Source organism: Maylandia zebra, linkage group LG8 (genome assembly GCF_041146795.1).
Source record: "Maylandia zebra isolate NMK-2024a linkage group LG8, Mzebra_GT3a, whole genome shotgun sequence".
NCBI classification, from domain to species: Eukaryota; Metazoa; Chordata; class Actinopteri; order Cichliformes; family Cichlidae; genus Maylandia; species Maylandia zebra.
In genome coordinates, this window is record NC_135174.1 from 8,993,181 (window position 1) to 9,096,483 (window position 103,303).

General features: G+C 42.6%; 6 protein-coding genes across 14 annotated transcripts; 3 read left to right on the plus strand and 3 right to left on the minus strand.

Moving 5' to 3' along the window:
• The first annotated feature begins 22,429 nt into the window (after nt 1-22,429).
• On the plus strand, nt 22,430-23,936 carry LOC143419953 (uncharacterized). The gene is made up of 2 exons (XM_076887824.1): nt 22,430-22,821; nt 22,955-23,936. The coding sequence occupies exons 1-2, from the start codon at nt 22,549-22,551 to the stop codon at nt 23,621-23,623; spliced, it is 942 nt and encodes a 313-aa protein (XP_076743939.1). The 5' UTR covers nt 22,430-22,548; the 3' UTR covers nt 23,624-23,936.
• Nucleotides 23,937-26,515: 2,579 nt separating this feature from the next.
• Nucleotides 26,516-32,409, plus strand: maff (v-maf avian musculoaponeurotic fibrosarcoma oncogene homolog F). Of its 2 annotated transcripts, none has more exons than XM_004557548.6 (3): nt 26,516-26,941; nt 29,440-29,533; nt 29,710-32,409. In XM_004557548.6, exons 1-3 carry the CDS (start codon nt 26,853-26,855, stop codon nt 30,151-30,153), a joined length of 627 nt encoding a protein of 208 aa, XP_004557605.1. In that variant the 5' UTR covers nt 26,516-26,852; the 3' UTR covers nt 30,154-32,409. The 2 variants fall into 2 exon arrangements, with proteins under 2 accessions (XP_004557605.1, XP_004557606.1); XM_004557549.6 differs by lacking the exon at nt 26,516-26,941 and adding an exon at nt 26,991-27,369.
• A 1,947-nt stretch (nt 32,410-34,356) lies between these two features.
• Nucleotides 34,357-45,732, minus strand: tmem184ba (transmembrane protein 184ba). 3 transcript variants are annotated; one of them, XM_004557550.4, is made up of 10 exons: nt 45,360-45,731; nt 45,227-45,269; nt 43,355-43,588; nt 41,988-42,153; nt 39,195-39,285; nt 38,442-38,609; nt 38,024-38,193; nt 37,740-37,934; nt 37,415-37,441; nt 34,357-36,835 (listed from the first exon to the last, which is right to left on the minus strand). In XM_004557550.4, the coding sequence occupies exons 3-10, from the start codon at nt 43,586-43,588 to the stop codon at nt 36,606-36,608; spliced, it is 1,281 nt and encodes a 426-aa protein (XP_004557607.1). In that variant the 5' UTR covers nt 45,227-45,269; nt 45,360-45,731; the 3' UTR covers nt 34,357-36,605. The 3 variants fall into 3 exon arrangements, with proteins under 3 accessions (XP_004557607.1, XP_023009142.1, XP_004557608.1); XM_023153374.3 differs by lacking the exon at nt 45,227-45,269 and having other exon boundaries at nt 45,360-45,732; XM_004557551.4 differs by lacking the exon at nt 37,415-37,441 and having other exon boundaries at nt 45,360-45,729.
• Nucleotides 45,733-48,520: 2,788 nt separating this feature from the next.
• Nucleotides 48,521-56,133, minus strand: LOC101484527 (casein kinase I). Of its 3 annotated transcripts, none has more exons than XM_004557553.5 (11): nt 55,839-56,133; nt 54,445-54,542; nt 54,242-54,352; nt 53,694-53,842; nt 53,209-53,437; nt 52,842-53,012; nt 52,580-52,728; nt 52,301-52,499; nt 52,066-52,211; nt 50,927-50,992; nt 48,521-49,836 (listed from the first exon to the last, which is right to left on the minus strand). In XM_004557553.5, exons 2-10 carry the CDS (start codon nt 54,518-54,520, stop codon nt 50,960-50,962), a joined length of 1,263 nt encoding a protein of 420 aa, XP_004557610.1. In that variant the 5' UTR covers nt 54,521-54,542; nt 55,839-56,133; the 3' UTR covers nt 48,521-49,836; nt 50,927-50,959. The 3 variants fall into 3 exon arrangements, with proteins under 3 accessions (XP_004557610.1, XP_004557609.1, XP_004557611.1); XM_004557552.5 differs by having other exon boundaries at nt 48,521-49,839; nt 55,839-56,132; XM_004557554.4 differs by lacking the exon at nt 55,839-56,133 and adding an exon at nt 55,595-55,716 and having other exon boundaries at nt 48,521-49,839.
• Nucleotides 56,134-57,980: 1,847 nt separating this feature from the next.
• Nucleotides 57,981-80,660, minus strand: tnrc6ba (trinucleotide repeat containing adaptor 6Ba). Of its 4 annotated transcripts, none has more exons than XM_014409729.3 (22): nt 80,368-80,660; nt 78,656-78,742; nt 78,044-78,065; nt 77,269-77,706; nt 73,744-76,638; nt 70,329-70,493; nt 69,917-70,113; nt 69,371-69,445; nt 69,016-69,222; nt 68,695-68,814; nt 68,369-68,494; nt 67,103-67,273; nt 66,501-66,623; nt 66,186-66,375; nt 65,822-65,989; nt 65,568-65,714; nt 63,805-63,948; nt 63,036-63,128; nt 62,391-62,594; nt 62,029-62,096; nt 61,041-61,180; nt 57,981-60,483 (listed from the first exon to the last, which is right to left on the minus strand). In XM_014409729.3, the coding sequence occupies exons 2-22, from the start codon at nt 78,710-78,712 to the stop codon at nt 59,916-59,918; spliced, it is 6,318 nt and encodes a 2,105-aa protein (XP_014265215.3). In that variant the 5' UTR covers nt 78,713-78,742; nt 80,368-80,660; the 3' UTR covers nt 57,981-59,915. The 4 variants fall into 4 exon arrangements, with proteins under 4 accessions (XP_014265215.3, XP_012776300.3, XP_014265216.3 ...); XM_012920846.4 differs by having other exon boundaries at nt 78,656-78,745; nt 80,368-80,659; XM_014409730.4 differs by lacking the exon at nt 80,368-80,660 and adding an exon at nt 79,759-80,326 and having other exon boundaries at nt 78,656-78,745.
• An 18-nt stretch (nt 80,661-80,678) lies between these two features.
• Nucleotides 80,679-85,158, plus strand: si:ch211-141o9.10 (putative endonuclease 4). The gene is made up of 7 exons (XM_004557555.6): nt 80,679-80,966; nt 81,045-81,254; nt 81,370-81,552; nt 84,145-84,276; nt 84,421-84,525; nt 84,608-84,737; nt 84,869-85,158. Exons 1-7 carry the CDS (start codon nt 80,819-80,821, stop codon nt 84,927-84,929), a joined length of 969 nt encoding a protein of 322 aa, XP_004557612.2. The 5' UTR covers nt 80,679-80,818; the 3' UTR covers nt 84,930-85,158.
• Nucleotides 85,159-103,303: the final 18,145 nt, after the last annotated feature.

Consider the following 103,303-nt stretch of genomic DNA (forward strand, 5'->3'; position numbering starts at 1 on the left):
CTTTGGAGAGAATACTTTGGGTGCCATTGATTATGAAAGTAAAACAGTAGACTTTGATCTCAGAAACTGTAATGCTATATAACAGCTAGACAAATTTAACACAAAATTAATAATCTAAGGTTTATTTAAACTTATTTTAAAACCTCAAAGGCCAATTTTACATAAGCCAATTCTGCCACATGAGCACATCAAAAGTCAGTTTTCTTAAACACAGCCTAACAACACTTGAACTCATTGATGCTACCCACTGCTCTCTTCTGGCAGTATCACCAAGTTTGTGTGGTGTGGATGGCTGTTTTTATGCACATCTACTCTAGGGATGACTCCGTCATCATTTTCCTTGAAAGTGAAGATGGGCTTTAAATTTACAGACCTATTACGACTTCACCTTAAAAACTTAAAAACCAGTGTCAGCACCATCAACCAATCCAATGTAGGTGTAGGATTTGGTTTTGATGCGAACTTCACAATGACAATCACAACTACTTTCAGATTTACATCTTCAAAAATCAAAAATGTCCGGTCTCATGACCAATTTCTTCTATGGTTCACTAGAAACAAGGGGCGGCACAACTTACCCGCTGGCACAAATCACTGCACTTTCCCCTGCTGAAATTAAACGCTAGGTTTCAATAAACCAACCAGTATGTTTCTTCATTTTTTTTAAAGATGCTCTCAGAATGATCCTCATATCTTTTCTTCTTTCCTCTAGTTTCCAAACACAGTGAAGCTTCCAGCATGTTCCATCTGTGGGTATGTCTGTGTCTGTTCTATGCACTACAAAGCAGTGTCTCATCAGGTCAAGGTATGTCTATACTGCTTGTAATAATTACTGTTAAACTGGCCACTGCAAAAACATTAGGGAGAGTAACAAATTGAATAATATCATATGTTGATGTTTTGTCTTTCAGCTGTGTCACTGAACTGCAACAAGACTGCAGGAGTTAGACAAAGTGTGACTATATTGTACAATAAACTGGAAAGATGGCTCAAACTGTAGAATTCTAAATTATACCTGGGAGAACACAAATGGAGCCATAACATGTAGCAGCAACTTGATTAAATACATCCGTGAATGGGATCCTCTGAAATATGTATCTCTGACCATCCAAAATGTCCAGAAAGAGGAAAATGTCACAGTTGAAATCAGGTCAGACTGTGGTATGGCTAAATCCCATCCGGTACAGTTACTCCCTGGTAAGTATCTTTCATCAACAGAAAGCATGTGTGTGTGAATGAGTGCGTGTTTTATTCAGACATACAGTTAACACTGTATTCAGTGCGCCTGTTGAAATGACTCTAATTTACTTTGTAGCATCAGCTAGAACTGCGCAGGACAAGAAGTCTGAAGACACGACCGCCAAGACACTGTTTGTCTCACTTTTTGCATCAGCTATTGTTGTCGCCATTTTGGTTTTTGTGTATATAACTTACAGATGCTGAGAAACACCACGACCCAGACAGAGGGAAGACTAAGATCATTTAACATTGTGAATGTTGTGTTAGCCAGTGTACAGGTGGATGTGGGTGTATATGTGCTGTGCGTCACACTGCTTTCTTCTGAATTATCACACAAACATTTTTTAAATATATTTTTAAAACTTCTTGGTGTCTTTATAAAGATCAAGCCATGTAAATATGACGATGTAAGTCAATTTTACTGCCGACCTTTTCGCTCCACCTTCTCTGGCTTTTTGTGGAATCTGAATTAAATTTTCTTGCATCTGGATTAAAACCTGAAAGTCTGCTATGACTCTCTCGTATCTTTATATTTCACATCTAGAATTTGTATTACCCACAGTGCAACCTGGCTAGTGTGTAAAGATATATGTCCATGTCACTATGGTTGTATCCCAATTCAGGGTCTGCAGCCTTAAAGTACGCATTTCAAGGCCGATTACGTCACAGCGGCGCGCCGAAGGCTGTCCCAATTCAAAGGCTGCCCTGAAATGCGTCCTTCATTTCCCTGAATTTTAAGGCTGTGGCAGTGTAGACTTCGTGGCGGCTCAGCTGGTTAACAAAGAGGGACAACTACTTACTTACTACGACTTTATTGCACTATATAATTTTCCAATCAGTGTTCAGGAATTCTCAATGGTGCTTGGTGCCATACCCTCAGCGACTTTAATGTTATATAAAAACACTGACAGCTCAATATCTACCTCAGTCACTCTCCCTGATCCAGCTGAGTCACCAATAGGAAAAATCTGCTTTTCACAGGAACTTGGTAACAGCAATAAGAGAATACGCAGTTTATTCCAAGAAGATATCGTCTCTCTCCCATATATAATATCTTATTGGAACCGATATGTTCCAGATATCAAGTGGAAGACAGTCTGGATGGTCCCCCATAAATATTTGATTGTAAATAAGGTGAAAGAAGTCTCATTTAAAATTCTACATAAATGTTATGCAGCCAGTCACTACATGGTAAAATTTAAAAGGGACATTAATACTAATTGTACTTTCTGTGGGGATCATCCAGAAACTGTGACACATCTTTTTTGGTACTGTTCTTTTACACAGAGGTTCTGGAAGGAATTTAGCAGGTTTGTTATTGTCCATATTTTAAGGGAGTTTTCTTTACGATGGGAAAATGTTTTATTCTGTTTCTTTAAGTTCCCCAAGAAGTATGATAAATGTTTTGTTATGATAAATTTGTTAATACTTTTAGCTAAATTTTTTATCCATAAATGTAAGTTTACTAACAAAACACCATATTTCTGTCATTATTTTAAGGATGTGGAAATGTACATACAATCAATATCAGACTCCACCAACAAAAAGGCTCTCAAAACAATATATGTATGTGAATGTTTGTGTGTATTCTTATAATTGTTACCTTTTTCTTTTACCCTTGGCTTTTTGTGTTAATGCTCTGTTGTTTTGTATACTTCATCTGTTCATATGTTGTATACTCATTGTTTGTTAAATAAAGTTAAAAAATAAATAAATAAATAAATTTTAAAAAAAAAAGGTGTAGACTTCGTGGCCCAACATATCCCAGAATGCATAGCGCGGCGGTGGGTGTGGATAATTTTGCCGAAAAAAACGGCGGATGAGGGGTGGCCGAAGAGTAAACTTTAAGTAAGTACTGAATATAATGTCACCTATTTATGTGCAAATATTTAATAACGAAGACCATTAAAACATTACTGTTGGCCACATGTCGGCAAAGTTATGTGGCATTAGTGACGTTTGTACTAACTTGGTTTTAAAGCCTTTACTTTAAAATATACTCCGTTCAATAGCTGAGCTTAATCCTACAGAGAATGATCAAAGCTCATGTAGAAAGAAAGAAACAAATGAACAAAAGATGTTCTCCTTCATTTCTGTCAAACAAAGCTGTATGACACGTTTCCAGCTAGTATCATGGTTGCTAGGCAACCTGGGCAGCGCAACGGAGGCTAGACCGTCCCATTTCACAAGCCTCGCACTTCCGGCCTTAGTGGTCTTTGAGTACGCGGCCCTTGAGGATCGTTGAGGCTGCGTACTTTAAGGCTGCAGACCCTGAATTGGGATACAGCCTATGTCACTGTAAAGCCTTAGCAATCTTTGCCATGGTTATATAAACATCACAGGCATTCATCAAACAGGAGAGGATTATGGGAACTTCTAATTTCCCATCTCCAACTGGGCATCATCACGCTTCCTAAACCTTCACTGGTTTACGGAGAGTATCATTAAAGGGGGATGGACACAGGGGGGACACACGTACAAGTATGCTTAATGACTTGCCCTGTTAAACAAAAGTGCCAAATGTTCTTTGGCACAAATTGTTATTACTGCGCAGTTTTAACCAGCTGATATCAGTTTAAGACACTCCGGCTAGCCCGGCCACACCCCACAGCTTACGTATAAAACAGCTGTGCAGACATGAAACTGGTAATTGTTTGCTCTCCACTGTCTCGGCAGCCTCCCTGCACACTGCCTATCCCCTAGCCCCTATGTCACTTAAAAAGCAAAAGGCAATAAGAAGCTGCTGTGCTCGAGTGGCTGTTGTGGGCTGTGTTCCCCTGGCGTATTGCCCACGTTTCCCCGGCTTACGTGTCAGTTGGACCTCGCTGCGGCGAGTGAGAGTTCTCCAGCCTACATAACCAGGTTCCTGTCTGGTGTATTGTCCACCTTTCGCTGATTTATGCGGCCAGCAACCCCCCACTCGATCACTTGGGAGTTAAGCTCCTCACTCCTGTATTGCTCTTTTTGCCTACTGTTCTAAGCGCTCCACACACCAGAGAGAAAGAGAAAAAAAACCCCAAATGTGTAAATAAACAGTGACAATGGGAAAAGGTGGCAGCTGGTAGCCTGCTTATCTGACAGTAGAGGGTTTTCCCTGTGTAACCCTGGTGAACATAGTTAACAACAAATAAAAGCCTGTTAGTAAAAACAGTCATAAGAAATATATTACAGGTGATAAATAGTCAATAAATAGATCATAATGGTTAGAAAATTCATTAAAAACATCAGCAATGATATAATTCATGGTATAGGATTTCATTTGTGTTTAAAAACATGTTAAAAGGGTACAGAACTTGCTAATTCATGGTGTTTTATGTTAATTCAGGTAAAATGGCTAAAATATGTGTTGAGACTCTTATTGTGAAAGGGCACGCTGCAGCGTGACTCCTGTGATTAGCCACACCCAATCGGGTTGTTCCTTCTTTTTGATGCTCGAGAGGGAGAAATGCAGACAGTCCTTGCAGAGCTGCTGCTTAAATGAGTGAAAAAATAGTAAAAACAAGCCAAAAATCTACTTAAAGCCATTTTTGTACTCTGGAGAATGTATTTTTGTTTTTTCCGACCTGTCCTTGCCTTGGTGACGTTGTGAACATAACCGAACGGGACTTGGTGAGTTCAGAAATTGTCTTTTATTTCATGCAAGAAATTTTTGTTGTATTATATTGCTCATTTCATGCAAATGGAGAGCCAAGGTAGCAGATTTATGTTGTTTTATGTTAAAAACGGTGGATTCGTGCTAGGGCTGGGCGATATGACCCAAAATTCATATCTCGATATTTTTTAGCTGGATGGCGATATAAGATATATATCTCGATATATATTTTTTAAGCCATAAAGTAAGAACAAAAAGAGAGTTCTTAGTCAAAGCTGTGTCCCAGATGTCACACAGGCACTTTTATTAACATACAGCACAGATGTACATGAAAAATTACTCAAAATTAAATTATGAGCATTCATTAAATAATAATGCTCCATAAATAAAAGAAAACAAGGTTGTTTTTGTGCTAAACAAAGAGCTCACAATTGTGCAGTCAAAATGTAAACTAAAAGACGCTGAGCGTAATAACAAAGACAGACAGATTTCACAGCTGCTCTGTTCCCAAGTTTTACTGTGTGACTGACAGCCTGGAGTTTGAAATCCGCTTCATAACCACGTCTCTTACAGGTGCCATTTATGGTCCTTATACACACACAATACGGTAATATTACGTTGATGCACAGTACGTATCACTCCGCGAAGCTCTTCGGTAGCCGTAATGCGCCGACAATCTATCAAGCGGTGCAGCTCCGTAGCTTACCAAAGTCGTACTCAAACATTTTTGACAGATTGCTGAGCGCCGTGTACCACATAAAATCGGTTCGCGGCCATCAAGCACAACCAGAATTCATGCATAAGGCGCGCTATCAACTTTTGAGAGAATGAAAGGATTTTAGGGTTAGCGCTGTTAGCTCGTTAGCATGTTTAGCTCGTTAGCACGTTGACGCCGTCCAGCCCCACGCATGGGGCGATGCGCAGTAATTCGTTAACGGAGATTTGCCGTGTCCGTCTTGTTGCTGCCTGCACGTGAAGCGATGGGGTAGGAGGGGGAGTTGTCTTCAGTGAAGGCGAGGCGGAGTAACGTTGCGTAGAGACAAAAGTGGACGAAAGAGAGGCAAACTTGCGGCTCCACAACTATAATTATAACGTAACATAGACTATATCGATATAAAGGATATTGTCACATCTTATATCTCGTATAAAAATATATCGATATGTTTTAAAAACTCGATATATCGCCCAGCTCTAATTCGTGCTTAAACGACACACAGGCTGCAGTTCAAAGGCCTTTGAAGGTGTTTCAGCGCGCCATATTGGCGTCACCTCATTTACGGCTAAATAAGCTGGAAAAAACGGACTTTTACTGTTATTTAAGGGCTACCCGTGTGTTATTTTCGAATGTTTATGCACTTTATTTTGTTGTTATGGTAGGCCATTAAGGTTTGGATCGGGAAATGCTGAGCTAGAATCGGAGTTTGATCCGCTGAGCGAGAAACAAGATGGCGAGCCACCCACGGACCCATTGAACTGTACCGAGCAGGAAAAAGGAAAACGCCCCCTGCTGGACGTTGAGCTCTTTCGCTGATAAAACTGGTAGGATTAATCCATACACCTCTGCAAAAGAACAGCGGACTTTTCAAAGCACTGGATAATCATTCGGAGTAATTCCAGGACTAATAGTTAAAGGACACAAAGACAACTTTCTTTTGTTTATTTGTTTGTTTAAGGGATTTATTCAGCCTTTTGCTGAATTGTTTTCAGTTTTACATTTATTTATTTATTTTCGTAATTTATTTTGGTCAACCTTACATTTTAATGCTGTAATGGTGTTAATGGAAGTGTAAATAATTTTGTTGGGTTAAAACAAAATAAGAACTGGTTGAGAATTTAAAGGTGAACCTAGACCAAGATTAAATTAAATCTTGGGCCTAAAGAACTGAACTTGATTTAAAATAACACAGTGTTAATGCAAATAGATCAAAGGATAAACTTGAACTTAGAACTTGAAATAAATAAAACAATAACCTAGGTTGAGAATAACATCCTTCTAAAGCCAAATAAAAGGTTTTGAGATAAATAGGATGAACTAACAGAACATACTGAACTAAGAAGGGGAAAGAAAACATCTTGTTTTCCTTAAATGTGTGATGTTGAATGTTTTATGTAATGTGTCTATAACTGTCTATTCTCTGTCTTTACAAAATAATAAGCCGGCAATTTAAACGTATTTACTGGTCTGTGGTCTTTATTACATGCTACGCTCATTACTGCTCTAGTAGTCGAACCTAACTGGTCCTAGTATACTGTAACGACTCCAGAAGTGTTACACCTGCATTGATGGTTCCCCGCGTGGAGATGGTTTGCTGCCATGCATGGCTGGGAGCAAATTGCCTATGGCCCACTTCCTCGCGATGGAGCCAAACCTGGCCCAGCTGTACGCTCCTTTGGTTCCCTTCTGAGGAGAGCCATGGGCCCTGGCAGGGATGCTAGGGTGTTGGACCACCTGTTGGGCTGCACAGGTCCATGGCTTCCCAGGCCTGTCTGTCTAACTCGACAGCCATTTGTTGCTTCATTTGCGGTACCTGGCCCGCCAGTTGCAGGCATGTTCCATGGAACCGGACGGTGCTGAAGGGGTGCTGGCTGCCTCCGCCAGCATGGAGGAGCATGCCATAGCTAAGCCTCAATCTGGATGTCGCACCACCACCTCTGGCTGTCCTAGTCCCAGCTCCGGCAAGATGACCAGGCGTACCTGATGAGGCTGCCGGTGGACCCTGCAGCCCTGTCGGCCTGAAGGCAGCCTGGCTCCTGCAGTGAGCTGGAGACAATCGATGTATTGCTCAGGAGATGTCACTGGGCCTGCTCAGGCTTTCGGCAACTGAACAACTGAGTGGGGAGACCCAGAACTTCTGTGTGTGGAGCCAAGACTCAGCCATCGTCCAGCCGCACATCTCCCTCCTCCCTCCTGACTTCCTTTTGAGTCAGGTTCAGTGGCCAAGCTGCTGCAGGCTGTGTTCCCCTGGTGTGTGGGACGCGGCTCACTGGTTTACACGCCAATCAAACCTTGCTGTGTCTGATACGTCAAGTGAAAGTTCTCCAACCAGCAACAGAGCCCTGTCTAGCATATTGCCAGTGTGTCGCGTGTTTACGCAGCCAGCAGGGGTCTGCTTAGTGAGCTGAGCTTCCTAGCTGCACCAGTGTCTCATTCGAGTTCACTCTTGTTGCTGCCCTGTCTGCAAACAGCGTGGAGTGGCTGCTAGGCTCTGTGGACAGACCTTCGGTTGGCATCCCTAGCTCGGTCCTCCACTTTCAGCCGCCAAGCTGCTGCTGCAGGCTGTGTTTCCGGGGTGTATTGCCCGCATGTCCTGGGTTTACTTGGCCAGTGGGGCCCCAGTTGGTACCTCATTGAGCTACGCTTCCTGGCATCGGGCTAGCAGGTTAACCGTGAGCGGCTGCTTAGTTGCAGTCCTTGCGTCTTCCGGGACTCATCCAAGGTTTTGGTTGCACTGTCTCACGGTGTGTCTTAAAGACTTAACCCTTACATATGTAATACGTAATGGAGTGGAGAGATAGCCTCGATATGATAGCCCGTACATACTAGAGATGGACCAATCCGATATTACGTATCGGTATCGGTCCGATACTGACCTAAATTACTGGATCGGATATCGGAGAAAAATAAAAAATGTAATCCGATCCATTAAATATCACGAAAGCACCTCACAAAACTTGCAACACACCGTAACTCACCTCAGGTTAGCACGTCGGAGCAGTATGCATCACGTGATAGAGCGGCTGTGGCATGCGGGACCTGTCAGTGGTCTGGATAGCATGTGGAGCTTCGCTAGCAACCCGGCATTTCATCTCCGACAAAGTTATCCCGAGAGAAGTAAAGCAAGTGTGTAAGTCCATCTCTGAATGTTTGTAAAGCATTCCTGCGTTAAGCTTAACAAGCGACTGCCTCTTCTTGCTGCTACTTCAATCATGAAACTGCTTAACGATCAGCTGATCGGCTTTTCTGTCGCGAGTCCGTGTCTCTAGTTTGCTTTTGGCCCACTTTGCACCAGAAAGAGGAAACCAGCGGCTGAACAACAGCAGCACGTTTAAGCTTGATCAGCTGTTGTTAGAATGTATTTAATATTACTTTCTACTCGAGGATCTTTTTCTACGTAGCTGACGGCTGGTAACTGTGCAGGGGCGGATCTAGCAAAGTTTAGCCAGGGGGGCCGATAGGGCATTAACAGGGAAAAGGGGGCACAAAGACATACTTTTCTTTCTTATTCTCATTTAAAATGTCTAGCTTTTAATAAATAATTATCTGACAGCCAAAGTTTTAATTTGATGCAAAATGAATAGAAGTCCATTACTGTATATAGTAACTATTAAGTCTAATATATATACCCTAGTAAGCTATAGTACTTTTTCCTTTGGGAAGGTACCATCTGTGCAGTCTGCAATTTTGTTGAAGAAAGATGTTGAATCTATTTAATATTTCTTGAAAAATAATTGATTTCTGTGCATTTTTTTTCCACACTGCATCAAATTAAGGTTGATTACGTCGATTAAGCATCATGAGGTGGAGCGTGAGGGGTGGTTCCCTATTTTTTTATTTTTTTATTTTTGTTGTTGCTGGGAGTTGGAACCCTATTAGTTAGGTTGCTTAATATTTATGCTAAGTACTCTTTAAAATACCAGAATAGGGAGGATGGTGTAGGTTTAAGTTTATTAGATTGATCAGTATTGCTGTACTATGAAATATTTTTTTTTGCATACAGGTATAACAGAATAGCTTTAGTGTAGTTGTTGTTTTAAACTTGAGTATGAACTTATACAAAATGCAGCAAGATATTTTAAAAAACAGTTTTGTTGATTAAAAAACACCATATCGGATTCATATCGGTATCGGCAGATATCCAAATTTATGATATCGGTATCGGTATCGGACATAAAAAAAGTGGTATCGTGCCATCTCTAGTACATACGGAATATGTAACACAGTGGCTTCACTCACAGAACTAAGGTTAAATGTAACCATACGGTCTGCCTTTAAAGCTCCTGACTACTCGGGTAATCAGAAAATTTAATTTTTAGCAACTAAAGATTATACTGTGCTGAGGTAGGGAATCAGTTGAGTCATACAGGCTTTAAGTTATGATCCTGCATTAAGATTAAATTTAAAGTAATCTAAAGATTACTTTAGATGAGTACAGAGTTCTGTAATACTAAATGTCCTTTAACCAGTCATTTAGACTTAGAGTCATTTGAGTGGTTTGGCACCCCGCTGGGTCAGAATAAGTTTATATCTGAGGAGGAGTTTGAGAAACAAGCTGATGCTTACACTACAACCAGAAGACTTTCAATAGTCAAAGTAATGGATAGAAATGGACGTTTTACATTTAATCATCCCCCTCACAAGAGATATTCAGTTGTTTAAACTTGCACTTTTTCATCTACTGGATCTGCAGTGTATACTATGGCATCAAATGAGGAATTGTTGTGGTCCTGTTATTTTATGTTTAATATACGTGGTGCATAGACACGTCTGTAGTTCTTACCAGAGGTCCAATCATGTCTATATAATTAACTGATTTATGTCATTCTATGTAATGATATTTGAACATGAACATCGTTCTGGGTGGTACTTTATGCAGGATCATGATCACAGGTATCAGAAACACAAAGAAAAGCCACGAGCTGAAATATGTTACATACTGAATTGTGATTACTAGAGATCTTCGTAATAGTATCTTCACTCTAGACTGTTTAGTTGTTTCTTTAGTTAACTGTTTAGTTAGCAGTTTTTGTATAATTTTTAATCAGGGTAATGTTGGCCCTTTGATCTAAATAGAGTTAGCATTAAAAAGTCTGATTTAATAACCTTTAAATTTAAAGACTTTAACTAAAGTAAAAATGTCTCTATTGAAATTTTAAAAAGCAAAATCCTGAGTCTAAAACGTTTAAAAGCTTTTTTTTTGCTATACACTCAGGGCGAAACACCAGATTATGTCTCAGATTGTGGCATGGCTACCAAGTACTATTTATAAAAGAATACTGCGGCAAACAGCACTGGAGATTTCAAACACCAGAACAGTTTCAACATGAGGCCAGCCACAACAAGCCTGATACTCACAGCTTAAAAATCTTGATGATCTTGAAAAATTAATGAAAGTAAGAACAGGACACCACAGTGACAAACATGACACACTTGGATGTGAACCACTGAATCACACCCTGTGAGATTCTCCAGGGTCCTTTCTTTTGGCCCACTCAAAAGAAAGGACACTTTTACACTGATTGAACCCATAAAATTTCTGGTTGGAGAAAGTGCGTTTATTTGCACTTAAAAAGTATCAAACAGTGCCAACAATCCACAGCGTGTGTGTTCCCAATCCCGGTGCCGTGATTCGGTGCCGTGTTAGTTCTCTTTTGAGCCAGAGAACTAACTGAAGTCCTGGTCTAAAGAACGCACGCCAACTGCCGCTCCACTACTCTCTTAAGTAGGACTTCGTGACTATGCAGATCAGCAACAGGTGAGTGACGATCCTCAGCTAAGTCTGGCTCAAAGGCGGGAGACTCTCCAGGCCTGATGTGGCATAAAAACTCTCACACCACATCTCACACAAACACGCACACACACACGGGGGACAAAGAGCAGATCACACCAATGAACAGCCCTACAAAGCAATCCAGAAAGACCAAAAAATTTATAATATTCGTTACCCGAAAAACAACACATGAGCCCTGGGTCTCCTGACAGGTATCTGCTGTGTTTCAGTGGTACATTGTGTTAACTACTGTCAGTTTCTCATGTGAAATCCTGAACTTGTCAGTCAAGACATAAGCATAGACCAAAATCATTGTGCAGATTCAAAACACAGCAAATTTGCAACATTCATGTCAGATCATCCCATTTTCACTTTGTAACCTGATTAAACCAAGTTTGAGCTTTTCTATAACAACAGTGGCACACCCAGATGTTCAACACCTTCAACTGTTTTTTCACTTTTATGTATGGAATAAATTTCATTTCCTATAATCATATTTCATCAAACCAAATCTTAAAAACATTTTTTCTTTCGTTCACTTTCAGACTGATTGAACCCATAAAGTTGAATTTCCAGACCCCAACTAACCAAATTTAGTGTTTTTTAAGCTGCAGAGTAGTTTTCAGCTCTGCTTGTCAGTAAGATGATTCGAATCATATATTAACCATCTGACCTGATACATTTGCATTAAGTACCACCATGTGACCTGTAAATACAGGAGTCATTGTTACTGAAAAGTGGGCCCCTGTATTACTGTGTAGAGATTTTCTAAAACAACATAACTGATTTATGTAAAAAACAACATCTGTGCAAACATTACTGTTAAACCTCCTGTAATATTACATGTAAACCAACGGAAATTTGTCTTTTAAACAAGGACTTTTCAAACTGTTGAGCAGTAGTGTGTATTGTATGCATGTATCTGTCTGTATCTGATCAGGATTTTCTCCTCACTTCCAATCCAAGGTTACATTTTTAAACTGTGTCCTTCTTTAAAAAGTGACTTCAAGTGTTTCAAGGCTGATGGGAAACTCTCCCTAACAAGTCCACTTTATTGCGTGCTCATTTATTCTCTCCTATAAGTGGCTCATAGGTACTAGTCCACTTTCTGCATGCTTCCTAATCTGTCACGCTTATCAGTGGCTCATGGTTGCTTAAAGCCTATGTCTGTACTGGACCACAGAGGCAGAACATCATTCAATCCTGCCAGCTGCCTATCTTGGTAGCATTTCAAGGATGACAGACTCCACTTTCTCTGCAGCAAGACAGCTCATAACGTTTTCACAGTCTCTCCCTGTCCTCATACTCCTATATCATCTGCTATAATCAAGAGCCATACACTATCATTGCATCTACACTGCAGCTCAAAAGTTTGAAGTGCACCAGAAACATCTGATTTTCTAAAAACACTGAAATTCATGTTCATATTTTTGTTAAATTAATCAGAAATGTCAAGAAATATGAATGTTTAAAAGTGACATTGATCACAGTTGATGAATGAGGTTCAGTGGAATATCTACATAGGTATACAGAGGCCCAGTTTCAGCAATAATATCTGCTGTGTTTCAGTGATACATTGTGTTAACTACTGTCAGTTTCTCATGTTAAATCCCAACTAGTCATACAAGAAACTTATTCACAAAGACATCAACACCCTCTAAAAATTGTGTGCTTCTCAAGAAACCAAACATTTCCCCACAATATTGTACTGATCATCCCATGTTTTTTCCTTCCAAGGTTCCACTTTTCTATCAATATACAAAGTCAGGTGTTCAAAATCTTTAGGTTTTTCTTGTTTCCCACATGGAATAGTTTTCGTTTCTACAACAAGATTTTCATTTTCTCTTTTTTTGTGCCTTTTCAGACCAGTTGAACACATAAATCTGAAGCTTTAGACCCTGACCTTACCTTATTTCTTGAGCAGTAGTGTGTATTGTATGCATCAGGATTTTCTCCTCACTTCCAATCCAAGGCTACATTTTTAAACTGTGTCCTTCTTTAAAAATTGACTTCAAGTGTTTCAAGGCTGATGGGAAACAAGTCCACTTTACTGCGTGCTCATTTATTCTCTCCCATAAGTGGCTCATAGGTTCTAGTTCACTTTATGCATGCTTCCAAAAGCCCCCAGAGAATTAACGTTTCTCTTGTCAGAAGTGTTTTTGTGTCGAGTCCTAGTTATAGGTTCCTGTTTAAATCATAGACCTAAGATATCTAACTTCATAGTTCACACTTCTAATTTCTTGTTTCCTTTTGGATTCTTAGTTCATAGTTCATGGTCTTGACTTTTTGCATTATTGTGTTTAGTTGTAAATAAAGCTTTGCAAACCATGCAGTCGTGTGCTTCCATGTGAGTTCTGCTCTGAGTCAACCTGTGTTGTGCGGCCTCGGCCGTGACAGTAGCAATTGGCCAGTATATAGACTCAGCGGACCCCACACAGATAGCAATCGCAGGGTACCAATTTAGGAGCACATGAACAGTCCATTCAATATTTGCTAAGTTGGGTCCATACTCTCTCTAGTCAGCAAGTGACAATGCAAGCCACTGCCCAACCCTTGCCTTTTATAACAAGTCTGCTGACGCCGGTTTTCCGTGACGCCGTCTCCTTGGAGCCAGAGCCTTATTTTGGCAACCCCGGGACCTGTAGCGACTTTTTTGTTTCAATACGCTCACCAGACACCTTTGTTAATGATTCCACTCGGATTTCGTATTTGGTGGGGAAGCTGCATGATCAGGCATTACGGTGGGTGCACTTGTATTTGGTTTTTTTTTTTTCTTTGGTTTTTTTTTGCCTGTCCCATTTGGTTCTTTAGCCGTCAGAATTGTTGTCTGAAGACCAACAAGGATACCCAATGGATTTATTTTGCCAAATGGATCATCGTGGCATTGCCGTATTGGTCCATTTGATCAACCTTTGTTTTTATTTTTTATTTTATTTTATTTTCAGTTGTTACAGACGGGACAGACATGAGTGAGGGATAGGAAAGGGAGAAAGAAAGAGGAAGGAAAAGAAAAACAGAAGGGGAGAGGGACAGTGAGAAAAGGGGGGAAAAAAATCTCCTGGATCACCTGTTGAGAGAAAAAGAAGAGAAAACAAGCAAAAAAAACCAAAGCAACATACTAAACACAACACCATCACATTAATCTAGCTAAGTGTAAACAGCAGTAAATACTAAATATTCAATGTTGTTGTGCAGCACGCAGGACAGACAGCGCACAATGTGCTTTGAAGTAGCAGCCAAGAAAGGTGTAATTTAAGTCTACGAACAGTGAACACCCGTGTGCACACCTGTGTGGATCAGCACGCTTGTATTCAAATGGTTTCCACATGTAACGGTCTGCAAGAAGATGTAGAGAGCCATAGCCCCATCCCCCAGGGCATGAAGCAGGCATGGAGGAGATCCAGGCCCCAGACATCCAGAGGCCCCAGAGTGCGAGAGCCCAAGGAAGACCACCGGAGGGGCATCCGTGCCACCGTCATGGGAAGGGCTGAGGATCCCCAGACGAGGCGTCACCCAGTAGCCACCGAGCAGAAGCTAGAGGGGGCTGCACCGGCGTGCCCGCCGGCTCTGCCGGCAGCCAGCTGTGCCAGAGTGAACCGAGCCGCAGGCCCAGAGGCCGGAGGCCCGAGGGCCCCCCGCACCCCGGAGGAGGCCTGACTGAGCAACAGGCGCCAGGCCCCGCCAGGTAGCCACCGGGAGTGAGCTGGTACATACCTGAGCGCCCAGCCCCGGACACCAAGAACCACCAATGCACCGACCCCTGAGGGCATCAGTCACCGGCAGGGAGTGTGTTGAGGGGAGATAGGCCTTGGAGGGCCTGGGAGTTCCCAGAGAGGTGGAGTCTAAGACCCGACCTGACATATAGACACAGACAAACAGGCACACACAGACACAAACATGCATTCCCACCCTCATGCACACATATACAAACACTCAGCACTCACCCAACATAAATGGACATGTACACACAATCACACTCCCCAAACATACTCTATACCCCGGGTCCAGGTACCCTCGCCCCCAGAGGGGGAAACAGAACCCAGACCCAAGAGATGTTACCCTTCCCCCCGGGGTGGAGGCAAGCAGACTGTCCCAGGCTCCGCAGCAGCAGGGAGGCCAATCAGACAGCCAACATCTCCTCCCAGCCCCCCCTGCCCCGATGGCTAGCAGAGAACGGGGGTGCGTGAAGACCCCATACCTCCCTCCTCCCGCTCATGTGTAGTGTTGCTGCGTGTTGTTCTAAAGTGCATTTAAAACAAGGGAGAGCATGGTGCTGCTGCCAGAGAGCAGCAGGTGTTAGCACGGCCCCTCCCGAGAACCCTCAATGTCTACATGGATTTAAAATTGAGAGGTGGGCACCGGCGCCAGAGGTAGGTTTGAGTACACAGACCATCCACTGGACGCTGTTAACGTGCCCACCCTCAAGGCCCTATATATGTGTGTGTGTTATGAGAGTGTAAGTTATGTGGATGTCTAAGTTCTGAGATAAAATTGAGGCACAGGTGGCCAGAAGGGGACAGAGGGGGGGGAAATGTCTCCTCTGCACCCTGGTGACACACCCGCACCCCAAGGCCCTACCTGTGTGGGTGAGTGTGGTGGAGCGGGAAGAGGGAGGTAGCCGGGGATGGGGAGTAAAAGGAGGGAGGGGAGGATGCCCCTCCCTAGGGCCAGCTCCCCCGCTGACCCCAGTAGGCACCCCCGTCCTCTGGTACCCACCAAGGCAAGGGAGCCCAGGTCCATCCAGACCGGGGCCTACGGTAGCAGCACTGCCAAGCCCCACAGGACCCGGGGCAACCCGGGTGCACTTATATTTGTTACGTAATTCTCTGTCTACCTGCCGCTATGATGTATTTCTGGGTGAATTTAAGAAGACTTTCTCTCACCCAGTTTCTGAGGGAAGCACAGGACAGAGGTTACTGAATCTGTGCCAGGAGCAAAGAAGTGTGGCTGATTATCTGATTGACTTCCATACTGGTCGGATCAAGCGTTGCAGGGGATTTTCTTGCAGCCAAATAGAAAACTGCTTTTAATATGCCCCTTGGACACTTTGAATACCTGGTAATGCCGTTGGAATAACCAATGCTCCAGCAATCTTTCAGGGCCTAGTTAATGACATCCTGCAGGACTTTCTAGATCATTTTGTTTATGTATATCTAGACAATATCCTCATTTTTTCCAACACAGTAGAGGAACACACAACTCATGTCCATGCAGTGCTGCAGTGCATTCTTGAGAATAAATTGTTTGTGAAGGCTGAAAAATGTAAGTTCCATGCACATACCGTCTCTTTCTTGGGTTTTATATTGTCGGGAGGGAAGGTGAAGACAGATCCCACTAAGATAAGAGCAGTTATGGAATGGCCAGTTCCAAAGACACGCAAACTCCTACAGAGATTTTTAGGATTTGCTAACTTTTATAGACGTTTAAGAATGACCACTCGGTAGCTTTCCTTAAAACGTTGCTTTATTGAACGAGCACCAAGCATCCATCAGTTATAGCACTCTACAACAGGTACGACAGCTAGGTATATACTGCCACCAGGCAGCCCTGCTGCAAAGGCACATCAGATGGCATAAAGCCGCAATACACCAGTACTCAGCGTAGGCACAAACATAATCTATTAAATGACATCTTTCCCCTTTTCCTGTTATTTCCAATAACAAAACCGTATTTAACAGCAACAAGATAATGACAACATGTCACTATCTAATAGCCACTGGGAGGTTCTTTTAAGGATTTGGGTATAATTATCTCACTGTAGGCCTGAAGGTCAGTGTCCTCAAAACAGGACTTATTAAACAGGTTAAACCGTTATGGTAATTACATCAACCAGGTAACAGTGGCATTGGTTGTGTCTCAAACCATAAAGTGAAAGAACAGTAAAAATACATTCTGACAACACCCCAATCCTTCCAGTCCTCCCATTACCCCAGTCCAAATGGTAGACACCCCAGTGTCTACAGATCCAGTCTCATGACTGGCTTGCATACCCGGCTGTACCTGGTGCGTACCTGAACCAGTGCGTCTGTATGGACAGGTGTAAGTGTTGGGGCAAAAGCCCACTGGGATGGCAGCCCCTCCGTATCCTCGGTGGGTGGTGGAAGGGGTTTTGGTGTAGGTTGTGGAGATGGTCTGAGTCGGAGATGGTGGTGATTCCGTCGCAGCACCACACCTTGAGGTGTGATGACGAGATAAGACCTTGGGGTGATGCTCTCCTTGGAGACAACGGCAGGTGTCGCCCAAACCTTCTCCCGGTCCAGCTTGGACTGCATCCCCTGGTCGGAGTGGAGGAAGGGGCTTGGTTCCATGGCGGCCATTGTCGTAGAATGCGTGTTTGGCCTTCTGAAAAGCATCCCTGTTATAAGTGCGAAATCTGTCTCTCTCGCAAAGTTCTGAAACTCAGCCCACGAGAACTGAGGGACTTTGCTAGGTTTGGGATCTCTGATGAGGTGGTGAGTGACAAAGGATCACTTCAGTTTCTGAATAAGCTAAGCACTGGTCATTTCCAAGAAACATGAGTAGTAATCCCATATAACAAGGTAGTTATGCCAGTTATGTTCACAGAGGTCAAGAGCTATTCTTTTCAATGGAAGATCCGGCAAAGGTGTGGAGATAAGCAGCTCCCTTGTCTGTGTTGGCCTCTTACCAGACAGGCATGGCACTGCAGCACTACATCCTTTATCTCGGTGGAGAGTCCCGGCCACCAAACAGATGAATTAACCCTTTCCCTGCACTTGGTGAGGCCTTGGTGCCCGTCGTGTAGTTTGTCTAGAATGGCTGTTCTCTGTGACTTTGGAATAAAAATCCTGCCTCGTATGACCAGGCCTTCGGCCTCCTATAGCTCATTCTTCATGCTTTGATGTTCGGTGGCAGACTACCTCCATATACGGCCATTGCTTTTGTATGTATTTAATGACAGTCTGTAGTTCACCATCCGGTGCAGTGGCTGCTTTATTGCTTTCCATTCGGCTTGGAGACACTGGAATGCCCTGTATCACAGTGGCTATGTAGTAGTCCACCTTGCTGTAAGTGCTAGTCTCGTCCTCTACCCGAGTCTGTGGGCTCCGCAACAACGTATCGGTAGAGGCAAGCTTTTTGCCAGGTGACATAGAAGGCCTCCGGTTTATACCTCATGAGCTGCACTTGGAGGTGTTGACACCTCAATGGAACATTGTCCTAAGCCCGTAGCTACTGACGTTGGCGGATACCGCTGTGGGTTTGTTGACGTCATAAAAGGCAAGAACAGGTGCTATTGTAAGCGCTTGCTTAATTTTCTCAAAAGCTTGCCCACTGCGGGTGGCCCCAGGTCCAAATGTTCTTGCTTTTGACTAACTCATACAATGTTTGGCATATTGTGGCAAGAACAGGAATATATCTGCTGAGGTAACTGGCCATGCCTAGGACTTGTATAAGTGCTTGCACGTTTTCTGGCGCTGGCAGCTGAAGAATAGCTTTCATTTTCTCAGGGTCTGGCTTGACCCCACAGTGGTCGATCAGGTGCCCCGTGGGAGAGGTCCTTGGATGTTTTCCTCTTTACATGCATCAAATTCACAGTACTCTGAGAGGTCAAACAGGACTCATATAAAACTCTCTGCTTTCTCGCCTGGACGCTGGACACGTCGGTGAAAACATGCTTTCTCGTGTACAATATTCCTCTGCAGGGAAAAAATACTCGTCAAACTTCCTCATTACGATGGTGATACGTCATGATTTTCATCAGCGGCAAAGGTGAGTGACTTATAAATGTTATCTCCTTTGTTGCCCATCTTTGGTGCAAGATGCCATAGCTGAGACTGCTAAGCTTTTAGTTGAGAATGTTTTTAGGCTGCACGGCATCCCCGTCGAGATTGTCTCCGAAAGGGGGCCCCAATTCACCTCGCAAGTATGAAAAGTGTTCTGTATTGCCCTATGAGCTAAGCTTTGCTTAAGCTCGGGTTACCATCTACAAACTAACAGGCAAACAGAACGGCTCAACCAAGAATTTGAAATCACTCTCCGTTGTGTTTCCGCTCACAATCCGACGACTTGATCCACTTACCTCTCTGACTTCGTCCACCACAGGTATCTCGCCGTTTGAGGCTTCACTTAAGTACCAGACTGCCTCCTTTATTCACTCCTCCCTCTTTACTGACCTCCATTTGTCAACTATCCCTTACACTCTCTCTTCCTCCTTCTCTCCCTAATTCACTCACTCATCATTATTGCTCACTCAGGCCCTTGTATCCCACTTCCGTCATTGAGCACCCCCTTCTTAACTCCCTCTCTTAGTTACTTATCCCTCACTCTTTTACTCACCTAGTTGCACACAAACACACACACTCTTACACCCACATTCACTAACTGACTTACTCATTCCCTCACCCATACACAAACTTACTAATTTCTTCACTCACTTATCACTCACTCATTCAGTCCATTGCTAACTCACTCTCTTGCTTACTTATCCTCCATCTTTATCGACCTCCCTTAGTCCTTTATCCCTCACACACTCTCTCCCTCCTTCTCTCCCTCACTCATTTCATCACTCACTCAGTCCCCTGCATCCTACATCCCTCATCTATTCCACTCTTCCTAGATCCCTCCCTTAGTCAATTATCACTTCCTCACTTATTCACTCCCTCACTCACTCACTCACTCACTCACTCGCACACACAGATTTTTATTCCTTCACTCACTAAATCACTCACCCCCTTCCTACCTCACTAATTCACTCACTCGATGGCACACAACCACACACGCTCACATAACCCTTCCTTAGTCACTCATCCATCACTCACTAACTCACTTACTCTTTCACTCAGTCACTCTCTTTCTCCTTCTTTCTCCCTCTCCCTACCTCACTCACTCATTCCATCACGCACTCATTCACTCACTCACTCACTCACTCACTCACTAACTGATTCCCTGTCCACACCCTCCCTTACTCTCTTTTGCTTCCTAGCTCCGTCACTCATTACATCCCTCCTTGTCTCCCTGTCTCCATACTTCACTCACTCATGACATCACTCAATAGCTCTCTCTTTTCCTCAGTCAGATGGAGTCTGGGTGTCTAAATCAGACCTCACCTGGACTGTTAACACCTCAACCCAGCACAAAGGACCATTACAGTTTTTCTCAAATGTTAAAACACAAAAGCCAATCCTGTAACCCAAATGACCAGTAGTCTAAACACATTTACTAAATGTAGCCACCATATTCCAGTACCATAAACACATGTCACATGAAGACACAATTCACAAAACACAACCCTCTGTACTCATAAATCTAAACACATTTTTCCTTGCTAAAACACATGTTGCAAAACAACTCTGCTCATATTCTCAAATGAAAGCCCATGTGATGCAAAATGCTTGCCACAGTCACCAATCTTTGAACACAGGGAACACACCTGGCGTCAGTCACTACACACAACGACTCAAAATTGAAGACACCTGTTGCTAATGATGTGACCCCACCTATAAAAGCATAGTTTGGTGAAGATGCCAAACAATCACAATGGATGAAGGCATTTGAGCGTGCGGAAGGAGAAGAGCTGCAGGCCAAAGAGGAAGAGGGGTTGAGATCAGAGGAGGAAGAGGTGAAGGCCTAAGAAGAAGAGGAGTTCGGAGTAGAGGAGGAAGAGAAGGAGGCCAACAAGAGAGAGGAGAAGGTCCATGTGGGAGAAGAAGACAACCTCGCACCATCATAACAGATGATATGTGAGCAACAGTAATTGATCATGTCATTGTCCATGGCATGACAATGGCTGAAGCGGGACGAAGAGTACATCCAAACCTGAGTAGGTTCACCGTGGCCACCATTATCAAGGCATTTAGACAACACAACAGGTATAGTACCCTATTGCTTTTTTGTCACACTACAGTTTTACAGGCCTGTGAAAGTGGTCTGTTACTTTACATGTAGTTTTACATATACAGTGGGGCAAAAAAGTATTTAGTCAGCCACCGATTGTGCAAGTTCCTTTCGAAGGACACCAGGAAAAGTATTGTAGACCTGCACCAGACTGGGAAGAGTGAATCTACAATAGGCAAGCAGCTTGGTGTGAAAAAATCAACTGTGGGAGCAATCATCAGAAAATGGAAGACATACAAGACCACTGATAATCTCCCTCGATCTGGGGCTCCACGCAAGATCTCATCCCGTGGGGTCAAAATGATCATGAGAACGGTGAGCAAAGTTCCCAGAACCACACGGGGGGACCTGGTGAATGACCTGCAGAGAGCTGGGACCAAAGTAACAAAGGTCACCATCAGTAACACACTACAACGGCAGGGAATCAAATCCCGCAGTGCCAGACGTGTTCCGCTGCTGAAGCCAGTGCATGTCCAGGCCCGTCTGAAGTTTGCCAGAGAGCACATGGATGATACAGCAGAGGATTGGGAGAATGTCATGTGGTCAGATGAAGCCAAAGTAGAACTTTTTGGTATAAACTCAACTCGTCGTGTTTGGAGGACGAAGAATACTGAGTTGCATCCCAAGAACACCATACCTACTGTGAAGCATGGGGGTGGAAACATCATGCTATGGGGCTGTTTTTCTGCCAAGGGGACAGGACGACTGATCCGTGTTAAGGACAGAATGAATGGGGCCATGTATCGTGAGATTTTGAGCCAAAACCTCCTTCCATCAGTGAGAACTTTGAAGATGAAACGAGGCTGGGTCTTCCAACATGACAATGATCCAAAACACACCGCCTGGGCAACAAAGGAGTGGCTCCGTAAGAAGCATTTGAAAGTCCTGGAGTGGCCTAGCCAGTCTCCAGACCTCAACCCCATAGAAAATCTGTGGCGGGAGTTGAAAGTCCGTGTTGCTCGGCGACAGCCCCAAAGCATCACTGCTCTTGAGAAGATCTGCATGGAGGAATGGGCCAAAATACCAGCTACTGTGTGTGCAAACCTGGTAAAGACCTATAGTAAACGTTTGACCTCTGTTATTGCCAACAAAGGTTATGTTACAAAGTATTGAGTTGTATTTTTGTTATTGACCAAATACTTATTTTCCACCCTGATTTACGAATAAATTCTTTACAAATCCTACCATGTGGATTCATGGATTTTTTTTTCACATTCTGTCTCTCACAGTTGAAGTGTACCTCTGGTGCAAATTACTGACCTCTGTCATCATTTTAGGTGGGGGAACTTGCACAATCGGTGGCTGACTAAATACTTTTTTGCCCCACTGTAAATCAGTCAATTGACAACACATGTTTCTTTCTTTAGAGCTGAAAGAATGCCACATAGAGGTGGGAGGGTTGCCATATTCACAGCGGCACAAGAAACCCTCATTGCAGATATGGTCCGTGAGAACAACTGCATTAGACTCCGAGAGATCAGAGACAAAGTCATTGCAGATAATGTAAACTTTGAGAACATTGATGCTGTCAGTGTGTCCACAATAGACCGAGTTCTCCGGCGCCAACAGATGAGGATGAAACAGGTCTACAGGGTTCCCTTTGAGCGCAACTCTGCGCGACACATAGAACAACATTACGAGTATGTGCAAGTACGTATACATCCATGTCCACAGTACAGTTAGTGGACATACTGTGTTGCTTAGTGGCTTACATTACTTCTGGACAATACTGTGCTACCTGATTGACCGTTCTGAACACCTGTACGCTTTTCCATGTTCACAGAGGATAATGCAGTTGGACGCGATGGCCAAACCCCATGAGTATCTCTTCCTGGATGAGGCTGGCTTCAACCTCCAGAAACGAAGGCGAAGAGGCCGTAACATCATTGGCCAAAGACCCATCACTGAGGTTCCTGGCCAACGGGGGGGTAATATTACTCTTTGTGCAGCTATGGGTACGGAGGGGCTTGTCCACCGGCATGCTGTCCTTGGGTCTTACAACACCCAACGTCTCCTCACCTTCCTAGAGGAGCTAAAAGACATCCTCCTGGACCGTCAACAACACCATCCTAGGCTAGCACATCACATGTATGTGATCATTTGGGACAACGTCCGCTTCCACAAAACACACCAAATCAGAGAGTGGTTCACCACCAACAGTGACCACTTTTTAAACGTCTGTCTGCCACCCTACTCCCCTTTCCTGAACCCTATAGAGGAGTTCTTCTCATCATGGAGATGGAAGGTGTATGACAGACAGCCATACACAAGAGAGAACCTCGTACGGGCAATGGAGCTGGCCTGTGCTGACATCCCAGTGGAGGCCTTCCAGGGATGGATTCACCATTCCAGGGCGTTTTTCCTGCGGTGCCTAGCAAGGGACAATATGGCCTGTGATGTGGATGAGGTGATGTGGCCCAATGCAGCTCGGCGACATGATGCCGCACAGTGACTGTGTGTAATACTGTAAAAAGACCGTGTAGACAATAAAAAAGACTTCACACCCTGATCGTGTTTCCGAGAGTACTGTTGTGTGCGATAGATTCCGTTTTTGCATTGAGTTGTGTTACAGTAGTGTACGTACATGCAGGATGTTTTTATAGATTTATAGTCTTCATGTGAAACTCACAAATCTAAATGCCTAATCCTCTGCAGGGTTCTATGACGATCCGTTACTGTACAGTTTATAAAAATATGCATTGGCAGTTATGAACCAAAGAACCTTCTCACAAATTGAGCATTGTGTTTTCAATTGTTTTGCTGTAGTGTGTAATGCTGTGTATAGTGTTTACAGTTTTGACAGCTTCGAGCTGCTCTCTTGGTGTGGGAGTTTGAGTTTTGCAGTGGGAAGGTGTGGTTGTGTTTATGTAGCTTTAGAGAAGGGTGTTATGTTTGGACATTGGGGGACCTGGTGGTAACGTTTGTGACATGTGTTTTAGCATTTGAGAAAAACTGTAAAGAATTATATATTTTTACAACATATTCAGATAATTGATCCTGCCTCAGCATCACGCCTCTGTGCTGGGTCAGGCCACAGGACTTCATCCACATTACATGCTATGGTCTCCCTTGCAATGCAACGAGGAAAGAATCGTTTAGGATGCGGAATCCAGCTCTGGCAAGATTCCACTCCTATCTCACCACATGCTCCATTCAATGCTTGAAGTAGATTTTCCTGTGTTTAAGGGTCTCAGTTATATACTTTACATCTGCATGCTGAGAAAAACTCCTAAATAGGGTTCAAAAAGGGAGAGTATGGTGGAAGAAACAAATTCATAAAATGCTTCTCATTGTGAAACCAATTGTGTATTCTTGGACCACAGTGAAAGCTCACATTGGCCCAAATGATATGGGATGCTCTGCCTGCTCGCGATCTCTCTACTCAAGCAAAGCATCCTGTAGACCATCCAGGAATGTTGCTATAAGTTTGTTGTTGTATGGCCCAACAGTAACATGACTGTGGGGAACCCCATAGCTGCTGATGGCAGCAGAGAAGAGATAGTTACATTTCCACCACGCTGGCCAGGCAGTTCAATAATGGCACGCTGACCTATGACATTGCAAGTTTTTCTTCTCCTTTTTGTTAGATTCAAAATGTATGTTGTCTTCTATATTCCCTTGCTGCATTTCATGCAGTCAAATTGCATTTTTCTGACGGACCATGATAAATAAAATGGTAAATGGTCTGTATTTGTATAGCGCTTTACTTGGTCCTAAGGACCCCAAAGCACTTTACACTATACACAATCATCCACACATTCTCACACACACATTCACACAGACCATATCCACAATAAGTGTCTCCTGGTGTTGTGAGTGCATGCATGTTCTTCCACCCTCATGTGGCCGTCTTTAAATTCTAAACAAAATATCATTTAGTTATAAGTATACTTGTATACATAGCGCATGTATAGACTATACTATTTCATTTACAGAACTAAAATTAGTTTGTTGTGTACAGAGAATCTTTGAGCTTGACTCAATGGTTAGGCCTCATGAATACATCTTCGTGGATGAAGCTGTATTCAATCTAGCAAAAAGCAGAAGAGGAGGTTGTAACATTACAATTTTGAGTGGTAGTGTGTTAATGATGAAAACAGTGTGTTAGTTGTGTTTAACTTCTGTAGCCTGTGTGCACAATTCTGGGTACAAGTGCACCACACTGCTAAATGTGTTTTGTGTTTGAGAATATGTTTAAAGTTCTGGTAAATGGGAGATTCAGATTGGCAAATGGTGTCCTAACCAGATGAATAGTGTTTAAGATTTTGGCAACTGTGGGATTGATTTGATGAAAGAGTTTTCATAGTTGACAGTTTAGTTTTTACATTGGGGTTTAGTGTTTTAGCAATTCAGAAAAACTGTAATGTAAACACCATGGGTTTAGAACTGAACTTAATTGGTTAAAGTTTTTACATTGACAGGAGTAAACAATATATTGACAGACTTCGGATTATATGGGATCATTGTAGTTCCTGAATTAATTTAATGGGAAAAACAAAACAAAAGTCACTCTGTCTGTTTTTGTTACAAGTCACGTCCTTGTTATAAGACTAATACATAACATTTTACCAGATGGAGATAAATAAATAAGAGCCCTGACGGAGCACAACTTCCTCTGAACGACAAGTGCTGAACTAAAACTTTGATGCTTTTATTACAACATACTGACCTCAGCCTGGTTTAATACAACACTGATGTCAGCCTGCTGAATGTAAAAATATAATGTTTATGACTCAGGCCCTGTAGGTGAACATGCACACAGACAGAAATGATTAAAATAAAAAATCCCCTGCCTTCACTGTGGTAACAATAAGCAACAACAGATTGATGCAGTTTAAAAATTAATTATTAAACTCAATTTTCCACACATGAATACTATGATAGCTTTAGTTTTAATAGATCATCTTGCTGATGTCAGCATGACAATATCAGCAATATTTTATAGATCATTGGGCTGACGTCAGCAAGATGACATCAGCAGTTTATATAGGTCATTTATGCTGATGTCAGCACTGGTAATATGGAAATCTATTGTAGTGTATTAATCTTTTTGTGTCATTGTGAAGTCATATAATGTCTTGAAAAAATGTTTTAAAGAGCTAAAACAAAGAAAGTTCTTATGTCAACCAATGACTAACAGTATTTCTTTAAAGTTTGGAAATCAAAGCAATTTCAAATTGCTTTTTATGTTGAAGTTTTTTAACGCAATTATGCTTCTCCGCATGTTTTCCAGTAGGGGGCGGTAATGTCCCTACAAACGGAGGCATCAGTAATCTTTAAATTGGACCCAGAAGAAGACGCATTCGACCTTTTATTATTACTATTATTAAGTAGCTAAGAGGACGGTGTTTCGGGGAAAAGACGCTCGTAGAAATTTCTCCTAACTATAAGTTATAGCTTTTGATAAGTTGGGTTTTAGCTGAAGTAGTTTCTTATTATTGTTGAATTCTGCTGGATTTTACATCTTCTGCGTCGTTGGGCTGGACAGTGTTAGGAAAGGCGGACTCTGAATCCTCTCCCAGGGTGTTATGTCTTTCCAGAGTAGCTGGGGGATGGTCATGGAAAAGTTCTGGGATTCAGGGATTCCTTGTTTACATCCTCCCGGAGTACGTCTCGGGGGCGGGCTTGGCTCCGCCCTCATTCTTTAGCCCTGACGTCATTGTCGCTTGTGTTTTTTATGAATGAAAGAATCCAACCTCAGAGAGCAGCGGAGTAATTCCGGGAAAAGGCGGACTGACATTTTGTCGCCGGAGTTGCGTCGAGCCATCAGGTAAACCATTACTTTTTTATAAAAATACTAAACATTAAAATGTTTAGCCGGTATTCGTGGTAACAGCTGAGCACTAGAGGAATGGTATCTGCCGGGGGACGTGCCAACCAGGGTAACCAACCAAGGACAAATGAGCAGTCAGCAGCTGGCTTTAATCTCCTTTAGCCTGTCACTAACCGTTTATGCTAGTTGCTAACAGTTCATACTAGCATGTTTAAGATGATACGAATAATTTGGCCCCGCTTTGCATATTTCTGTCTATATTTCGGCTAGACTGACACCCAGAGGGGGTTATCACTTCCTTATTTCATAAGTGTGCTTAAATACAATTTAAATTGATTAAAGTCTAGATGTCGGAAGAGGCTCTAATGATAGCTGTTTACTATAGCGCACATTTGCCCTACGGTGTCCAGCCCCGCTCTTTAAGGGTAAGGCTAGATGCTAACTGGAGCTAGATAAATAAATAAATATAGGTCCCAGGCCTGGCTTGTATTTTCCACTCGGTATTTAATCGTTGTATATTAAGTATTGAAGATAGACGGGAGTGGAATTTCTGAAATCGTGCTATAGCTTGCGTTTAGCAGTGTTGCGTTGACTTGTTGCTTTCCACTTAAGACAAAAAAACAAAAACTACTATGTCCTCCAACTGGGTATTTATAGTATGGCATAAATGTGGATATCCTGTGTTGTTTGGACTGACCGAGAAAGACGCGGTCACCCCTGGTTTTCCTATATTTGCACTGACCGGCAGTCTTGGTGGAGCTGAGCAAGAGCTTTATTGCTGAATCACCCTGACTTTACGAAACGGCGGTCTCCTCGGTTTACAGCCGGAGTCCGACGGCTGGTTGGACAACCGCTGTTGCTGCAACCTCTACTTCCTACGCATTTCGGGAAATGCTGTTTATTGTCCGGCCATAACAGCCTTTTTTATTTAGCTTATTTAGTTTTACCATCCAGTGTGCCTGAGTTGGAGGCCCATGCAGCAAGTTATTCTTTTATTTATTATAACTACGCATTCATAGAAAATGGGATTCCCCCCAGAGTGAAAGAGATCAAACGTGACATTTTAACTCGAATGACCCTTTTTGGTTATGTTTTGTTTGTGGTTCACTTGTTGGAAATGTAAGTCGTCTCCTGTAAAGTCTAAGCACATCAGCAGTCTTCTTTTTATAGTCATTAAGGCACCAGGTCTGTATCTTTTATGCCTAATTTATAGAGGAAAAGTTACAATATAACTGGGGTTTCTAAAATTGTTGTGACACAATTTAAATAAAGCTGTGAATGTCTTTTAAATAATTAAAACACACTGCTTTTTTGTGATTTGCGATTTTCAAGAGAAAAAAGGCTAAAAGGTTGTTAGGGATCAGTCTGGGTCTCAGGAAGAAAAATAAAGAAAGAGATGACTGCACTCATCTCTTAGCTCATCAGAGACGCTGCCAAAAGGTCAACCTTAAAGTAAGCGGTGAGCGCTCTGTCATGACATGCAGCTTTCTGTGTTTACTGTGTTTTTTCTCAACCCTTCTGGACTACAGCGTGAGAGCAGCACAGGGAAAGAACATTCGCCATAAGGAGAAAATCCAGTGTTGCAATAAATGAGAAAGTTAACAGAGTGAATTTGCAGAAGTAAGATGGGAAAATCCCCATGGTTTGCATGATGTCAGAGTGAAATTTGGTGGTCTTCATTATTAAACATTATCATACAAAAAGTTTTAGCAGTATAGCTGGCCCAGAGTACCTTCATGTCAACAGACCACTTGGCCATTTGTATCCTTTACTTTCACATTAGGATCTGTGTGAAGGAAAGACAAAAAAAGATGTCTCCAGCTGAAGTGCTGAGTGAGGTTTTTTTTTTTGTTTTGTTTTGTTTTGTTTTTTAAATAAGCAACCGAGGAGTGACTAAGGTGGGGGAAGAAGTTGAAGTTGGCCCATTTAGGTTAGACTTTAATCCCACGCTGTGGCATTTGAGAGGCGTGTAGCAGTCCTGATAAGAGTCTGTGTGAAACCTGTGCTTCTTAGGTAGACTCTTTAAGACATTTTATTACATATTTATTTTTAAATCAAGTATTGTAATTTTTCAAGTTTAACTGTTTAAAAAGTGTCCCTTTTAAAAACCACGTATTCAAGTTTTTGGTTTTTTGTAAAACCAAGGGCTCGAACCGTTGGTGTTGTGCTGACAAGAGGAAGTGCTCAGGGAATTGGTTAGGACACCTGCTTTGAGCAACCAAAGGGCAGCCACATGATAACTTCCTCCTGATAATTCCAGCTAACAGAGAAAGGCATGTCACTTTCAAAACCTCCCCTGTCTTTCACATGAAACCACAAATTATAATGAGACGGCGTGCTTTGGAGAAGCACGAAAGATCTGCAGGTTCTCCTTTTTCTTCAGTAGTGCATGACTGCATGTCTTGTGAGCGGATGGTGAATGTCAGGCAGGCTATGAACCAAAAATGCACAGTGTCCCACATTTCATGTGATGTTGTTTGTGTTTGTTTCTTCAGATTGTGTGTATCTGGTTTTACTGGTGCTTGGGGAGGGGAAAAAAACAAAGACAACTGGACCATGACGACAGAAAGAAACAGCAAAGCTCTGAAGGTAAAACACAGCCAGACATAAAACCGAGTCATGGGGAGGGGGGGGTTGTTTTGTTTTTCAAGAGAGAAAACTGTCATTTTGAAAAAAGGAAGAAGAAAAGAAAGTATGTTTTTCTTTCTCATTCTTCCTTCTTTAAATGCTTCCTCTCTTCCTGTTTCCTCCTGTTTTTACTTCAGGTGAAGCAGGAATGCGGCGAGAACGTGCCCTTCCTGTCGGACAGCGAACTAATGTCCCTGTCGGTGCGAGAGCTGAATCTCCACCTGCGTGGCCTCTCCCGCGACGATATTCAGAAGCTGAAGCAGCGGCGTCGCACCTTAAAGAACAGGGGATATGCCGCCAGCTGCCGGGTCAAGCGGGTGTCTCAGCGAGAGGCCCTGGAGCAGCAGAAGATGGAGCTGCAGAGAGAGGTGGAGAGGCTCGGAGCCGAGAACGCCGGCATGAGGAAGGAGCTGGAGGGGCTCAGCGCACGCCTGGCTGCGCTTCAGAGATTCGCCAGGGGTCTGGAAGCGGGAGGAGGCAGCCTGCTGGCGACGGCCCCTCGCCTCAACACCGCCTCGGTCATCACCATCGTCAAGAGTCCGCAGCAGCCTCAGCCACAGAGGGAGCACGAGCTATCCTAGAAGGAGATGCTGAAACCAGACTGGGGTTTGGGATTCGGGGTGGGGACGGGGAAGCCTGCAATGCAAACACGCACACATCTGCGGGCCTTAATACTCACGCAGGCAGGAGAGCAGGATGACTTGTAATAATAGGAAAATACTAAGCGCCTTGTTCACATTACAGTTGACAGAAATCCGATCACAGCTACGATCACCTTTCTAACAAACAAGAAAACAGAAACGGGTTCAGTACTGTAGTTTTGATAGAGATGTCCTCTGATGATCCTCCATGAAACAGCAGTCTGGTCAAGTAAGATTTACTCAGTGATCTTTTTTTTTTTTTTTTTTCCTTGAAGCACTCAAAGTTTCAAATTCTGTTTAATGTGAACAAGGCGTCGCACATATTTATGCACAAAAAACCCTCACAGTCTTTCCCTTGAGCTACACGGGGACTCTGACTGAAGCCCAACCAAGCCAAACAGGGTTACTGAGCACCTTTAGTCCTCAGCAAACCCCCACAGCGAGGCTGGTGTAGCCTGATTATGCTACTTAAAGGCTGGGGTGCCTTTCTGCTTCCGTTTATGGCACCTGACCAACAGCAAAATGCTAGGGTGGAGCTTCCTCGGTCTCCATAATGCCTTCTAGTCTGAAATCACTAGCTTGGCGCAGCCTCGTGTTCCCACCCCCCCTGTATTTTTTCCTTTTCTTCCCTCTCAATGCAGTTTCTCACCCTTTATGTCACTTTATGTGCCGGTGGGATAATCGAATCTGTTTTCGCCTCCTTCCATTGATGGCTCTCTAGCTGCTTTAGTCATGAGACTTTTGGGAGCAGAAACGGTCAGAGAAATGCTGCCTGAGTGCATTGTGAATTTCTCTAAGTTGTGCGATTCACTAAGATTTTCCAGGTTTTTGTTTTTGTTTTTTTTTTTTGGGGGGGGGGGTCTCACCAGTCCAAAAAGACAATTCTGTATTATATGTGTGCTCATTTTTCACATTAATGCAGTGCCTTCAGTGTATGAAGGAGCTCACCAGTCCTCCTGATTGTCTGAAACGACTCACTTCTTATTTCTCATTGTGATTTCTGTGGATTTCCATCTTTTTCTAAGCTTTAATCCCAAATTTCTCGTTTCATAAAAACTGCCGTGCAGCAGTTTGGCCAAGTCCAACGTCAGTGGCGGCTTCTTTCTGATGAAAGATGTTGGTCATTTTAAATAAATAACTGAATAAACGAATGTGTGGAAATAGAATCACGTCTGGTAGGAATTACGCTCAAGTCGATGCAAATCCTCTGCAAACATTCCCGTTGTTGTGTTGTTTGTAATGTCTGAGAGACGCAAATGTTCAGTGACATTTATATATTCTAAATTTTATTTGTATTTAAAAGTAGATATTATGACAAGACAAGCTAACGAGTGCTGTGATGTTCTGTATGTTTTCAAAAAGTACTTATGACTAGTCTGAGGATATTCTCACGTCTAATTATTGTGCTGCGTGGCGACGATGATTACTTTACAAAACGTTTGATTATTAGCTGTGTAGAAATATGCTCAAAGCCAATGGCCATATTGATGTATGACGATTTGTGTGTGTGTGTGCGCGTGCGTGCGTGTATATGTGTGTTTTACGTATATTTTTGCAATGTTTGTACTAGCTCGTCGTCGTGGATATCTTGGAGGGACATTATTTTTCTAAGATGAATCGTATGTTGTTTGTGCGGAGAAAAAAAAATTGAGGTCATTTCTGAATGGGCGGGGCAGACAGAGACACAGGAGGTTAAAGAGAGAGAGAAGACTGATGGAGACGAGGGTGAGAGTGGAGGGTTGAGAAGAAGACTGATGATGGAGAAAGAAAGTAGGCACAGCAGACTGGAAAAGAAGGTGCATAGAGATGGTGTTTTATTCACTTGAAAAGCCTCCGTCTGACGTAGGCCTGTTTCACTCAGCAGGCTTAAATTTCATGGGAGTTTAGGCCACTGAATAGTGCTAGCAATATAATATATTAAGTAGGCATGGTAACACATGAAACTGTGTTGACAAATAACTCCTAAAGATATGAGGCATATATTTAGCTATATATGAGTATTAGTGTGGCAAAGCATTTATTCTCTATATTTTAACGTCTCACATCTGTCAAACCCTGCTGGATGTTTTATAATACCTGCAAAACAGAAATGGTCTTTCTATTTATTACTTGTATTTTTTCTATTGTGAAAATTTAAGTACATTGTCTATTTTATATATTAATTATAATAAATGTTGTACATATTGTACATAAAACTGTGGTCTCGGTTGTTTTGTTTTTTGGAACGTGTGCGGTCCATGAGAGGAAGTGGATCTGCAGGATGTGTTGCACAACTTATTGGTCTGGATGCAAAGATAAAGTCGAGTTACATGTGTGAGTGGTTAGCAGAACCGTGGGGAAATGAACTTAGCCTCCAGTTTTTGATGTATTTATAGCAATTTACTCTTATAGGACAACTCATTAGGTATACTTTACTACTACCAGGTTGGACTCCCTTTTGCCTTCAGATCTGCTTTCATTCTTCATGACTGATTCAAAAAGGTCCTGGAAACATTCCTTGCAGATTTTGGTCCATATTGACACAACAGCATCACACAGTTGCTACTGTTTTTTTTTTTTTGTTGTTGTTTTTGACTGCACGTCCATCCTGTTCCATCACATCCCAGAGATCCTCTATTGGATTGAGATCTGGTGACTGGAGGTTATTTGAGTACTTCTCAAGTTAAAAAATCAGTTTCAGATGATTTAAGCTTTGTGATACTGTGCATTATCATGCTGGAAGCAGTCATCAGAAGATGGGTACACTGTGAGTGATCCACTGATACAAGGTGGGATGAATCCATGCTTTCATGTTGTTTACCTGATGTGGTCTTCTGCTGCTGTAGCCCATCTGGTTTGCATTGTACTTTCAGAGATGCTCTTCTGCATGCCTTGCCATGTAACAAGTGATTATTTGAGCTACAGTTGTCTTCCTATCAGCTCAACAGAGTCTGGCCATTCTCTGACCTCTGTCACCAAAGAGCCATTGTCCAGAGAAGTGCTGCTCACTGAATACTTTCTCTTTTTAGACCATTTTCTATAAACCCTAGAGGTGACTGTGTGGGGAAATCCCAGCAGATCAGCAGTTTCTAAAATACTCAGACCTGCCCATCTGGCACCAACAAACATGCAACATTTAAGGTCACTTAAATCGCCTTTCTTCTCCATCCTGGTGCTCAGTTTGAACTTCAGCATGTCATCTTGATCATGAATTACTACCATCTGATTTGCTGATTAGATATTTGTGTCAATAGGCAGTTGAACAGGTGTACCTAATGAAGTGGCTGTTGAATGTATATTCTGAGTCAGTGTCTTGATAAACCTTAAATATATAGTCTCTATAGAGAAAAGTGCTTATGTTATTTCAGCTTTTCTGATAAATCCCTGACTGTGACTCGCAGGGCTATTTCTCCTGGTGTTTGGAGGCTGTTTTTAATATAAATGACATCTAGTACTCTGTGGTAAGTGTGGAGATGTTTTCTATCAGTCTGCTGGCTTACTTGTGTTTCCTAGAGTCTCTAGAAATATAATGGGAGGCAGAGCTTTCAGGATCCTGTCCATGTACGAAATATCTTCCAGTTTAGGTCAAAGACCACAAGACCTTGTCTACCTCTGAGGTAAGGTGGAAAAGTTTTCTTTATGACAATGATGATAGTTAGAGTGGATCATGTGACCCAGTGTCGTCCCTTAGTTATGCAGCTGCACATAGATAAAGCTTATTCTTTGCACTTATCACTCCAAATATATTTTTATGCAATTACTACATAAGGGGAGGGAGTAGCATACAAAGGTGGATCATCGGGTAGGTGGCGTTCTCTGATATTGTAAAGTCTTAATTGTTACAGGAAGCAGTGATCTAAAAAGAAAAGTGAATTGAAGCTGGAGGTCATCTATGTGTAATATATGTTTGTTGCCAAAGACCATTTACTTTGTTGTCCTAGCTCATTTTATTTTAAGACAATTAGCATCGCAGGGCAAATAGCTTCCTTTCTAGCAGATGACTAGTTAGCACATTAACTAGTTTTAACGTGTTAATCTCCAAAAACACAATTTCATAACATGCAACTCATTAACATTTTCATTAACCCTTCCTTGGCAACATATGACACATACATGTCATTTTAATGCATATTAGAGGAAAATAATGTGAATTAGACAAAAAACAACAGTAAATATCTTTATTTTTGTCTTCATGGTTTTCCATCTAATGTGACACAGAAGCATTGTGAGCAGCATTATACATTATACAAAGAACTAGAAACAAAAAAAACATATTGAAACAAAAGTTGTAAAAAAAAAAATAGGCCTTTGTTTCTCCTGTGATCAATCTATACAGTATATATGATTATTTAGACATACATTTACTCCTGTAGATAGCACTTAATATTTTCATGTACTTTATGTGCAACATTAGTCTACAACAAACATTTTTTTCCCCACATAAGAACAACTCACACTGCAGCAAACAGCATGGCTGCAGACAAAGATGAGGAGTACAAGGGTGAATTATGACACAGAGTGCAAATCAGCATACTGTCTGCTTTGCTTTTAAACTGAGAGTTAATTTAATGCCACGCAAGCAACCTGTCAGTAGGAGCTGCAGTGCGACCTCAGTTTCATCATCGCTAAAAATAACCCCGTTTTTAAAGTGTCTATAAATAAGAGGCTGCTCCTGCACGCACACGTGGCTTCTCTCCTATTTAGAACTAATAATGTCTCAGGCAGAAGCACAAAATAAGAAAAAGAAGGGAAAAAAAAAACGTAAGCACTGTCTGAACATGGGACACATTTCTGCTTTCCAATGAAAATAGAAGACAGTCCTAAGAAGACATTAAAAAAGTGACAAACATTTTCTTGGTGCATTTAAAATTTTTAAATATGCTTCAAGCTCTGACTGTATGTTTATGACCTACAACTGGCTCCAAACGCGCTCCCTGTGGCCCCCTGGTGTTGAGACAGAGCTACAGCAAAGCAGTGAAAGTAGAACTAAAAAAAATGTTGGCAGGTTCTTGTGAGTCATTCAGATGACTCAAGAAATCCAGTTACAAATAAAAAAAAAAAAAAAAAAAAAAAAACACAGCTTAGACTGCGGTAAACTTACACCAAAAAATAAAAAAAAAAGACTGACTGGAAGAATAAAAGCGAATCCAACTCAAAGAAACTCAGTAATGTCAACAACAACAACAATGTTTACGACCTACGACCCACATGTGGTCAAGCTGAAGAAAGATAAACTAATCACAATACTGATATCTGATGAGATGAGAGTTGTAGGTTGGCTCAATAATGCTTCAGCTGGAGGCATGATGTCCATTAAGGTTTTGACAGCACTCAGAATGATGTACTGTCATTTAACAGCTGTGTAGGCACACGCTAAAATGTTTTATTAAATCCCTGCAAAAATAACTGCCACACAGGCAGCTGCCCACACACTCCTTGCCTTAGTTGCCAGATCTTTTTTATCAAATTCAAACTTATCCTGTTTTCAAAAATCAAAGCACAACACCTAACTAAGAGTAGAATTGAAACTTCTGTTCGCCTCTGAACGTGAACTACAGCACGCCCAGCTTCGACAAAGCTCCAGTAACGAGAAAAGGCATCTAAAGTTAGCTTTAGCCTAAATTCCTCTTCTGTTTTCTCCTCATTTAACCTACATTGTGGCCTGGAGAGGTCTTACTATCAGAGTGAAACACAAGCTTTAATCCCAGCCATTCAAATAACGCTCCAATTACACAAGTCGGCCGCAGATGCACTCTGTAATCTATGAGCTGCTCTGCCTCCCCCTCTGCAATATCAATAACAACATTGATCCATGTGTTGTGCTTACTAACTCCTGTTTTTGACATGCTTTCCCTTTAAATGCATCACCAACTGCTGCCCAGGGTCTCTCACCCCCATACGAAGACCTCCACAACACTGAAAACTGCTTTAAAGCGCTTTGACCAACCAGTCAATGTCTTGACTAAATATTCTTTCAAGTTTATGAATCATGTCCAAAGAAGAAACCTTGGTAAACACTGCCAAAGATCAGAATGTGAATCTGAACAAATAAATAGCAACACCTATAAAGTTTACAGCTCCGCTGCTAAACACAAGGAAGGGGAAACAGGACTGTGCATAAAAAAGAGAGAGGGAGAAAAAAAAAGAAATTCAGCTTTTTTTCAGTTTTTGTTCCAAAGCTATGAGTCATTATCTGAAAGTATGACTCACAACTCAACCGTGTTCCCACTTGTGACCCTTGGGAAAGGCGGGCCCCTGCATTTTTTGATCAGTCGCAAAACAGGGGAAACGAAAACAAACAAGCAACTACTGATTCGTATACTGAGGGGGATCGGCTGCAGAGAGCAGAGTACCATCAGCTGTTTTGACATCAGACTGATGTCAAGTTTTGCCCGCTTTTGACTTGGTCCGCTCTAGAATTCATCGTCTGAGCTGAGCAGCAGCGTTTTCTCTGTGTCCCCGCGGCCGCTGACAGCACTGTGGGCGCGGGAGACTGGCGGTGGCGCCCCCTGCTCCAGCGTGGACTGCTGGGTGTACTGCTGGTAGGCCGGGGAGAAGTTGTGGATGGCGTCCTGGACCATGTCGCCCGGGTTCATTGTCTCCTTCAGGCTGCTGGAGATGCTCTTCATGGGGGCGCAGCGGCCTGCGGGAGAGCCATAAAAAAGGAGGGTTAGAGGCCAAAAGCTGGGGTGAAAAATAGAGAGACTGGATGCAAGTGGAAAAAAAAAAGAAAAGGAAGGACGGTGGGAGGATAAACATCAAAAGAAAGTGGATTTATAATGTTTAAGCACAGGGAGAGAGAGAGAAGGGAAAGGAAGAGAGATAAAAGAGTCAAAAACAGAAAGAGATTTAAGACAAGGGGATAGTCTCTGAGAAAAAGGAAAAGGGCATCAGTGATTTAAAGGATGTAAAAAGAAGGAATGAGTGGGGGAAAGGGGGGGGAGCAATTGTACAAGGGCAGTGGATGAGATTTAGAGAGGAGGCAAGAAAAGGGGGTTCAGAGTGATTTAAAGGGAAGTAAAACAGGGAGAACTGCATAAAGGGAGAAAGGTTGGGGGGGTTGCTTTAGGAAATGTCAGCACAAGAACCAAAACTGAATTGAAATATGAGATTTTAAAAATAAAAGAGAGAGAGAACAGAAACTGCTGGCTTAATGCAGCTTAATAAATCAAAATAGAAATAGCAGCAGTGTGAAAACGCACAAGGACGGTGTTCAACCTACCAAACTGTCCATATGTAGGAACAGGTCCTTTAGAGTGCAGCAGAGAGGAGAAGATAAAAAAGAAGATAGATATGTAGAAACAGGCAAGTAGAAAACGACAAGTGGGATATCAGGAGGTGAAAAATAAAGGCGAAAACAAAAACTTAAGGAAGTAGTAAAAAAAAAAAAAAAAAAAAAGATGCATTGAAACGAATGGAAATGAGATGGAGGACAGACACGAAGTGAAAGACTTTTTGAATTCTTTTTTAAGACGGTAAACATTTACGACAGATGTGTTAAACCCCGCTGTTTCCTTCCTCCCTTCTTCCCTCGCCTTCCTTCTCACCTGTTAAATCGAGACTTTTGTCCTTGTACACGCTGTATGTGAAAGCGTGCCGCAGAGCCAGTGCCGCGAAAAACATCTCGATGCATATGATGAAGTTCTGGTAACCGGCGGCGACCGTACCCTCACCGACGGACACTTCCACTGAGTTGATCTGAGGGATGGCACCGCATTTCTCCAGGATGGCCAGCAGCATGCCTGACCACAAATAAATAAGCACAGGAAGCTGTCACTCCACCTGTTTTCATAACAAACGTCGTGTGGCGTCTTTTGCCGCGCTGACCTACCCTGCCAGAAGGAGAGGAAGATGACCGACTTGACCATGAAAAACTTGAGCATGGGGCTGTAAGGGCTCAGCAGCTCCCTGGTGGCGAAGTAGAACAGGAAGAGGGCGTACAGCGACAAGCTGACGGAGATATTGTAGATGATGGTCACGTACAGGTAACCGCTGGCAACACTGCAGAGTGAAGGTCAGATAAAACTGCATTAATGGTGCTGGTTTGTGTTTGGGGTCAGTTCTGACTACCTTTTGTGATTATTGGAAGCTCCCATTAGAGATGAAAGTCTGAAGCGTTCAATTAATCTAGAAATTAAAGTGGTAATCCTCATTTTGTGGAAGCTGTGAAACGTGTGAAAACGCCTGGATTCTCACAGATATACACCACCAAGTTCACCACCAGCAACCTTCCTGTCTGCAGCACTTACTTAAAGTCTCCATCCTTGTATTTGCCGTAGGCCTGCAGGATGACGGTGATGACAGCCATGAGCGGTTTGACCACACAGAATTGCAAAGTGGCCTGCTTGCAAAATCGCAAGAAGCCAATGGAGTAGGCCTTTCCCCTCAGACAGCAGGTACCATACATACAGCTGGACCTGATGGAACCAAACATCAGGAAAAAGGAAAACATGTTGAGCAATAGTTTGTATTTTTTAAAAAGAGTCCATGCCATGAAAACAAATACTGTTTAAAGCGGACTTATTATGGCTACACCATGGGTGGCTCAGTGGTTAGCACTGTCGCCTCACAGGAAGACGAGGTCCGGCTAAAGCCTTTCTGTGTGCAGACTGCATGTTCTCACCAGTTTCACTTCCTGGTTAAATTAAAGTTAATCCATTAATTTTTTTTTTGAAAGGTGTTTTTCAGCTGCATAATTTCATTCTTGGACTTGACTAGAGCAGCCTCGGTGGCGCCCGTCTGTTAACTGTCTGGCTGAACAAGCTGTTGCAGGACAACTTTCTGCTGATTGGCTGCTCCTCATACACAGCAGTAAAAAACATCAACATCTGAAATACAGCATTTAGAGTCTGAAGCCTGAGCTTTTAGGGACTTAAAGGGATTATTTGTAAAAACAGACCTGATTATTTTAAACTCTGCCCATGTTTAATACAAGTTCACACCAGCAGAACAAAAGGAAAGCATAACGAGTTCAATTTAAAGGCCTTTTAGGCTGAACTTACTCTATCGGTTTTCCTCTGATCTCAGCCATGATGGCGCTTTCTCCTCCCAAGTATTCGTAACACAGACTCAGGAAGTTGTAAATAACAAATGCTGAAGAGACACAGGGGGAGAAAAAGAGCTGATTTGATTATAATCGCTACATATGTGATAGTTTTGGTTTGTTATTTGATCGTTGCTTACTGTAAATGGTGTTTCTGGAAAAGCTTTTTTCAGACCACTGTAGGAAACTTGAAATAAATGATGGCTTCATTGACACATTCAAGTCTCCCAGAAGCCATGACAGCGTGACAGTGAACCAACATGCACAATACCAGGAATTCTAAGGACCGCAGCTAAATGGAAATGAGCAATCATTCAATCAATTTTACAATTGATTTTCTAAGTCTGTGTTGTCCTCTGTGACTGGAGCCTGTTCACTGAAACTGTTAATGTCACAACAAACATATTAAGACTTTCTAAACATGTTTGGTTACAGAATTGTCTCCATTTGTTTTACATGTATATAAACAACTAAACATTTCACAACACTGGGTTCAAATTGTCAGAAAATAGCCCATATTTTTATAGCAGACTGAAAAAAATACAGCAGTAACTCACTCGATTACTCACAGACCTCCCAGCAGTCACACAATAACAAACACATCACTTCCTGTCACATTTGTTTTATCATGCGGACGGAAATATACAGCACAATTCAAACTGAGGCGCAGCTCAAAAACAACAGCTGACCACACATGAGGTAATTATATGAAATAATTTCTATACTGTCATAGGGACATAAGGCATAATAATATTTCACTGTAACAAAAGGGAAACCAGCTGTTTATAAATCTGTACTAAAGCATGACCTTCACACACAATCACAAGCATGCTTATATTTAGTATTAGAAAGCAACAGCTACTTATGTCCAAATCAAATCTAGTGCTGCTCTACTCAATGCAAAAACACATGGACATAATTCACGTAATCTGACAAGACTTGACCTTCAATTTTAATATCCAAAGAATTAACTAAAGTTGTATTTCTTTCATTAGCTAATAAATCTTCAGCCACCTATTTTCTCTCCTCTGTGCTGCTTCAGTGAGAAGGTGTTCCAGATCAGGAGGCTCATAAAAAACACAACAGTGCTAATCCCGTTAACCCCCCGAGGACCTTCCAGTCCTGCGTGCATACGCGCACTCTCGCAGGGGTGTGTTTGAATGCATGCAAGGTAAATCCGCTCTTGGATAACTTTTGTGTACTAAATGCATAAGATGAAAATGAATTAAACAGAATCCAAATAAAGGAGGGTAGTGACTGTGCATCAGTTCATTGTAAAGTGTGAAAATGTAACATATCCTGGGTGTGTGTCATGTTTGTGCATGGGAGGTTCACAAAAGCACTATGCACATGCAAGCATCGTGCCATAGCACAGAAGTCTCTGTACTGCTGACAGTGACTATAGTTCATCAGCTCTTTGCAGCTGTGTTATTTCTGCATATTTTCTTGCTCTGTTTTTAAACTCCACCCAAACCCTCTCTACAACTTTCCCACTGCCTTCTATCTGACGTCAGATGTCTGTCAGACAGTACTCAGGTAATAAGATGCCACACATGCCAAACACAAAAAGCTCGTCCACAGAGCTGAGTGATGAGAACTGGTTCATCTGCTTCCAGCAGCTCTCCTTGTGTCTTGGCTGTTTACCATTATGTTCTTTCACTTTTCCCCAAGGACTCCCGCCTGCAAGCGCCAGTTGCCACGGTGATACAGTAGGCCTACATACAGTGAGAACAGTAGGAGCAAGTTTGCAGCAAGTTTGGTTGAGGTAAACTCATTATCTGATGCAGCCAATCTGGTTGATGAGGGAGATTTGTGAGCGTGGTTGCCATGCAACAAGTCGGTCCTCGCCGAGGAAAAGGACTCAGCGGCATTATAGGAAGATGACGGCTGATGAGAGGATGAAGAGAAATGAAAAAGGGAGTGAAGACTTGGGCAAGAGCGCGGAGACGGAGGAGGTGAGCCATATGTATGACAAAGCAATATGACGAACATAACGCTTCCTGCCAAAAGCAGAACCAAACATAGCGATTCCCTTCAGCTCACATTCAAAAGCATGTGACGTCATCGGTTCGCCAACACAGGACACGACACGTGAGCCCAGCGTCACAATAAGAAGATCATTTTTAGCTTTATCGTGACAACTAAACTCAGAGACTGAGGGGTGGAGGCAGTCGACTTCCTTTCACCATCTTCTGCCAATTCCTGACTTTAATAGCGCAGGATACAACATGTCGGTTGGAATGTGTTTTGTTTGAGTCACCATTGGCCGAGAAGCCGCCAACCCACCATCTCCGTTAACCAAAAAGACAAAAAGAGCCCAGATTTTTTATTAAATCCATTTTTAGTGATTAAACTCATCCTGTCTCTACTGAGATTGGAGTCGTGTTTCCTCTCAGAGCCAGTTTTATAATTCCAACCAGAGAATTATGCCCAAATCAAAATGGCTGAGACAGAGCCAAAATATAATGCAGAAAAGGCAAGAATCTAATAAGTGTGAGAGGGTCCTTTACAAAATAAGTATTGACTTGTAGTGGTAGATAATCTGTTAAGGATGACAGAGCAGACTATTCATTTCCACTCTAATCAGACCACAATGTGTTTCAGCAACTCAACTGGAAAAGCTGCCTGCAAAGACGTGAAAAGGATTTAAATCAGAGAGTTCTGTTAATGGGATACAAATGACCTAGTGGGTCATGGGAGCTCAGAGTTTTAGCTTGACATTGATGAGATAAAATCAACAGCACGTCCTCACCTTCATAGCAGTCTCTGACGGTGTCAAAGTAAACATAGTACTGGTCATTGGTGAAGAACAGGAGGCTGAGCCAGGAGTCAAAGGCATAGATGGGAACGATGAAGAGGATCCGTACGATATGGCGCTGCTCCCTGGGCGAGCTGTAGAAACGCAGGTGCATGTAGATCTAGGAGAGAAGGAAGAGACTTTCTGAACACTGGCAGGTTTTTACAATGACTCACAAGTCTACTTTAATGGGCATGGAGGATTTCACAGGAAGTGAGCACAGAGTCCTTACAACTCAGGATGGAGCAGAGGTTTTATGAGCATCATCTGCCGTTGTGTAGATCCTCCATTCAGATTTTTTTATTATAAGTCATTTATGCCTTTTTTCTATCTTGTGAGTTGGTCCATGTGACTGACCTCACTAATCAATACATCCCCTGAGCTCAACTCACAGGAATGTGATTTTATAAACCCCTTTCAACGTTTTAAAGTATCTGTGTGTGTGTATTCATGCTCTGTGTCACAAACACCTGCCGCGGGATGTTGCCCGGCAACTTCTCTCGGCCTGAGCATGTTTGCTGGATCACATCACCTGCGCATTAAACAAACACACCTGTCTGTCTTTTTCGTGAGCACATCCATCACAACAGACCGTCTGCTCGGTCAAACACCAACACATGCACTTCCAGCAGAGCACAATATATTATAGTAAAAGTAGAACTGAACAGCACACATATCTCTCTTGATGCTACTGGGAAACAAGCAGGAGCCCATAGAGATAAGTGCTGAGCCAATGTGCAAGTGCCAAAAGCTGCAGTCCCCATAATGGCCACCTGTGATTGGATCCCAACTTTGCACCATTAAGGACCTGCTCACAACCTGGTGCAATAATGGTCTTCATCTCTATAGACAATTAACATTCTTATAAAAAGTACTGAGATATTTTTTGTTATATAACTCACCTTTTTAAACTTTATTAAGGCTTCAACTATTGTGGTCAATTTGGAAGCTGACACATGCAGCTGGTGTCTTATATCTTGCTAGCTCTCAAAGTCATAACTGTTTTTGTATAAATAATATTGAATACTTGATATCCAAGATGTCTGTTCTCCTTTTTTTGTAAATGAAACTTTAACATTATTAGTCTGTTACTTAGCACTAATTATTAGCTAACTGAGTATCTGCAAAGTATCTCTACAGTGTCTGGGTGCAGCTTACTGATCTAAGCCTGCTATTGCTAGCTTAGGTGATAAATAAGCACTCCACCCTCACGTGAAATCAAAATATGGCCCCTGCAAGTTCCAGAAATCAAATATGACAGGTAAAATTTAAAACCTGAGAAGGTCATCTTTTATATAAAGTCTACACCAGGAGGCTGTTACCTGGTGACAGGTGAGGATTAGTGCAGTCCAGACAAAGAAGCCAGACACCGCCTGCGTCGCTGGAGTCATCAGAAAGATAGGTGGATCCGAGCTGAGAAGAGGGGCATCAGGAAGCCATGAAATATTGGGGCCCATCGGAGCTGCCGTGGGTGGGGGGCCAGGTGCCGGAACAAGCGGAGAGTCCTCCCCCAGCCTCTCTGAGAGTGGCACGTCTCGCCTCCACAGTTTTAACATCTGGAAGTGACGTAGACACTGGTAAAACATTCACATCACAAACTGGAAAGAATAAAAGGCACATCAGAGATGTCAAAACACTTCTCCAACAGTGATCACACTGTGATCTAATCCATGAAGTATGAAGAGTCACCAGTAATCATCAACCTGAAATGTCGATGTCGTGTTATCAGTGTAATGTGTAATCTGTGATAAGAGGAGATTTCAGAATAAATGCAGACAAACTCTAGGTCAAAATATCTTCACTCTGAGTAAAGAATGTGTGTGGACTGTTTGCTCATGGGCACCCACATTCAACTCAATGTAAAACAATGTCTAACAGCAACATTTTAACTCTGGTTTTTAAGCTAACAGACAGCAAAGCCGTCAGGTATCATCCATTCAGGCCTTTTACGGCTCAAAACATAAGAAAATGCTTTTTGAACAGAAAGACTAGCAGCAAAACATGACGTTTAAAGACAATTGTTTTTAGTTTCTGCATTTCTCTGCAATGTAACCGCACACTCAGAATAAAATCCTGATGATGTGGACCCTGGACTTTATAACAACACCGAATGGGCCTAAAATAATTTGTTAAAGTTTATAATGTCACACCTTAGGGTGCATTTTCTTCATGTATGATCAGTGAGCTGAACAAGAACCACTTTCAGCCAGAGGAAATTTAGATAGAGACAAAAGATTTTAAGTCAAGCGGCCCTATCAACAGCTCCTGATGATGGGGACAGCTGCTCGCTGACTGTGACAAACAATGGGAATGTTCTCGGGGTGTCCGTGTTCTTGCTCACTGACAGACAGTTGTCACCTCACGGTTGACAGAACCAGGGACAATAAATAAAAAGAGCAGGCGTGAGTGCTATAAGTGGAAACTGATTGTGAGCGAGAGATGGTAACCTTCAGTCTCACTAATCATGCTGTCTGTCAGAGCAGCACATGAAACAAACAGCACACAAGCTGACATAATGACACCCCCTCCTCCCACACACACACACACACACACACACACACACACACACATCAGCAGTCCTTCCATTTACTTTCTTAAAATAAATGACATTAAAGTGTAACAACTGAATTTAGTGGGTTGATAAAATTAGGCTACTTATAGGCGTTTCTTTGGTGGCTAAGATCTGTGTGTATGTGTGTGACAGCAGGCCATTTGTATTGGTTTGCAGGGGATCAGCATATGTCAACAAGAAGAAGTGAAGGCATCAGCAGCCACACACATAATAACAGGCACAGTGAAAAGATGCTCTGCTGAAGCAGAGGGCCATCTTTGTGTCTCATTTGAAAGGGGGGAAATAAATAAAAGGTCAGTCTATGCAGTCTCACACGCACAAGGGAATAATATAGGGAGAGGCAGGCAGTCAGGAAAACAAAGTAACAGATGGAAAGGGGCAATGGGGGGCAGACGGGGTGGGCTTATCATTAATGGTAGCCAGACTGGATCAGCAGGCGTACAAGCAACAACAACACAAACAGTTCAAAAACAAAAAGACGCTAAAACTCTGTGTGTGTATGCCTTTCAGTTACTCCAGTAATCATTTATTATGTTGCTGTGATTTATTCAAAGTGAATGAATTATAAAGTTGAAATAAGAAAAATATTCATTTCAACAAGCTTTTATTTAAAAAGACTCACCTTTGCTAAATGTTAGCTACAACAATCCACAGCTGAACTTGAACTGTAAGCGTGAAACAGACACAGACTTTTATTATGCTAGCAATGAAGTAACAATTGAAGTTTTCTAGTTTGTTTTAAAGTCTAGACTCACCCGCTTATTTAAATCCGTCCTCAGCTCCGTCACACACACACAAAAAAATCTTCGGCTAGAAATAACCCACAAACGGCCTTAATTCCTTCTCAAAGCAGCACCGTTGCTCCCCGGACATCCATGTTGAGTCGTCGGTGGACCGCGCCGTTAACCCCTCAGCGTCTCACCCCAAAAACTCACCTCTAAAGTTTGTCTGTCATGTTACACAACTTCTACTCTATCTTTCTGTTGCTCCTATCTATTTATAACACCTAGCGTCCACCTAGTTTTGTCGGTGTTTCAGAAGTTAGTGCAGCAAAACCTGTCACTCTCCTCCGATCCCCTGTCTGCGCTCCAGCTCCAGTCCAATCCCTGTCGGATTAACTGCAGATCACACAGCCCCGCCTACTCCGCGAGGACGAGCCAACGCAGCCAATCACCTACCTTTTAATTACCCGGAAAGGGGCGCGGTCTGCCTACTTAACACTGAGCTTGCGCGGTCCAGAGACCAGCAGCAGTGAGAGTGTGGGTGCTGCACAAAGGTGCTCCCGCAAATTCAGTGAATGATTCATTATTCGTTTACAACTTCCTGTCCAAACTGTGTAGTCGATGTGTGGGAAACGGATACTGTGTAACGCCTTTATTTTACTTTTTCAGACCTTTGTCGGCTTTTCATAGCAGAAAAAGCACACGTCTAACTAACTGCATTAGTAATGGCTAGTGAGTTACCATTTAAGTGCACCAGTTAGCAGTTATTAAAAAACACTTTCATCGCAGTACCATTAATATAATCAAAAAAAAAAAAGTTCAATGAATAAACAAATATTTTCAAAATGGCACCCTACAGGTTATTATTTCCACATTTGACACCCCGTCATAGACCTTCATTATCAAGGCCTGGGAATTTGGGAATTTTAACAACATTCATTTGGTAACACAGAAGGTCTGGCTGAAGTCCTCAAGTTTATTTTGACTGCCAACATTACTTTTCATCTACAGTAATTCCTGTCTTCTTTATTACGAAATGAGTACAAAAGCTAAGAATTAGACCTGGAAGTAGAGCAAAAAGAAGGGGCCAGTAAGTGTTGATGTGGGGCTAGCATGCTTAATTTTCACGCAAGCTTGACATTTAGACGGAGCTACACAAACATGGATATACATGACAGACTGGGGAGACAATTAAGGATGAAACACAGAGAGAAGAGCATGGAAACAAGTAAGGGAGACATAACTGAGATGAGGAAGACTTCCACAGGAGACACTAAGGACAAGACACAAAAAAGGAAAAGCTAAAAACCCTCAAAACAGTAAACAAGCAAGATGCACAGGTCCAAAACAATCAAAGACCCAGAACTAGAGAGGCCCAGAACTCTGTACCATGCCTCTCTCCAAGTGACAGCTGGAATAGGCTCCAGCTCTGAATCATTTTATAAGAGACAATATAAACAGTGTTGTTCAAACGTCTAAGACCATAGGGGACATCTGTCATGTTGAATAGAAACGAGTGATAATATTAGCTACAAAAAAACGTGATATTTATTGTCTGGTACACTTTCCTTTTGTTTTAATAATAACTTTATGTAGAAGCTGACAACCTGTGTTATCCCAACATGATTCGACAGTGTTCCAAAGAGCCTCTGGTGATGTCATGGGTGCTTAACTTTTACAGCCTTCACCTCCAAAGAAATGACCAGGTGGCTATGGAGGAGAGTCCACGAAAGTCAGCACTCTGTGGATTATTTTGGTCTTTTGTAAGCCTGGAAGCCCGGGAGGATGTTAGCTGGGCACAAGCGGTGCCGAAAGGTCTTACAAGAGACAGGGCTTAGATGGATAAGAAGTACAACAAGATGTCCAAAACTGAGCCACTAGAAATGGCCTATAGCTCTGGCTCTATGAAAAAGAAATCAGAGAAGCAGAGCCCAAAAGAATAAATGTCCTGTTCTCCAAAGACACATCCAGGGTGTAGTCCCAGCTGGAAGGACAGAACCCCCTAGAGTAGTAGTGTCCAACTCCAGGCCTCAAGGGCCGGTGTCCTGCAGGTTTTAGATGTGTCCTTGATCCAACGCAGCTGATTTAAATGGCTAAATTACCTCCTCAACATGTCTTGAAGTTCTCCTGTTATGAACTAATCATTTGATTCAGGTGTGTAGACCCAGGGTGAGATCTAAAAAATGTAGGACACCGGCCCTTGAGGCCTGGAGTTGGACACCCCTGCCCTAGAGTAATATTGAAAGGGCATCTCAAAGAAAGACGCATCAAATAAATAAATAATTGGCCCTGAGAGCAGACCACGACAAAAAAGAGCCAGTCAACATCACAAAAGCAGACATTCAAAGACGAGTCACAGAGCTGGACAGCACCCAGACCTGACATGATCCAGGCTTACTAGCTAATGATGCTAACTGCACTCCATGAGGACCTGGTGAAGCAAATAACAACAGGTCCCCACCCAGATGGCAGGACAACTTTAAACTTACCAGCCTCTCCAAAACTGGGATTTTCCTCTCAGGCATTGTAGCAACCAACCCGAGTAGCTACAAATCATCACATTCAAAGCTGTTCTTTGGATGATGTTGGCTGTCTTTTGTTCTGGTTCCACACTGTTTGGCAGACCTGTTGCCACTGATTTTCATTCCAATTTTTGTGCAATTCGGAATAACAGTCTTTTTCTCCCTGTTTCTCTTGCTTAAGAGCAACTTCTCGACACCCACCCTTCCACTGAGACCATTTCTGATGAGGCTTCAGTGAACAGCAGATGGATCAACTGAAGGGCCAGATGGATCTCTCAGGTTCTGTGTCAAGTCTTTGCTATATTCTTTCCTATTTCTTAAAAAGATGGCATTTAAATATTGTACACCACACACAGGTTTTCTGGAATCACTTTATTCGTGCAGGAATACTATTTTATGCCTATCAAACTGTGTTATCTTTGGCATGCTTTGAGTATTCTTCAAGTTCAAATTCCAGTTTCAAATTGGTTCAAGTCTTGTGCCTAATTTATACTTAAATGATTCACGTATCAGCATTAAGTAGCTTAAAAACAGATAACACTTCTCTGGTCAGATAAAGGAACTACTGGAAGTAAATTTTAAAGAAATCTTTAGACTTTTGTACAGCATTTGTATTCTGCGATCAGTTATGAATATGAATATTTAAGTATGTTTCCATCAAGAGAAAGATATCATTAGAAGTTTGTATAAGGTGTGTATATTTTTTATTGAATCAGAAAATATACACAAATATCATATTAATAAAGTTGAAGCATGGTAAAGAAATGTACAGGACATCAGTCATCATCCTCTAATCAGAGACCTCCATCCATCCTGACAGGCCTGGGTTAAAATACCGATGAGTACATTTTATATTATAACAAGAACCTTTCTGTCATTGCCTGCCTCAGTGCAAACCAAAACAAACGCGAGGCAGACTCTAAAGGTTTCCGGTAAAGTTTCACTTTCTGTCCCAGGTGTGTCAGGAGGTACTCTTCTCTCCAGCTCCGTCTTTAAACAATCTGTCACATTCTGGCAAAAGTATGTACACATTTTACATGTCATATAAAATGGGACAAAAGCAAAAGTAAAGAAAAATACAAATGTAACACCAGACTTGCTCACCACCAAGATCTTACAACTTTCTCGAGTCTCTTCATGCCTGGAGTTGCAAGCTGGACTAAGGCTTCATCATATCATACAATCCACGTTATATCCCGATCTCTGCTCGTGGCAGTCTTTTTGCACTTTTCACATTCAGTAATGTTTTCAGTCTTCCTTAGGTAAGACTGCAACAAATGTGCTGAAAAATAGGAACTCCTAACAGGTTTTACAGCCTCCCTCTTCCTCACAACTAGCTTTCCTTTCTTCTGGCTCTCTAAAGCAAAGCTGAAGGCAAAACGAACGATTAGGACGATAACACAGACAGACACATTTACTGACGAAAAGCAGCCTCGCTCCCATTTATCCCCTTCCTCTGTTCCTCTCGGTGGTCCACGTTAAAGCAATCGCCTGGCTCGCCTCTCGTAGGCCTGGATACACTTTTGTTTTGCATTTGTCTCCATGTTTCCTTTTTTTTATTTTTTAAAGATATCTATTAATAATAAAGAATACCACAAGCAGCAGATGTAGCTCTCAAACATTAGCAGATTGATAGTTGTTGATTTTATCACAGGTGTAAACCACAAAATAATTGACTTAGTCCATTTTGTGCACTTTGATGGTTTATTTTATGCGAGTTGAGTTGAGCCTCTGAATTGACCGAGTCGACCCCCGTCCGGCAACACTCTCTGAAAAGCAGTATCAAACGGTTCCAGGCTAGAGTTCGTCTGTCCCACTGGTTTTCCATCATCTCAGCAAGCTTTAACACTGGGCATGCTCACACCGCATACTGACAGACACACGGACGATCGATCCCCCTTTAAGGGCCTGTAATGCTTTCTCCTCCTGCAGACACTCATGTTTTCATTCATCCATTTGAAAAGTAAGGGGTATTTGATACCCTGCAGCTGCTGAACCGCAAGAGAAAAAAAGAAGAACAAAACAGGAAAATGTTAGTCTTTAAAAGATGAAGATTTTCAGCTGATCACTCTGTGCTGCTTCTGTTTTGTAGCCTTAGTCAAATTGTAGTCCACCCGTTTATATGCCTGCTAAGTGCTGTTGTACTGCGCTACTGCTACCATTAATACTACTTAAATTCTGTTTAGAGTAAATATATTAAGTCTGCTTTTGCAGCATTTCAATTTTAAAAGAAATTTAATGACAAATGTCTTATGTTACCCTTTCCTGCATTTATAAAGTCAACTGGGATGTCATAGAGCAGTGCCATAAAACAAGTCATCAAATTTATTTGTGTCATCTTTGTGCATTTTTCCCTCTGAGCAGTTTTACTACTTCCCTCGCACCCTGCTGCACCCATACACTGTATATAAAAGATGGATCTGGTTTACAGGACTGAAAACTGAAGTTAGTTTAAAAAAAAAAACAACAGCTGCAATCTTTTTAATTGACCAGAAGGTGGCCGACTCCATCCATCCACCCATTTATGCTTGCCGTTCACCCTGTAGCATGGTGCTGTGTGACGAATCTGTGACGAAACTGATGTCACATTGTCTGTGCTGATTCTGGTTGGTCATGCATCTTTCAATTTTTAACTTGGAGTGCACAGCTGTGTCTGTTTTTACTGCTATTTTGATGCCAAATCAGTGCAGAAGCTCATTGACAGATTCCACAGGGGTAGAAAACAACAGACTGTGCAATGTCTTTGACTCCAGGTTTGACTTCTTCTCTTCCTATATCAGCGCTGATGTTTTGTTGATAGTGTCTTAGTGGTGACAGCTATTGCTCGGGAGAATACTGCAGCACCTGCCTGTATCTTAATGAAGACCAGAAAACCAGGGTACGTTTTACAGTGTGGCTGCACTCTTTTGACAAGTTGGTATCGTGTGAGCGTGTAGGGTGACTCGTGACAATCTATTTTCAAACTACACTATCCCTTTGATGGGGATGGGAGCTTGTACAGCTCAAAAGCAAGGATTTTTTTTTTTTTTAAATAAAAGAAACGCTGTCTGTGTGAGTATGTGTCAGACATGTCCTCACCTGCCACTGACTTGCAGGCCAGGGAGAAGGAACTCACTTTGCCAGATGTTCAAATGGCACACTGACCTGAGTAAGGAGGGAAAACGAGATGATTAAAACAAGGCAAAAGCTAAAAAATAAAGAAAAGAGACTTTCTACGCCTAAACTACGCGAGCCGTCTTCGAGTTTAATTTAAGCAGACGGCCTTCATAGAGTTTGGATCATTTTATTCACTGCAGCAAACAAAGGACAGACACTGAAAAAAACCTGAAGTGCCTACTTATTACCTGTCAAGATCATAGGATAGTCTGGACAATTAAGTTCCTTGTTTTATATGCAAGTACATTATAAAATATTCAGTCAGTGAACAAAGTCATATTTTATCCATTTGAATTTCAGGTTTGGTTCATGTAAGAATCTTTAAAGAGCTCAGAGTGGTCATTCAGGTTGTCTGCTGTCACTGCTACAGGATGTAGGCACTGAAGGAAGGCCTTGGAGAATTAGTCTGCCTTCATATCATATTTGACTTTAAGCTCCACAGTAACAAAAACTCTTCGTATGCATGTTTTGGTGGTAATTATAAGTAGATTAATGATGACTATTTTCCTGCTTCCAGTATTTCAGATATGCATCACTAGTTAGAGCAGAGTGCCAAGTATAATGAGAAAATGCAGTAATCTAAGTTAGTGCAAACTCTTCTCATCCACTTTCTCCACCAAAAAGAAGAAATAAGGAAAAAAAATTGTTTCAAAAGAGCAAAGAGTGACACCTGCTGCAGATTATTTGTGGTCAAGTTTCATAAAGTTCCTTGTAGTTCCTGTGTGCTAAACATGCCTGCATAACATGTAAGGTTCTCTGTCTTAGTTTACTGTATTAAGTTATATTTATATAGCACCAAATCACAACAACAGCCAGCTCAAAGCACTTTAGATGACGAGGTATAAACCCTACAATAATACAGAGAAAACCCCAACAATCAGACCGCCCCTTATGAGAAAGCACTTGGTGACAGTGGGAATGAAAAACTCCCTTTTAACAGGAAGAAACCTCCAGCAGAACCAGGCTCGAGGAGGGGCAGCCATCTGCTGCATGTGAGGTGATGTCTGAATATCCATCACCAGTCCTGAGTGTATAGAAAGACACAGTGCTAATCTTCCTACCTGTGATGTGGTGATGCGTGATTGGTCGAGGCGTGCAGTGAGATCGGAGGAGGAGACATTAGCCGGGGCCCCGCGATGAAGCCTCATGGCCACCTTCCTCTCTCGCTCAGCTCGCTCTGCTCTCCCAGCCTGAGGAGAGCGATTACCTGTGTGAGCACATAGAAACACACACTTAAAATGAAAACCTGAACTCTGCTGCTGCCCTCCAACACCCAGAAGAAAGCAACACCCTAACCTGACTGCTGGACCCCACGCGTAGCTGGGTTAGGAGGAGCAGCGTCTGCCTCGTTCCTCACTCTGTTGGCTGCAGAAGGGTTTGGACCCGGCGGCAAAGCTCGACCTCCCGCTCCTCTTTGGCCTCCTCCTGGTCTTTCCTCTCCATCTTTCCCCTCTCTCCTCTCCCTTTCGCCATCGTCTGTTGTCCTGCCCGCCCCCTGAGACACAAAGGAATAGCATAGATGAGAAAGTCTGCTAGAAAAGGGATAAATCTTCCAAGTCCAAGTGCGACACGCACAAACTTCAGCATGTTCCAGTCAAAGACATAGTCGTAGGAGAAGCCTTGTCGGTGGAAAAGGTTCCTGAAGAGCTGCCTTAGATAAGAGTAGTCTGGCTTGTCATCAAACCGTAGGGAGCGACACAGGTTCAGATACGTGGAGAACTCAGCTGGGAAACATAGGAGACAGAAGATTTAGAGCAAAGTCAGATGAACAGTCTGACAGAAAAACTGCAAAAACCTCTTTACTGCACTCAAGAACACCACTCTAACAGCTACTCACATGGGTAACCTTTGCACAGCACCTCGATAGGGGTGGACATTTTCTTCTCACTGATACGTTCATACTTCTGCCGCTTGGTGGCAGCCTTGAGTCCTTGCCATGGCAGAGAGCCCAGGTTGAAGTACATGAGAACATAGCCCAGAGACTCCAGGTCATCACGTCTCGACTGCTCTGTGGAGAAAAAGACGGAGCAAAGGGACGAAAAGAGAGAAGAGAATGAAACAGCAGGAAATGTAGGGAAAGAAAGGAAAAAGCTACAGCTCTGAGAATCATGTCACAATTAATAAAAAGGAATCAGAAAAATCATATTGGGGTCCGCAGAACACACACAACAAGACAGATACGCAGGCCGTCTCCGCTGCCTTACCGATGCCCAGATGGGTGTTAATGGAGGCGTAGCGAGCGGTGCCGGTTAGGTTTTTATTCTCACGGTAAGGGATGTGCTGGTGTGTCCGGGCGTCACGGTATTTCTTGGCCAGGCCAAAATCGATGATGTAGACCAGGTTTCCCTTCTTCCCGAGCCCCATCAGGAAGTTATCGGGCTTCACGTCTCTGTGGATAAAGTTCTTGGAGTGGATGTACTCGATTCTGCTGATCTGAAGACAGACAAAGGGGGTCACTAGTTATCTTGTATGCTGAGGCACAGTTAACAAAAATTTCCTTTCATGAAGGTAAACGGACGAGTCTCAGTCTTGAGGAAGTGTTTTAAAAATGGTATGAAATTCTGACAAAGTACACAGAAGCTCTCATTTGAGCTCTTAACGTGATTAGTTACTACAGATGATAGGGTGCAAGGTGGAAAAAAAGAAGCCCTAATGAGCTGTTAGGCTTTTTGTGGCCAGTCGGTCTCACCATCTGGTCTGCCAGCAGCAGGACTGTCTTCAGGCTGAACTTGCGGGAGCAGAAGTTGAACAGGTCCTCCAGACTGGGACCCAGCAGCTCCATCACCATGACGTTGTAGTCGCCTTCCGCTCCACACCACTTGATAGCCGGGATTCCCACTGTGGTGTGAGAAGGAGCAGAAATGTTAGGAAACCGAATCATTTGGAGTAAAGATTCTCACTCATATATCAACCTCTGCACATAAATAAAGCTTCAAGTTATTTATCTTATGTCCGTCACTGTGTTATCACCAGCTTAGTGCAGCAGGATGATCATTACTCCTAGTGACCATAAAGACACTCAAATGCTCATTAATTGCATTTCAGTCAAAGATAACTTGAGTTTCAATGCCTTTGTGTGCCCTGAAATGTCTTTCAAATTCACCATAATCTCTTTGCAATCATGGTTGATAGCTCTCAGCAGCCCTAAATACTCCTTAATGACCCTAAAACTATTTACTACATCTCAGCAGACCGGTAGTAAAGCTTTCAAAGAGACCCTGAAATATTTCTCTGTACCTCCACCCTGCATCATTTTGTAGAATTTGCTCTCGATGTGGAGCTGTGGATGTTTGGTCTTCACACATTCCAGTTTAATGGCTACTTCCTCTCCTGTAGCAATGTTTGACCCTGATGAGAGAAACAGAGGTTAGATCAGAAGAACTTAAGTCTACAAAACCCCAAAACTGATGGCAATTGGCACTACTTGCTTAGATACTCACCGAGATAAATATCTCCAAAGGATCCACTCCCTATCTTCCTCCCAAGGCGGTACTTGTTCCCCACCCTCAACTCCATGGCTCCTGAGCTCTTCAACTTGCTGGAACGGTTCGACAGAATCACACAGACACACACACGCACAAAGCTGTCATCAGTCACCGGTGATCAATAGAGTGAAAGGACACTGGTGAAAAGACTGCAGACTTTAGAGTACAAGCGGTTAGGCCTTAGGCTGCTGTATCAGTGAAGGGAAACAGAACTGTAAGCCTGAGCAAAGTACAATGACGTAGTGCAGCCCGAGTTGAATCTCTGGAGCCAGGAGGGAAACTGTGGCACACATGTGGCCAAAGCGTCAAAGAGACACGACCTAATGAAACACCCCTGCTCCTGACGTGTGCCGAGGATGGTTGACAGTAAATTCCAGGCAACAATGTAGGCCAATAAAGTATTTATAAACTGCATGGAGCAAAAAAAACAAGGTGAGAGTGAAGAAGAACAGAGCCTGTAGTTGTGTAACATGATTTATTAAGAACTGCAGGGGGTGGGGGGGAAATCTCACACACACACACACTCTTCCCAAAGCACTTTAAAGGAGTCTTGATCCTGTGTACAAGTGATTTGCATAAACTTGCTATTTCTCACCGGGGTCCCCTCACAAAATTTGAATGAGTCATGTTTTCCTCATCCTGGCCCTAACTGTGTGCACAGCCCTGAAATGAGGACATGAAAGTGTGAGATGATGGAGGGGGCTTTTCGACAAAGGTTACGCTTTTACAAGCCAGCCTGACATCGCATTAATCGCTGACTAAGTCGCCCCCCCCTTCCCCTTTCAGTCTTGACTGCATTGTAGACGAACCTCCACATACACACCGTGCACTGCTGCACACCGCCAAACCCTTTCCAGCAGGTTTCTCAAGCTCGTTTTCTCTCTCAGCCTTTCAGGAGCTGCTGCTGCTGCTGCTGTGCTGCCAGCGTTACAAAACTGGGACCCACTATTGCAGCAAGAGACTGCAAAAACAGGCGAGACGTGGTATTTTCACCCAGCGTGCTGTTGCCCCAGATATCACAAAGCAAATGAGGAAGGCCGTGCATGCACAAAAACCCCAAAAACCCCACAAATCCAAACAAACAAATAAATAAACAACAACATACCGTTCATGTCTGGATGGCCATCAGATATGGTAATAATTCCCCATAACCGCACCCTCCACACAGGACCTCTGATCGAGCGCACCCCCTCGCCCACCCCAACACGACTATCTGGACTCTGTTTGGCTAACCCAAGCCCTCCCCCCTCCACGTCTCTCTCGCTCTCTCTCACACACACAGACATCTTCGCCAGCCAACATACACCCACCCCCCGAAAACCCTCACCACCATCCCTGCACCTTCTCACCGGCTTCGTGGTCGTCCGTCGTCTCACTCAGGACCCTGGACAGCGACGTACCGATGCGGCTTCGGACGGCTCATAGCCTCGGAGATGCGTGACCCAAACCCGAAGTGTCGACCAAAAAATTACCAGCTAATCCGAGACGACCCGGAGGTGGAGATGCGACTAGAGGAAGCTCCGTGGAGTCACGTTTATTTAATGGAAAAAAAAATCTGAAACTAGACACCGAGGTCCTCCTCTTCCTCTCTCCTTTGGCTGCTCCTCTCCGTCTCCCCCTCACACCCAGCCCTCCCTCACTCTACACCATTGACAATATCAATGATGTCATGCACAGGCTTGCAGAGATGCCCGGATTGTCTTAAAGCAGCAGGGCTGCTGAGAGCTGCTGCTTGCAGGCATGAATGAAGCGCCCTGATGCCACCAGCTGCACTCTGATCTCCCCTCGCTCTCAGCAGACTCTAAAATTAAAGCACAATAGAGAAGTATAAGATGATCACCGCCCTGCGTCTGCTGGAGTAAGCTATGTGCCTGTGTATGGAGGACCGAAGCTGCCAGGATTAAAAAATAAATAAATAAATAAAAAAATTAAAATATTAAAACTTAATAATAAAATATCGTTTCCGTTACTTCTATTATTCAGTTTTCTATTAATTATCCTATTTATTTATTTATTTATTTGTGTTCCCATTAAATGTTTTTGCATATTAAGTTGCTCATTCGCTCTGTGATCCCACAATTTTACCCGCCCAAATAAAAGGTAAATAATTAATGATTGAAAGTCAGATGTGTACTTTATTAGGTACACCTGTCAGTTAGCACAAATAACTAATAATGACAGCAGGTCAATGCATTTAGTCATGAAGACATGCTGAATTTTAAACTGAGGATTAGGATGGAGGTTAAAGTGACTTTGGTGCAAGATGGTCAGAGCGTTTCAGAAACTGCTGATCTCTAGGGTTTACAGAGCATGGTCTGAAAAAAAGAAAATATCCAGCGAGCAGCAGTTCTCTAGATGACAATGTTGTGTTGATGTCAGGGTAGAATGGCTAGACTTTGAGCTCAAAGGTAGGCAGAAAGATTTCAAATAACCATATGCTATGCATGCATCTCTGAATGCGCAATACACATACACACAAAAGACCACGCCAGGTACCACTCCTGTCAGTTAGGAACAGGAAGACTAGGGGATCGATCAGAGCTGGACAACTAAAGACTGGAAAACAGCTGGTGTTGTGAGTCTCAATTTCTGCTTCAATATTCAGACATGAGAGTCAGTTTAGTGTAAACAACATGAAAGAATCAACCCATTTTGGCTTGTATCAGTGGATCACACTGGTGTGGTGTCCATCTACAGTGTACCCATCTTCTGATGGCTACTTCCAGCAGGATAAGGCACCACATCAGATCACCTCTAACCAATTTGGTTGACTGTACTCCACTCACCAGATTTCAATCCAACGGAGCATCTTTGAAGGTGACGGGAAATCGTGGATATGCAGCTGACAAATCTTCAGTAGCTGTGCTATCATGATAATATGGACCAAAATCTGTGGAATGCTTCCAGCACCTTGTTGAATTTGTGCCATGAAGAATTACGGCAGTTATGAAGGTAAAAGTGGATCCAACCCAGTAGTAGGGAGATCTAACAAATAAAGTGTCTATTCCAGTGTTTTCACAGTTTTTATCATTTAGATTTTATTTACTACATTAAAAAAAAAAAAAAAAGTATCAGGCTGACATTCCTGTTTACTGAAGATTCATTTTATCAATTGAGTATCTAGCTAAAGAAAAAATAGCTAAAATCGAATTGTTTTGATTACAGGGTTGACTAATGACCCAACATTTTGATGCCATCTGACATTTCACCCCTGGAAATGTCAACACTTCATTTTATCCTATTAAGACATTTGATAGTGAGATCATAACTGGCGTATGATTTAAGTCAAAAGATGTTTTGTGAGTTCAGTGACCATGACCTTTTTTTTCTTTAAATGTTCCTTCCTATGTCAGAGAAAATCAATTTAGTTCATCAAATCGTAGACAAAAATACTTAGAAAACAAAATCCTGAAAGCACAAATAACAGTCTATGCCACCCTCGACTTCTCAAGAAAACTACTCAGAGGCACAAAGTGAAAAAAAGACAGTGCTTCAATTCAACCTTTATTATCTTGTTCTTTTCTGCTTTAAATTAATTTCCTCTCCTTTTATGTAACATCTGAAACAAAGGAAAACATCCTGAACAGGAGTGATAATAAAGACTGACTTAATTTAAACTGATACATAATAAAAAGAAACACAGTAAAACATAAAATGTCTTTAACGTGTCTGTAAAACACTGTTTCCAGCTCAGCTTGGTATGGTAAGATGTGGCATCTTAATAAAAATGCCTTCGGTTGGTTGCTTCGTCTTAAAAACAAAATATTCTCTTATTGCATTCAAAAGAAAAATATATATAAACGGAAACAAAAAGCGACTAAAAACACAACTTAGGAGACAAATGCAATAGTGCCAATGTTTTTGAACTTTTTAGCTATCACAACATCCAGTCAAGCACGCAAAAATGTGTACACACACACACACACACACACACACACACACACACACACACACACACACACACACACACACACACACACACACACACTTTCTCTCAAATGTAAGCTGTCAGATTTACATCTATTCACTTCCCTGACTGGAGAAGATCAGTGTTCAAAGGCAAGCACGCACGCACACACGCGCACACACACACACGCGCGCACACACACACATGAATCTCTCATGGACAAGAAAAAAGAAAAAAAGGAAAATAAACATTCAATGTTGCAGCAATAACACAGACACTCCCGATATAATTGTCATCATAATCACATCCTTCTCCATTCGGTCGTAACTGTCAACACTCAGTTCATGCACACACAGGCAGGCAGGAGGGCACCTTGTACAGCGAGTAAATATGTGATCATAGTCACCATTACATCATGACAATATATAATAACCAACTTGATTTCTTGAGTAAGAAAAAATACAATAGCGAGGTCAGTGTTTGAAGGGCAAATAAGAGGACATCTCTGGATTTCCACTGTTTTTTTCCACACATTTCTCATTTCTTCTAAAACAGAAAACAAACTGATAAACAACCAACGCACATCGACAAGGAGATACAATTTTGCTTGTCAAATATAAGAGCAGTGTGTAACTGATGAAAAGGTGTGACGACGCTGTTGACATGGAGGGTGGGTGGCCGCTGGGTGTTAGCCAAGGCCACTGCTGCTGTAACATTTAATTGTTCTTTAAGGTCTATGTAGTTGTGTTGTAGCTCTGTTTCAAACATGGAGGGATTTGTGGAAGGATGCGTCAACAACAAACCCAGAGGCATATAGTGCAAGTTTGGCTAATGTTGTTTTTTTTGTTTTGTGTTTTTTCCACCCTGGGTCCCATAGTGATGGCATATTCCCACCAATGTAGACGTGTCGGTACCTACTAAAAAGACTCTTTCCTTTTGCGCATCTCAAACGTTGCTGATCGTCCATTTGACTCAGTAGTGTGGCGCTGTCCCAGATTTTTTATAAAGTCCCGATCCTTCCCACTCTTAAGCTTCCAAAAGTGGGAACTCCGAAGTACGCCAGCCAGGTCTAAGAGGGCTCAGTCTGCATGTCTGACTTTTGAGATTTGACCATTAAATAGCAATATAAAATTAAAAAAAGTGGCACACTAAAAACAGCAATAGCTAAACTTGTTGACGTGTAGGACTCTGGCTGAGCCTGTCTACAGTGCATGCCTGAGTGATTGGGTCTCTGAATGCAGGTGTGTGGTCTGAAGTACAAAGACAAAGAGCTATCCAGTTACGTCCTAAAGAGTTTAATGGATTTCACCTTTTTCCCCCGGTTCAAGTTTTACTGTTGTCTTCATTTAAAGTTAGGCGGTTTAATGTCTGTGTGAAAGTAATGTGTGCATGTAGCTTGTGTGTAGTATGACTGTTGAGTGTCTATGTTGGATGACCAGTGTAGCTTTTTTTTCTCCACGTCAATGCAGAGCATGACGTGTTTCACCTTAGGTGTAAAACGTGTGTGTCAGCTGGCCCCTCAGATAGAGTCGCCCCCCCCGCCCAGGAGGTCCCCTGGAAGCAGCGAGGCGGGGCTGCCCATCTGGTGACGATCCTCAAGCGCCGGAGAAGCCCAGAGGCTACTGCTGGGGTACCCTGTCCCCCCCATCCCACCCACACTTCCCCACAGACCCTGCCTTCCGGCCTCCACACCTCCGGCCCCACCTATCCCGGTGCCGTTGGTGCTCCATTGGGTGAAAATGCCCAATCCGGGCCCCTGGGTGGCAGACTGGTCCGACGAGCTGCCTGTGCTTTCTAGACTTTGCCATGCAGAACTGGAAGACCCAGCTCCTCCATTTCCTACCCCTCCGACTGTGGAAGCTCCATCTACTCCTCCTACCCCACCGTTTCCTCCTGCTCCACCTCTTTCACAGCTTCCTCCGTTACTGTTAGCCCCAACTATGGAGGCTGCTGTAGGCCCGGAGCCTTGGGAGCCGGCTGCAGCTCCTCCGCTTCCTGCTCCTCCAGCCTGGGAATGTGCAATGTAGCGAGCCACATCTTCCTCACTCATAAACTCCGCTAAGATGGTTGTGTTACCCAAAACACACCTGGGGTAAACAGAAAGTCCGTCATACACTTGTAATGAATGAAGGGCCTCAAAAGGCTTTTCAGCCTCAAAATGAACTGCAAACAAAAGTTTAACACTCAGTTTGTGATGTATAGTCTACACAACTGTGAAACACACAAAGTGAAACTATACCAGAATATGGTTTGCTACACATCACGTTTGCGAGCAAGTGAAAATGACTAGGCTTGTTCTTTCTGCAGGATCCAGATCACCTCTAAACTTCTGAACTTTATTGTAAAAACAACACTTAATGGTTTAACACTTTTCCAGGGATCAGTAACAGGGATCTTTGCAACTCTTGAAAGTCAAGCGTTATGATATTTTACAGAGAAAATGCTCAATTATGAAACAAACTAGGACAATATAATGCTGACCTTTAGATTTACTGGTAGATGGTTTTTTGTTGACGGTGAATAAAGGCAAGCTAGCCATTTGCTACCACTTCTAGTCAACATATTAAGCTAAGCCAAGATGCTACTTTAGTTTCTTTTACTTTAAGATTTACTTTAAAAAGATGTTATCAAAATAATTCCTTACATGTGAAGTGCACTCTGAGCCTTGGCTGCCTCTTGTCTGGAGCTGTAGCGAATCAGAGCAGTGCCCTGGGTCAGGCCAAGGTGAAAGGTCAACAACGGCCCGTGCTGCATGCAGATGGTTCTCAGAGTGGATCCATCAATCTGTAGTAAAAAAAAAAAAAAAAACAAGCAGACGAAAGATCTTAAAAGGACAGTAATAGGTTAAGATGTCAAACAGACTGGGATTTTTAAATGTGCTATGTTTCAAACACTGAAACACAGCACTGCCAAAATCAGGGGCAACCATGATGGACCTTCACTGCAGTTTCAGGCTGTCTAAGTAGATTCTGTTGGGCTGGCTATAGATAGGTGGTGATTTCTGCGGTTCATAGAGAATCATGTAAGTCTGGATAATAATCACAGGTCTGTTTGGTGTGTCACAAGCATTTAGCTCCAGCTAAGATAGCTTTGGGGATCACTAGACCTTACAAGGTGTGCTTCCACAACAGCACCACACCAAGAATTAAGGAAGGCAACAGAGATGGTGATCATGAGGCCTTTAAAAATATATATATAACTAAATAAATAAATAAATAAAACATTTGTTTAAAGATGCTTTGGGTGGTCAATACTGGACTCCATGTTCAGCAGAGAAATTTAGTTCAATTTTATTTATGCAGCGCCAAATCACAACTGTTGCCTCAAAGCACTTTAAGTTAAAGACTCTACAACAATACAGATTACTTAGAGGACTCAGTTCTACTTGTTCAGGCACATGATCAGGATTGGACGAGAGACCTCTCTGATCTGGCCTGGGAGTGGGAGTGCTAGAGATACCCCAAGAGGAGGTGGAGGAGGCTGCTTTAGCCTCAGCTCCCACTGCCGCTAATACAAATGTGAAATGGACTAATCAGTTTGAATTAATTAATAAATAGTTTTATTTGTTTTCTTCTCTGCATTTTGAGAAATTCTTTTTCTGCAGATCTGCCTGAATGTGTGTGTTTGTGTACCTGTGGCGTGAGGTTGCTGAGCACCAACCAGCAGGTTTCTCGAGAGCTGCCGTCACTCCAGGTCGAGCCTGCACAGAAAAGAAACCGAGGAGAAAAGTGGTCTTAGTAACAGGAGTCATCCATGGAGTGTCACTTTATTTTTCCTCCCAGTTTCTCAAAATAAATGATGAACAACTTTCCCACTGCATGAACTGAGCCTCACTTAATCTTCCAAATGAAATATAAATGGATTCTTTAGCTCAAAATAACACTTTCAGTAATCAAAGACATTTTTTTTTAAATCTCCTGACTAAACATTTTTAAAAATTACTGCGTTCAAAGACAAAAACCAAAACAACATGAAAAATTAGTCACAGCGTTACCAGTGCTGTTCGAGCCACTACTCCAGCTGCGGGCAGCCAATCGAGGGGCTCCTCCTGACCAAGGGGAAGGCGATGGCTGCTTTTGACTGGCTAGGCCTGGAGGTGGGCGGGATAACTGGGTCTGGCTGCTGCCACGACTGGCTTTCCAAGACTTAGGTCCAATGGGCTCTGGGGGCCAGCTGGTCTTGTATTCTGTGTACTTTGCTGTAGGAGACAAAAGGACACAGGCAAGACGGATACTTTAAAATATCTGCAGACAGTGGATTAATGTAAGGAGCAACACATATATTCCATATTCTTTTAACTGGTTCATTACAAAGCTACTCCCTGATGTCCATGGTTTTCCAGGACTAGAATTTTCTAACATATTTAAGTGCCGTCCAGATTTCACTGCAAATTATCCAAGTATCTGCAGAATAACATTTAAACCTGAATCTGTTAAAATTGTGACCTTCAAAGCAATCAAATCCAATTCAAATGTATATTGGAAATTCTTTCACTGCTTCATTTACTTTCTCTTCTTGTAGAGTTTATTAAAAACCCGACAATTCACTATTACCAGAAATTATGAAGTAAAAATACAAACGTAGATAAATTAACCAAAAGCCTAGAAGGAAGATGGTATATATTCATGTGTATGGTTACCTGAGTTGTGTGCGTTGTTGAGAGGACTGTCTGAGGCACTGTAGGGCCAGGCACCAGGTGAAGGCAGCAAGGTGTTGAGAGGAGGGGTGGAATCTGCATACAAAGATAGTGAGAACCATAAAATGAATGATCATAAACGATGCAAAAACAGCCTCCATGGGTAACATATGTAGAGCTAAAGTTGCACCTTTCCAATGTCAAACTGCTTTTTATACATGCCAAGTGAACATCAGCAAAATTTGGAAAACAACATATGAATCCAATGAAGATTAATTTTCTATTTCATGTCATAAAGCGCTGAATCACCACAAAAGTGACACTCATGACACTTTTTATACCAAAGTTACAACAACATCCTGGAAAAAACCCAGTGACTCTCTCCGACTATGAAATCAATCACAGTGGAGGAAAACAAAACCTTCCTTTTAAACCTTTAGGAAAGCCATTAGTTTCAGTTTTAAGCACTTGTTTCCAATTAGTCAGATAAGGGAAAACACAAGAGTGAAAAATCTGTGTCAGCAGGCTGCGACCAAGTTTACTGTGAAAACAAACCCACTTGCACTGGCAGTAAAAACACTGATCTATGTGAAAAAACTAAATTGAACGTTCTCATACCTGCTCAGTAATGCAGATGAGATGAAAAATATAATTTTGGACTGCGCCATTGTGCAAAAAGGAGCCACAACTCCCTGTTTATATCTTTACTTGGTAGCAAAATATGAGGAGTGGTATCCATAAGAGTATCGGGTGTCGACACGCAAATGCTAACCTGTATTGTCTTGTAACAATTGGTGCTCTGTATCATTGAGAGTGGGTGGCACTGTGTTTCCCATCATGCTCCCTGGGGTCATGTAGGGGTCAGACTCAGGGTCAACACGGTCAATTCCTTTCCATGGCACACCAGGCTGGAACTCTAAAGAAAAAACAAACATGTGGTCCGTTAAAGCCTGAAAAGCCTAAACTTTAACCCTACAGGCTTAAAGAGGACATGAAACAGCACAATTTAGTTGGTTTTACACGAAATTAAGAGTTGTTCTTTTTTTCTGTTCATAGTAAATTACAAGTGGTTAGCTTATTACAGAGGGGAAGAAAGACAAATTAACAGGTAGTTGGCAGAAGATGGCGCTGACAGATGATTTGACAAGTTACCTTTGACACCTTATGGTTTATGTTTTCAAGCCAGTAAGCATGAAAGACATTTATGACAAAAAATTGCTCAAATAACAATTGGTGCTATACGGAGGTGTAGAGAGGTTGAGAAACACCACCTTATACAGGTATGGTAACTGCACAGGGATGCCACCCTAGCTCTACCCACCCTTACCAGATACTCTGCTGTGAGAGGGATATTTTGGGAGAAGCAACATGCTCGCTTTGTGAAGTCTGTGTGGAGACAGCCAACAGCAGGTACACTTATGCTAACAATAGCTTGGCTTTAGTTGAAGATGTCGAACTAAACTGACATTTTTTTAAAAGTTGCTAATTTTAAGCTGAAAATCACATCCACAGATGTTGTTTCAAGTGTTCAAAACTAGTATACCTGCTAGTTAGTAAGCTACTTTGCAAACTTGCAGTAATTGGCAATTAAGTCAGGAGCACAGACTCTAAAGTGACCATTGGGTAACCGCTATTAGTTAAACGGCTAAATTCACATATAAGACTATTTTAAGACTTCGATTTTGTTGAAACAGAAGCTTTACTGTCCTCCTGAAATGTTGTTTGGTGTTGTGAATGTCATCTACTTTTCATGTGGACAGCTGGCAGTGACAGTGATGAAAATAAAATGTAACAAAATTAAGCATTGTGGTTATTCTTTTCACAATCATTTACTGAGTGTAGTCTATTAGAATCATGCTGAGTACAATGATCAAACTTAATTTTTTTGGCTTTTATTAATACTAATTAATTACTGTTTATAGCACTACCCGGCCATCTCCTTACAGCGCACAGCTAATTCTTGTGTTAGCTGGCCAGGTGGGACAATCTGTACACCTAACAAGGCAAAATTAAACAGAGGGGCCAGCCTTAGACTTCAGCTTGTTAGTCTGAGCCACCCTTTTCTGCACACAGTCCTCATTTATAAAGTGCTCTATAAACTCTAGCATGATGGCTAATGGGTAGATTCTCCCATTTCAGCTCAGCTGGCATCAACAAAGAACCACTTAAGAGAAAAGAGAAAAACTCATTGCTGTACTGAAGTGACCCCCTTAAAGTACTTTTTAGTTTTGGTTTCCTTGTTTTCCACTGGGTTAATGGTTCTGTCACTGTTTAGCTGACATAAACCAATGGTGGGCTATTAACAGCAACCAACCAACACAGTGATGTCACTGATGTCAAGATTTGCTCTAACAACTAACTTAAAACACTGAATTTTTAAATCTAGTTTCATAGACTGATAATGTATGACAGCTTTTTTTTTAAAGCAGGTGTCTATGATTAAAATTAGAGGTAATACATGTTGTGTTTCACGTCCTCGTTACATATAGTGCACAAATTTGATAATCATCATCTTGATTTAAGGTAGTCACTAACCAGGGGGCCAGCTTGGTGTGGAGGCAGGCTTGGCACACATCTTGTTGCCAGGGGTGCGATGCCAACTGTCACTCAGCCCTTCTCCAACCATCATGTCATACTGCGCATATGGTGAGCCCCCTGGCATCTTTATGGGGGTGACAGGACCTGGTAGGTAGGAAGAGAGCGATCACAGTAAGATGCGACTTCACAGCTAATCTTAACCCTTTCTGCCTGCACTATGAAATTACTTTCAAAAAAAGTTATAATCTCACCATTTTTATGAAACGCATTCTCAGATGAGGAAGTGTCTGGAGAACAGTTTCCCTCCATCATCCACTTGAAACGGGACTGCTGACCCCCTAGGTCCTTCATGGCTCCAGGCCCCCCCACCACAGAGCCACCCAGGTCCAGACCTGTAAGGTTCACCCCAGATCCAAACCCTGAAGAGAAATATTACAAAGGTTATTTTGTTTTAACACATATGTAGTAAAGTGAATCCACAGCTGCCATAAAACAAAAAACAAAAAAAACCAACCTACACTACATTCAGTTAATTTCAAAATTAAAAAATGTTTCAGTTTCATTGTTGAAACAACAGTTTTAGGACATTTTTTTATTTAAAAAGTAATTGTTTACCAGAGTATGGTCCTAGATTTTTTTGGTGCAGGTCAGCCACAGATGGTGCCAGGCCTGGGTGGGACATGGGATCAGCCACAGGCAGTTTAGGACCCCCTCCTCCACCATGGTGGGAGGGGGATAGTTTGGAGCTGCTGCTTAACCCCCCGACCTGCCTCTGCTGCTGGAGCACCGCCATAATCCTGGCCAGCTGAGATGATATAACAAAAAACAAGAACAATCATTGAAGAGGTGGAAGTAAAAAACAAAAACAAAAAACAAGAAGAGAGAAGTGTGTGTGTGTGTGTGTGTGTGTGTGTGTGTGTGTATATATACCTGCTGAGGGTCAGTCTGCTGACGTGTGTTTGGTGTGAACTTCCTCTGGTTTTGCAGTAGCTGCTGCTGCTGCTGCTGTTGTTGTTGCGGCTGCTGCTGCTGTTGGAGGAGGAGCTGACAAGCCTGAATGGACATTAAAAAAGATGCAAAAGGACGTGAGATCGCAACATAAAGAAAAAAGAATTAAGAGCAATATTTTTGGAAGTTCACTGTACAAGCCAGAAAAAAAAGAGAAAAAGTTTGCTTCAAGACCAGTTTTAGGTCACATTTTGTTTTGCATCCTTCACACTGCAAAAGTATTTGAATGGATTTTACAAAAAAAAACAAAAAACAAAAAAATAACAAAAAAAAATTAATTTCCTTCTAGCTATTTGGCTACATAATTTCATATATATGCTGACTGTGTCACACAAATTATGCATGAAAATTAGTCACACATATGAGAAAGTAACAATCAGAGGGAATGACGCCTTGGTAACGGTGGTGTACGAAAAGTACAGATCAGATTCTCCAGTGGCTGCGTACAGCCTTGCCTATGCCCTTAGCAGATGTGTGCTGGAGCCCTGCAGTAGCCTTCAGAGACATATAATGCTGCTTCTCACCAGCTGAAACTGGATGTGGGGTGGGTAGATGCTGCTGAGCATTGCAATATGCTGGGGGGACAGCTGCGGAGGGAACACACCTCCCCCAACTCCTGCCACCCCTCCCACACCACCAACTCCCCCCATGTTTCCACTGGGAGGGGGCATCTGCTTCAGCACAGAGCCTGGCACCTAGAGACAGACAGCAGACGGGCACACCTGTTACCAAAGAAACATTTTGCTTTCCTGTAACTATAAGCAAGTACATTAGCTTCTTCCTGATCAACATTCAATCCCTTTACATGGTCTCATCAGTTGGTGACAGAGATGCACTGACTGAAAGCTTCATGAAATCTTTTCCAGTCTGAAACACTGATTTTTTTTTTTTTTTGGTAAAAACTAAAACTGACTACATACATAATATTTCTAACTTTTAAAAGAAATTGTAATGTATGGCCATATTAAAATATTAACCATTTACTAACTCTTATAGTCTCGCTAAGTGCAGGGTGTTACAAGGCTTTTGATCGCTTTCACTTAAATGAGAATGTTAAGCAAGAGTTGCTTATTGTAAAAAATGAGAGATGACTGGACACCAACCAAGTCTACAGACAGATCAGCAGATCTATGAACATGAGGAATGATGTATGCTACATTAGCATATTACTTTTTACTTAAGACTCATTAAGTAATTACATAAGTAATGTATGTATCCATGTATGTATGTATGTATTCTAACCGTACTAAACTGAGCAATGCCAGAAAATGCAGGGCTCTAGAATATGAGTATTTTGTTACATAACACCAGCTACAAGGCAAATCTGGCTTACAAAGAAAAGTACAGCCTTTACAGTTTCCAAGTTGAAATCATTCTGCATTTGTATCAGCTACATCCGATATAAACAATAAAAACAACATGGCACAAAATGAGAATGGTTTAATGTATGACGCAGATGTCAAACTAAATTTACACCACATAGCCCACTTTGATCTTCAAGTGGGCTAGATCAGTTACTCTCCCCTTTCTAATAGAGTAAAGACATTTAAGTAAACATTTAGTGCCTGAAATGTCTTAATATAAGAAGATGAAGTACAATTTCAAAAACAGGTCTCAGTTTTTCTAAATAATAAATGTGAAAACTTACAGAATAAGTTCTGGTAGCTCATTGCCAAGACTATCCAATATTTAAAACAATAATAATAAACTTTTATCGTAGATAGTGGAAAAACAGGAACTTTTCTGTCATTTAAATTTAAATCTATTAAATAAAAAAAAATTTTTAATACCTGAGGTGACAGGAACTGATGAGGCACTTGCGCTCGTATCCCTGGTGACTGGTTTATCTGCGGGATACTTGGCTGATGTCTGGACTGAGCCATTCCTCCACTACTGCCAAAGATATTGTGACCAGCCTGCGATCAAACACAGAAAATTAAATGTCAGATGACCTACAGTGGAGGATGGAGTATGTGAAAATCTTAAAAAATTAAGCCGAATGTGACAGAAGGTGGATGTAAAACTTTTCATATTTATGAACATCTAATGAAAACAGAAGATTTATACAAGGACTTTAAAGACATTAGGGCAGAAACAAAAGGAGTGATTATCTTACTTGTCTAAAGGGGATAGAGTGGTTGAAGAGGGAATGGGGCTTGTAGACAGAGGGTGGAGAGTACAGAGAGCAAGGACCCTCCTCCCCAAGGCACCCATCCTGATTGATCAAAGGCAATGTCTGTCACAGTGACAGCCAGTGGAAGACCAGTTTTGGTGGTATATTATGGTGTAGGGGAAGTTTGAGGAAAGGAGAAATGAGGCAAATGGAACAGGCAGGAAGAAAAGGTAGAATCACAAGAGGAAAAAATTATGATAAAAGACAACATGTTATCTAGACATGAAAGACACGAGATACAAAGACATGGTAATGAGGCATCACCTTGTCATAATAAGCCCCAGCATCCCCAGGTGCTGCCTCTTTGGAACCAGGAGGACGATAAGACACCCCCACACCTCCTCCTCTTCCTCCCTTCCTCATGTCTCCATTGTAATCAGTCATTCCCATGCCTCTTTTATCCATCTCTATTTTCTTCTCCTGGATAGAACCTGAAGTTGGGTCAATGTTTGGGCCACTGGGATCATCATTCTGTCCAACAAAGAAACCCAATTTCACCATCATGAGCACTGCTTTTAACACTCACTGCACAGAACACTATAACGTGTCAAATGTAATTTATGTTAATTTTTAGTATGAATTCCTACCACAACAAGAAGTAAGAACGTTTCTATCTTACCATCAACCCCATGTTAGAGAACTGTCTGTTAATGGGGCCCATCCATGACTCTCCTCCACCAGCTTTCAATTGGCCCTAAGAGACAAATACAAGGAGAGCAAAGGAAATGACTTTAAAGATTTTTTTTGTTATAAGAATTCACAATAAAAGCATTCCAATTGTGGGACTAATTCACGTAAGTATGTTTACTCGCCTCTGTCAGTGCGCCCCAGGGCAGCTGTGGCTACAATGTAGCTTGCCATCACCAGTGTGTGAATGGGTGGATGACTGAATGTAGTGTAAAGTGCTTTGTGGTCCATAAGGACTAAGTAAAGGGCTATACAAATACAGGCCATTTACCATTTATTTTATCTCTCCTAAGGAATGTTGACAAGACTAAATGATGGCTAAATAAATATATTAAAAAAAAAAAAAACTCATGAAATTACTTCAAATAATTTAATTGTTTTTTTTTTAATAAAACAGAACCTGTTAAGGACATCTGTCCTTCCACTTAATAATTGATTTTTCCTTTACAGAGATCAATTTTCCCCAACAGTAACCCACCTTACTGCTGGGCTTCTTCCCACTGTGGCTCTGACCCCAGCCACCATTGCTTCCCTGTCCCCAAGATGACCCACTTCCCTGGGAGCCAGTACTATTCCACATGCCGCCACCTTCCTCCTCATCCTCCCAGCTTGGGTTACGTGATGCTGCCACAGGGCTCTCTTTGTTCCCCCAGCCATCTTGCATAGTCTTTGAACCTGCAGAATAAAAGTTACAAGCCATTATCAGATTATGATTAAAGCCATTAGAAAATGACATTTATATAAATACAAACACTTTAGTTGTGTGTCTACTGCATCATGCATCATAACAAAACCCGGTACAACCAATGCAAACCTCAAAATCAGACTGTATGACTAACACTTGCGATTCGTTTCAAAGACGTGGTTTCGTTTAAAACTGATTTTCTGACCAGATTTGATGGGATTTGAAGAAGGGTTTCCCCAGCATGTTGTCTTTCCTCCAGCATCATCAGGGTCTCCCCAACCAGTCGGAGCATCACTAGGCTTCCCCCAAGCTGCTGTGCCATTGTCTACTGTAGGACTAGTTGGGGAAGTGCTCCCCCAGCCTGATGGACCTGCAGATACACATGGGCATGGTTAAGGTGAGAAACAAGAAAGAGGCTTCTTTTAATCAATGTTTATTTGTTTGTTTTTACAGGGGAAGTAAAAAAATAAGAGTCTACACAAAGGACACTTCTTTGAACAGTTCATGGCTTCATGTGGTCTGGCTCACTGATCCAAAAATCAAAGTGTTTTGTCTGCAACCATACTGGCTTCCGCTATCAGTCAGCAATGACGCTTCACTGCTACTGTGGTTCCACAGTCACGACTGCAAAAACGTCAAGCTGCTGCTTGGTTGACTACTTTCCCATGGCTGAGCTGCTATCTTATAACACTAAACTTCAGTGATGACCTATATAACAGTTGCTCTAGCTGTCCCATTAAAACTGCACATTCAACAGTGGATTTCTGATTTGTTCACTTCATTCAAACAGTGATTTTTGGTGGCAAACTTCAGCTTCTTCAAATTGCTGTTTAAGCAATGAACAAATATCAATTTATACAAAGCAATTATACAGAAAACTGTTTTGTTTTGATTTCAGTACATTTAACATAATATCCTTGTGTTTAACCACAAGAAAATCTTACTAACCAATGGGATCACTTTTATTCCAAAAAAGATAAAAAAATAAATCATAGCACAAATCAGACCTTTCTCATTTTCACATTACAATGTGTAACAATGTATAAGGTGTGAACGAGTTCAGCAACTCTGGCTATAAAAAAGACAACAAAAACAAAACAAAAACAAAAAACAAAACAAAAAAACAACCAACAATACCTGATCTAGTTCACCTAGACACAATGCTTTCAAAGGAAGAAATGTTTCATCACTCATCTAAAGTGAAAACAATGCATTCAGATTAACTGTATCGGCTTTATCTGATCTAAAGTGGTCTGACCTCCACTTCAAGACTGCAACAAGGCAACACTTCCTGCACAGAAACCCTGCTTGTGAACCACTTGAGAGTTTAAAATCCTCCAGTGTATACAAAATGGTCACCATTCAATTTAAATTTGGGGAAAGATAAAAGTCAAAGGGAACAAAAATCTGGTGAGTCGAGTGGGTGGTGATCAACAATGATGACTGGTATGCACGTGTGCCAGTGTACAAAGACACAAACTAAAGTTAAAGTGGTTTGTGCCAAATGCATTTCCTCAGATTAAAGGCTTTTTCACACCGGGTGCGTAAAATCTATATGAATATTTTTCTGCATTAAAAATATTTTTCAGGCTCGCCCATTCTTAATGCAGCCAATCACAACAATTGTGTATTTTCACTGATATGGAAATAGGGCTGCTCGATTATGGCAAAAATGATAATCACGATTATTTTCACTGAAATTGAGATCACGATTATTTGACAATATTTATTTAACCCTTTAAGACCTACTATAGAACCAAGTCCACCAGAGCTTATATATATATTTTTTTTTTTTACATGCTGTAGTGCCATTTGTGGGAGCATTTCAAGTTGCTATACATCAATACAACTGTTATAGCCCATATTTTAATAATATGTATGCATTAAGTCCATAGTAATTACATAAATTGCAAAAAAGTGCAATAAACTACAAAAAAAATTGAAAATCGCTTTTGTTTTGTTTACATATATTTCTACTTGGAGAAATTTAAGAGGCTTATCCCTCAAAACTTTAAAAACAATAAAGTTGCAAAAAATTGTTTACAACAACAGGAAATTTATTTTGAGTGTCTTCATAGTTTTATTTTGGAGATACAGCAATTTTTATATACTGCAGGAAAAACAAAAAACAATCCTATGATGCAAATTTGCAAAGAAAACAGCATGTGCATCATTTCACTGTGGGAAGTGTTACGAACAGCTGATAGGAACGGCAAAGCGTGTTTCTGGAATATTATATTTTTGTTCCTGCAAGCGCTTTTTATGCAATTTTTGCAAAGCTTTATGTGGAAGGAAACCGTGACCGAGGACAAGCTGATGGCATAAGATGTAAGTACAACTCCTCCGGTTTCATATGCAAAACAAATTATTGCGCTAGCTTACGCGGTTCAGGTTCTACAGGGATTTAAAAATAGTTACGCAAAACGGAGCGTGCTGCTCTGACCGGCTTTAAAGGGTTAACAATGACTTTAAAAAAATAATATAAAATAGTGTGCAACACCACTGAAGCTTTTTTTTTTTTTTTACCTCTCTTTTCAACCAACGGCAGTCACTCTCCAAATAACTTCTGCTTAGCTTTCCGAGCTTCCCTCAGGTCCTCTTAATCAGCGGTCTCCAACCTTTTTTGCGCCACGGATGGTTTATGCCCGACAATATTTTCACGGACCGGCCTTTAAGGTGTCGCGGATAAATGAGGGAGGGGCTAATAATCGGCTCAGTCATTTTTAATGATCGTTGAAAGCCCAGATCGTAATCGTGATTAATTGAGCAGCCCTATATGGAAATAATAAAATGATACCATTTTACCTCAGACACACAGCTAAACACACTCGGCTCTCTGAAATTGTGTTCCCAACTCTGCCAAGAAGTGTTCAAACTCGCCTATGACATCCTTTCATACGTAAGAAAGCCGTGATACATCTTCAACTCCTGGATCAAACCATGAAATTCTCCCTACTCCTGCCTTCCTGTGAGAACTGGATGAACCAAGAATTTGTTTCTTCATTTTCTTGTTTATAAACATCAGGACCAGCTCTTCATCACTTCATGTCAACCTCATTTTTTATTTCAGTCTTTAAAAAAAGAATTCTACAAAAATGCAACGCGCTTGGTGTGTATACAGGTTATTTGGCTGGTTCTGATCCGTAGAATTCTGAATTTCGCATTGTTTTTTTGCGCAGCACGTTCAGTGAGTAATGTCTTTACGCAGACTTGAGTCTGACCCTGAGGGAGACTAATTCAAAATGCACAAATAATAAACAGTGACAGAAATGATAAGCATGCGGCAGGTTGCATTCAGGTTTGAAAACTATAACTATACCACTAAAAAGTCCTGTTTGGAATCTGAGGCCAGCTATGATTACCAGCAATGATTCTCAATATCTAGGACAGATCAGTTTCCTCCATAAGTTTATCACTGCTCTTTGAGTACACTTTGACATGATGGCGGAAATGCAAACAGTCAGATAAAAGAAATTAACAGAGGTGAACAGGGAGACGAACTGGAACAAGAAATTGATAAAAAAAAAAAATTATCAGGTATTGTTGTGGATTTGTATGGGTTGAGTTATGGAACTTATGATTACACCCTGGTTAGTTAAATTAAATTCCTAATAACTTACCCATAGCGGAAGACTTCCCAGGTCCAGTGTTGAAGTCTCTGTTACCTCCAAGTGCTGCAGTCTGCCTGCTGGGCTGCTGCTGCACTGGAGGTCCCTGCTGTTGCTGTTGCTGCTGCTGTTGCTGCTGTTGCTGCTGCTGGGCCTGGGCCGGGCCCTGGGCCTGGCCCTGGACTGCATGACCACTGTTCTTATCCCACAGGTTGACCGGTTTGTAATGATCTGGGTCTCCCCATGCTGATGTTCCATCATCTACTTCATTCTTCCGGCTTATGGACTGCGGCGAGGGTTCCTCCCAGCCGCTTGGTTCAGATCCACTTCCATCTCCTCCAGGGACACCAGGGATGGGCCCTGAAGTCCAGCCTGAGCTTTGGTTCTGATTCTGGGCTTGAGAGATGAGTTTCCTCCCCCCACCCCCTTGCATAGCCCCTTGGTCCATTGCTTGGTGCAGCTGTGGATGCTGTGATTGTTGCTGTTGCAGTTGTGCCTGTGGGCCTGTGATGGAGCCCGACTGGCTGTTTGGCATCTGGTGCATTTTGTTTCCTCCACTCCAACTTTGTTGGGGTTTGGACCCCATGCCTCCAACAACACCAATACCCCCTCCTCCACTTCCTCCACCACCTGTACCCCCTGCCCCCCAGGTCCTCCGGGGAGCACTTTCACCCCAGTCTCCCCACCCACCCACACCTAAATCCCCACCTGAGTGCCCTCCTCCATTCTTCCTCTCATCTCCCCACCCTCCTCCACCACTGTTTAATTTGGAGTCTTGCTCTCCCCAATTCTTACCTACCCCAGCCTTCTGTTCTGATCCCCACCCACCCCCTCCATTCCCACCCATGTCTTTCCACCCTCCTGTCCCTTTTTCATCCTGACTTCTTCCCCAGCATCCAGTCACAGAGTCACTTTGTTTCCCAAGATCACCCCATCCTCCTTTTTCTCCTCTACTATTGCCTCTGTATTCATCACTACCCCAACCTGTGGCTTCCTGGCAATCCCCAGCCCCCATCCCTCCTCCACCCCAGCCTGTAGCTTTCCCCTGTTGGCTAGGGCCTGGCACTACCCCTGACCCTATAACAGGTCCAGTTGGAGTCACTGGCCCAGATTGTGATACGCCAATATTTCTCATGTTGGGGCCGATAGGTGGTGGGGCTCTCCCAGACAAAGAAGCCCCACTACTGCTACTGTTGCTGCTGCTCTCCCAGCCCTCACCAGAGGACCCAGTGGATGGAACCAGGGAAGGGCTGACCCCTGGAGTCACAGAATCAGTGCTTAAGGTCCTAGGTCCACTAGAATATTGAGAAGGACCACCGAGAGAAGGTGGATGTTTTGATGTAGCTGATGAGGATCCACCTTTACTCTGTCCTGCATGTTTATCAATGTTCCATTCTGTGTTTTGGCGGATCTGTGTCTGGCCCCAGCCTGTGTTAGACAGGACCCGAGGATCCAGATCAGAGCGATTTAGCAGGCTCTGTAAGGCAGCTTCTGCATCAACTGCCTGCCGACGTGGTCGGCTGCTATTAGGCGCGCCCCCACTTCTAGAATTTCCACCACTGGACGACGATCCTCCTTGTCCTCCTACACCCTCACCCCATTCTCCCGTTTCACTCTCTCCTTTCTGATTGTCCCAGGCTCTGGTAGTAGTGGTGGCTGTTGAGGAAGAGGAGGAAGCAGTGGGCGGGTTCCCTGCTGTGCTGCCTCCACTACTGCTGCTGTTACTGCTGCAGGCTCCACTCATTCCCTCACCTCCTGGATTCGGTCCACCAACCCCACCAGAGTTTCCACCCCACTCACTACCAGAAATCCCTCTTTCACCACCATCTCCCGATAACCCCCACCCTCCCTGAGATACCCCAGAGGTTTGAGTCATGTTGCCCCCATTTCCAGCACTACCCCAAACATTAACCCCACTTGTGGAACTTGGATAACCCCAACCTGAAGTCCCATTATCCCCTTCTGCAGCTCCAAATACCCCCGTGCAAGTTCCTCCACTCTCCCAACCATCAGTCCTTGAGGCACCCTTTTTGGAGTTAGCTGCAGGGTAAGAAGGCTGGCCTCTCCATGAGGAGACAAGGCTGTGCTCTTCACTCATCCCACTTCCTCCCGCACCATGGTCCATTCCTCCCCCTATCCCTTCTCCCCCCGCAATTTTTGGTCCCGCTGATTTACTATCCCAATTCCCTCCACCCATTTCTCTGTCTCTGGATGGCATTTGGTGAAGTTGGTGCTGATGGGTGTTTGATTGATTCACAGATAAAGATGGGTGACCCCCCAGGACACCGGCTGCCCCTAGGGAAGCAGAGTTGTTGGCAGACCCGCCAGGGCCCTGATGGTGAAAGGAAGACTGACCTCCTTCACCTACAGCAGCGGGGCCATCCTGCTGCACCAGTGCAGGCCAGGCTGAAGGGTTGGCATTTGGATTGAAGTTGGCACCTGGAATCCCACTGCTGCCATCAACGGAGCCACTGGCATCATGGCTCCCTGGCACAGCGGGGGCTTTGGAAAGTGAGGAGGACTGTTGTAGCAGAGGCCCAGCTGCAGTTACTGCAATACCTCCTCCAAGATGACCCTGGGAGGCAGCCGTCACCCACGCTGAACTGCTGGACGACTGCATACATTCATTGGGCAAAGAGAACGAGGAAGTGGGTGAGGATTGGTTGCCAGAGGCACTAATGCTATTCACAGGCATTCCGTTGTTGCCGCTGCTCCCTCCATCACTGCCAGCAATACTAGGCCACTCCTCTAGGTCATTGCCATCAACAATCACCTTCTCCCTGCCCTGAGAGGAGGCCTGGCTGCCTGAGCTTGCCACCCACATGGAATTTGCATAATTAGAAGTAGTAGTAGAAGCAGCAACTGATGATGAGGTGAGAGCCAATGAGGAGGCTGCTGTGCCGGAATCTGTAAAAGTAAATCCCACAAAAGAGCAACTTTAGACTCTTCATCAGTTAAAAAAACAAAACAAAAAAAGAACAAAAAACATTAAATAATGCAGTAAATGACCTGTGCTTTGACAGAGCTATGTAACGCTTGCGGATCAGACAGTGCTTTACAACAGCGGTTTCCAAACATGCAGAGACACACCAGGTGGAGCTTCAAATGTTTACATTTGCTCCAAATGTTTGAGTCAGTCACATCAGACAGGAAACAATTCTGAGAATTCACAGTGAGGAAGCAGACATCTTCTCTGCTCTGTTCACACATGGCCAAGGTAGCACCCTTGACTAATAATACAAACAATACTGGTTTAATCACCCATCTCCTGTTTTCTGCTATGTGAGAAAACCATCTAGATTATGCATTAACTTGATTTTCCTGACATTTCCCAGAATTAATGTGTGACAATAGCCTCTATTTCACAAACACATCACAGGTTGCAGGCCTTCAATGCTTGCCTGCCATCGTGAGGAACTCCTTTTTCAAATTACTCTTTAGCAAGCAGACAGGAGACTCTACACCAAAAACACCACCCTGTGATTAGTTGACAAACCCGCTTTAATACTTGTGACCAACAGCATTGTTAACACTTACCTGAAACAGCAGCCATGTTTGCATTGGGGCCATCTCCTCCCACCCCCCCTCCCAGCAGCATGGAGGACAGTGGCGGCTGACCCCTCTTCAGTAGCACTTTATGGTCCTGCTGGCAGCGGAATCGTGGCGGCACTTCTCTCGGCATGTAGCGCGGTGGCTGCTGAGGCGCCTGAGCTCCGCCTCCGCTACTTGCACTGCTGTTTCCAGCAACACTGGAGCCGCCAGCGGTGGAGGAAGAACTGGTGGTGGAGGTGGGCTGTCCGTTGGCCACTGCCAGGCGCTTGGCATTGTTGCCGCCCTGTGATGGGGTGGCAGCACTGCCAGGGCCTGAGGTGGCTGGAGATGGGGAGGCAGAGGGGGTGGGTCCAGGGCTGGGGGAGGCAGAGCTGCTCTGGGTAGCAGAAGACTGGGCAGAAGCCGGCTTAGTCAAGTCTGGCACTACAAGAAGTGCAAGGAGGTGAGAGAGATATTTGTTTAAGCAGGTGCATTTTAAGAATGCAAGTTTTATTTACTTCAAATGTAACCTCTAATCAAGCATTTGCCAGAAATGGATAACAAACTGGACTATAAAACAAAGAAATCGCTGATGCAGATGAATGTGCTCTCGTTTAAAAATTAAAAAAATGCATCAAGTGTTGTCCAACACATTATTAAGCTAGAGAAATAATGTTACTGTGACTGTGATGCCATCACAATCTTTTTAGACATAAAAAGATTTAGGAGCAAACTAATATTTATATCAAACTCCATAAAAATACATCACTGTGCTGCTTACCTTTGTTTTTTTGCTCTGCAACCTAAAATGAAGAGAAGCAGAAAGTCGTGTTAAAATTTAGTTTGTTTTTTGTTTCTTTTTGAGCCAGACAAAGAAAGGAAACGGTTTTTTTTTATATTATTAGTCTTTCACTATTCACATAATCTGTCAACATTTAGTCCTCACAAAATTAATGTAACATCTAAGGACATTTAAGGACAAGAGATTTCATTGCAACAAGTTCAACAGCTGCAGTGTTGACTGCAACTCCATAGCTTCAGGAAGCCCAAATTAGCCAAGATCATGAATCAGGTATCTTGTCAAACATAGTTAAATTGTATATACGTGTATACCAAAAATCTGAAATGGCATAATGTAAGATCAAAAATTCAAAATCCAAACTAAATGCTGTTGTTGAACCCACTGACTTAATGTGACAGTTCAAATGTGTCCACCTGAGATAAGGGAGCACACTGAAGTCACTTTAATAGAACCATACATATATCCATGCAGAACTGCCATTTTAAATGATATGGGTGAATGTGCACATATTTTACTGCCTGCATACTGTGTCAAGATACAAACGTTCATTTGAATTTGAGAATATCTGTCCTAGAGGACATGAAATCTCACCTTCTGAGAGGCTTCCCTTTTCCTTTTTTCGTCTTTTTTCCTTTTCTTGTCTTCCATGAACTACTGCTCCTGTCCTGATGCTCCTTTCTTCTGTAGAAAAAATAGCAGGCTATTCAAAATTGTAATTTTGTATCAACTATATTAGAACAAGCAACAGTTTGTTTTCATATTTTCTAGATTTTTCCTGTAAACCAAATTTATTCAAGGGAAAAAAAAAAGAAAACATTTAATTCTAACTCCATATCAGACACAATCTCTGTCACTACACTTCCACTGGACAATTGGATAAATGGACCTTTAGGTCCTGTAGGTCCAATCAGTTAAGCTTGATTGACTGGACCTACATATCCAGGAACCCATAACAGATAAACTGAAAGTTTGAAATCTAGATTTGTTTTTGAGACAGTGTGCTGGCAGTTACAAACCCAGAATCATACTCTTTACTGGCTTTAAATAAATAAAATAAGAATAATAAAAAAAGCAGATTTCAGCTACAGCAAAGAGTGCATTGTCATTAGGATTCCCCATAGCTCCTCTATGATCCCTAGAGCAGGATGGATGTCAGGGACAAGCTAAACATGGTATTGTTAGATTTTTCAGTTTGAAGATGGAACAGCTGAGCTATACTACGATTTTTAAAAGAAACGAATGGTTTATACTGTTTATTTAACAGGGTGATAGAAATGTCATTCATTTCTATTAGAGCGGAACCAGGGAAGCGCCCGTAAATGCGCAAAATGTAAATCATGTATGCATTACAATATGGCAATAACCGCAACATTAGCATGTCTGGGTTCATGTTAGCACGTTAAAACACAAGTCGTTAGTTTTCTCCTTTAAAGGGGCTCGTTTAAAGCAAAACCCAAGCAATCTGGTATGCTCCGGCTGCCTCGGTCTTATGTTGGTTTCGTTTTTGCTTCGTGTCGTTAACACTTCCATAAAGCAGGATTCCTACATTTGGGGACAGCGACTTGTCATCGTCCTTGAAGCATTTATGATCTCAGGCCAAAAGTATCAGAAAGCCAGACATCATCACGATGTTATTTCAATCTGTCAGATCTGCAGTATAGTAAACCTTATCCAGCAGCTTATGCGTGACATACCTGTCAACGTTATTCCAAGCTCACCAGCATTCGGCAGCTAGCCCCACAGCACAAAAAGGTTTGAGTTTTGAGCTTAAATGGAAAGGCATATTCAAAAACCGAAGACACGGGTGAATAAATCCGCTTTAGCTGAAATAGTCAGACACATTCATCCTCGCCCCTTCAGGTTTACACAAGCGGCAAGTTCAGCAGCTGCTGCTAATAAAATATTTCGTCGAGGCTAACGTTAAGGAGGGGTTCAGACTAAAATACGTGGACACGGTGCACAGCAGACATTAACGAGTTCAAACCAACGCAAGTTCAGTAACTGCTCTATTAAGTGTACACAACGTTCTTGAACAGCAAACACATAAGAGGGCCAAATACCCAGCTCAGCTAACGCAGTGCCAAAAATACAGCTAAAACGGCGCTAATGCTACCGAACATTAGCCAGATAAGCTAAGGTAGCATTATCCAGTGACAGCAGCAATTACAAGTAGCCAGGTTAATGGCGCTAGCTTGGTTTGCAAGCGCCGTGGCATGGCATTCCATTAAGATGCAGCCCACTCGCATGCATTCAAACAACATCCCAGTGCAACGCCGAGAAAAGTAAAAAATTCACCCACTTACCTCGGGAATCACATATGAAGATACGCTAGCGTGCTAGCTAGCTTAGCTAAAGTGCTTCAGTGCGATTTTTTTCTAGCTTTTTGAGGCATTCGTCGAGGCTACAAGAACAGCGACGCCTGAGCGGAGAATCAAGTAAAGTGTCAGAAAATGAAAATACACGCGTAATAACGTACTGGTTCGTGAGCACTACCGTTATAATAGTGTAAACCCTAATGTGCAGAAGAATTTAAATTCAAAGCGCTGTGGAGTCAGTCGGGTGACGGGCGGCCATTTTGCTGCTCAGCATGAAGCGTCTCCAATGACCAGCCTGTAGCAGCTGCGTGGAAGCCCTCTGACTGGCTGGCTTCTGCCTGGAGGGATGCATAAAACAGGCTATTTGACCTCCATAAACTTCTGACAGTCAACTTATTGCTTATTTCGTAAGGGCTGCTTACAACTTTCTCTTCATAGCATGAGTCAGAGAAAAAGGGGAACGAGGAAAAGGAAAAACGAGGATGCCTCTGCAGGAGTAAAGGAGGGCGAGGACACCGAGGAGAGAGGACACAGGAAGAACATCCGCGCAACTAAGAAGTACATTGGAGCTCATGTTGGCATTCAAGGTAGGGCCTAATGTCGTCTTCTTGGAACCCTTTAAGATAAACACACTTACTTACACTTGTGTGACGTCACGTCCACAGGTGGGATATGGAAAGCCGTGGAGTCCTGTACAGAGATGGGCGGCAGCAGTTTCGCCCTGTTCCTGGGCTCCCAGCGATCGTGGAAGAGGCCTGCATTGGACCATACAGCTGCAGCAAAGTTTCAGGAGCTGTGTTCCCAACAGGGGTTTGACCCAGCTCATATCTTGCCTCATGGTTCCTACCTGATGAACTGTGGATCTCCTAAAGAGGGTCCGTCAGACACTGATTATTGTCTACCATTCCTTTCATGCCTAGTTATCTCTTATTATACTTTGCAGAATTATTCTCCGTTTTGGTCTAACCTGCATGCCATGTTTTCAACTAGATGTGTTTGAAAAGAGCCAGGCCATGCTGGTGGACGAGCTCAGCCGCTGCAACCTCCTGGGTCTCAGCCTCTATAACTTCCACCCCGGCTCCTCCCTGGGTACCATCACCACTGAGCAGTGTGTGGACAAGATTGCGAGCGCCATCAATTATGCTCACCAGCAAACACCATCAGTGGTTACAGGTACAGAGGGCCGCCAGAGCACCTGAAACAACCAGCAGTGTGTATCTACCTTGTAGTCATTGCCTTTTTGATGAAACCCATATGCAGAGACACTGCCAGAGGTAATAATAAAACTCATAGACTCCATCTAAAAGATGGACATAGGTTCCCAGTCTGAAAAGTGAAGCCAGTGCATTCTTTCTAATAACCAACAGGGGGCAGCAACTCTGGTTGCAGAAATTGTGGTTTCACGAATAAGACAACTGAAAATTCCAAGTTCCCAGTCGAAACTTTTTTGTGGAACGCCCCTTCAGCTCTGATTTCCCACTTGGAAAATTGAAGCAGACCAACATGCCCTGAGTTAGCAATCCAAGATGGCGGCACTGAACATAAAAAGCAATAAAACTATATAAATGTTTAATCTGTACTGCCACTGTACAGAGCACTGATCAGGCTAAAGAAAAGTATTAGCCATAATTGTCAGTGAAACCTGAATGGCCCCACATGGCTAAGAACCAAAACAAATCCTGTTTTTCCCAGCTTTTTCTGGATCTGACTCTGATCTCTGACCTCAGCAGGCACTATACCAGTGGGTTTATAGCTGGTTTGAAGTCTTATTTAAATACAGCATGAAGTTCATATTATAGAAAATGCATATGAAGGAGCACAAAATTGGGTAGACCTTAGTGTGGGCCTGTGGCAAGTAACTACCGTATGAACTTGCTCACCTGGTTTTCAAAACAGAAAGAACCCAATAGCATAGCAACAAAGCTCAGCCAGAGGTTTCATAACAAGACTTTACTAATTAATGACGCCATAGTGATTGTATCCATCTTTTATAAACCATATGTCATAAAGCACTTCTTTATTGTATTTGGTTCTAAATCCTGTGCTGTCCAGCAGAGGACTATAAATCATTGCCGTAAAGGTCAGTAGCTGCTCTGGCATACTGTAAACCAATTAGCAGTGCATGTCAATCTTACTAAATGTCCTATCCTCCCCGTTTCTAAAAGATGAGTTTTTAAGCCAAAGTACAAAAGGGAGATAAACAATGTAGCAAAGAACCAGTTGTCAAAAACTCAGTGATTTATGCCTTAATACACAAAAGTGCTCCATCAAGCCTGTGTGGGTGGGCAGGGAAAGGCGTATGTACGTTTTTGTGTACACTCCAGTTATACATCTGGTCTCTGGTGAATACATATTACCGAAAGGCTTGACTAAACAGATATGCCTTTTGCAGACTTTTTAAAAGGAATCTACTGAATCTGCAAACCTTTAGAGTGGAGGCAGCACATTCCACACCAGCAAAGCCTACAAAAACGTGATCACCCAGAGGACTGTTTGTGGCGGCGCTTGTAGCATAGAGGTAGTAGAGTCAGGTCGGAGTTTTTCTAACACAAGAATCCAAAGAATCCCTACACAAAATATAACTTCATGTTGTTAAGCTTTCTGTTAGTGGACTAAATCTCTTTATATATAGTTATTCTATACACTCAGTAAAACCTTTATTAGATAATCCATGCTACTGTGGGGCTGGACCCACTTTTGCCTTTAGAACTGCCTTAATACCATTTGAGTACAGTACCAACAATAAAGAAAATTCAGACCCTACCATCCAAACTCATCAGACCAAGTAATGTTTCTCCACTCTCCTGTTGTGTAGTTTTGGTGAGCTGATTTTAACCGTATCCTCAGTTTTCTACTCTTAGCTCAGAGTGGGACCCATTCTGGTCTTCTGCTGTTGTAGCCCATCTACTTCAAGATTTGATGTGTTTTGTGTTTGTGCTCTTCTGCATATCATGGTTGTAACAAGTGGTTATTTAAATTACCTTTGCATGTCTATCATCTCAGAGCAGTCTTACCATTTTCCTCTGACTTCTGGCATCAACAAGGAATTGCCACCCAATTGATATTTTTTTTTTCTTTTTTGGATGGTTCTCTGTAAACGATAGAAGTGGGAAAATCCTAGAAAATCATCAGTTTCTATAATATTTAGACCAGCCCAACCATGCGACATTCCAGGTCACTTAAATTTTTTTTAATTCTCCCTGCATTGAGTTGCTGCCATGTGACTAATTAGATGCATATCTAATGAAGTGCCTGATGACTGGATTTTGATGCCTATCAACAGGAATGATGTTTGCATGGCACGTCTGTTAAATACAAAGCCATTTGAACTTTGCCTGACATTTTAATGTTAACGAAAGTTTGACATAAATGCCAGTGCAACTTTCAGTGGTTGGAGCTGTCACCTCCCATCAAGAAAGTCTGGGGTTCGACCCTGCTGATTGACTGGGTGCTCTCGCTCTCCAACTTTCTCCCACAGTACAAAGGTATGATGTCATGTTAGCTGTTCTGCGTTTGATAGGTTTAGATGTGAGCATAGGTAGCACATTGTGTGGCGTGATGGACGCAACCAAGAGTGTACCTGGGCCTTTTACTTGTTGACACCTGGGGTAAACCGTACAGCAGAATACAACAGCAAAAGCTGCGTTCAGACTCTGTTTGAAGAGATAACGACAGAGAAATATTACAAATGTATGAGTGTGTCATATTAAAAACCTTTTTTATTCTTTCTTTGTCTCTCGCTCTCCGGGCTTTCTGTGTGGTCAGTGTTAGAGAACATGAGTGGCCAAGGCAGTACGGTGGGCGGCAAGTTTTGTGAGCTAAAGAGCATCATAGACAGAGTGCGAGACCAGACCAGAGTAGGAGTATGTCTGGATACCTGCCATGCATTTGCAGCAGGTGAGTGAAACCTGATAGCAGCCTGTTAACCTCAAATTTGTTTTCTGTCCAACAGGGCTGTGATACCTTAAAATATTCAACCTGGCATAAGACCTGAGAGTTTCTTTCTGTGCTCAATTGTTGTTTTATGTCTCGTCTTGGGAGGATACGACCTTGCTGCAGAGGGAGGCGTGAAGGCCATGCTGGATGAGTTTGACCAAGAAGTGGGGCTCCACTACCTCAAGGCCATTCATCTTAATGACTCCAAAGGTATAGCCAGGGCATAGAGACAGAAAAATCACACATGCAAGTCTCTAGTTGTCTTTCCTTATTCTTTCTGTGTAACCTGAAGGTAAACTTGGCTGTAACCTGGATCGGCATGAAGATATCGGTAAAGGTCACATTGGAATCTCTGCCTTTCAAGAAATTGTCAATGAGCCCAGGCTGGACAACGTCCCTCTGATCCTGGAGACACCCGGACGGTGAGATGGTTGTAGAAACTGTGGGTTTGTTTGTTGTATATGGTAATGTATTTTATTCATTTCCAAAACAGGAGCTGCTCATCCTTTTTTCAGGTTCCTCTTTAACATGGCTGCTATGTTCTTCCCCACAGGCCTGGATTTGAATACGCTGAGCAGATTGATCTTCTCCATTCCCTGTGTGAGAAAAAGTGAGAAAAGCACTACTGATGAGTCGGCACTGATAAACTGAACTCTGCAAACGCACTGTTAGCTGTGAAGAGAAGAGTTGTTTTTTGTCTAGTACCAAAGTGGAGGAGTGACCTGTTGTGTTATCTCTAAACACGGTCATATTATTAGTCGTTCACCACATGAACAGTTTCTCCAAATTACAAACTTCGTCTTTGAATGCGAGTTAAATAAAGGTGATGTTGGAAGTTTTTAATATGGCGTGGGGAGGAGTCTTGTTCCGAGTGAGCCTTTAGGGGGCAGCAGAAACACACAAATGTAACCCAAACCTAACGAGACTTTGGTTTCAAAGGGTGCGGGTAGAATAAGTGTGAGGAAATGGTTTGCACATTTATATTGTTTTTATAGTACACAAGAGGTTTGTTTTTAACTTTACGCAAAAAGAATTTAAAAAATTGCTGATAAGTGAAACAAACTGAATTAAACGGAGGAAACAAATTATTGATCAAAAGGTAAATAAACCTTTTTGGATGACATATTTCCAATGGCAACACAAACACAGGCATACAGATAGAATGATACGTATACCTCACTGAAGTTTCAAACAACAATTTTGTTAAATACTAATTACATTTTGTTACTATGACTAAATTGCTGTAAGTTCTATACTTTTTAATCTGTCATATATTACTCAATTTTCTTTTAGATGCAGGCCTGCATGACAAAATTAGAAAGCGGTTTTATTTTCCTACAACGTTCAATTCTGTTTGCTTTAACTCAGTGCCTCATCAATGGGACCTGCTCCAGATTTACCAGTCAAATTCTGTATGCAACTATTACAGACCCTAACACATGACAATCGGCCATTTTTGAAATGGGGCCAATGACTGGAGTTTTAAAAACTGCTCATATCACATTACAAATTATATTCCATCGCCATTTGTAAAGAAGGGATAAATAATTACATTTACTTGACAGCTGTCACAAACACACCACACTCGCAACCACAAAGAACCCCCGTCTTCCTTCTCTGAATGCCTCCAGCTCTCAAATAGCAACACTCTGGAGCAGCTGTTGAGCCATAGGAGGTCATTAGTTAATTTTTTCGCACCTACTCTATTTAACACCCTGTGGTGTGCATGCACACACACACACGCAAAGGAAAACATTTGCAAGCAGTGAAGGCTTAGAAATTTACAACAGCTTTCTATCTAAGCTGGGTGGGGGGGAGCATGAGAGAGTAAACAGACTGGGGGATAGGATCTAATGATATCTCTTGGCTCCATGGCTGTGCTGTGACTCATTACACTTAAAATAGTGCAAACAATACCAGATGCAAGTTTGATCATGAAGTTGAGTGTCTCATTGTCTATCTTAACTTTTTCCCACAGCTGAAATTTGAATTTCAGATAAAAGATATGATATGGAAGTTTGCCTGCGGGAGGTAAAGTGGAATGGGATACAGTAGTAATGAGAAGGATGGGGAATGTGATAGCTGACTTTAAACCTCATGAATGAAATCATAAAAATGTATTGGTTCAAATTCTTCATTTAGCTTTCATGTTCCAGCATTGCATCGTTATCTTATGGTTTGCAGTTTTCTGTCTCGCATCATTTAGTTGTGTTCACAGCAATGTTGTGCTCTCTCCACGTTCTCTACGACTGTGAGCTTGCACGTCTCACTCTTGTTTACGTTCAACATCAGTGATATTGCAATTTAAAGCCAATCTGCTTTTGTGCTCTATTTAACCGCCTCAAATAAAGTGTAAAATAAGCACAGGTCCAGACAGTTTGTCTTTCAGAGCAGCGTTAACAGAGACAGGAAGTGGAGGTGCCTGGCTCAAGAATGTCTCTGCTCTCAGGTCCCACCCAGAGGAAATGCCTGTCCGGCCTGTTAGAGTCTGCACGGGTGAAAAAGAAGTCTCCTGTTAGTGGAGTTCTGGTTAAGGATGGAAGGAGATTGAATGATGAGGAGAGCGTCCCTTGGCGAGGGATAGTTTAGATAAGCAGATGCTTGATGGTTTTCAGAGGCGTTCTAGTGATCTGGTTGGGTCAGGGGTTACAATCCGGAGAGGCTGAAGACTAAACAGTGAACATACATTCCTGAATTCTAAATTAATCATTTTATGGAGGAGGTGTGAGAAGGAAAACACTGATAGGACCATTAAGTGCCTTTCCATTATCTAATTATCTTAAGCTGTGTGGTTGCGTTCAGTTCTGGCTTACTGTGCGCCTGTGTTTTATGAGTGCTGGTCCAGCCGTTCCTTCTCCTCTTTGTCTGTCATTACACTGTGCTGCAAATATTTTCCACTGCAGCCTAAAGCCACTGATCTAATTATACAACTTTTTAAAGACTACCAGATATTTTTGTTTCTCTCAGTATCTTTCCCAAATCATATGTAAGTGCTTCTGAAAAGCCAATTGAAGAGCTCTCCCTGGACTAAGTTTTCATCAGCTTGCCAAAGTAAAGTTGGAAAGAAGTGTCAAACAGTTACAATGAAGACATTGTTTTCGTGTTAGACATCAGTGACTCGGAGGGAAAATCAGTGGAGCAGCAGCATGTACGCAGAATACTTTGCATGAATTTTCTATGTTATATTTTGTGGTGGATTTAAAAAAAAAAAAAAGACTTCTTCAGGTTCGTATACCTGCAGATAATCTGAGGAAGGTTTCCTTTCTTTGATTTTTGTTCTGTACCTGCTAACCCACAAATGGAAATCTTGTGCCTTTTTTGCATTTGCTCCGTTATTTTATTCTCCTTAAATTTACCCAGCAGGCATTGGATATGCTCTGTAAAACCAAGCTCCCTCAGTGGATAGCTCCTTTCGCCCAGGTGCATGGGTTTGGGGGCAACTTTCATGTCATAAAACCAATCCAGTAAAATTTATGCTACTGATTTAAAAAGGTTCAAGAATATGACAAATGTCATAATAATGATTACATAATATACCAAGGTACTATGCAATTTACACATTGATTTCATAGCTTGCAGTAGAACAACCTTTAGCATCAATAAGTTGAAAGTTGAAGCTTGTGATAGTTTTCTGTGTCACATTTATCAGTTTCACATTGTTGTGGAAGAATTTTAGTCTGTTCTTCTTGAGAAGTTCATTGTGTTTGGTGGAGATTCGGTTAAACACACCTCTCATAAGGTAACTCCACAGCATTTCAGTCAGGTTATGCTCTGGGCTTTCACTCGGCCATGGCAACAACTTGACTCTTTGGGACATTACCTTCACATTTGACTCTAGGAGGAGATCATGGTTGGTTCAGTGAATGCAAGGTGCTCAGGTCCTGTAGCTGCAAAGTCCAAATTATCACCTCTTCACCACCGTGCTTGACAGTTGGCATGAAGTGTTTATGGTAGACAGTTGCAGCTGTGTTGAGTTTTCATGCATTAAGGCCAAATATATCCATTTTGGTCTCATCTATATAAAGAACATTGTGGAAACCTAAGCTATGCTGCCATGTTCGTCTCAGAGAGAAACACATCTGAATCCTACAGACCAGCAAACTGGCACAATGTCTTCCTTTAAAGAGGTACTACTTTCCATGAGCAACTGCATCAAAGCATCAATTGCATCTGGATTTAAAATAAAGAAAATAACTATGGGATGCAAATGACACAGGGTCTATGGTCTGTCTGGGGACGCCACAAACCTCCAGACTTCAGATTCTGTGGTGATGGTACTCTATTCTCACTGTCTACAACAAAGAGTCCTGACTTATCATAGGAATCGAGATATTAAGTCCTATTAGATTCTTTTGAGTATTGCAGTCACAGTATTTTATTTCACACACTTTAGCTGCAAGGGCTTGGATTGTTTTGTGTTTTCTTCAGTGTGTGATTTTTATTACTTTAAAAAGGGGTTTCAGTGGGATCACAGGAAGGAATGCATTGACTGCAGTGTGCCGAGACAGAAGGCGATCCACGCTGAGGAATACCAGTACAGTGAAAACACTGGGAGAGAGAAATGAAAGCGAGAGGACTGTATGCGTGGCTCTTCTGTTGCAGTGTGGCTTGGGTTGCAGGCTGTGCCAAGCTCTCTATCCATCTCTCTATGCCCACAGTCTTACTCCATCTGCCAGTAGTTCCCAAAGAACTTGCCACACACATACACACACTACACACACACACAAAATCCTCTGTACTGCCGTGCACACAAGTTCCTACAAGTTTTAGAACTCACACAAACACACACACAGAAGAAATAAGAGCTGAAGGGCAGGGTGGAGTCCAGTCTGCTTTCTCAGCAAATCCTTTATTTTTGCACCTCAGCAGCAGCACAGGCATCATAAGTTACCTTCAAGATATGGCATTTCATTCCCTACTGTGAAAAAAAAGAAAGTAACCCTATGGGTCCTTGCATGCTATGTGTATTTTAGTAGATCCCTGCATGGTCAAACTGTGAGGGTTTCTTGTGGCATGAGTGAGAGTGTTGTAATGAGTGAGCAGCTGTCTGAGACTGAGTGGATGTGACTATAAACAGAAGAGCTGAAGAGGAAGGTTTATGACCTGTGGGCGCTGTGAAAACTCTGGAAAGAGCAGAAAAAATTGCTCCTCGCCTCTCCAGCGAGGTCACAGATATATAACGTAGTAGAAGACCTACTGTGGTTCTTCCCCTCATTCCTTGGATTTGTCCTTCTCCTCTCCCCCCCTTCGACCCCTTTCTTCCAGTTGGCTCAGGGTGAGGAATGCTACCCAGTGGTGGCTGGGCAGTGGGCCATGAGGAGACAGGCAATCACACAAGCAGGGTAAGAAAACGATGCGAAAAAGAAAAGGGCCCCAAACCAGAGCTGAGCTGGGAAAAGACTGAAAGTCACTGTAACAGTCGTACTTCTTCTTATCCGCTGTTGTTTCTGTGAGCTGATTAAGAAATGTAGTCCTAACTAAAATATCAGCGGCAACTGTCTACCATTCTTCACAGAGTCATCCCACAACTGCGCTTGGCTCCAGCTTTAAAACGGTGGAGAGCGGCTCTTTGACCTCTTTACGGACCTCTTTTTAACTTGGGGCAATCGTGGCTCAAGAGTTGGGAGTTCGCCTTGTAATCGGAAGGTTGCCGGTTTGAGCCCTGGCTTGGACAGTCTCGGTCGTTGTGTCCTTGGGCAAGACACTTGACCCGTTGCCTACTGGTGGTGGTCAGAGGGCCTGGTGGCGCCAGTGTCCGGCAGCCTCGTCTCTGTCAGTGCGCCCCAGGGTGGCTGTGGCTACAATGTAGCTTGCCATCACCAGTGTGTGAATGGGTGGATGACTGGATGTGTAAAGCGCTTTGGGGTCCTTAGGGGACTAGTAAAGCGCTATACAAATACAGGCCATTTACCATTTGTTCAGTACAGCAGTGCAACACTGGTAACAGTCACCTTCACCTACAGAAAGTCCTCCTGGCTCACAAATGCCCTTTTACTCAATGCTTGCAAGTACTAGCTTGACCTTTTAATGCAACAGCTGCTGTGCTCAGTGTTATAGCATCATGCATTATCCCTAGTGGCAACAAATTACATTTAAAGGCATATGTGAAGAATTCAAGTGGCAGCCACCAGAGCTTAAAAATGAAGTCATAAGAGAAAATCGGCAGTTCCACTTGAAGCAGGCTCTGAATCCTCACACACTCCCATGATGACTCTACAGTACAAAAATACATGTTTACTGCCTTACACCAAAACTGCTTTGCTTGTGAGATCTTGTTTCTGTCTCCTTCCTAATATTTAAGGTTGTTGAAAGGAACAAGTAAGGGCTGCTAGCTTAATTGGTCAGCTGACCAGTTTTACCTTGCAGCTACTGTCAACCTCCAGCAAATGGTCCGAGAATGCACATTTTCCCCTAGTGCCACTGGGTCGCTGTTCAGTCTCTAGGCCCTCTAGATTTTATTTTTTGCAGTAAGTGAAATATAAATATTTTTCATATAAGGTCTACAGTCTGTGGATGTACCTTGCTAATCAGGCTAGTTAGCATTAGCTGTTAACTTAGAGGTCTACGCTTCCTGCTTGTCCAAAGAAAAACAACAAGTCAAAATGCCAGAACAGCAGACTTCAGAAAGATAGCGTATAAATCAATGGGTCATGCTGTGGTGGTTACATAAACCCTTTAAAAACAGTCTCTGGGAGAATTCCTGACTTTAGCACTAATCAGCTGTGGTATCAAATTAGACCGACAACTGTCATCATCATGTCAACGCAGCTATTTGTACTAATTTTGAAGCAACAGGCTTTTCCACTTGTTAGCTTGAAAATATCACATACTGTTATTTTTCACATTTAAATCCAAGCAATAACCATCACCCCCAATGTGACAAAATACAGCTCTCGCTCTTACTCACATGAAAGCAGTAAAACCCCTTTCTTCCTCATCACATTGAAATAGAAACCTCAATCAACAGCTATTTTCACACTTGCAACCTGACCACTTGCATTTACACGTTGTCATTTAAATGCCACCAGGGCAAACATACTGAGAAATAATTACAGTGAGTTGCAGACAGACGCCGGCACCCGGTGCAGTCCAGCTTAGATAACCACTTAGCAATCTGTCCAAACACTCCTGGAGCATGTTTTTGGTTAGCATGACTGGGATTTTGTTCATGCTTTAGATCAGAGGCACGCCTGATGTGTTTGTGTGTGAGTGAAGGCAGCGCACACAGGTTCAGTCTTCTAGGTCAATCATCCATATGCAAAGACCACAGAGGTCACACACTGACATTTCTCACAGCACAAAGACATATGAGCCTTTGTTCTGATCTCCTATCGGGGCCTTGTACATCACTGACCAGTGGATTAACTGAGTAAACATTTAGTACAGTTTATATAAGCGTCTGTGTTGTCACACCTTTAGATTCACAGGCTTTGACAAAAGAATCCACACTCAACTGCATGTACACACACACACATGCACACATGCACAGAAAACTGCGTTACTCTGGCATGTATTTGTGGTCTGTAAATAGCCGCCCTTCTCCTGTATCTTCCCCTTCCTTTGACTCTTTTGAGAGTCTATGTGAAGCCACACATCATCCAGCTTCAGGGCTCGGCTCTCCCCGATAACCTGAAAGGTGACATTGCTGTGGTCACAGCCTGACATTTGGACATGGCAGTCGGAAAAACCCATCTGTGTGTATGTCTGTGACTGAGCAGAATAAAGGAAGATGTGTGGAAAGTTTAAAACAATGTATTATCAGCACTATTTCCCTGGTTTGAAGAGGAGACAAGAGTACTGGGAGGCTCGGTGTATGGTAAACACAGAGGTGGCAAAGGCAAAGAAAAAGTTTTGTAGTGAGTTTTCTGTGAGGACATTAGAAGGGGATAAAGACTTGAATCATTGCCTAGACCCAAAGAATGAGCTGGGAAGGATGTGCAGCAGGTTGGAGGATGGAAACATAGTAACAACTAAAGGGAGTCTGTTGAAAAAGTGGAAGGAGTACTCTAGGTAGCTCATGAATGGAGACAATGAAAGCAAGAAGAGGACATGTAGAGGAAAGTTAATGAACCAGGAAGTGCAGAGGACTAGTGAGGAGGAAGTGAGGGCAGTTATGAAGTGAATGAAGAGTGGAAAGGTTGTTGGTCAACTTAATATACCTGTGGAGGTATGGTAAAGCTAACTGGCCATAACATAGAACAATACAATTACTGGAACAAGTTGTAGGTTAAGAAATGATGATCAGTGAGCAGCAGCGTGGCTCCATGCTGAGAAAAGGCATGACAGATGTGAGATTGAGAGTATTGATGGAGAAGTATTGAAAATGTAAGGAGAAGTTTCACTGTCTTTGTGGATCTAGAAAAAACAGATAATAGGTTGCCAAAAGAGGAACTGTGGAGGCTGGCAGAGAAGTATTTGAGGGTTGTGTAGAACACGTACGAGGACAAGGAGGCAGAGATGGAGGGTGGGACTATATCAGGGATCGGCTCTGAGTCACTTCTTGTTTACAGTGGTGATGGACAAGCTGTCAGACAAGGTCAGGACTATAATGTTTTCAGATGACATTGTGATTAGTAGTGAGAGTAAGGAGCAGGTGGAAGAATCTGAAGGGTTGGCGGTATGGTGGAGGGAAGAGGGATGAAACTCAGCAAAAGCAAGATTGAACACATGTGCGTGAAGGAGAGGAGCAGCCAGGCAGGAGGAAAAGTGGAAAACCACAGAGAAGATTCATGGATGTAGTGAAGGAGGGGATGTAGGGTGAGCTGAAGATAGATGATCCACTATAGGCTCCACGGTGACAACCTCTAAAAGGATCGGCCAAAAGAAAATGAACAGTAAAGACTCCTCTTTCATGTGGAGTAATGTATGAGTCCATCATGTTTAGACCTTCGTCCATAATGTAGTCATGTCAGACACACTCTTTCTGTGATCACGGGAGTCTCACCCACCTGCTGTTCAAATCTTTTGTTTGCATGAGACAGCCAACCAGAAGAGGAGGGTGGCCTTAAAGATCAGCCTGTTTCAAACAGTAAATGAGCTGAGGCTCCGCAACAATAAAGTCTACAATAAGTTACGGTTCTATCTGTTGTTATTTTGTATTTTTGGTTGTCTTCTTTTTTTAAAGATTGATGTAACTTCTGTTTTTTCTGGTTCAGAAACAGGAAGATAACATTTTGAACCCTGCCTTCGTGGCACCGTTCAGTTAATTGTTTCTCCAGCTGGCTAAACAGAATTACTACAAAGATGTGACGCTCCAACATGCAGTGTTCAAAGGTAAGCAACCAAGCTATGAATGAAGATTAGGCTTGACCATAGAGACATAAAAAATAGCTTTTAGTTACATAGCCACGTCTAAAAAGAATATAAGAGACCCTCCCATATCAAAGGAGAAGTATACCAGTATGTATGGTTCATATTCGTTGTTATCTTGAAATTCCTGAATAGAAAGACATTTTCTGTCATCTCTTAAGAGGTAGCTGTTTGGTTGAGGTTTAGTTTGGTTCAGAATGCAGGTGAAATTTGAAATTACTTAAAGACTCAAAGATTGTTACATCTTCAGAAAATATTCTGTCCCCGCTTAAAAACTGGACATGGAACATGACAGTCTTTGTGAGGGCAACTTTGAGTTTGTGTATGCATGCGTACGTCTTAGTGTGGTTTCCTGTTTTAGACTGTACTGACATAAAGCGTGGTCTCACAATAGCCCATTGTCCCGTCTCCCCTCCACGCTTCCTGTCAGCGCAGAATTCACGGAAATAAGGACACAGTGCAAACAAACAGCAGCGGCTACAGATCTCCACCCACTCTAGGGTCCTCCAGGAGGAACCCGTCCTCGACTCAGGGGGTGGGTGGTAGCGTTCCTGCCAGGAAGCTAATCAGCGTCGCATCCCACTTTGACGAATGCAAGAGAGCCACATTTACAGTGTGCATATGTGCGCGCTTGGATACGTGTGAATGTTGACTGATGAGGAATGGAGCAGGAGGTGGTGAAGGGTGGAGGGTGGAGTAGAGAAAGAAGAGTTGGGGTATGAAAAACGAAACCAGAAATTGTGGGGATTTCCAACAGAGGCCTCTATGGTTTGTAGTATATCAAACAGTGTGATTACACTTAGAGCGAGCTGGTTTTCTTTGGTGGGAAAGTAGACTTTGCACATTTTTGGGGGTTTGGGTGCATTGTGAAGACATGACTGCTCTCTTTTTCAAAAAGTAAATGTCAGTTTTTTATTAGACGTCTGAGAAAATCATTATGTTGCGGCTCAGTTTCACAGTCATGGATTATGGGTAAATTCTTTGGTCATCTTCACTGTCTTTTCCTTGAAGTCTGGGACTAGGATTCATCTGTGAGGCTGAGTTTCCCAAAAAGTGCAAGTAAAATGATAATAATACCACTCTGATAAAAAGCGAATAGCTTAAATAAGAAGCTCACAGTCTGCTAGCTTAACTACCTTGGCTCTGGCTGCATTCAACATATCGGCCTGCCAGCTCACTTCATGCTCAGCAATTTAAATTTTATATCTGATTTCATACACACAAAAGCCGCAGTGTTAAAATTACAAATTTAAATGTGCCTTACTATTTCTTGGCCACTGTGTTTAGGTGGTTGTATAGATTAAACAAGAATGCTGATGTTAATGTTAGTCAGCTCCAGGATAGTGAGGTCAGCCGTAGCTGATTTTGTTAAACGGTGCGGTCGGTCTTACCTTCATTTAAACACAACCAAGGCAAAATATATAATCACTGATTACAAGAAAATGTATTCAAATGAGGACAAAAGAAGAAAAAGATTTTCACACGACATTAGCCGAGAAATAGTGGGATTGCTAAAGAAACTTTCTATGGTATATATCTACGGTTAGAGAGACATATTATAAGGTTAGAGATAAAGTATAGAAAATGGGGAGAATATCTAGACCTCATAATATCATATCACACCAACAGGGCACTTCACTCTCAGACTGGAGGCTTAATTGTGGTACCTAGGATATTTAAAAGTAGAATCGGAGGATCTCTTCTGTAGAACCAGCTCCCTGTTTGGATTCAGGAGACCGACTCTCTCTACTTTCAAGATTAGTCTAAAAACTCTATTTTTGATAAAGCTAGGGCTGGATCAGGTAATCTTGAACCCTCCCTTAGTTACAGTGCAATGGGCTTGGCTGGAGCAGTCTAGGCCTGAATCACTGTTTGGGTGTCATTCACATCTTTTCACTCTGTGTTTATGCACCACTCTGCATTTAGTCATTACTTATTATTAAACTCAGGCTCTCTTTCACAGTTTCGCCCTGTCTTCCGTCCAAATCCAACCAGATATGGCACACGGCTGCGTCTCCCTGAGCCTGATCACGCTGGAGGTTTCTTCCTGTTAAATGGGAGTTTTTCCTTCCCACTTTTGCCAAGTGCTTGCTCATAAGGGTTTATCTGATTGTTGGAGTTTTTTCTCTATTATTGTCAGAAGAATGTTTTGATGTAATGCTACAAAATAAAATACATTTTCCGTAAATACTCAAAGCAGGAGCTTGGATCTCATCTGCTCGTATATTTGTGGGTATCTATGCATTAATGTGTATATAATGTACATGAGGATATATGTATATAATACTGTAATTTCTTCTATTTGCTTTTGTTTTATTATGGCTGAATTCTAATTTAAGTTAAAAAAAATTAATAATGATGAAGCTTGTCTGACTGCTGCCAAGGAAGATTGCTGATGACTTGTTGGGCTGTTGAAAGGAGCTGTCTTCTGTTCTGATGTCCTGTATTTGGCTTAAAAAAATACTAAAAATTCTTAACACAGAAAATGAAATCTACACAGACAGAGTAGATCATGACCATTAAGGGACAGACAGTCGATGGTATTCAGCCTTATAAATATGGAACATTTATTGATTCAAATCTGACCTTTGCAGCAAACTGTCTATCATGGATATGTGTCTGTAAAGAACAGATACTCACTAACTCAGTCTATTTGTTAAATGGTCTAATAGACTGATTGTTGAGCCACAGCTGAACCCATCATCCCTGTACGCCAGACAGTCACACTGGCTGGCTGCTTTGATTTTACTTGACACTAGTCCCAAAGTGCACAACAACAAGGCTTAAAAATAGCTTTGTTCCAGCAGTCATTAGTCAAAAGAGTCCGATTGTTATTTATCTCTTCATTATGATGCATTGTGTTTATCTGTTGTCTGTGTTTGTTTAGAAAATGCGAGCGTCAGGATGGACGACCCACTTAGCGCAGAACAAATCTACCTCTGGGTACAAATATAGTAACTTTAACCTGAACTTTATTGATCTTATTCTGTTCCACAGGGCAGCAGCTCAGTTCACTCACAGTCTGAAAAAAGCCATTTAGAGCAGTCTGAATGCCCCCCGGCTCACAGGGTTACTTTTAAACATCCTGACCTCATTATATAAAACACTGTGAGCATCAACCATTGTAACAGCACATATATGACAGAAAAGCATAACAGCTGATAGGTATTTATAAGTCTTTTGTGAGCTGATGTTTTCTTGCATAATCTGAAAAGGTGTTAAGTGCCAGACTGGCCCCACACACACATGTATACAAAACATAGACTCACAACCACATGAGCACACAGGGAAAAACACACCCGTGCTGCCAAATCCACAGACACGCCAGCGAGTATAGAGATCCAATCAGGAAACAGTCTTGATGAAAACAAGACATTTGGGATTGTTTCCACTAAAATAGCAAGAAGGTCCCTGAACACATCATTCAGACAGAGTCATGGAGAGAGAGAGAAAGAGAGAAAGGGAGAGAGAGAGAGCACCTGTGTCCACTGCAGACTCCCCAGACAGACGTTTGGTTCCAGACTCCTGAAAAACACAGTAGCTGCTGTTATTCTAAGAGTCAAATTAGCGGACTGGACGCTAAAAGTTGGAGAGCCCTAATTTAAACCAGTCTGGCTGCTGTGGAGTAGAGAAAGGATTTACTAACTAGTGCTCAATGCCGACTGCAAAGTGCACCAGTGCAATAAAAAGAGTTATTGCTTAGACTGAGAATTTAAAGCGAATTAAGTTCGGCTTTGATTGAAAGTGAGAGTTCGAATCATAGCGAGCAGTGTCTTCTGGCAACAGGCCACTCAAAAATCAGGGTTAAGCTTTACTTTCCTTCTACGTTAGCAGTGTCCAGATGCTTTTTTGAGGTCTACCTTTATGGGTCAAGCAGCGGCAAAGTAATAAGATGACCCAAAACAAAGCCATTCCTGTAAGCACACTCATAATAAAAGCAGTACATATTTCTGTAATGTTGCGGCACATTTTGGGAGGGAGACCTTTTTTACTTTCCAAACCATTACTTATAATTTCAGAGGGCTGTTGTTCATTACCTGAAAATGTCTCTGGTCTCAAATGCAAATATGTTACAGTTCATGGCTGGCTTGAAAATGACTTTGGAAATTGGTCAGGTTTCTTGGGCTTTTGCTGCTGGAAATGGTTTCAGCGTTTCTGGCAGGCTTTTGCACTGTGTGAAAGTTGCTTCCTGGAAAGTCTTCCCAACTTTTTAGTCTGTGAATTATTCATCCTGCTTCAATTCACTCCACTCACACCTTCCTCCTTAAGCCCCCCGTATTCCCTCTTCTGAATGCTTTTTTTTTTTTTTTGCAACTTGACATCATTTCCACACATTGATGCCCTTTTCTTACTTTACTGTATGCTTTTTAAATGTCATTATGCCATAGGGTGTTTTGAATCTACAGTCTGCGTAGCCCCACTCCACTTAGATGCAGTTCTTGTACAAAACATGCATTTTACAATCATGGCAGATTTATCACCGAAATCTATATTTAGTTCGGATAGACCAAGAAAAAGATTGACAGGTCATTTCACACCTGTGTGCTTGAAGCAACTAAGCTGAGTTTATCAGTTCATGTTAGCTTGCTAATCAAACTAACAGTACATCACGAGCTGACTGGGGCTAAGGTTTTGAGAGCAACAAGTCAGCATCCTAACACCTGTTAATTCAAATGCATGACTAACATTAAATTCGTATTGCTGTATGAGCTGGAAGCGTAGTTTGGGGGGTTTACACTTTTGACTGCTAAGCGAACTCGTGGACAAGCAAGATGGACAGCTTAGGCTTTCAGGATGAAGATGACACTCAACCTTAATTTCCCCTAATTTTCCATAATATCCACTCTTTTTTTGGACTCCAGAAAAAAAATCCCTGGTCAGCCAAGATCTCTTTTGCTTTCGTTTCCTATCGTTACATTATATCACATTACAAGTTCTATGCAGATGCGGTGCAACATTATGTAAAGCACTGGATACCATGATGTGAGATTCCAATAAATACAGCAGAGCTAGCATTAAGCGAGAAAGAATTGCACTTAATTGCATGAATCATACAGTTGGTTAACTAATGCAACAATGCTGTAAAGCTTCACTCATCTTATAGTACTGGGTTGGGCATCCTTTTTGCCTTCAGAACTGCCTCTTTGTGGAAAAGATTTAAAGTGTGCCAGGAAAATATCCTCCACATTATCACATCACTGCCAGCCTGAACTGTTGATATACGGCATGATGGATCCATGCTGTCATGTTGTTTTTGCCAAATTCTGACACTGCCATCAGATGTTGCAACAAACACAGAGATTCATTGCAAAAGGCAGTGTTCAATCTTCTGTGGTCCGAGTTTTTTACTGAGCACGTATGAATTTACAGCCTTAGTTTCCTGTTCTGAGCTGGCAGGAGCAGCATCCAGTGTGGTCTTCTGCTGCTGTAGTCCATCTGCTTCAATGTGTTGAACATGTTGTACGTTCAGAAATCCTCTTCTGTGTAGCTTGGCTGTGATTAGTGGTTATTTGAGCTACCGTCACCTTCCTATCAGCTCAAGCCAGTCTAGAGATTCTCCTCTGACCTCTGGCATCATTGAGGCATTCATTTTTTCTCTTTTTCTGAACATTTTCTGTAAACCCTAAAGATAGCTGTGTAGATCAACAGTGTCTGAAATACTCAGACCAGTCCATCTGGCACCAGCAACATCTCTCATTTAAAATTTCTTAAATCATCTTTCTTCCCTATTCTAATGCTCAGTTTGATCTTTAGCAGGTCAGTTTGACCATGTCTACATGCTTGAACTGCTACATGTGATTGGCTCAGTAGATAATTATAAGAACGAGCATTTGAACACTTTACATTCATCTGAAACACATTTTGATACCTGTGTAACTAAAGAAGAAAATCTTACTTACTCTGATAAGTCAAGTTTGGGAAGAGGTGCATTAAAGTGTTATTAGTGCATTAACAGTGTATCATAAAAGGAAGCCTGCAATATATACAGTATAATATATACTGTAGTGATATTTTTCAGAATGGTTATTTAATCCAAACCCACGAAAAACTATTTTTCTGTGATTGCTGATTCTTTCACCAGATGCATCAAATGCCATCATTTGCACACTCCAACTGACAAAGATCGCAGTCGAATATTTTCTTTTCCAGTCAGCACATGGAAGGACTCACTGAAGAAACAAGCCACAGGTAAATTAATTGAAGCCAGACAAGCGACTCTGACACTCTCTGACACCAAGTAAATCGTAGTAGGCAGTTAACAAGCGCGTCATGTGCTGATGTTTGCCGTCACACACCTACTTATGAGGCAGGAGGGTGGTTTGGTTGTGCATTTTCGAGTAAGACACAGACATAAATATATTTTTTCACCCTCACTGCTGCCACTGGTGCTCGCAGGGGAAATATTTAGCTATAAAAACAATGAGAGGTTCACTCTGGTTCACGAGGGGAAAGGCTGCCGTCCCTCCCTCTGTCTTCTGGACTGCTTGTGCGGCGATACCCAACTTTCCCCGATCTTGCTCTCTTCTGTTTCCTCTTTGGATGGTTATAATTACCCCGTCGTCATGCTGAGGAAAAAGCAAAACAGTGATCTGTATCTACATCAAGGACTGGTGGCCATAGTTTAAATACAGGGCCCTTCATGCTGTACATATTTGTGTGTGTGTCATGTACAAAAAGAGGATCTCAGCATGTGAGTGCAGCAGGTTACATAATGTGTACTTGTATGTATTTTCACAGAATAAAGTGTGTGTTTGTCACATTCTGGAATCCCCTAAATCCCCAAAAGACCTAAACTCACACGTTTGCATGCATTCATTGGGGAAATGTACACTTCAGGTCATTACCCCAAAAAAGCTTTTCCAAACAAGGCAGCGATAAGCAAGTGCCAAATTGGGAATGTTTGGCCACAGAGTCACTGAAGTGTGTGTTTGCGTGTGACTCTCAAAGGAATCGACACAAGCTGCCCAGAGCTGTGATAAGTCGTGTTCTCATGTCAGTTTCTCGCCCCATGTGTTAATCAGAGGAGACATCACATAAATCACCATTTGATAAACCAGAAGGTTTAAAGACTGTACTGCCAGACTGAGCGGGACAGGAGGAGCGGGAGGTTAAAAATAAAAGCGGTAAGGCATCAAAACTCTTAAATCCAGGGATCGCGAGTTTTGAGAGGCGTACAAGCCGTGAGAGAGTTGGAAGGGGGGGCAGTGCAGCTTAGACCAAGAAAAATGAAAACCAGAGGGAGAGATTGTGAAAAAGCACTAAATTTGTAATCTTGCCTCCTTTCGGGGACATGGTCCTGAACGGCATCCAAAAACTTGTGAGCTTTTTTGAGCAAATAGCTGAGATGCCTCAGAACAGGGGTTGTTTATCTTGGGATGGGGTGAAGGAAGGAGACAGAAGAGAGGGAGGGTGGCAAAAACATAGGGATGAACAGGAGGATCTGAGACTGTGTAAGAAAAAAAGATTAAAAATTGATGCAGAAGAGAGATGAGATGCTTGGGAAAGTGGTCTTTACAAAATAATAATAATAATACTCGGGCAAATCTACAGGAATAATATTTGGTATCTCGACCTCCAGCAACAATGAAGAGAGCAGTCTTTAAATCTAGACAACCAGCAAGCCCAAACAAAAATTTATTGGAAAAACAAATCTAGAAAACAGCCTCCACATGAGTCTGCAGATGAACAAAATACAATTTTTACTTGTAACATCTCAACAAGCTTTGCAAACTGAAGTGCTGACTTAATGCTGATAGTGTATCAACCGAGATAACTGCAGTTAAAAGTCCAAATCTATTAATGCTTTCTAACATGATTTCATCAGGCCAGTGCAGGGTGATAGCAGCAAGATACTGATTAATTACATTACGATACACAAAGGACATGGCTGTGGTGTTTAAACTGTGCTCAGTTTGTTATGAGGGACCCAAAATATGCCAAGAAAATATCTCCATCACCACCTGCAGCATGAACTGTTCATACAAGGCAGGATGGATGTTGTGAGCCTGTGTGAACTGTAGCTTCTGCTCCTGGGCTGTAGTCCATCTGGTGTAGCCCATTCATTGTTGTGAGGGAAAACCCTAATAGATCAGCAGTGTCGGGGTGCTAAAAACCAGTTTGCACAGGTGTATTATGAATGGAAAAAGCTTCGTTTAGAATATGAACTTTTTACTTAATAAAAAGAACAAGTTTTAGGATCAAAATATATGTAAATGGTTGACTGGTTCTTGTGTAGCCCTTATCTAGTCTACCTCAAGTGTTTAATAGAACATGCCTCGTTCAGCCATTCACACAAGCACCTGTTTTCCTGCAATCAACTACTTGATGTAAATGTAACATTCATACACATTTACACTCTGAATCCATCGGAGAGCAACTTGGAGTTTAGTATCTTGCGTTGGCATACAGAATGGAGTGGCCCAGGCTCAAACCACAGACTTCTGATTAGGTAGGTGATCTGCACTACCTCCTGAGCTAAAGCCTCCCCTATGTAAACATATAAGAACATAAATCATACTAGTGAACAACTAGTTACAACTTATAATGAAAACTTAAAATATTTTAATGCAGGTCTGAGTGTCTCAAACTATAAAAATGTATTGCAAATTAAAATTAATTACATTTTGTCCATCCATCCATCCTCATCCGCTTTATCCGGGGCCGGGTCACAGGGGCAGCAGCCTAAGCAGAGATGCCCAGACCTCCATCTCCCCAGCCACCTCCTCCAGCTTATCCGGGGGAATACCAAGGCGTTCCCAGGCCAGCCGAGAGATATAATCTCTCCAGCGTGTCCTGGGTCTGCCCCGGGGCCTCCTCCCAGTGGGACATGCCCGGAAAACCTCACCCAGGAGGCGCCTAGGAGGCATCTTTGTCAGATGCCCGAACCACCTCAGCTGGCTCCTTTCGATGTGGAGGAGCAGCGGCTCTACTCGGAGCCCCTCCCGGATGGCTGAAATTCTCACCCTATATCTAAGGGAGAGGCCAGCCACCTTTTGGAGGAAGCTCATTTCCGCTGCTTGTATCCGCGATCTCGTTCGGTCACTACCCACAGCTCGTGGCCATAGGTGAGGGTAGGGACGTAGATCGACCGGTAAATTGAGCGCTTCGCTTTTACACTCAGCTCCCTCTTCACCACGACGGACCGGTGCAGCGTCCGCATCGCTGCAGCCGCAGCACCAATCCGTCTGTTGATCTCCGGCTCCCTTCTCCCATCACTCGCGAACAAGACCCCGAGATACTTGAACTCCTCCACTTGGGGCAGGAACTCATCCACGACCTGGAGTGGGCACTCCACCCTTTTCCGGCTGAGAACCATGGCCTCAGATTTGGAGGTGCTGATCCTCATTCCTGCTGCTTCACACTCGGCTGCAAACCACTCCAGTGCGAGCTGGAGGCCCTCACCCGATGAAGCCAACAGAACCACATCATCCGCGAAAAGCAGAGATGAGATTCTGAGGCCACCGAAGTGAAAGCCCTCCGCCACTTGGCTGCGCCTAGAAATCCTGTCCATAAAAATTATGAACAGAACCGGTGACAAAGGGCAGCCCTGGCGGAGCCCATCACCCACCGGGAATGAGTCCGACTTATTGCTGACAATGCGGACCAAGCTCTTGCAACAGTTGTATAGGGATCGAATGGCCCGTAGCAATGGGCCAGACACCCCATACTCCCACAGCAC

Coding starts and splice junctions, on each gene's coding strand:
- LOC143419953 (XM_076887824.1), top strand. CDS start 22,549: ATGCCACATAGAGGTGGGAGGGTTGCCATATTCACAGCGGCACAAGAA. Junction 22,822..22,954: donor AACATTACGAGTATGTGCAA/GTACGTATACAT, acceptor CCATGTTCACAG/AGGATAATGCAGTTGGACGC.
- maff (XM_004557548.6), top strand. CDS start 26,853: ATGAAAGAATCCAACCTCAGAGAGCAGCGGAGTAATTCCGGGAAAAGG. Junction 26,942..29,439: donor GAGTTGCGTCGAGCCATCAG/GTAAACCATTAC, acceptor TTGTTTCTTCAG/ATTGTGTGTATCTGGTTTTA. Junction 29,534..29,709: donor GAAACAGCAAAGCTCTGAAG/GTAAAACACAGC, acceptor TTTTTACTTCAG/GTGAAGCAGGAATGCGGCGA.
- tmem184ba (XM_023153374.3), bottom strand. CDS start 43,588: ATGTTAAAACTGTGGAGGCGAGACGTGCCACTCTCAGAGAGGCTGGGG. Junction 38,610..39,194: donor ATCAGAGGAAAACCGATAGA/GTAAGTTCAGCC, acceptor TGGTTCCATCAG/GTCCAGCTGTATGTATGGTA. Junction 37,442..37,739: donor CAAAAGTCTCGATTTAACAG/GTGAGAAGGAAG, acceptor TGCACTCTAAAG/GACCTGTTCCTACATATGGA.
- LOC101484527 (XM_004557553.5), bottom strand. CDS start 54,520: ATGGAGTTGAGGGTGGGGAACAAGTACCGCCTTGGGAGGAAGATAGGG. Junction 53,843..54,241: donor CAAAATGATGCAGGGTGGAG/GTACAGAGAAAT, acceptor CTCACACCACAG/TGGGAATCCCGGCTATCAAG. Junction 53,438..53,693: donor TGCTGCTGGCAGACCAGATG/GTGAGACCGACT, acceptor GTCTGTCTTCAG/ATCAGCAGAATCGAGTACAT.
- tnrc6ba (XM_014409729.3), bottom strand. CDS start 78,712: ATGGAAGACAAGAAAAGGAAAAAAGACGAAAAAAGGAAAAGGGAAGCC. Junction 70,114..70,328: donor TTCAAATCCCATCAAATCTG/GTCAGAAAATCA, acceptor TTTATTCTGCAG/GTTCAAAGACTATGCAAGAT. Junction 68,495..68,694: donor ACTCTATCCCCTTTAGACAA/GTAAGATAATCA, acceptor GTTTGATCGCAG/GCTGGTCACAATATCTTTGG.
- si:ch211-141o9.10 (XM_004557555.6), top strand. CDS start 80,819: ATGAGTCAGAGAAAAAGGGGAACGAGGAAAAGGAAAAACGAGGATGCC. Junction 84,277..84,420: donor CTGCCATGCATTTGCAGCAG/GTGAGTGAAACC, acceptor TCGTCTTGGGAG/GATACGACCTTGCTGCAGAG. Junction 84,526..84,607: donor TCATCTTAATGACTCCAAAG/GTATAGCCAGGG, acceptor TGTAACCTGAAG/GTAAACTTGGCTGTAACCTG.